Here is a 121,896-nt window from a genome sequence, read left to right on the forward strand (position 1 = left end):
AGTGACCATAAGCTGCTTGAGAGCATTTTTTAAAATGCTAGAGGCCCTAATATGCCTTTAAGCACATGTTACTGAAACTGCAATTTAGATGCACATTGCAAGAAAGAGATTGAGATGTACATAGCTGGGTGCTTATCCAAACCTGCCCTGTGGCATGAAAATATGGCAACGGGACATGAATATGAGATCCTCAGCCTGATAGAAAGCAACACTCAATGACTGCCTGTTCTGTTCATTCCCTCTGAACCATCTGGCACTAGCCATGGCAGGATACTGGGCTAGGTGGTTCATTGGTCTGACCCAGTATGGCCATTCTTGTGTTCTTAGCAACTAAGCCAGTGTTACATGCCAATTTCAAGGCATGTCTAGACAGAATTTGAGGACAAACCAATACAAGATTTACAAGTGCTCACATCTGCCCTTCTGTCAGGATGGGCAGACACCAAGGGAAAGGCCCCCTGGCCTCTCAAGAACCCCAGAACTAGCAAGACAAGGTGAGTGTACAAGACAGCATTGTACATAAAGGCAGCTGAGCCTTGATCCACAAAGGAACTTGGGAATTGTGATTCTGAGCCTAAATTTTCAGTGCCTAGAAAATCACTGGAGCAACACTAGGCTCCCTGTGCAATGCATGGGGAGAGAGAGGCGCCTTAGCATGTGACCCACACAGTCAGCACGTCTAAGCTAGCCAGTGGGGGACGATGATGAGGGATGTATTCAAACCCCACTCCTCTGAGGGAGAAAGGTTCCGGAGCCAGGGCTGCAGGGAAGCGCCTATCTCTGCCTGTGATCTATGGACTGGGGGAAGATGATGTTTACCTCTACAGGATTGGACCCTGCAGGGAACACAGGCAGGTATTCAGAGGCCAAAATAGTTGGGGGAGCCTCACTTACAACCCCTAGTCCAGGGGCTAGGATACTGCCCTGGGCTGTAGTCCAGTCCCCCCTCTGCCTACTGAGGAGAAGGGGTTTGAACAGGGGTCTCCTCTCTCTCAGGTGAGGGTACGAGCCGCTGGGCCGGAGAGAGTCTCATTGTCTCTGGCCCGACGTCGGTAGGCAAGAGTGAGAGATTCTGAGGAAGGCCTCTAGCAATCTCTCCTGCTGACATGGCTCCACTAAACAATTACATATCAATTGGGCCAGAGGAAGACAGAGTCCCTTTACAGCCCAGTGGTTAGTGCTCTCGGCTGAGAGGTGGCAGATCCTGTTCAAACCCTTCTCCTCCCAGGCAGATGGGACCTGAACCAATGGTCTGCCACGTCCCAGCTGCGTGCCTAACTACTGGGCTAAGGAAAAGCCTTTTGGTCTCTCTTTGTCATCCTTCATTCCACGCCCCCCTCCCACCCCCAAACTTGTGCCTGTGCAGTTAGGCAGCCCCTGAGTGTGCCCACTGGCTGGGGCCTGCAGGGTGGACAGGATTTGCCTGCCTAGCTTCTCCTGGGTCCTGGATCAGTCTGGGGCTGAGGTGTCTGGGTGCCTGCAGAGAGGCAGCAGTGCTCATGCTCAGAGGCAGAAACACAGGAGCTTACAGCTGGCAGCTGAGAGGGACTTTTGTGAATTGCAGTGCACCTAAAAATGGGACTTAGATGCCTAAATCTGGGGGTTAGGCACCCAAATACCTTTGTGGATCTGGGCCTAGAATCATCATATCCAGATCACTGGGAGAAAACACCCTGAAGAACACATCTGAACTGTCCTGGACTAGAAGCCTGTATCTGGAAAACCAAAGATGCTATATACTGGCCAAACATGACCAAGGGTGTCTGAGAGCTGGTGTGCAGCTGTGATTCATGTGGGGAAATGCAGGCTAAGCAGCAAAACCAGACAATGAAAATACATAGTGTTCCTAACAGACCTTGGAGCAAAGGAGGAATGGACCTTTCAACACAAACCACAGAAGCCACCTCGTTACTGTACTAGTCAGACTTCTGGGAACTACATGAACTGTCTGGGAGTGAGTTTCCATTTCACTTGCCGGGAGTGAGTTTGTACATCTTATCTGGCAGTGGGAACACAGTCATATCATATCATCACCATACCAGCAACAGGGAAATGAAAAAGCCGAACCGGCAGTTAAAATTGCTAAAACTCTATTTGGTGTTACTAAGCTATGGTTGCCAGAAGCTGGGAATGGGCGACAGGATGGATCACTTGGTGATGACCTGTTCTGTTCATTCCCTCTGGGACATCTGGCATTGGCCACTCTCGGAAGACAGGATACTGGGCTAGATGGACCTTTGGTCTGACTCAGTATGGCTGCTCTTATGTTCTATTAAAGAGATCTGCACAAAATAAGGAAAATGTGTAGCAAGCCATTCCTGAAGGGAGAAACAGGCTTTCAGTACAGCACTTGATGCCAAGATGCGTGCATCCCTTGGTGCCGATAGCCTCAGCATCATTGCAACCGGCAGGAGTGGAAGGAGCAAAAAGGAAGAGTGACACAAAGGCCAAAGGCTAGTACAACAAACAAGCTAAAGACTTCCCAGAACTACAACCGGAGACCCTGTCAAGACCAAATGATTTCCTCAGGACAAATCATGCACTTGCAAACAAGTTAGACACGTTGAAGAGATGAACCCTTGTTCATATAGCCTAGCAGTGGAGGAGCACGTTTCACTGAAACTGCACCTATGAAGGCAAGACCAAAACATGGATGTGAAGGATGGTGAAATACACCCTCCACTGAGACTGGATCAGCAGGACATGGAAGAAACCCAGATCAATATTGGAACAGAATCTCAAAACACCACCCCACCAGAGATCCAGGAGCAAATAGGTCATCTGTTGACTCACCCCCTCCAACATCAAACTGCCTGAAGGGATATGCAAGACTTGGTACAATACTAAGCTGTGACAGAACAACCCTCCCAGAGGAAAAGACCTTAGTTGCCAAGCACATTACGAGTGAGTGACTAGAGTTGCTGTCCAGCCGTAGACGTGCTATGAACAGCAGGGTCTGATAACCTGCTACATACGTCCCATTCTATGGGATTCATATTTAATTTTACCAGCTCAGAGGACGGTGACAAAAGGAATGTTGCAATAAATAGCTTCCCACTAGGGGGCACTAGAGTCTGGTTGTGTGTAGAGACTTGAAGAGCTCAGCTTGGGGGGAGAGTTTGGTGGGTGGGGAAGGCGTGAAGCCAGAAAGCTGTGATGTTATTTCCCTAGGTGGGAGCAGGTCTAGTGGGACAGGTGTATCGCTGCCTTCCGTACCCTTACAGCCAACGCTGTGCCGGCGTCCGTGCACTCAATAGGGCCACTCTAGCCATAGCCCAGGCTGGAAAAGCAGCACAAACCGCGGAGGCCAGTGATTCCAGCATGGAGCCAGCATCACAGGCATGGCCACAGTGCTCTGTCAGCCCTCTCAGAAAGGTCTGCTGCTCTCTGGGGGCTCAGGCCAGGCAGGATCCTGCCCCTCTACCTGCTCAGCGTTGGGGGCAGTGAGAATTGTCAGGGATTGGACCAACTTGCCTCTGTGCCAGGACACAACGGAAAGTCCAGCAGGAAAGGAGCTGAGCTTGAGTTGCTTTCCCAGGTGGTGCTGCATTTACACCTGGCTCACGCAGAGACTGGCATCAGCCCAGCAGCTGGTGTCAATTAAAACTGATTTCATCCATCTGGTGCCACCTTGTGTGCAGAACAACCCTAGGTGTATTCGCACACAGCCTGGCACCAGGATGGCTCAATCCGGTTCAGGAAACTGGTGCCAGTTTGGGTATAGACCAGACCTTCTGTCTGGCTCCTCTGCCTGGTTTGGAGGGGGTGCCACCAGCGGCTCTCCTGCCAGTGCCATTATTCCCCTCCCGCAGGTGACAGCCACAGCCCCTGGCATTGCTTTTGTGGTGTTCCAGGAAGTGTTTGTGCAATAAAAGAATAAAAGGAAATAACCACGGGCTACCCGCAGGATGATTCACTCCTGAGGAATGGGCAGCACTGTGTGTTTACCTATGACAGACTGTGCTGTGGGCTGCTGGTGGCATTCCTTAGCCGCTAGCCTCAAGGCCAGGCTGTGGGTGAGAGAGCAGGCGAGAGGAGGGGGAGGGCACGACCGGCACTCTGGGTGGTGCATCTCCAGTGGCCTGGTGACAATGACCATCCCTGCATTTCTCAGCACAGGAGGCGGAAACCAGAGAGCAGGGCGGTCAGGCCTGGCCTCTGTGTACAATGCAGATTTGGGGCAATCGGAACAACGTGCGAACTCTGCTCAAATTCCCCACAGTGTTTCAGTCAAAAAACCCATAAAACAATTAGAAAAATTCAAACTCTTTTGCTCTGAAGTGACTTTTTGTTTTAAAACTTCTTTCAATTAAAAAGATGGGGAAAGGGTGCCCCACATGGAAGGCTTTTCACGTTGAACTAACCCCATTCAAAAATAAACTTCTTGTAACTGGCAGCGACCAGAAAAATGGGTTACTCACAGCCCTCTGAGGAATTGGGTGTAGCCCAGTGCATTTAGAAATGACATTCCTAGCCAGTGGCAAAGACTGGGACATCCTGCAGGCCACGTCCCCCAGGGAGGCCGGCTTTGGGCATGTAACTAGGCTGCAGTCATTTTGTGTCTTCCAGATGCTCTGTTTGTCCCTTGTGGGTGTTTGGCCAAAGCTGGAATATTTTGGTCTCCGGGGGGAGCTGCTGTGAGAAGTGGGCTAAGCCCCGGGGCTCGGGTTGCCTCCGACTTTATGGAGCTGCCCCTCCATGTGGCCACAGTCAGAGTGGCCATCCAGCACTGAGGCTAGCTCAGAATGAGCCAGCCAGCTCCTGACAACATGATTCATGGTCTCTGGGACTGCCCCCCCCCCCAGTGCAGTTTCTCCCTGCCCCCATTCTGGTGTCAGATCCTTTACAGCAGGGAGCTGCTGGAGGCCTGGGGTTGCTCAGCATTATAGGGTTGCCAACACTCCTGGTTTCACCAGGAGTCTCCTGGAATCTGGCTCTATCTCCTGGAGGCCACTGAAGCCAAACTGGGAGATTTTAGGCCGCTAAAAGTCCGGTGGTGCAGCAGGGTTAAGGCAGGCTCCCTGCCTGCCCTGGCTCCACGCTGCTCCTGAAAGCAGCTGGCACATCCCTGCGGTCCCTGGGTGGGGCGGGGAGGCAGGTGGCTCCGTGTACTGCCCCTGCCTCCAGCACCAACTCCACAGCTCCCTTTGGCTAGGAACTGCAGACAATGGGAGTTGCGGGGGAGGTGCTTGCGGGCACGGGCAGTGCACAGAGCCCCCTCCCCCAGGGACATGCCAGCTGCTTCTGGGAGCGGCACGGGGCCAGGGCACACAGGGAGCCTGCCTTCGCCCTTCTGCACCACCACCCAGGAGCCACCTCAGGTAAGCGCCTCCCAGCCGGAGCCTGCACCCCCCACACCCTAACCCCCTGCCCCAGCCCTGAGCCACCTCCTGCACCCAGGCTCCCTCCCAGAGCCCAACCCCTCACCCCCTCCCACACCCTCACCTCCTCCGAGAGCCCAAACCCCACAACCCCCCTGCACCCCAACACCCTATCCCGAACCCCCTTCTGCAAACTCCCTCCCAGAGCCTGAACCCTGCATCCCTTCCTGCACCCCAACCCCCTGCCCCAGGCTCAGCCTGGAGCCCCCTCCCACACTCCAAACCTCTTGGCCCCACCCTCCAGCCCAGAGCCCAAACCCCCTCCCACACCCCTGTACCGGCCCCATGAAAGTGAGTGAGGGTGGGGGAAAGCGAGCAACAGAGGGAGGGGGGATGGAGCGACGGGGGCGGGGCCTCAAGGAAGGGGCGGGGCAAGGGTGTTTGGGTTTGTGTGATTAGACCGTTAGCAACTCTTCTCAGCAATAATGGTAATAGCTCTTCCCATTAAGGCCTTGGCTTCACGGCTAACATAGGTGGTTTTTACCTCAGGGTAACTAATGCATGTGAGCTAACCTGAGGTCAGCACAGTGAAGACCAGGCACCTTCCATTTAGCGCAAGGTAAACAGTCTGAGGCTGACCACGATGAGTTTACCTCAGGCTAAAACGAAAGGGCCTGGTCTTCATGGTGCCTTTACTCAGAACAGCTCACCTGCATTAGCTGCCCTTTGGTAAAGACACCATTTTTTTAGCACTGACGTGCCCCCCGAGGTTTAGACATCTGTAATGATTTACACGATTCTGCCACTAGCTAACACTCCAGGAAAGGGCGGGGGCTCTGACAACAGGCAAAGGTAGAAGGTGGCTTCCTCTGTTAGGAGCTAACTGTAGTTCTCCCGAATAGCAGCATTGCCAATTCACTTGTAGCACAAGTCCTGTGATCACTGTTCCCTCTAAGCTGTGCGTGCGCACACAGATCCTAAACCGCACGCACTAAAATTTGCACAGATGCACAAAAATTTGCACAGAACTTTTTTATGCACACGGCCTGTCAAAAATTAGAGGGAACATTGCTCGTGATAGCTGGTGTTTTTCTTCAAGCCCCGGCTTCTGGAGTCAGGGGATTAGGTGAGACTCTAAGCTTTCATTAACATTTTTTTAGCCCTTTTGAATCTGGAGAAACACTTGAAAATGTGACCCTAAAAACTTAAAGACCAAGCCAGCCTATAACAAGAACCCCACTGGATTCATTTAAAAAAATCAACCATTTTAAAGCCAGTCTTCTGATTTTTGAACACTTAGGGTTGGCAATACTGTAAGTGCCTGTGTACACAGAGGGCCCTGGCGCCATAGATCTTAATGTGGTATCAGAGGTGCACCTGTGAAACAGCTGCTTGGTGCCGATTATAAAGGATGTGCCTACGGGTAACGGGCCGGAGCGGAGCCACATGTAACAGACCCACCGAAAGGCCCCAGTGGCAGGGCAGCATCAGAACCGTCACAGGGTCCCAGCTAACTCTGGATGAGAAACATGCTCAGAAATGCTGGCTACGCTTCAGGCCTCAACGTGCTCTTTTTGAGAACAATGTCGATGGCCAGGTGAGCCGTGCCCTCCCCCAGGGTTGGAGAAGCTGAACACGTGTTCTGAGCATTCATGTTCGAGGGGTGAGCACAGCCCATGCCTGGGAGATGGTCAAGCACCAACTAATCATCACCAGACTAACAGGCTGTTTCCAGCAGCGTGGCCAAAAGCCTGGAGACTCAGTCAAACCTTCCTCAGAAGCCCGTAGGCGGTAGCAGGTGCTATGATGTTGAGCGCATTTGGAACACAACCACAACTGGCATTTCTGTGCAGGATTTTGCAGAGAACAGGCCATAATGGTGCAGCACTATTGAAACAAGAAAAGGAGTACTTGTGGCACCTTAGAGACTAACCAATTTATTTGAGCATGAGCTTTCGTGAGCTACAGCTCACTTCATCAGATGTATACCGTGGAAACTGCAGCAGACTTTATATACACACAGAGAATATGAAACAATACCTCCTCCCACCCCACTGTCCTGCTGGTAATAGCTTATCTAAAGTGATCAACAGGTGGGCCATTTCCAGCACAAATCCAGGTTTTCTCACCCTCCACCCCCCCACACAAATTCACTCTCCTGCTGGTGCTAGCCCATCCAAAGTGACAACTCTTTACATAATCAAGTCAGGCTATTTCCTGCATAGATCCAGGTTTTCTCACCTCCCCCCCACCCCCATACACACACAAACTCACTCTCCTGCTGGTAATAGCTCATCTAAACTGACCACTCTCCAAGTTTAAATCCAAGTTAAACCAGAACATCTGGGGGGGGGGGGTAAGAAAAAACAAGAGGAAACAGGCTACCTTGCATAATGACTTAGCCACTCCCAGTCTCTATTTAAGCCTAAATTAATAGTATCCAATTTGCAAATGAATTCCAATTCAGCAGTTTCTCGCTGGAGTCTGGATTTGAAGTTTTTTTGTTTTAAGATAGCGACCTTCATGTCTGTGATTGCGTGACCAGAGAGATTGAAGTGTTCTCCGACTGGTTTATGAATGTTATAATTCTTGACATCTGATTTGTGTCCATTTATTCTTTTACGTAGAGACTGTCCAGTTTGACCAATGTACATGGCAGAGGGGCATTGCTGGCACATGATGGCATATATCACATTGGTGGATGTGCAGGTGAACGAGCCTCTGATAGTGTGGCTGATGTTATTAGGCCCTGTGATGGTGTCCCCTGAATAGATATGTGGGCACCCGCATGGCCCCACAGTATGCCAACATTTTTATGGCTGATTTAGAACAACGCTTCCTCAGCTCTCGTCCCCTAATGCCCCTACTCTACTTGCGCTATATTGATGACATCTTCATCATCTGGACCCATGGAAAAGAAGCCCTTGAGGAATTCCACCATGATTTCAACAATTTCCATCCCACCACCAACCTCAGCCTGGTCCAGTCCACACAAGAGATCCACTTCCTGGACACTACAGTGCTAATAAACAATGGCCACATAAACACCACCCTATACCGGAAACCTACTGACCGCTATTCCTACCTGCATGCCTCCAGCTTTCACCCTGACCACACCACACGATCCATCGTCTACAGCCAAGCTCTGCGATACAACCGCATTTGCTCCAACCCCTCAGACAGAGACAAACACCTACAAGATCTCTGTCAAGCTTTCTTACAACTACAATACCCACCTGCAGAAGTAAAGAAACAGATTGATAGAGCCAGAAGAGTTCCCAGAAGTTACCTACTACAGGACAGGCCTAACAAAGAAAATAACAGAACGCCACTAGTGGTCACCTTCAGCCCCCAACTAAAACCCCTCCAACGCATTATTAAGGATCTACAACCTATCCTAAAGGATGACCCAACACTCTCACAAGTCTTGGGAGACAGGCCAGTCCTTGCCTACAGACAGCCCCGCAACCTGAAGCAAATACTCACCAACAACCACATACCACACAACAGAACCGCTAACCCAGGAACTTATCCTTGCAACAAAGCCCATTGCCAATTGTGCCCACATATCTATTCAGGGGACACCATCACAGGGCCTAATAACATCAGCCACACTATCAGAGGCTCGTTCACCTGCACATCCACCAATGTGATATATGCCATCATGTGCCAGCAATGCCCCTCTGCCATGTACATTGGTCAAACTGGACAGTCTCTACGTAAAAGAATAAATGGACACAAATCAGATGTCAAGAATTATAACATTCATAAACCAGTCGGAGAACACTTCAATCTCTCTGGTCACGCAATCACAGACATGAAGGTCGCTATCTTAAAACAAAAAAACTTCAAATCCAGACTCCAGCGAGAAACTGCTGAATTGGAATTCATTTGCAAATTGGATACTATTAATTTAGGCTTAAATAGAGACTGGGAGTGGCTAAGTCATTATGCAAGGTAGCCTGTTTCCTCTTGTTTTTTCTTACCCCCCCCCCCAGATGTTCTGGTTTAACTTGGATTTAAACTTGGAGAGTGGTCAGTTTAGATGAGCTATTACCAGCAGGAGAGTGAGTTTGTGTGTGTATGGGGGTGGGGGGGATGTGAGAAAACCTGGATCTATGCAGGAAATAGCCTGACTTGATTATGTAAAGAGTTGTCACTTTGGATGGGCTAGCACCAGCAGGAGAGTGAATTTGTGTGGGGGGGTGGAGGGTGAGAAAACCTGGATTTGTGCTGGAAATGGCCCACCTGTTGATCACTTTAGATAAGCTATTACCAGCAGGACAGTGGGGTGGGAGGAGGTATTGTTTCATATTCTCTGTGTGTATATAAAGTCTGCTGCAGTTTCCACGGTATACATCTGATGAAGTGAGCTGTAGCTCACGAAAGCTCATGCTCAAATAAATTGGTTAGTCTCTAAGGTGCCACAAGTACTCCTTTTCTTTTTGCGAATACAGACTAACACGGCTGTTCCTCTGAAACCTGTCACTATTGAAACAGATACACAAAGGGATGCCAGAGGCTTGGGGGGTTGTCAAGGTTCCTCCCCCACTCTGAACTCTAGGGTACAGATGTGGGGACCTGCATGAAAAACCTCCTAAGCTTATCTTTACCAGCTTAGGTCAAAACTTCCCCAAGGTACAAAATATTCCACCCTTTGTCCTTGGATTGGCCGCTACCACCACCAAACAAATACTGGGAACTGGGGAAGAGCTGTTTGGACACGTCTTTCCCCCCAAAATACTTCCCAAAACCTTGCACCCCACTTCCTGGACAAGGTTTGGTAAAAAGCCTCACCAATTTGCTTAGGTGACTACAGACCCAGACCCTTGGATCTTATGAACAATCCTCCCAACACTTGCAGCCCCCCTTTCCTGGGAAAGGTTTGGTAAAAATCCTCACCAATTTGCATAGGTGACCACAGACCCAAACCCTTGGATCTGAGAACAATAAAAAGCATTCCGTTTTCTTACAAGAAGACTTTTAATAGAAATAAATAGAAATCACCTCTGTAAAATCAGGATGGTAGATACCTTACAGGGTAATTAGATTCAAAACATAGAGAATCCCTTTAGGCAAAACCTTAAGTTACAAAAAAGATACACAGACAGAAATAGTTATTCTATTCAGCACAATTCTTTTCTCAGCCATTTAAAGAAATCATAATCTAACACATACCTAGCTAGATTACTTACTAAAAGTTCTAAGACTCCATTCCTGGTCTATCCCCAGCAAAGACAGCATATAGACAGACCCACAGACCCTTTGTTTCTCTCCCTCCTCCCAGCTTTTGAAAGTATCTTGTCTCCTCATTGGTCATTTTGGTCAGGTGCCAGCGAGGTTACCTTTAGCTTCTTAACCCTTTACAGGTGAGAGGAACTTTCCCCTGGCCAGGAGGGATTTCAAAGGGGTTTACCCTTCCCTTTATATTTATGACAGGGGTGGAGCATGCCTTTTGTCTTAAAGGGGCACTGTCCCTATAGTGAGCACCCAGAAATAGCAACATGGGCCGCCCATGGTATAATTTTATTCACAGCCATTGTGTCCTCACTAGTTTGTGCAGCCAGACTCTGCTTCTCTCCAGCACTCTGGCGAGTGACCCCGCCGGCACAAAATGTCCCAAGAGGGCTGCTCCAGCTGGGGGTTCAGGAAGGCTAAGGAGCCCCAGTTGCTTTCAACTCTGGCCACTCTGACGTCACTCTAAGATTGGATGGGCTTCTGAAGCCAAGGGGCCAGGATCCTTTGGTGATGGTTCATACAGCAGTAATCACACTGCACTGCGGCATATCTCGCAGATGGTGGATGATGTCAGGGAACTCAGAAGCATGCTGAAGAAGAAAAGCGTCAAAGTGATTGTCTCTGAGATCCTTCCTAATCCTGTCCCATGGGGGAAGGGAGGCAGAAGAGGCTGGAAGTAGCTATGTCAGCAGTGGAGGGTTTGGGTTTTGCAAATGTGGAATCATCATCGAGTGGGTGTGTTTCCAGTTGGGTCCTGCAGCAATTGGGTCTTGGCCCTGCACTATTTAACATTTTACTCAGTGACCTGGAAGAAAACACAAAATCATCACTGATAAATTTGCAGATGACAAAAATTGGGAGAATGGTAAATAACAAAGAAGCCAGTCACTGATGCAGATTGCTTGGTAAACTGGGCACAAGCAAACAATCTGTGTTCTAATAGAGTTAAATATAAACATATACATCTAGGAGCGAATAATGTAGGCCTGGAGTAGGTTCCTCAGTAGGCTGGGTGGCCTAGCGATTAACATCCACTCAGTCATGGGGGTAGTGATAGGGGAGCCCCAGCATGCCCACTCTACCGGGCTCAAGGGTCCTAGAAGGGTCAATAGACCCCTGAGCTACCCTCCCTGCATCGCTTCCTACCTCTGCTCCCTCTGCTTCTGGTCCCAGATAAGGAGGCGAGGGGCAGCTGGACTGAGCTCGGGCCGCTGGGGCAGGAGGGGGCGGGCGAGGGGCAGCGGGGCTGAGCTCGGGCCGCTGGGGCAGGAGGGGGCGGGCGAGGGGCAGGCAGGGCAGTGCCATGTGTACTTTCCGGGAGGGGAGCAGGCGGCCCAACCTGCTGGGCGCGTCCCGGCGGTGAGTCAGCGAGGGACCGGGCCGGGACCGGCCGGGCGGAGCGCAGCGCAGCGCAGGAGCGGAGCGGAGCGGGCCGGGGCCGGGGCCGGGGCCGGGGCCGGCGGCAGCAGCATGGCGCTGAGTGTCAGTGTGAAGCGGGTCACGCAGCTGCCGGGGGCCGGGGAGCGGCAGGTTCAGCTCAGCTTCCGAGGTGCGGCGCGGGGCGCGGGGGTCGGGCGGACAAACCCCGCGAGGGGCGCAAGCGGAGCCGGTGTCGGGGGGTGTCTGGGTGCCGGGGCGCAGGGGGGGGTTGGTAGTCGGGGGTGCTGGGGTGCAGGGGGGGTTGGTAGTCGGGGGTGCTGGGGTGCAGGGGGGGGTTGGTAGTCGGGGGGTGCTGGGGCGCAGGGGGGGTTGATAGTCGGGGGGCGTCTGGGTGCCGGGGCGCAGGGGGGGGTTGATAGTCGGGGGGGAGACAAGGTGCCAAGGCACGTGTTGGTAGCCAGTGGGGTGTCTGGGTGCCAGTGGAGAGGGGGTGGGTGGTGTGTGTGTGGGGGGGTTGGTAGATGTGGGTCTAGGTGCCGGTGTGCAGGTGGGGGGTTGGTAGCTGGGGGGTCTGAGTGCCGGGTGGGGGGGGGGTTGGTAGCCGGTGGGGTCTGGGTTCTGGGGCGCAGGGGAGGGTTGGTGGTCGGGGGGCTGGGTGCTAGAGCATGGGGGGGGAGGGGGTTGGTAGCTGGGGGGTCTGAGTGCCGGGTGGGGGGGGGGGTTGGTAGCCGGTGGGGTCTGGGTTCTGGGGCGCAGGGGAGGGTTGGTGGTCAGGGGGCTGGGTGCTAGAGCATGGGGGGGGAGGGGGGTTGGTAGCTGGGGGGTCTGAGTGCTGGTGGGGGGGGGGTTGGTAGCCTGTTGGGTCTGTGTTCTGGTGCACGGGGGTGGGGGTTGGGAGTCGGGGGGGATCTGGGTGCGGGGGTCGGGGGTTGCCAGTGTGCAGGAGGGGATGTTAGTCCGTGGGGGGGAGGCCCCCGGGAGCCAGTGTGCTGTGGGGTTGGGAGGCAATGTGCAGAGGTCTATCATGGGGACAGGCCAGTTTCTATCTTCTGCCCCTGCCCAGGGTTCTGCGCTGCCTGGTTCCCCCCCTCCTCTCGTGGAGAAACCCTCCTGCTCCCAGGCTCTCCTCTAGCTCAGCTGCCCAGTCTCGTCTCCTCAGCGCTCTGGGTCTCAATCCCACCTGCCGCTGAGTGTCAGCAGCCTGGGGTTTGGTGAGGGGCCCTTTGCACCATGGCCAGGGCTCTGGGCAGGGATCTTGCTTCTTTTCTCTTCCGTGCCAGCACCTTGGACTCAGCATTGGTTTTGGTGCTGCTGGGCTTGGGGTGAGTGTATCTGCAGATTGTGCTGTTTTCTCCCAACTGGCTTTGGAGCTGTACAGTCCCTGGCAGTGGTTCAGCCGCAGAGGAGAGGAGCCAGCGCCCCATCTCCTGCAACAGCCTGTATCCACTTCCCTGGCAGGGCATGTCCCTGACAGCAGCCTGTCCCCTTACACCAGCAGGTCTCATCCCCTTACAGCCTTGCCTCCGCTCCCAGCCGGTCTCATCTCCCTGCCGCAGCCCCCTTTCCTTCCCCCTTCCAGCAGGCCATATCCCTCTGGGAAGGCCTGTGGCTTGGTCTGCCCTATGCAGAGTTAGGTCGACATAAGGCTGCTTACGTCAGTGTCCACACCTCAATGCTGCCTCTGCCGACCTAAGACCCCCACGACACTGACCTATGGTGAGAGGCGCAGTACTTCGGTCGATGTGGTTAGGGCGACACAGTGTCTGTATAGACACTGCATTACTTACACTGGCTGTTGGCAGACAGCCCTGGGGTGGGCTGTGGGCTCCAGCTGTGAGCCCCCTACAGGCTGGCAGCTGGAGCCAGAGCCCAGATGTGAAATAATAGCAGCTATGAAACTGACAAAAATGTCAATTTCACAGCTGGTAGGCTCCCTGCTGTGAAATTGAGCCCATGGGGGCTCACAGCTCAGGGCTGGGGGAGGGAGGCCAGCCCTGAACCTGGCACCTGCCTGACAGCGGGGGGTGGGGGCGTGGGGAGGGCAGATGTGAGCCCTGTGCCTACAGCTGAGGCTGTCAGCCCCAGGGCTCCAGCTGTCAGTGCCCCACAATGCCCCACTTCAGTCGATGAAAGCTCCTGGTGAGGATGGGACAGAAGGAGTATAGCATGGACATGAAGTACCACTGTAATTACTGTGGTGGCTGTACACCGACTTAACTTTTGTTGACTTAATTTTGTAGTGCAAACAAGTCCTATGCCCAGTGCTTAAATTCTCATAGAGTATTTCCTGGAGCCCTGGGGCTCAGGGCGTCTGGCCTACTGGGGGTGCTGGAGCTTGGGGCTTCTGCCCTGTGGATTTTCAAATATTTACTGGAGCTTTGCTTGTTCTCTGCAACCCGTCTTGTGCCAATCCCAGCATTTTCCCTCTCTCTCTGCGGCAGTTCTGTAGGCCTGGGCGCTGCAGTGTCTGAGCACAGTGGCTAGCCCTGCACTGCACAGCACCCCAGAGCCGTGGAAATCTTTTAATCATAATGGATGCCCTGTTGCACCATGGGAGCCAATGGATCCTGTGACTCATCTATGGGCTTTCCTGCACAGTAGCCCCATTGGGGAAGCTCACTTAATATGGGCTGCGGGGGGCCCAGGGACCAGGTGGGAGTGATCAGGATCAGCTTAGTGCTGAAGGGAGGAGATGGCAGGGAAACACCCCCAGTATCCAATCTGCCATGGTTCCCTCTGCTGGAAGATGGAGGAGGGGAGCTTCAGCTCCAGCAGGAGTCCCTGGGTCCCCACACACTAGCCAGTACCCACATGCTGCAGCCTGGGAAAGCTGAAATGAACATGAGACCCAGTCCTGAGATGTGCTGAGCACTCCAGCACTGGGCCCTTAATGAATTAGGCATAGCTTTGGCATAGCTAAGTGTTCTGGCCTCCCAACTGGCAGATTTTGTATTTCCTGGCAGTTGGGGCCCAGAACCAGGAGGAGGAAACACTGCATGTGACCATTGTCTTAACATTCTGCGTGTGTTGTTTCCCCAGGGTTTATTCAGAAGACGAAGAAGGTTCGCTGTGGCCAGGAAGCTGTCTTCGGAGAGGTAAGGTAGCATGGGACAGCAAGTGTCTTCAGTGTGTGGGGCTAGGCTGAGCCATCTCTTCATATCCTTGGTGAAGCCCTGCCCAGGCTCGCCCTGCGGTGACCAGATGAGCTGGATCCATAAGGAGCCTGACTCAGTCCTGCTGTCCTGGGGCTCTGAAATGAAGCAAATGGCCGAGAAGGGTTCAGCTCCAGGCAGTCCTTAAGCCCCGCACTGCAACCTCAGGCCCGTGGAGTCCTGGAGCAGGGTGGAGATGGGGTTGCGGGGGTGGGAGGGTGTCAGTTATCATTCAATGGATTTTTGTAAAAGAAAATTACCAAACACAAAAGAATGTCATGGGCTTGGCAAGGAGGTGCAGCTCCTCAACCCCGGCAGCAATGCAGCTGCAGCTCTAGAACAATGGCGTTTCCAGAGGAAAGATCCCAAGTCATTTACAAGCTATAAATAGAGAAATAACCAGCCCTGCTAGCCCGGCTGCCGTGTCCCCGGGCTGGGAGGCTCGCTCCCTGCTGCGGTGCAGATGCACCCCTAGAGACCAGTGCTACTTGCAAGCTGAAGCAAGGGGGACAGTGTCTCCCCTTGCTGTCTCATTGCAGTGCGCTGGGTCTCACTGGGCCGTTGGAGGGATGTGAAGGAACGCGTCCTTCCCCCTGCAGGTTCGCAGCACGGTCATTAACGCTGACATGGTGACTCTTGGAGGAAGGCGCGGAGGGAAGCACCCGCTGACTTCGATAAGCGCAGGCTTTCTAGTATCCAAGGGCCAGATTTTCATAGGTAGTGAGGCCCTGTAGGTTCTGTCTACACTGCAGTAAGACAGCTGCAGCTGACCCTGTTGGCTGGCTTGGGCTCCTGGAGCTTGGGCTGCGGGGCTGGTTAATTGTGAGGGATGGCTGGGGGGAGGAGATGGGGAGCGAGGGGTGTCCGGCAGAGGGGAAGGGATGGGGAGTGAGGGAAGGGAGGGGGAGGGGACGGGAGGGGATGGGGAGCGAAGGAGGGGAGGGGCAGGGGAGGGGACGGGGAGCGAGGGGTGGCCGGGGGAGGGAATGGGGAGCGAGGGGTGGCCGAGAGGAGTTGAGGGGGGCGCGGGTAGGAGAGGCTCTCTCAGTCACACCACGGAAACGGCAGGTGTGGTCCATGGATGTTACAGGCTGCACAGCTGCCCGGCTCCTTAGGGTCAGGTTCTCCCTCTCTCGGGGGCTGTTTCACACCCACCTGCCCAGTCCCCGGAGAGCTGGGATCCCAGAGGCGGCTCTGGCCCTGCCTGCACAGTGCTCCAGCCCCTCCTCACCCAGGTCTCTGTGCTGTGAGGGGCGCCTGGAGGCGGGGCGCCAGCCCTGCCCACACTCCTCTAGGAGGGATGGGCCCAGCAAGCCTTTTCAGTCTGTGGCAGGAACAGCCTCGCTGAGTGCATGAGTTGGCCGGTTCGTGGTGAAAGCGACTCCCCATTGCCCTGGTTCTGCGGGAGGCTGAGGCTCCCAGGCGAGAGAACCCCGAATCTGGCTGTCAGGTGTGGGGAGCGGTGCAACGCAGCCTCTTTTCCGGGCTGGGGAGTCCAGCTGGCCCCAGAGCGTCAGAGCGTGGCGGGAAACCTGCTGCTTTGGAAGCTGCACGTTGCCCTGGGGGCCCACAGAGGGAAGCAGGGCGCACAGGGCAGCCGGCCCCTGGCTGGGGAACAGCCTGCCCTGCCCTCTCTCTGTGTGGGCTGCCCTCTCATGCCCAGCACAGTGCTCTGCGGTGGCACTTAGTGACCCCGGGGGGCTGGGCCATGTTCTCAGCACAGCTGGAGTCCCTTGGCAGGGCTTTCTGGCTGCTCCTGTTTGTACTTAACATTACTTCCCTCCCGCCTCTCCAGTGTTTGTTATCAAGAAACTGAAAATGCGGAAGGGAGTAATGCTAAATATAGACAGGAGCGGCCAGAAAGCCCTGCCTGGGGCTGAGTCCCAGAAGTGTCACTACTGGGACCTGGGGCAAGTTCAGGGTGAGGGTGGCTGACAAGGGGAGGTGGGGAAATGGGTGCACACCCTGTTTTATAGGGTGTAAAGGCGGGGTTTTCAGCCAGAGGGGGGATTCTGCTTGTTTTTACTTTGGGAATTCAGATCTCACCCCACTTTTCCCTGGTAGACTCCAGGGCTGACTGGAGAGCTGGGAGGCTTATGAAATCAGAGACCCTAGGTAAGCACAGCTAAGTGGTGGAGAGAGAGGGAGCTTTAGGCCTAATATTTGAAACACTTTGAACTGAATTTGTTTTTTTTATTGCCTGTTAAATTCAAGTGCCTGAATAAACAGTGTGAAGGAAAGCTCTGTTAAACACTCAGCACCCAGCCCCCTCCAATAAGGCTAAAGAAGTCCCAGTTCACTTCCCTGAGTCCTCCAACTAGACCTCCAGCAAAACCTTGGGAACAGGAGACTTGAGACCTAAACAGGGAGAATGTCCCCTGCCCAGAATAGTCAGTCTCCCTCCTCTGTCCCCCCAGCCCATACCTAGCGCTGCAGGGCCCTGGGGCAGTGCTGGGGGCCAGGTGCCCTGGCTCATTCTCCAGTTGGCTCACCTCTCCTTTTCTGCTCTTGGCTGCGGGATGGAGTTGGGCTTATTTTGCAATTTATATTTTAGCAATTTTATTTTGTAGCCCCGCAACCCCTCACTAGCTGTCTTTTGACAGGGCCTCACGCCCAGTGGAAGGGCGAGGAGGGGAAGGCAGTGGGTGTCCCAGCTCTCACTTGGAACACATGGGGTCTTCATGTCCTAGGGCTTGGCTAGACCAGGCAAAGAGCTCGAGTCCCTGGAGCACCTCAGGTGCCCACCACTGAAAGGCTCTACCCCAAAGAAGACTCTGGGGCCGTGAAGCCAATGGGGTGTATATTCTCACTCATCCAGGGGTTTATTACAGAATCTCTCACTAGAGTGGGAGCGTTAGGAGAAAAATAACCCTAGGCCCTAGGAAATGGGGACAAATTGAGAATTAATGGTGATCCCCTGTGTCTGTGAGGTGCTGCAGAAGCTCTGAAAATTCACCGTATGTTTGTGTTTGTTTTTAGCTCTTTCGCTGGCCACATTATGGGAAGCTCATTATGGAAGAGATGCTGCTAGTTAAAGTTTACAACTGCAGTAAAGTTTTCAGTAACAGGTAGGTTCTTGTAAACTGGATGACCTGGGTAAATAGAGGCTGGTTCACCTGACATTAATCCCAGAAAAAATCACGCAAAACCTGATATGGGATGCAGTTGGGAAAGACTGAAAGGATCAGAACATAACGCCAGTGAGCGTGTGTATGTTTTAGGGAACATAGGTCTTGTCAAACAAACTTGATTTTTTTATGAGATTGCAGGTTTGGTTGAGAGAGGCACCCTGGTGATGTCATATACCTCGACTTCTGTAAGGTGCTGGGCTTAGCACCGCACAACGGTCTGATTAAAAACTTAACATGGTACAAAATCAATGTAGCACGTATTGGATGGGTTGATAATTGGCTAACTGATAGATCTTAAAATGCAATTGTAAATAGGGGATCATCATCTAACGAAGGGGTTTCTAGAGGGGTCTTGTTCTTGGCCCAATGCTCTTGAATATCTTTATGATCAGGAAGAAAATATAAAATCATTGCTGGTAAAGTTGGCAGATGACACAGATACTGGCAGAGTGGTATGTAATGATGGGGGCAGATCAGTTATCTAGACTGATCTGGGTTGCTTGGTAACCCAAACAACATGCAGTTTATAATACAGCCAAATATAAGATCATACATCTAGGAGCAAAGAACATAGGTCATGCTTAGAGGATGTGGGATTATCTGGAAAGCAGTGATTCTGAAAAGGACTTAGGGATCACGGTGGATAATTAACAGAACATAAGTTCCTAGTGAGATGTTGTAACTAAAGAATATTGAGTAGGATTAGGGAGGTGGTAGTGACCTCTATATACAACATTTTTGGTGAGCCCATTACTGGATACTGCGCATAGTTCTGCTGTTCAAAAATAATGTTGACACATTGGAAAGGGCTCAGAAAAAAGCTACAAGAATAACCTGAGGCCTGGAAAATCTGCTTTACAGTGAGAGACTTAGGAAGTTCAATCTATTTAGAGAAGATTAAGAGATGGTGTGATCATGATCTCTAAGTACCTGCAAAGAGAGAAGATTTCTGATATCAGGGAGCTCTTTAATCTAGAAGAAAAAGGCATAACAAGCTCCAGTGGCTGGAAGCTGAAGCTAGATAAATTCAGGCTAAAAATAAGTTCACCAGCAAGGGTAATTAGCCACTGGAACAGCTGACCAAGTACGTGATGGATTCTCTGTCACCTTCAGATTGGAGGTTTTTAAAAAAAATTCTGCTCTAGCTCAACCACAAGGCATTGGGCTGCTGCAGGAACCTCTGGGGGAAGTTCTCAGGCCTATGCTGTGCCGGAGGTCAGACTAGATCATGGCGGTCCCATCTGGCCTTAACAGCTACAGTTCCTGGTTTTGTAATGTTTGGTTCTGAGATAATCACAACATCCCTGTAATGTCTTTACCCTATCTCTTATTTCTTTCCCCTCCATCTGTTTGTGGGAAGATGTAACACACAGTGTCTTTGTTCTTTGTTCACATACATTAGTATAGGATATAAGAGTATCAAAAGTCAAACCCAAAATTCTATCTCAGGCCTATATACTAACAGACCTCCAGGAAATACTCTGGTAATATTATAGATACAACCACGATGTGAGTTGTCAGGGTGGAGACTGTACGATGAGCTACCTCCTCAGCTCTGATAACTAGCTGAGACTGAAACCATAATGGAATGTTCCCCCTCTGACTGTTGTTTTGTTGTAGACTGCTTGGTACCTTAGTCATCAGCCTTCAGCACCTAGTGACATCTGGACGCCTGACCCTCAGAGAGGCCCTCGTTGACAAGAACCACAGCATCACTGGGGTAAGGCATGTGGTTATCGTAGCATTGGTTAGATGTTAGAAAGCACCAAAGGAGAGAGCACCAGGACACCAGCAGGGTCCCAGGTGCACAGCCAGCAAATGTCTGACTTGTTAAAGTTTGTCCTGCTCTCCCGTGCTCTGATTTCCTCATATCAGAAAATATCCAGCAACTCTGTGTAACTTGGTTAAGGCCTCATCCTGTCAGAGATCAAGAACAGTTTAGACAAGACATTATTGGGAATGAGGTACTGAAAAGTCCTGCAGAATGCTGGGCTTGATATGGCCTCGTGGGGTCTTTTCCAAGCCTATTGACTAGGACATTTTTCTATGTGAATATGCACCAAATAACAGTTGTAATGAGACGTTGCTAGAGGCTACTCTGCTGTGCTGTCCTTTATGATCTGAACTGAGGTCATCCCAGGTGCTTCCTGTTGCTCTTGCTGACATGTGGCTTTTTTGTGGCTCATTAGTTTTCACATTGACAATCTATCATATTAGTTGATACTAAATAGGCCCGAGTGTGTATAAATCCTTGAATTTGCTTAAAGCTGAACCATAGCGCAGGGCTATGAGGTCTTACTAGGCAGCCTGGCCAAGCAGGTCAGAGGACTGGGATCTGAGTTAAGGACAGAGAGGCAGAGCTGCATGGAGATGGGGACGTCACTGTGAACCAAGGCCAGAGGCCAGCCCCTCAGCTGATGTAAATCAACACCAGTTTATGCCAGCTGAGGACTGGCTGTTTGTTTTTAAAAATAGAAACAGGTACAAAATTGTAATAGAAAATGATTTTGATTGAAAGAAGTAGAAACGTGGGAATTCTGTTCGTTTTCATTCTGGGTCTCTCTGAGACAGACCGTGTGTCCTGGGAGCCAGGGGGCCTCAAAGGAACTAGATGGATGGTGAATTAGAAACACGAGCAATTACAAAGCAAACACAGAGAGGATTTATTAATGTGTCAGTTTCGAGCTGGAAGCTTTGCCAGGGGTGTGGCTCAGTGGTAGCAAAGGTATTCATTTGCGACTGCGAGGCTGGAATGTGGGCAGCCTAATCAGAGAAGTGGCTGGGGAGAAGCTGGGAGGTATCACAATGCGTTGGAGTGTGGGAGCAAATATAGAATGATGAGGCAGCAGCAGAGACAGACACTGAGAAGTTCTTTGAAGCAGATCTGCCTGCCAGATGTGTCGGCACATTGGGAACATCCCGAATGGTTCCCGGGGGACTAAGTAGCCTGCTAAGGCTGATGGGGATCGGCGTTGGCTTCTATGGCTCCAGGGTGGGCTGAGCCCCCAGCAAGCCTCAGGCTCAGGAGTGTGGCAATGGCCCCCACTGAGCCTCCATACTACATGGAAGCTCAGGTTCCCAGCAGCCCTTGGGCATCCTGGACTAAGCTCACCACAGTGGAAAACGATAACACAGTTCGTAATTTTGCATTCGTTAGCTATGTTTTGGGGTTGACCCTGGATCTGAGGGAGGGGACCCAGAGATCTCTCTCCTTCTTCTGGCTTTTTTTGTTACAAATGGTCAAATAAAGAAGTTACACTGCTGGAACTGCATTTAACACGGGGTTTTTATGGAGCCATTATCCATGAACCGCTTGTCCAATTCACTTCTAGCTTAGCAGGGAGATTCTACCCCAGTCCCAGGGCTAATGTAACAATTTGGAGGCTGATGTGACTTTTTGGGTCAATTGTGGTTGCGGAGTAAAATAGCACTTAGATTGGAAACCTAATTGTGGAACACCAGTTGCCACTCCACAACTCGCAGTGCTGCAGAGGAGCAAGATCTCTCCCGCTGAAGTTACAGGCTACGCTTCCTTTGCCTGCAGTAGAGCTTTACGTTAACCTCACGTGTCTGGAGATTAGCTCATTTAATTTTTCATTCGATCCTGACTGGCAGGTCCCCTCAGCCAGTGCTAAACAGTCACTCCAAACTTGGGAAAGGCCTACTGCATAAAGATGGGAAATCTCTTCTTGCACTTGCTGTATAGCAACCTAGATTGTTATGACTCAGGGAAAAATACCTGCTGAGATGGTCTGTGAGATGATTCTGAACCCCGGGCAAGTGAACAGCTGTGGGAGTGAGATTTTCCTCAAAGCAGAACAGCCACAGCCTGATCACCTCTAGGCAGAGCGACCTGGAGTATGCTCCCCTTGTTTGTTCACATAGTACATTGCAGTGGTATTGTCAGTGGATATGTGAACCACTGAGTCTCTGATATGGTCCTGAAAAGCGCAGCATTCTTTGTAGATGGCCCAAAGCTCCAGCTCATTGATATGGAATGAGACCTCCTGAGCCATATCTGAAGGGGACAAAAGCGCAACCTTGCAAACTGGACCACCTGCGTGCAAGTGGACATGCAGCCCAAGAGCCTCAGACATGTCCAGACTATCGTAGCAGGCTGAGACTACAGACTGAGGCAAAGCTGCTGAATGGTCTGAAAATGGTCGGTCAGCAGAAATGCTCTCGATATCTTGGAACCTAACAGGGGCCCAAAGAACTCAATGTTCTGAATGGGAGCCAAGGTCGACTTTCCGGTGTTTAACATGAGACCCAGAAGGCCAAGCAAGCACAGCGTGGTGCCGACGTGAGTGAGAACTTCCTTTGTGGCTCTGCCCTTCAGTAACCAGTCATCCAGACATGGGAAGATGTGAATTCCCTCCTTCCTGACCTACGCTGTAGCAACAACCATGCATTTGGTAAAAACCTAGGAGGCAGAAGAGAGGCCAGATGGGAGCACTGTGCACTGAAAGTGGCGCTCTGCCATGACAAATTGAAGGAACTCTTTGTGGCTCAGCAAAATCACCACATGAACCTAGGTGTCCTGATGGTCCAGAGCACAAACCAGTCATTCTGAGACAACGTGGGGAGGGCAGTCGATAGTGTGACCATTTGGAACCTCATGTACCTGATGTATTTGTTGAGGCCGCAAAGGTAGGTAGGTCTCACCCCTCCCTTGGATTTGGGTATCGGGAAGTACCGGGAGTAGGAGCTGTGACTGCAGTGTTGCAACAAGAACCTCCTTCACTGCTCCCAAAGCCACTAGAGAGCAGACCTGCTTGAGGAGCAGTATCTTGTGAGAAGGGTCCCCAGAAGGATGGGGAGGGAGGGTGGGAGGAGGTGTGAAGAGGAACTAGATGGCAGATCCCAATCTGCTGGTGCTTAGGACCCAGCTCTTGGTGGTGATGGAGCCCCAAGCAATATGAAAGCGGGCCAGCCTGTCCACTGAGGGGGGAAAGGAGGAAGAAGGAGCCAGGGCCAGATTAATCTTTTGTAGGCCCCAGCGTCTGGACCATGGCCCCACCCCCTGCCTGCTCTGTCCTGAGGCCCTGCCCCTGCTTGGCCTCTTCCTCCTGAGGCCTCCCCGCTGCTTGCACGAGGGGAGGGGGCGGAGAGAAGCAAGCAGCAGGAGGGGGCATAGAGGAGCAAACGACGGGCAGGGCCTTGTGGGGAAGAGGCCGAGTCTCGTGGCCCGCAATCAGCTTACCCTGATGGGCTGCCCGCAGGCCAGAGGTTGCCCACCACCGCGGTACTGGGAAGAGCAATGACTGGAACAGTGCTCTGGACCAAGGAGTCAAAATGGACGCTTGGAGGGTGCCAAGGGAGTGTGTGTGAACTGTCTGAACCCTGAACCTGACTGCTTTCTCCTGTGGTCTCTATCCCTCTTTCTTGGGTTGTCCTATTGCCTCGGATGAGGGAAAGACTGAGCAAACGTGCGCTGTGGATGATACTACTGTTGCTGTTGAATTCCACAGTAGCACCTCTGCGCCTCCAGCATGCACACCCCAGGACCAGAGGGTAGCCCTGGAGTCCCAGAAGGAGTGGAGCATCTCATCGGTCTTGTCCAAAAATAGCGTTTGGCTATCGAAGGGCTAATCCTCGATGGCTTGCTGGACATCGGGGGCAATGCACGAATTGTGTAGCCAGGAAGCTGCCCTCACAGTGGCCAAGGTGTCCACGATATGTAGCACGGACTGCAAGGATGTCTTAGCCACCAAGCAGCCCTCAGTGACAAATGCCTGAAGTTCCTCTTGGGAGGCCTTGGGCAGCTGGACTGCGAACTTTGACACAGCTGGGCAAGTGATGAAATAGTGCTGAGACAGCGAGACTTGCTGGTTAGCAATTCGCAACTGTAAGGAAGAGGAGGTGTAAATCTTCTGCCCAGGAGATCCAATTGTTTAAAGTCCCTGTCCTTAGAGGTGGACTTGACCCTGCCCTGCTGGTCTCTGTTATTCATTGCAGTTCTGACTAGGGAATTTGGGGCCAGATGGGAGTAAAACCCCTCAAATCCCTGTGTGGGAATGAAATAGTGCTTCTCCAGGTGGTATTGAAGTCGGTGCACTCCAGAGGGCCTTAGCTGGTTCAAGGAGTGCATCACTGATAGGAAGGGTGACTCTCCCTGAGGCGGATGGTTGCAGGATAGCCACTCATTTCTGGTTGGTATCTTTCAAGAATTCTGCTTTGATTCCAAGGGAAGCAGCTACACTACACAAAAGATCTTGGTAGGCCTTAAAATTCTCCGGTGCCGAAGGGAAGGAAGAGCCAGAGAGTACAGCATTGTCTGGAGATGAAGACGAGACCTTTAAGTGGGCCAGAGCCAGATCCTGTTCCAGGGCTGATGGACCTGGATGTGACGACTCTGTTTTCAGAGTAGCAGCCGTGTTAGTCTGTATTTGCAAAAAGAAAAGGAGTACTTGTGGCACCTTAGAGACTAACCAATTTATTTGAGCATAAGCTTTCGTGAGCTACAGCTCACTTCATCGGATTCATAAAGTGGAAAATGCAGTGAGGATGTTTTATACACACAGACCATGAAAAAATGGGTGTTTATCACTTCAAAAGGTTTTCTCTCCCCCCACCCCACTCTCCTGCTGGTAATAGCTTATCTAAAGTGATCACTCTCCTTACAATGTATATGATAATCAAGGTGGGCCATTTCCAGGGGTTAACAAGAACGTCTGAGGAACAGTGGGGGTGGGGGGGTAGGAAAAAACAAGGGGAAATAGGTTACCTTGCATAATGACTTAGCCACTCCCAGTCTCTATTTAAGCCTAAGTTAATTGTATCCAATTTGCAAATGAATTCCAATTCAGCAGTCTCTCTCTGGAGTCTGGTTTTGAAGTTTTTCTGTTGTAATATCGCAACTTTCATGTCTGTAATCGTGTGACCAGAGAGACTGAAGTGTTCTCTGACTGGTTTATGAATGTTATAATTCTTGACATCTGATTTGTGTCCATTTATTCTTTTACGTAGAGACTGTCCAGTTTGACCAAAGTACATGGCAGAGGGGCATTGCTTGCACATGATGATCACATTGGTAGATGTGCAGGTGAACGAGCCTCTGATAGTGTGGCTGATGTTATTAGGCCCTGTGATGGTGTCCCCTGAATAGATATGTGGGCACAGTTGGCAACGGGCTTTGTTGCAAGGATAGGTTCCTGGGTTAGTGGTTCTGTTGCATGGTATGTAGTTGCTGGTGAGTATTTGCTTCAGGTTGGGGGGCTGTCTGTAGGCAAGGACTGGCCTGTCTCCCAAGATTTGTGAGATTGATGGGTCGTCCTTCAGGATCGGTTGTAGATCCTTGATGGTGCATTGGAGAGGTTTTAGTTGGGGGCTGAAGGTGATGGCTAGTGGCGTTCTGTTATTTTCTTTGTTGGGCCTGTCCTGTAGTAGGTGACTTCTGGGTACTCTTCTGGCTCTGTCAATCTCTTTCTTCACTTCAGCAGGTGGGTATTGTAGTTGTAAGAATGCTTGCTAGAGATCTTGTAGGTGTTTGTCTCTGTCTGAGGGGTTGGAGCAAATGCAGTTGTATCGTAGAGCTTGGCTGTAGACAATGGACCGTGTGGTGTGGTTTGGGTGAAAGCTGGAGGCATGTAGGTAGGAATAGCGATCAGTAGGTTTCTGGTATAGGGTGGCGTTTATGTGACCATTGCTTATTAGCACTGTAGTGTCCAGGAAGTGGATCTCTTGTGTGGACTGGTCCAGGCTGAGGTTGATGGTGGGATGGAAATTGTTGAAATCATGGTGGAATTCCTCAAGGGCTTCTTTTCCATGGGTCCAGATGATGAAGATGTCATCAATATTGCGCAAGTACAGTAGGGGCATTAGGGGACGAGAGCTGAGGAAGCGTTGTTCTAAGTCAGCCATAAAAACGTTGGCATACTGTGGGGCCATGCGGGTACCCATAACAGTGCCGCTGATTTGAAGGTATACATTGTCCCCAAATGTGAAATAGTTATGGGTGAGGACAAAGTCACAAAGTTCAGCCACCGGGTTTGCCGTAACATTATCGGGGATACTGTTCCTGACGGCTTGTAGTCCATCTTTGTGTGGAATGTTGGTGTAGAGGGCTTCTACATCCATAGTGGCCAGGATGGTATTTTCAGGAAGATCACCGATGGATTGTAGTTTCCTTAGGAAGTCAGTGGTGTCTCGAAGATAGCTGGGAGTGCTGGTAGCATAGGGCCTGACGACTCTGAAGGCTCTGCAGGGAGGAGGACTGCTGGTGCCAGGCCTGCAGGACTGAGGAGCATCCCAGGGAATCCATGGAGGCCACTGACATGGATAAGGCACTGATGGCCAGTAGGTGCTAGGTCAGTGGCCTCCATCTTGACCACAAGACATGTGCCAATTCTAATACCTGTAACGGGCTGTCAACGGCCCCTGATGCTGGTCATGTGATGGAGAGCAGGAGGATGATGATCCCGACTCAGACGCAGAGGAGTCTTGGGATCCGAGAGATAAGGGCGGAGCGAGACCACAGGGAGTGAGTCACCGGTCTGACTCCTCCATTGCCAGAAGGAGGCAGGAAGGGGCATTGCTGACGGAAGCAGTACCACTGGTACTGAGTATGCTGATGCTGGAAGCAGTGTCGGTGCCGAAGTGAGTAGCAGGACCGGAGTGCCTGACGGTACCGATGCTGAGGCCAGTGAAAGTCGCCACGGAAGCCTTTGCAGTGTCACCGGTTCCCGGTACCGAGGTCCCCCATACTGATCCCGGTGCCGGCCCTGCCTCCACAGCCTGTGAAAGGGGAAGATTGGGGTGTGGTGCCGACAGACGCAAGGGCTCAGGAGCTCAGTCAGTCGATGGGGCTATAGATCAGTGATTCTCAACCAGGGGTATGCGTGCCTCTGGGGTACACAGACGTCTTCCAGGGGATACATCAACTCATCTAGATATTTTCTTATTTTTACAATGAGCTACATAAAAAGCACTAGCAAAGTCAGTATAAACTAAGATTTCATACAGACGAAATAAGAAAGTCAGCAATTTTTCAGTGATAGAGTGCTGTGACGCTTCTGTATTTCTATGTCTGATTTTGTAAGCAAGTAATTTTTAAGTGAGGTGAAACCTGGGGTAAGCAAGATAAATCAGACTCCTGAAAGGGGTACAGTAGTCTGGAAAGGTTGAGAGCCATTGCTGTAGATGATGCAGCCCTGGCAAAGTCCTGGAACAAAGGAGAGGTCAGGACTGAAAGGCAGGGGTGGTCTGTAGCTGCCTGATATGCTGCTGATGTGGAAACGGTACTGGCATCTCCCTCACTGGTACCGGTCTCAATGGACACCCAGAGGCTGGAACCGGAGTCATGGTACAGAGTTTCTAACCTCCCTACTTGGTACCAGGGAAGGGTTAGAGGCACCTGCGCCAATCTGTGTGGACTCCATGCTGGTCCACGCTTTTGCTGGGGGAGGTGGAAGAGTCATCCTGAGATCTGGAGTGGTCTAGATTGGTCTTACGTGACCTTTTCCTCAGCGCTGTCAGTGGGGAATGGGTCCTCCATTTCTTGGAGAGGTGCCTGCTCTGGAATATGAAGTGTCAGAGCTCTCAGAACCTGAGGAGAATCTCTGACCTAATAGGGCCTTGGTGCCAAAGCAGGCTGCGTGTCCATTCGAGGAGAGTTTGAGAGCATGGTGTGCTGGGATGTTTTTGTCCGTCTTGGTGACCTGGCCAAAGAGCATACAAAACCGCTTTTGAATGTAGTGAGAGATTTGAGGAGGGCCAGAGCTCTGCAAGGCTGGAACAGGGATCGGGCCAGGAACAGGAACCGGATCTGGAGCAGGCTGGGAGTCTAGAGAGTCTGCTTCACAGTGAGGCCACAGGAGGGTTCCTGGCTGGGTAGTGCTGTTGCATGGACTAACTTGCAGCTCTGGCATTGGGGAAATATCTGAGTCTGGGGGTCAGCTGACCCAGGCTCTGCTCAGGCATAGACTGCTGCCGCATGCCTGAGGGCTGAGTCACTTGCAGGCTCTGTTGGATGGGAGGTCAGTGCAGCTGAGAGAGCAGCCCTGCTATGGCTGGAGGTTTGCCTCACACCAGGCTTCTGCAGCCACGTACCCTGCACTTCCAAGAGATGCCTGTCAGCTTGGTATCCAAACGCTGAAATTCCCACCCTGGGCTATGCCTCTCCGTATAGACACTGATGGTCTGCCTAGCCTTGTGTCTCCCTCCAGCAACCAGGATCTCTGTTTCTGACCAGAGGTTCTCATGAACATCATGTTAATTTGGGGTCAGGCTGCTTATCCCAAGGGACTGTGGAGAAAGCCATTCCTATCCCAGTGTGGCACTCCCAGCTCCTGTCCCACTGCCTCTGAAGCTTTAGGCCAAGACAGCTTTTTTCTGGTTCTCCTCCTCTTTGTTATTATCTTTCTCTCCTTCTACGTGCAAGGCTAGTCCCAAAGCAAAGCACACCAAACCCCTGAAGAAAAACACTCTCACCCTTCTGACGAGGAGGAAATTGTGACAGATTGGATCACAGAAACCCCCTTTCGGACAGCCACCTGATGGGCTGAGACTTAACCTCTGAGCCTGTTTCCCCTGCCAGCTTGGGACTTCAGTGCCCTGCCTGGTTGTGCCAGACACGCTAGCCTGCTACAAACCTGGACCCAGGTCTGAATCACATCCCCCAAAAACTGCAGGCTTAACTGAAAACAGCCTAAGCAGTGCTCCTGTCTCCAACACCCAGATGCCCAGTTCCCAATGGGGTCCAAACCCCACATAAATCCGTTTTACCCTGTATAAAGCTTATACAGGGTAAACTCATAAATTGTTCATCCTCTATAACACTGATAGAGAGAGATACACAGCTGTTTGCCCCCCCAGGTATTAATACATACTCTGGGTTAATTAATAAAATAACTTTTTACTTATTAAATACAAAAAGTAGGATTTAAGCGGTTCCAAGTAACAACAGACAGAACAAAGTGAATTACCAAGAAAAATAAAATAAAACATGTAAGTCTAAGCCTAATACAGTAAGAAAACTGAATACAGATAAAAATCTCACCCTCAGAGATATTTCAGTAAGCTTCTTTCATAGACTGGACACCTTCCTAGTCTGGGCACAATCCTTTCCCCTGAAACAGTCCTCGTTCCAGCTCAGGTGGTAGCTAGGGGATTTCTCATGGCTGCAGTCTCTTTTGTTCTGTTCCACCCCTTATACATCTTTTGCATAAGGCAGGAATCCTTTGTCCCTCTCTGGGTTCCCACCCCTCCTTCTAAATGGAAAAGCACCAGGTTAAAGATGGATCCCAGGTCAGGTGACATGGTCACATGTCACTGTAAGACTTCATTACCCACTTGCCAGCACACAGGTATACAGGAAGACTTACAAGTAAACACAGCCATCTACAGTCAACTGTCAATATGCAGTGATATCACTTGCTTCCTGTTTTGAAGTCTTATATTGCAACCATATGGGCTAGAGCAGTGGTTCTCAACCTGTTTACCATCGTGGGCCACATAGGCAGCTCTCTGTTATGTGGGCTGCATCCACACAATATATATACTATCTGTACGGCCCTGAGCATGTCACATGGCCCGCAGCTGTGTGCTGATCGGGCCACAAGTGGCTGCAGGTTGAGAACCACTCGGCTAAAGTCTTCCTTTTTTGAAGGAAAGCTGAAATTCTGCAGTCTAAGGTGGTAGGATCCTGAAAAAAGTAGTGGCTTGCAACACCTGCACCTGCAGAGAACCAATAGGTCAGACGGGGCCTTCTCCTGCTTTCCAGCCGCTGACTTGATTGAAGATATTTCCTGTGTGCTCCTCTGCTAGGTGTGGAGGTAGGGGTGAAAGTAATATAAACTTCTTTCTGGTAAGGGGGCCCAGCTCCGGGCCCCAGAAGGGGCGGGGCCTTAGGCGGAAGGGGCGGGGCCTCAGGCAGAAGGGGCGGGGCTGGGGTCAGCCTCCCCCAGCCAGCCCATCCTAGCTGCCTGACTCCAGCCTGGCACTTTTAAATCGCCGGCCCCGGGGAAACTGCCCCTTTTGCCCTGCTCCTGTCGGGGAGCGGGGGGGGGGGCAGGGCTGCCGATGGGGAAGGGGCAGCAACAGCTTGTTTTAACATCCGCTGTGTACGAGCCAGTACCGGCTTCTTACCAGTACACCGTACTGGCCCACTTTCACCCCTGTGTGGAGGTGCACATGGTTCTCACAGAAACGTCCCGGAGGGGAGGATCTATTAATGGGGATTCTCTATATTCTGGTAAGGAGAAGAGGCTGGAAGATGATCAAGTACAAGTAGGAACTGGCGAGAAACTGTCAAATGCAAAAAAGTTGCATTCAGTGACATCACATAATGGCAGACAGCTAACAAGTGACAAATGTTCTAAGTGCTTATATAGAAATGCTAGACGTCTAAATACTAAGATGGGTGAAATTGAGTGCCTGGTATTAAATGAGGATATTGATATAATAGGCATCACAGAACCTTGGTGGAATGATGGAAATCAATGGGACACACTAATACTAGGGTACAAAATATACAGGAATGACCGAGGAGGTTGTGCTGGTGGGGGAGTGGCACTATATGTGAAAGAAAGAGTAGAGTCAAATGTAGTAAAAATATTAAATGAATCAAACTATGCCACAGAATCTCTATGGATAGTAATTCCATGCTTGAATAAAAAGAATATAGCATTAGGAATATACTGCCGGCCACCTGACCAGGATGCTGATGGAGACTGAAATGCTCCAGGAGATTTAGAGAGGTTATAAAATTTAGAAGACTCAATAATAAGGATACGATTTAATCATGAAGGTTACGGAAGTCACGGATTCTGCAGCGGCAGGGCTGGAGCAGCGGCCCCCGGGCTGAAGCAGCTGCCAGAGGTCGGCCCTCGGCAGCGCTTTGACTGTTAGTCTCTCCCTTGCCCCTCCCCCAAGTATTTTTATTAAAAGTCAGGACAGGTCACAGGCTTCTGTGAATATTTTTTTATTGCCCATGACCTGTCTGTGACTTTTACTAAAAATACCTGACAGAATCTTAACCTTACTCAATAATACTGGTTTCAGAGTGGTAGCCGTGTCAGTCTGTATCAGCAAAAACAACGAGGAGTCCTTGTGGCACCTTAGAGACTAACAAATTTATTTGGGCATAAGCTTTCGTGAGCTATAATCAGAGGTGAAAGTAAGCCGGTACACCCCGGTACAGCGTACCGGCAAGAGCTGGTGTGCCGTACCGGGGTGGATCGGCTTCCCCAGGCGCACTTTAAAGGGCCTGCGGCTCCCAGCTGCGGCTGGAGCCCCCGGCCCTTTAAATTGCTGCCAGAGCCCTGCTGCCGGAGCCCTGAAGTCGCAGCCCGCGGGGCTGGGGCAGCAATTTAAAGGGCCTGGGGTGGTAGCGATGGCCGAGCCCTGGGCCCTTTAAATCCTCCCCAGAGCCCCGCCACCGCTTCCCCAGGGCTCCAGCAGGCTCCGGGGACGAGTTAAAGCGCCCAGGGTGGTAGTGGTGGCCGGAGCCCCGTCCCCGGAGCCCTGCTGCCGGAGCCCTGGGGAAGAATTACAAAGGGAGCTCACAAAACTGGGCAACAAAATGGCAAATGAAATTCAACGTTGATAAATGCAAAGTAGTGGACATTGGAAAACATAATCCCAGCTATATATACACAATGATGGGGTCTAAATTAGCTGTTATTACTCAAGAAAGAGATCTTGGAGACTTTGTGGATAGTTCTCTGAAAACATCCACTTAATGTGCAGCAGCTGGTCAGAAAAGCAAACAGAATGTTGGGAACTGTTCGGAAAGGGATAGATAATAAGACAGAAAATATCACAAGGCCACTATATAAATACACGGTACGCCCAGATCTTGAATACTGCCTGCAGTTCTGATTGCCCCACCTCAAAAAAGAAACGTTACAATTTGAAAAAAAAAAAACAGTGAGGGGGAACAAAAAGGATTAGGGGTATGGAACAGTGTCCGTATGAGGAGAGCGTAATAAGACTGAGAGTTTTCAGCTTGGAAAAGAGACGATTAGGGGATATGATGGAGGTCTATAAAATCATGACTGGTGTGGAGAAAGTAAATAAGGAAATGTTATTTACTCCTTTACATAACACAAGACCCAAAGGTCACCCAATGACATTAACAGGCAGTAGGTTTAAAACAAACGAAAGGAAGTATTTCTTCACACAACACACAGTCAACCTGTGGAACTCTTTGTCAGAGGATGTTGTGAAGGCCAAGACTATAACAGGGTTCAAAAAAGAACTAGACAAGTTCCTGGAGGGAAGAAAGAGATTTGATGTCTATTATAACAAGAAGTTAAAGTATTTTTTTACATGGTTTAAGCAAGATGTGATTTTTTTTGTGGTAAAAATTATGTCTGAATTCGGTTTATATATATATTAATTATTAATTCAGGGGGTCTCTACATTTTTCTTTCTGAGGCCCCCCCATCATACTATAAAAACTCCATGGCCCAGCCATGCCACAGCAACTGGTTTTCTGCTTGTAAAAGCCAGGGCCGGAGTTAGGGGGTACCAAACAGGGCAACTGCCTGGGGCCTCGTGCCACAGGAGCCCCCGTGAAGCCACATTGCTCAGGCTTCGACTTCAGCCCTGCATGGCAAGGTTAAGGCCTGGGCTTCAGCCCCATGCAGCGGGACTTCGGCTTTCCGCCGAGGGCCCCAGTGAGTCTAATGCTGGCCCTACTTGGCAGACCCCCTGAAACCTGCTCACAGCCCCCGCGGGCTCCGGACCCCTGGCTGAGAGCTTCTGTGTTAATTGACAGTATTTTTTTTTTTTTTTGGGTAGCATGGGGGAATCTGTCTGTCTTGAAGGATTTGAGGGGACTAAGGTTTTGCAGGTGGTAGTGGGATAAAAATGCACGAAACAGTGACAGAGCAGGTGGGAATGGGCATAGTGGGGCGGGACGGGAGAGGGATTTTAAAAAATTGTCCCATGCAGGGCTCTAGCCTCTACCACCTGAGCATACTTTCCTTCTCTTTCTCACTTGTGGACAGAAGATCTCTCTCAGCTGTCAGGTGTAGAGAGCCCCAGCTGAATGAAGTCCATAGGAACTGCAATATCTCTGATTGGATGTCCCCAAACTGAGTAATTGCTGGTTGTTTCTGAAAATTGTAGCCATAGTGCCCATTCCTGCTCCCACTCCAACTGATGTCCGTGGCAAAGCTGCCCCCTCTTTTGACCTCCGGGAGCTGCAGGTGAAGTTTATGTAACAGCATTGCTGGTTAAATCCACCTCCCCTAGGTGGCGGTTTAGAACAGATTCGCTAACTTCGTTATTAGCACATTTTCAACCCTATTTTGCATCAAGTGAAGGCAAAGACAGTAATGGTTAAAGCCATATTAGCTGGTCATGACCAAGCCCTGGGACCCTCTCTCATTTCCCAGTTTGCACAACCCCTCAAAGCCTGTGCACCAAGCCCATGGGGGAAAGCTGCTAATGGTGCATTTTAAACTTGGAAACCTGAGCTTAGCTTAGTTTCCATTTGTCCCTGGGTTTGGGAAACTGCAGGGAGCTGTGGCTGGAAGTGGTATTGGGCAAGTACAGTATCGTCTGTTGAACCATCAGACAGGGATTCTGCACAGCCAGGCTGCCTGTTCCGCTGGCCAGCCAGGAAGGAAAGCCCTTGACAGCTTTCTTCACTTTTCCTTCTTATTTGTATTGTCCTTTCTCCTCCCCTTTGGTGTGTCACTGGGCAGTCTCTGGCTGCTGTGCCCTTCATGCATGTTGCTCTTTCCCTTCCTAGATCTATATCGAGCTAGATCTGCGCTACCAGCCTCCTGATGGCTCAGCGGGTACATGGCATGAAGAGGATTTTGTCTACCAGATGAAAGACAGGTACTGAAAATAATGGAAGAGGAAAAAATCAGGCCGCTTCTGCACTCCCATCCTTGTTCCCTTAGGGCCTGTCCGCAGTGGCTTTTTGCAGTGCTAGTGGGACGGTTTGAGACCGATTGCCTGGTCAGATATAACTGTTTTAGCTGTGTGTAAGATCAGTGCAGAAGTCCAGACTGCTCACCGGGACGTGGGATTGCAAACCACTTGGCAGGCATGGGGTAGGTGTCAGCATCCAACAGAGCTGCAGCCTTGTCTTTTTCAACACTGGGCGGATAGCCTGCACCTCCCTTCAGTGATGGCTGGTCCGTGCTGCCCTGCAGAAGACCATGCAAGTAGGAAAGGCACTAGTCAAAGTGAGAAGGGACGAAGGGTTACAGTGGAGACAGGGGTAAGTAAGTACTGGTCCTGGCAATCCCCAGAGGCTGTGCAAGATGGCACACAGACTGGTAATGTGGTGTGGGTGCAGAGGAGTCAGAAGGGGGAGTTATCATGGCTGTTTTTGCTCTGAAATTCTGACCTGAGGAGCTCAGAGGTTACAGTGGCGGGTGTGGGGTAAGGAGGTGGCCAGATAGTGATGCTGTACAGAGTCTGTGCAGTCTCTGCAATGAAAACAAAGGCCTTACAACAGGGAGCAGTTCAGTTAAAGCGAGAGCAGACTCGGAAGCATGTGTTTGGTGAACAGCAATAACGGGCTCGCTGTTTTGACTAGTGTTTCTGTGTCTTGCAGCTCCGAGTTAATTATCCGCAATGCTGGATTCGAGGAGCTGCAGTAAGTACCCTGGGGGGCTGTGCCCTCTCGGAGCAATGCAAAGGTGCTCGGGGATCAGAGAAGCAATGCTTCCTTGATTGACTCCCTGCTCTTGCCAGGACAGCCTCACATGAGGCTGACAAGTATGTATGTGTTTCCAGGACAGCTGACGTGAAGCGAGCTCATGAGCTGGATAGGAAGGCCACGGCACTGGGCAGGAAGCTGGTGAAGGGCCTGGAGAGTGATGAGGAGGAGGAGGAGGAGGAGTACGACGATGAGTCTGATATGGAGTTCTTGGGCATCGTCTTCAGCCCTGTCAAGAGGTACCTGGCACATGCTCCTCTTCTCTCCCCCCGGCAAGGGTCAGTGCTCTGCATGGCCTTTCGCTTGGTGAAGGTGTGGGTCTCTCCACACAGCCGGGCCCGGGGCCCATCCCCACTGTGCTGGGGTACTCTGAGGAGCTGAGTCTTACCCACAGGGCCCTGGGGGTTCAGTCCAGCCTTGTTTACCCTTCCTGCAGCTAGTAGCATAGCTGGGTGGGAGCGGGGCAGCCGCCGCTCCCCCTCTGAGCACAAGTGGCGCCTTGTCAATGTCTTGGCGCCTTTTAAATTTTCCCCGGTTGAGGGAACAGGGGGAGTGATCCAAAAAAGAGGTGCCACCCGCTGCGGCGCTTTTACTCACCCGGCGGCACCTCGATGGCGGGACCTTCACTCGCTCCGGGTCTTCGGCGGCGGGACCGTCCGTGCCACCGGAGACAGCCGGCGCGAGTGAGGGCCGGCCGCTGGGTGAGTAACAGCGCCGCAGCGGGTGGGGCCATGTTTTTGGATCGCTCCCCCTGTTCGCTCCCCCTGGCTACGCGTCTGCCTGCAGCCTGTGTCTGTGTGTGCAGCCAGGCTGTGGGGTTTCCGCTCTCCAGTAGCAGGACATGATGGTGCCCTTGGGGAAATGTGTCCTCTTCATGGAGCCTCCAGCTGAGCCACCTATGGAGGGTGGTTGCTTGGAATTGCTGGGGCTGCCTGGGAGGAGTGTTTGGAGTTTCCTTTCCCCGTGCTCATGTCTTGGCTGATGGGCCCTTGGTCTCCAGCCATTACAGCTCCACCGTAGGGGCGTAACTGTGTGATCAGTGCCAGTGGGCAATGACGCTACTTCTGCGCGTGTGCAGGCTGCAACCCCAGTAAGTTACAGGAGGGTTTTGCTTAGAGGCCAACTCAGCTAGTTTGTTTCCCTTGCAGCCGTTCCAGACGCCTCTGCAAGTGGGACCTGTTTGCCACTCCTAGACCACAAAGCTTCCAGGTATTGTACTGAAGACCTGCAAGTCATGTGCCTCCCCTTGGATCCCTGCCCTGAGCCAGGTCTGCTATGGTCAGGGCAGCTAACCACCAGGCGAGTGTCTCCCTTCAATGTGTAACAGACAGGCAGGCCGCCATTGTCTCTGCCCCTCTGCCCTCTCCAAGGAACAGTCCGGCAGTTCCTCTTTGCCACATCCCTGCTTCCTATTCCATGTTAATCACATACTGGCCTCAGCAGAGCTCTCCTTTCCTCGTCTGATGTATAAGCTCTTAAACGCCTACATTTCCAACCCCACTGGCCGGGCCCAGATGGGTGTCGATATTTCCTTTCATTGCTGGTGGGGTTTCTCCATGCGGAGGCTGAGAGTCTGTGTGAACATTCTGCACGGGATGGAACTGGTTCCAGAATGCATCCTTTGAACAGTGTGAGCCAGGATTCTTACTGGGCTATAAAGTTAGATATGAGTTTAAGGGAGATTAGAAACTGCGAACCCAATGTGGGGAGACCCATCAGCCTCTTGCTGTCTCAGCTGTTAAACAGCGCCGTGTAGTTTAATAATAACAACAGTAATCGTGCTTCTGTAGCTCTTTGCATCCTCCAAGTGCAGTGTAGATATTAACTGGCCCTCATAGCCCACCTGGCAGGGGTTTTCATTCCCATCTTAGGGACGAGCAAACAGACACACGGAGATGCCACTGTATCCCAGCAATGAACATGGCCCCAGGAGGTTACGCAGCTGGCTTGAGCCCCACTGCCACTCAGTAGTGGAACCATCACTCCCAGGCCAGCTTGACCGTGCTGCAGGGGCAGTGCCCATTTGGGCTGTAAATGTTACGGTTCTCTAACCGCTGGCTATTTTACAGTGTTTCTCTGGACACTCTAGGGAACGCCTAGAATATTAGGGGTGGAAAGGTAACTTGGATTGTCGTCTTTGATTTCCCATTTGTCCTGCTCCTCCTGAGCATCCATCACATGTCTAAGGTGGGAAGTGATGCTAATGAGCGCAGGGCATTTTAAAAAGCAGTGAAGGGTCATGGGCTAACGGGTGGGCTGTGTCTCTGGAAGAGCTGGCTGCAGGAAGGAAACAGGCGAGCTTTCCTCTCATTGGTGGCACTCCCAGCTCCTTCAAAAGGACCCGTCAGTGCATTCCTTTCCCGTCTTTCCACAGATCGGGATCAATGTCATTGAAGCCCAGAAGCTGGTGGGGGTGAACATTGACCCCTTTGTGGTGGTGAAGGTTGGAGAAGAGAAAAGGCACACAGCAACGCAAAAGTCAACGAACTGCCCCTTTTACAATGAGGTACGTGGGGTGGGCAAGGGATCTTATTGGTAGAGTGTCCAGAGCCACCTGCACAGGTCACGGTGCAAAGAAGGGACCAGGGACACTGCCGTGTGGCTGAGAGCAGGCTGTGCTGCTGTTACTCTCCACAGCCCGAGTCACAACACGAGCACTGCTTACACCCAACCAGGGTCACGTGGCGCGCACAGCCCTGCTTACCCCCAACCAGGGTCAGGCGGAGCGCACAGCCCTGCCTGTACCCAACCAGGGTCAGGCAGAGCGCACAGCCCTGCTTACCCCCAACCAGGGTCAGGCGGAGCGCACAGCCCTGCTTGTACCCAACCAGGGTCAGGCGGAGCGCACAGCCCTGCTTGTACCCAACCAGGGTCAGGCGGAGCGCACGGCCCTGCTTGTACCCAACCAGGGTCAGGCGGAGCGCACGGCCCTGCTTGTACCCAACCAGGGTCAGGCGGAGCGCACGGCCCTGCTTGTATCCAACCAGGGTCAGGCGGAGCGCACGGCCCTGCTTGTATCCAACCAGGGTCAGGCGGAGCGCACGGCCCTGCTTGTATCCAACCAGGGTCAGGCGGAGCGCACGGCCCTGCTTGTATCCAACCAGGGTCAGGCGGAGCGCACGGCCCTGCTTACCCCCAACCAGGGTCAGGCGGAGCGCGCGGCCCTGCCCGTACCCAACCAGGGTCAGGCGGAGCGCGCGGCCCTGCCCGTACCCAACCAGGGTCAGGCGGAGCGCGCGGCCCTGCCCGTACCCAACCAGGGTCAGGCGGAGCGCGCGGCCCTGCCCGTACCCAACCAGGGTCAGGCGGAGCGCGCGGCCCTGCCCGTACCCAACCAGGGTCAGGCGGAGCGCGCGGCCCTGCCCGTACCCAACCAGGGTCAGGCGGAGCGCGCGGCACCTCCACAGGTGCTGAGCCTCATTCAAGATACACTTGACATGGCTGTGTCCAATCTCGGGGTTGCGATGGGAGCACTTTGCTCAGTTTTCTCTCTCTTCTCTTGCAGTATTTTGTGTTTGAATTTCATGAACCAAGGGAAGTTTTATTTCACAGACTCATAGAGATTTCCGTAAGTATGCCCTGCTGTCCGCACCCCTTTGGGTCACATTGGCAAGAATCTGTGTAATGGCAACAACTGACATGCTGCACTGAGGTGCCGTGTGTGTGTGTTTATGGCAGCACCTTCCACCTGGAGTTCTTCAGGCTCTTGTACAAAGTTAGGGCACTTCCTCATTTTACAGGTGGGGAAATTGAGCCACAGACAAGTTAAAGCACCTGTCCAGCATCACACAGCAAGTCAGTGGAAGAGTTGGAAATAAATCTCAAGGGGTCTGACTCTCATCTCTTACTTTAGCCAGTAGACAATGCTGCCTTCCTTGTAGGTGACACAGGCTATATGTGTAGCTATAGGGCCTGCTCCAAAGCCCATTGTAACCAATAGCAGTTTGTAACCCACTTTACATCTTACGTGTTGGTACTGATTGGGCCACAGCATCCGATCACGTCGATATCCCCACTGCACGCAGTTTGTCAGTCTCCTGCTTCCATAGTGCCCCACAGGGTTACATCTGCTTGGCAAATGCCAGTTGTAATTTTATACCGTTAAGCTATTTCAGCACAACTGTTCGTAGGGGTTCCCTAACCCTCCAGCTGAGACTGACCCAAGGGAGAGTTCCTCCCCAGCCTTGACTGAGCCCCCAAGGGAGAACCAAGCGCCCCTTCCTCACAGTAAAATATCAGGAGAAATGTGCCCAGATTCTTTCCCCCAGTTCATTTTTCCATTTCCGGCTATACTTACTTGTCGCAGTGTAGTTGTAGCCGTGTCGGTCCCAGGATATTAGACAAGGAGGGTGAGGTAATAGATTTATTGGACCAACTTCTGTTGGGGAGAGAAAAGCTGTCGAGCCACACAGAGCTCTTCCTCTGGTCCAGGAAAGGTCACGGGGCACTCTACCTTGAATGGGTCCTAGAATATGAGCTAACTAATTCTGCCAAACAATCGGTTCCACCTGGCATGTAGCTGTGACACCCGGAGAACCTCTCCCAGACCTGAGGAAAAGCTTATAAAAGATATTACCTCACCCACTTTGTCTCTTGGAGAGGAGTTGACATTTTGTAGCAGTTTTGCTCCCCCTAGTAAGGGCATGAGCTGCTCTCAGTCCCAGTCAGATGGAGATTGAAGCCAGTGGTTCCCATTGCCTGTCCCCTGGCCTGCAGAGGGGTGTAACATGCTGGTGGGAAGGAGGGGCTTTCTGACTCGGCCACCCTGGCACGTGTATAAATGCCAGCGCAAGGGAAAGGCAGGGGAGAATCAGGCCCTTGAAAGACTCTGGGGCCTGAAGCTCAGAAGACTCACCTGAGGCTCTTTATAATAAGAGGGTTAAAAGCAGCACCTATTCGTTGAAACGTAGGCTGGAGACCAGAGATGCTAGTTCTTCTTCCACTGCAGCCTGCTGCCCTCCAACCGTGGCCAAGCAGGGCACCCCTTCCCTAAAGGAATGTGCTCAGCCCTGTCACGAAGGAGAGGCCAGCCTGGCTTGGCACCGGAGTGATGCCATCCCAGCTCAGGCCTCCTCCTGGCCGTGGATTAAGAGGTTGGCTCAGTTCAGTCCAGGCCTTGGCCCATGGGTAGGAGTGCAGTCAGTTCAGGCACATGAAAAGTCAACGTGGGCCTCACTGGGCCTGCAGTTGTTGGGGAGGTCAGCCTGGCTTGAGCCTGGGCCCGCACATGAGAGCGGGGTTGGCACGGTTCAGGCCTCAGGCGGGTCTGGGCACCTGCAGCAGCTTGTCTAGGGCCCAGGGGAGAAGTCAGCTTGGCTCAGGCCTTGGCCTGGGCTCCTTGGGTGGTCGGTCTGGTGTGGGCCTTGGCTCAGGAGAGGGTCAGTTTGGACATGAGGGAAAGGTTGGCTGGTTTGGGCCTTTGATCCAGTCCAGTGGGGAGACTGGCCTAATGTCTGGGGGAGGTCACTCAGCTTCTGGGCAGCATGTGTGTCTCACCTGTTCTGTGCCACCGACAAGCATGCAGCCATCTGTGCCAATGAAGCGGAGCTCTGCTTGCAGGATCCTTCTGTTCGTAGCAGCCTGTCCCCTCTGCCCATTCCTCTCTGAGCAGCTGCACTCCGCCCTGTTGACAGCCGTGCCGTTCAGCGGCTGAAATGCATTTGTGTGTTATGTGCAGGTTTTTCATTCAAAGACGATCCCGTTCCTGGGAACACGCATAGGAACATTCAAAATCGACACAGAGACAGTGTACAGCCAGCCAGGTACAGTGTGCAGAGCCTTGGGGCTGCTGCTCTCGCTTCCCTGTTTTATCCCTCCACATTGTTTGAGGGGCACCATTTCAGATTTTTTTTGGGGGGGAGGGGAACTTTAACCATGATTCTAGGGGCTGCTTGGGCACCTGAAAAATCTTGTTTTTTTTGCAGATAATAACTTAGAAATTATTATCTGATAGGAGCACTGTATCAAATTCCTATATAAAGAAAGAAAATTAAATAAATATTAGACCCACTCAGCTGTAATACTAAAATGTTCTGACATCTTGTGTCAATTCACCTAAGGGACACTGGTTAGGTTTAAAATTTTAATGTACATTTTTACTTTGTTACTAACTCTTGAATATAACAATTGAACCAGTTGCAGAAAAATCTAGATGACTTTCTATCACTTTTTTGCAGTTCACCAAAAGCTTGGGATAGATCATTTAAATTTTGGAAATGTCCTGCTAGGCCAAGGCCCCGTGAGTTTATGCTGCACCTGCCTGGGGCTCTAGGGGTGTTACCCCACTGCAAATAATAGCCTAGAATCTGACACTTCCAGGTCACTTTCACTGCACTGCCAATCCCAAATGTTCAAAAATCATGAATCAGGCTCACCAAACATCATGAGATTGGCTTAAAAGTGAGATTATGTAAAAATAATAGATGGGGTGGTCTTTTTCTTTGCCTTCTGCTTTTTGAGCCTTTAGGGTGCACTGGGGTCACATTTTGAAGCTTTCTCCACAGCCCCGAGGGCTAGAACCTTCATTTTTCTTTAAGAATGAAGGCTGAAATCACCACATCTCCACTTGACTCCAGCAGCTGGGGCTTTAAGGAAAGCAATAATTATCCTGAGACTCATGGCAAAATCATGAGAGTTGACAACACTGCACTTCAGTTTAAAGGCGAGTGACTTTCCAGAAGGCTCCGAAACACAACACTCCAGTGACTGAGTGGCGGTTCTCACAGGAGAATATTTAAAACCAAACACCAAGAAAATTCCACATTTTAAATTTGAGAGAAAAATTGAGACTTCTGAGGCATCTCAGGGCCACTGGAGGCAGGAAAGGAAAATAAACAGGCACAGGAGCTCTGGGCAGCTCTTCCTCTTGAAAGAAAGTTGGAGGGTCAAATCTTCTAGTCTTTAATTAAGTAAAACTTCTATTTCCATCAGCGCCTCAATAACTATGCTTCACATAGGTGCTGACTGCGTGGGTGCTCCAGACCTGGGAAAAAATGGTGGGTGCTGAGCACCCCCTGGCAGTCCCCCTATCAGCTCCCCCACTAACCCCCCAGTGTTTGCTGCCCGCAAGCGGGCCCCACTGATCAGCACCTCCCCTGCCTCCTGCCCGCCACGATCAGCTGTTTTGCAGCTGCAGGAAGCTTTGGGAGGGAGAGGAAGGAGTGAGGGTGGGGTGTGTTGGGAGAAGGGGGCGGGAAGTGGCAGGGCGGGGGGGCGGAGCAGTGGTGGGAAGAGGTGGAGTTGGGTGGGGCCTGGGAGGAAAGGGTGGAGTGGGGGCAGGGTCTGTGGTGGAGCACCCCCCAGGACATTGGAAAGTCAACGCCTGTGACACTTCATACTTAAATATCTGAGCCATTTTATCCAGGATTACCCATCTTAAACCCGGTCGGGGTTTCCCAGGGCGCTGGTTCCAGCACAGTAGCATCTTTGATTTCAGAAGTGCAGAGCTAGAGTTTCTTGGAGAATTGGCAGTGGTGTGATTAGGAATTCGCAGCTCAGAGTCCCTGTCCTTATCTCTTTAGATCACAGGTTCTTTCAGAAGTGGGCTGTTATCAATGACCCAAAGGACACCAGGGCAGGAGTGAAAGGATTTGTGAAGTGTAACATCTCTGTCTTTGCTCGAGGTGATATAATGGGCTCCCTGCCCACTTCCTCTAGCAGCCAGAATGAGGACATTGAAAAGTAAGTCTGCAGGGCCGTCCCTAGCTATTCTGGGGCCCTATGCAGCCCCCCCCACCCCCGTGGGGTGTGTGTGTGGAGCCCCAGGCCTCCGCGGTGGGGGGAGAGGGGCTTGTTTGGGGGGGGGGCAGGGGGGAGCCACCCTCCAGCACTCACCGGTGGCGTGGCTGGGGCTGAGTCGCTGCATTTCCTGAAGCCCCTGATGCAGGCCATTGTCTGAGATAGGAGACCAGCTGAAATGGGCCCTTGGCCTAGCAGTTCCCACATTTCGTGTGTTCTTGGGCTTTGTCTTGCTGTGGTGATTTACTGTGACCAGTAGAACAATGATTATTTCTTCTAGGAACTTGCTGCTGCCTAAAAGAGTCCCAGCTGAGAGACCGTGGGCCAAAATCTGCATCAAGATTTACCGAGCCGAGGGCCTGCCCACCATGAGTGCTGGAATCATGGGGGGGTTCTCAAAGATTGTGGGCGAGAAGAAAGTTTTCATTGATCCATATGTGCAGGTCTCATTTGCTGGGCAACAGGTAAGTCTCTGCTTGGGCATTTGGGCCTCTGTATTCCACCGGGAGGCCTGGGCAGACCCTCTGGTTTCTGAATGTTAAGCCCCACATCACTGTCGTCTGTGCAGTTGAGCCATTATTTCAGAAATGCATATGAATAGATGTAGGGAGCATATTGAAACTTGGAGAAACAGTCTGCGCCAATCAGAGCTTGGATAAGCATATGGTTAGCAGCAGCATGAGCCAGTAATAAAGCAGGAAAGTCATGTAATTAGGGAGAATCTGAGCCTGCATAGGTTCATTGTGGAGAGGAGCTGTCGATGAGATACTGATGCCGCAGCCCAGACTCTGAGGACCTCCTGTCCCAGCCTGTTGTGATAGTCCAGGTGGCTTGGCTATCAGACCTAGACAGACACAGACGTTTCTAGAACTCCTCACACTGCTGAGTATAGGAAAAAGCTCAAAAGAAATCCCAAGGATGAAATCACACGGACTGTTCCATGTCTGGCTCCCTTGGGTGTGTTCCATGGTGTCTGGATGCATTGAAACTGCCCAGCCAGCTCCGTCCTGTACAGCCCCAGTCTCTGTCCCGCAGAGCCTGACGTGACTGCTGTTCCACCCTGTGACTCTGTCCTGCCCTGAGGCCTGGAGCCTTTGTTAATCAGTCACATGGTTGCGCAGCTTTTCCCTCACACCTGTCGTGTGGTGCAGAGTCCTCCGGAAATGCTTCGCTCCTGTTAAACCCGGAGGCTGATTACAAGGTGCACGAGAGGACAGGAGCTGCAGTCCACCCAGCTTTGAAGCTAGCGCTCTCCTGTTGTGCACAGCTCTAAATACAGGCTAGGTAAGAGAGGTGCAGTCTGGAAGAGCAGCTCCATTGCTTTTCTTATAAACTGAGTCATTTGATCTAAGGTTAGTGGGACAATAAACACGGGGCCTTTGTATAGCTGCTCTTCGGAGCAGGACAGCACCTGAGGACATGACATTTACTTCTCCCCCATTTTACATCTTCTTTCTCCTACCCCTCCAGGACAAGCCACCCCTCTCCCCCTCCCCTTAACTCCACATGGCAAGGCTGGCTCTGGCCATTAGAGGGCTGGAGCCCTTCCGCGTGGACCCTTGCTCAGCTGTGAGTGCTCCTGCCTGAGCCTGGCCTGCATGTGGTCCAGTACGCTGAGCTCCCCCATGCTCAGCTTCTGCAGCTGGCTGAGGGTGGTTTATGCAGCATCTGTGCCCTGGCGGCTGCTGCCACTCACCAGTGTTTTAGAATGACTCTCCTCGCATTTGCAATGAGGTCAGAACAGAGCCACACACTAATGGGGAATCCAGATTTTCCCAGAATGCCTCAGTGATTTCTCTTGAACTTGTGGCTGGCTTTGAAGCCACTTGGAGTTCTTTAGCGGTGCACAGCTGTGCAGTTCTCATGCCTTCTTCTGCCCCAGGGGGAGACCTCGGTGGAAAATGACACTGCAGAACCAGAATGGAACGAGCAGATCAGCTTCATTGAGATGTTCCCTCCTCTTGCCAGAAAAATAAAAATCCAACTGTTAGACGATGCAAACATTGGGGACGTGGCGCTCGCTACGCACTTCATTGACTTGCAGCAGATATCTGATCCTGGGAGGAATGGTGAGGAACCCGCCTCTGTCCTGTCCCCTGCCATGGAGCTATCTGGGCAGCACCTCGAGTGTCAAATATGATTCTGCTCCCCCATCCCCGCTCCATGTACCTGCCACAGTCATGTATGCCTCTATCTGTGGGGTACACCCAGGTCTGTCTGTCCTGAAGTGCCCAGGTCTGTTAGGGGGTGGGGGGTGGGTCTGTCTGTGGTGAACCACCCATATCTGTCTGTGAGTGGGCTGTCTGTGGCGAACAGCCCTTGACTGTCTGTGGGTGGGCTGTCTGTCTGTGGTGAACTGCCCAGGTCTGTCTGTGGGGAGGTATCTATCTGTGCTGAACAACCCTTGTTTGTCTGTGGGTGGGGTGTCTGTGGGGATATGCCCATGTCCATCGGTGGTGAACAGCCCAGGTCTGTCTAGGTGGAGTGTCTGTCTGTGGGTGGGGTGTCTGTCTATGGGGATATGCCCATGTCAGTGTGTGTGTGGGATGTCTGTCTGTGGTGAACCGCCCAGGTCTGTCAGTGGGTGGGATGTCTGTCTGTCTCTGGAGGTGTACCTCTCTCTGGAGGTGTACCTGCCAGTGAAGGCAAATCCTGAACCATTTGATTGCAAGCATTTGTGTCCCTGCAGGCTTTAACCCCACCTTTGGCCCAGCCTGGGTGAATCTGTATGGCTCTCCCCAGAACTCAGCTCTGCGGGATGTCCACAAGGATCTGAATGAGGGCCTGGGGGAGGGCATATTCTATCGTGGCCGCATCCTCCTAGCCATTTCTATGGAGATTTTCAGCAGCCCCAGCGCAGTAGATGGCAAGAGCAAGGAGCTTCTGAGGGGCACCCTGAGCAAACTGACACTGAACAAGAAGAAGAAGAGTAAAAAGGCCAAGGAGAAATCCAAGGCCAGCACCAAAGAGCAGAGCCAGAGGCGAGATGGGGACGAGGCTGGCAGCCCCGAGGAGGCAGAGCAGCCCAGCGAGGTCACTGTGGAGGTGGAGGAGCTCCATCCGCTCCCAGAGGTGGGCGCTCCAGGGACTGATGGGCCATTCTGAGGGAGGGGCCAGGGAAGGGGCCAGGAACTTCAGGTTTACACACCGGCTGAGAGCTGTGTGTAAACATGCTGGCGCCGGAGTAACTAGTAACTCACACCTGCTGTTCTTGCAGTGCCACTCGGAGTGTACACGTATGTGGGATGAGAAGGGCCCCAAATGAAGAGACCCAAGCTAAAATACAGAGGGGCCCTTCCTAAGCCAAGGGAGTGTGTGCTGTGGAAGCTGCAGGTGTGCCTTGCGGCTGGGTCCATTACTGTGGAGCGCTTCGGCTACCGGCGCTGATTTTTCCTTTTCCCCGGGGTGCTCAATCCCCCTTCGCCCGATGCCCCGCCCCCATGCCGCCCCTTTCCCTCAAGGCCCTGCCCGCACACCACCTCCTCCCGCCCCCACTCTGCTCCCTCCCCGAGGCCCCTGCCCACCCGCCACTCTCCACCCTCCCGCAAGCCCCTAACCGAGCCGCCCTGCAGCGGTTCGGCAGCAGCGCGATGCCCCCATCAGCTGAAGAGCGAGGCTGGGGCACAGCTGTGGCTGCTGGGTGCGGAGCACCACTATCTTTTCCTGCGGATGCTCCAGCCCCTGAGCACCCCCCACGGAGTCGGCACATCTGGCTTTGGCGGAGGCCAGTCCCGTGTCTGCATCTCTGATGCTCTGCTTTTAGAAACTGAGCTCTGGCTGCCCGTTGCAGGCAGGGCCCTCTGGAGGCCTTTCACTGACAGAAAGCCAGTGCAGTAACTGAATATTTGCATTGGGACTGGGCGCAATAGGCAAGGCCCCTGCCCCCAACACAGAGTGTTCTCCTGAGCTTACCTCCCGCTCGCTAAACCCTTGTCATTGCTGGAACCTACACACCTGCCGCTCTGTGGGAAGCTGGTGGAGTGAATGCAGGACAGGTTGCTCAGGGCACTCAGTCCGCTGGGCCATGCTCCCACTGCGACCAGCAGAGCAGCCCTGCCACGCGCCCTGGCAATTGCCGTTCTGGAGCCTCTGTGTCAGCGGGGTGGGTGAGGCTGCTATGAGCTCAGCACAGGGTAAATCTGGATTTGTGCTGGAAATGGCCCACCTGTTGATCACTTTAGATAAGCTATTACCAGCAGGACAGTGGGGTGGGAGGAGGTATTGTTTCATGATTTCTGTGTGTATATAAAGTCTGCTGCAGTTTCCACGGTAAACATCTGATGAAGTGAGCTGTAGCTCACGAAAGCTCATGCTCAAATAAATTGGTTAGTCTCTAAGGTGCCACAAGTACTCCTTTTCTTTTTGGTAAATAAAGTTGTAACTCAGAGGAAAGGGGACCCCTGGAACCCGGGGGACAAGGGGCCTCAGTGCTGGCCCCTCCCCCACCCTAGGGACCCTCACCACTGGCCCGGACGATCATTGTACACACCCTCTGTCACCTATTTTGTGAACTTCTAATAGGCTTCCCTCTTCTAAGAAGCATCATTTCCATCCTGCCCGCCCTCAGCCTGAGCCAGCCAGCTGCTATCTAGCTCCATGTCTCCATCAAGCGCTGGGGAAGTAGGGAAGCCTCCTTCTGGCTCAGTGACATGAGGAGAGAGTGCTGAGTCCATCAGTAGTTGTCAAGATTCCTTCCCCACTCTGAACTCTAGGGTACAGATGTGGGGACCTGCATGAAAGACCCCCTAAGCTTATTCTTACTAGCTTAGGTTAAAAACTTCCCCAAGGTACAAACTTTGCCTTGTCCTTGAACCCTATGCTGCCACCACCAAGCGTGTTAAACAAAGAACAGGGAAAGACCCCACTTGGAGACGTCTTCCCCCCCAAAATATCCCCCCAAGCCCTACACCCCCTTTCCTCGAGAAGGCTTGATAAAAATCCCCACCAATTTGTACAGGTGAACGCAGACCCAAACCCTTGGATCTTAAGAACAATGAAAAAGCATTCAGTTTCTTAAAAGAAGAATTTTAATCGAAGAAAAAGTAAAAAGAATCACCTCTGTAAAATCAGGATGGTAAATACCTTACAGGGTAATCAGATTCAAAACATAGAGAAGCCCTCTACACAAAACCTTAAGTTACAAAAAGACACAAAAACAGGAATATACATTCAATTCAGCACAGCGTATTTTACCAGCCATTAAACAAAAGGAAACTTCACACATGTTCTAGCTAGATTGCTTGCTAACTTAACAGAAGTTCTGAGTCTGCATTCCTGGTCTGTTCCCAGCAAAGGCATCACACAGACAGACAAACCCTTTGGTTCCGCCCCATCCAGATTTGAAAGTATCTTGTCTCCTCATTGGTCATTTGGGTCAGGTGCCAGAGAGGTTATCTTAGCTTCTTAACCCTTTACAGGTGAAAGAGTTTTGCCTCTGGCCAGGAGGGATTTGATAGCACTGTCTACAGAAAGGTGGCTACCCTTCCCTGTATATTCATGACAGTCATGTACTGGCACCTTAGCCTTTAGACCCTCTCGGGCTTCCCCTGTGGCGTCACATGAGCACTGAACCAGGGGATGGCCAGGCCTGAGCTCTGGGAGATAGAGCGATTGCTCTGCCACAGCCTCAGGGATCGTAGAATCATAGGAGCGGAAGGGACCTCAAGAGGTCGTCTAGTCCAGTCCCCTGCACTCATGGCAGGACTAAGTATTATCCAGACCATCCCTGAGACGTGTCTCTCTAACCTGCTTTTAAACATCCCCAATGACAGAGATTCCACAACCTCCCTAGGCAATTTATTCCAGTGCTTAACCACCCTGACAGTTAGGAAGTTTTTCCTAATGTCCAACCCAAACTGCCCTTGCTACAATTTAAGCCAATTGCTTCTTGTCCTGTCCTCAGAGGTTAAGGAGGACATTTTTTCTCCCTTCTCCCTGTAATAACCTGTTATGTACTTGAAAATTGTTATCATGTCCCCTCTCAGCCCTCTCTTCTCCAGACTAAACAAACCCAGTTTTTTCAATCTTCCCTCATAGGTCATATTTTCTAGACCTTTAATCATTTTTGTTGCTCTTCTCTGGACTTTCTCCAGTTTGTCCACATCTTTCCTGAAATGTGGCACCCAGAACTGGAAACAATACTCCAGTTGAGGCCTAATCAGCGCGGAGTAGAGTGGAAGAATTACTTCTTGTCTTGCTTACAACACTCCTGCATCCCAGAATGATGTTCACTTTTTTGCAACAGTCCCAGAATGATGTTAAGCTGACTGGTCTGTAATTCCCCAGTTTATCCTTATTTCCCTTTTTCTAGATGGACACTATATTTGTCCTTTTCTAGTCCTCTGGAATCTCTCCCGTCTTCCATGACTTTTCAAAGATAACTGGTGACACCATTCTGCAGCAGCTCTTTCCTCTCTGCCGGGTCCTGCTAGTCAAGGCAGCCACTCCTCGTGGCCCATGAGATGCAGGTGCTGCTGTGTGAGGGCCATGTCAGCCCTAGGCCCGAGACCCAGTAACCATTCTCAGACCTCAGGGCCCGCTGCTCTGCCTAGGATTATTTTTGACATGACCCCTGTGACTGTTGGACTGATTGGTGTCTCCTTGTTTAGAACTCGCTGGGAGTGAAGGAAGAATTCCTCCTCTACGCTGCCTTCTTTGAGGTGACTATGATGGACCCCTCCATAGGCTCCAAGCCAGTCCATTTTGAGATCTCAATAGGTAAATGTTTCTGATGCTCCTGTTTTCTTGAATTAGAAGGAACAAAATGAAAATATTTTTGAGACTCATCAAAATATATTAATTCCCAGCCAGATTAGTTCACAGTTCTGGCTATAAAGTGTCCTAACAGGTACACAAAACTGCACAACATGAATGTCACAGCTAAAAGCACCCTCGAGGTTACAGGGTAGAAATTCCTGGTGCAGCTTACGGAGATAAATATTCTAGCTACCTCAGGCCTTTTCAAAATGGATTAGAGATTGTCCAAATTCCCGGGGAACATTCCAGAGTTAGGGTTTCAGCGTGGGGGACACAGTCAGGATGGGAGTAGGGGAGAGGGATGGTGAGAAGGGACTGCAGAATAAGGGAGGGGAGCAGGAGGGGGAAATAGGGGAGTGGAGGGAGAGGGAGAGAGAGCGGCTGAGAAGCTCAATGGTTGTGGAGTGATGCCAGACAGCTGAGGGCATCAGAGGGATGGGGCAACTGGGGAAACAACCCATGGAAAAAGATTTTTTTTTTAAAAGTCCAAAGTCCCAAACTTCGGAGTTAAGTGAATGATGAGGCTAGGAAGCTGCAAAGGCTCCTGCCAGGTTCTGCTGCTGCTTCCCACATGGAGTGGGTTGGGTGGGAGAAGGAAGGGAAGCTGCTGAGCTGGGTTGGGTCCTTCTGAGTCTAGTGAGAGTGTCAGGGGGCCAAAAGCCTCCCTATAGTAAAACTGTGAACTCTGAAGAGTCTAGGAGGAGTGCATGTCTGGCCATCCAGAGTCTCCAGCTTGTATGCACCATATTCTGATGGCTGGACTTTAAGGCACTTCTAATGTCAGGAACACTGGCACTTGCTTCTAGTTCTCCAGTGGCTGGACAGTAGCAGTCTGTCACCTCTAGGCTACGGCAGATATTTAGTTTAAAATATGAACAATACATGTATTTGCAAGGGAACTATGGGAAAGCTGAAGAGGTTGTGACCAAAATGCCTAAGAAAGGTGTGAAAGGAGAAGGGCCTGAAGACAAACAGCCTTTGCTGGATCCCAGTTCAGACGAGGAGCTGGATATTGAAGTTATGGCCCCGAGTCCAAGTTTACAGAATAAATCCATGACAGAAAGCCAAAGGCCAGAGCCTACCGAATATGACAGGTGAGTCCTCTTCATGGTGCTCGCTCACGTCAGCCCCTTTGCAAAGGTGCTTTGGACTCTTATTCATCCCATAAGGCATTAACAGGTACATGGATGTGGATGGTAGGGCTCATAGTTGATCATGTTCCACCTAGCCAGCGAGATTCTCTAGTGAATCAGTAGGAGTTGGGGGCTCCTCACTTCCATTGATTTGAATGAACGTTTGGGGCCTAAGTGCTTTGGATCCCCCAGCCCTAGATGCCATACGTAGATAGCTAAAGGCCACTCTCCCCAGGAGAGCAGAGGTTCTGCCTATGGTGGCAGAAATGCCATGCTGGGTACATTGAGTGTTCAGCATCTCAAATGCCGGATATGAAGTGTTCCAACTGAGGGTGGGAATGGAGGATTGTGGTGCGTCTCTGGTACAGGAAATCCTCCCGAATGGTCAGGGAGATGATTGCTATGGGACAAAAGACAGCTCTTCTAATCTGGTTTTGGAGCTGTCTAGGCACCAGTGTCAGTTGAGCCTTCACCCCAGAGGGGGTTCAGACCAGCTGACTGCCATAGACACCAGGAGGAACTCAGTCGCGTTCCCACTTCTCCTGGCCTCATGGGGCTATTCTCCCATTTTATTGGGTGGGTTAGGCCATCTTAGACTCCACTGAGCTTCATCCTGTTCTGTTGAGGCTCCTTTTACTTGTTTGGTATGGCAGAGGACAAATCTTTTGTCTCAAACTGTGTTCATCCTGCGATGGCACAATGTCCATGAGAGAGGAGAATGCTCAGTGCCTTTTCTGCTGCAGGGAGAGACACAGCCTTGAGCATTGCTCTGCATGCTGGGGCTTCACCATCTGCACGCTGCACTTTAGAGAGCAACTCCAAACCCCAGCTGGTGGAAGTGCTCATGCAGCCCTCCTCCTGCCTACGGGATTTTCTGTTGGGGGTTCAAGACTGGTGCCAGAGTCTAGTGTCAGTGGCCAGACAAGCTTGACCCCCAAAGAAGGTTCAGTGTCTAGGGTCTTGATGAAGTCATCGTGTAAGACAAGTTCCAGCTATGAGGGTCATTCCAGGCTGCCCTGGAGGAGTTCTTTGACGTCCCCTGTTGGGGTTCTTGTGGCACCTTAGAGACTAACCATGAAAGCTCATGCTCAAATAAATTGGTTAGTCTCTAAGGTGCCACAGTACTCCTTTTCTTTTTGCGAATACAGACTAACACGGCTGTTACTCTGAAACCTGTTGGGGTTGGCTCTGCCATAAGCACTGCATCAGCCCTTGCATCCAGCCCATATGGCAGGATCTCTGAGCTAGATTCATAAAGGTACTTCAGCTCCTTGATCATGAACTTAGGTGCCTAAGTCCCAGTTTTAGACTCCACTGAGGTCCACAAAACCCCCACTGAACCCTGTAGGATCTAAACTCACTCGGTGCCTAAGTCTTCGGGGTAAAAGTTCCATTGGCACCTGTGTTTCTGTCTCTGGGTGTGCACACTGGTGCCTCCCTTTAGGCATTCGGACACCTGTCTCCTGCCGAAGCCCAGAGCAATCCATGAATCTGAGAAGATAAGTTTTTGCCCGTGGGGCCTGATATGTGGGGGTTACTCAGAGGTCACCTGCTGGGTCGGGTCCCATGCAAAATCTGCCTAGAGGAGGTGCCTAACTTTGTAGTTAGGGCAGTCACCTGGGATATGGGCAACCCAGGTTCAATTGCCCTGTCTGCTGAAGCAGGGGGAAAACGAGGTCTGAACATGGGTCCCACCCCGCTCAGGGGTCAGTTATGGGTTATTCTCATGTGGGGCGCTCCTTAATCTCTCCTGTTGATGTTATTCCACTGGGCATTATAAAATCACTGGAGGGGGGACTGAACGCTGGGTCTCCCACCTCACATGGGTGCCCTGGCCACTGGGCTATAGAGTCATTCTCTCTCTCGCTCTGGCCCAGTGACGCTAAGGATTTGTCCCCAGTGGAACAGCTTCACAGGAGAGACTGACAGAGCCCCGCATCAGATGATTCCACAGCACAGAGGTTAGAGCAGCCCCCTGAGCACCAGAAGACCGCGGTTCAAATCCTTTTATCCCCTCTGGTGGGTCTCCCACATCCTGCGCGAGTGCTCTAATCACTGGGCTAAACGTTATCACGTGGTGGCGCCCGTCCTCCTCGGCTGTTCTGTGTGGACTTAGGCTCCTACCTGATTCATTCTCACAAGAAACGCCCTGGGCACCTGGGGCGACCTGACGTCCCAGATCTGGATCACAGAGAGGAGCTTCCCTGCAGCCTGGACTTAGGCACTTCTCTCTCTGAGCGGGATGGGGCTCAGCACTTACTCCTATAGCTGGCATCTTCCACTGGTTAGTCCAAGCAGCTCCTGCCTAGCATACTGGCTGCTGTGAATGGCATTCTAAGGCACCTGTTTCTCCCCAGGCATTATACAGGGAGCCCAGGTGCCTGATTCAGGCTTTGTGGATCCCAGTATGTTCCTGTGATTTTCTAGGCACCTGAGAGCTCGGCGCTGCAATGCTCAGCGTCACCACGCCTACGTCCCTTGTGAATCTGGGCCTCTGTTCTCAGCACTGTGCTGCTTTCTTGGAGCTAAGGCCGCAGCAGCAGAGCCATGCATCCCATGGCTTGGTTCCCCAAAGCGACTGACATGTATTCGGGTGGCTCTGAGGCTGCTTCAGTCTCTCAGTGTGCGTTGTAACCTGCTCTGCCTCCTGCTCTTAGTTCGTACAGCTGCCTGCCCATGCTGCATGAGAAGCCCTGTGTGTATGTCTGGAGCTATTGGGAAGATCACACCTGGAGGCTCTACAATTCCAACTGGATTGTCAAAATAGCAGAGCGCCTGGTAAAGTATCGCAGTGACTGGGAGACCCCACTGCTTCCCCTCGCACTGCTTCCTCCTGTCGCTGTTTCTTGGGCTTACTGATTTCTTTGAGGTTTATTTTTAGCAATTTTTGAGTTTTACGTAGATGTCCAATATTTGGGGGTGTTTGGGGCTTTCTCTTTGTATCTCACATACGTGACTCCTGGCAATAGCGTCTACCGAGAGTGCAGTCTCTTTGTGAAGTTCTGCAGTGTGCTTTAACAGAGCACTTCTTCAAACAGCACTACGTTAAAGTGCACTAGGCAGACTTCAGTGTGCACAAGCAGGTTCTACACGGGCCAATTAATGAGCCACAGGTTGCTGTAGTCAAGCTTTTAGATACAAATAACCATTTCTGGTGTTTTCCCAGTGTTCATTGGAAAAACACTGGTTTCATTTTTTTTCAGGGTATTTCATTGGTGTTTATCAGTTAAAACAGAAAATCAGAAGCCCAAAGCATGTGTCGTTAATCTGTCAGGAGTTTAATACCCTCCTCCCCCACTGCAGTCAGGGCCTCTTGCAGGATTGAGCCCTGACTGCTCACGTGCATTTGATCATGAAAAGTACAGCATGTGCAATATTGAGATGGTGGGAGCTGGATGAGCTGTTCCATGGTCTTTCACATTCTCTTTCTCTGCGTGCGAGCAGTCTGCCATCTTTGGAAACGTGCTGCATTGTTGTGTTTTGTGATACAGGTTCTTTGGGGGAGCTGTTGCGAACCACAAAGGAACTTGTTTTCAGCCTTAATTTCTCTAATTGGAGTCAATACTTAGGGCACAGTTGCTTCCTGGGAACTGGGCATTGGTGTTTGGGCTGAGAAATCTGAAAGAGCCATTTGTGACCATATGTGCCATTTGTGACCACTTCTGTTCCAGGACTGGTTTATAGAGTGTAAATATAACAAGTAACACTCATATACCTGGTTTCCATATCACTGATTCTCCTCCAACAGGAAGCTGACCTGCAAGGCCCTAACATTTGCTACCTCTTGGCAAAGGGGCCCCAAGGTTATTTTAGGCAAATTTTTCGGGGACATGACACGAAGGCACTCCTCTCCCTGCTGCATGTCTGCACTTGCACCCAGGGATAATGTGAACATGGCGCTTGTCTCAACAGGAACATGGACTGTATGACGTGGAGACACTCCTGAGGAGGCCAAAATCTAAAGCAGAAGACAGACTCAAGCAGGTGCTGGAGGAGTTTGTGGCTGGATGCAGGTTAATGAGTCTCTGCTTCCTTTGGTTTCTTTCTGAACTCTTTATTTGCATGTCAGTGAATGTTCCCGGACACCACACTCTCCCCAGACCTCGCCCAGCCTGTTCTGCCCTAGTCACAGGTGTAGGCCAAAACCCATAATTTTTCAATCACAGTTAGAGGTGTATTGAAATGTCCCAGAACTAGGAATCAGATCACACCTAGCTCCAGATTAACTGGTTGGGAACCTAGTGTGACCAACTATGGAGGATACAGTCCTGGTGAGTTCTAGGTAATCATCGGTGTCTTTAAGAACTGAAGGTTGGATTCACAAGGTCCTGTTTAATGCACAACTCAAATGCTGCTAAGGGCTGTTGGTGGCTGGAGAAGGAAAAGCTGTTCAGAGGGAGGGGGAATGTTAGTGGTTTCCCTTGAAATGCATTAGGTTCATGTTTTTGGAGCCGTGCCCTGCCTGAGGGATGTGGAGAGCGTGGTCCTGGCTCAGGGCTCAAGGCTCTCTCTAATCACAGGCAGTATTCACTGAATGTGGAGAAAAAACCAATGACACGTCCAAACAACCTTGACAGATGTCGGCTGAAATCCCTGACACACAATATTGTAAGTGGGGTAGGGTCTGTGGAGTTGAGGGAGGGAGGGGCTTTGGGTGGTCACTGGCTCTGAGAGGAGTTTGGGGAGGGGGACAAGGTGGAATTGCCATCATGGGAGATGTTTAGTGCCTGTTCTGCTGGATCTGAAGGAACTGTCTGTCTGCATGGCCATTGTTATGTGCCCATCACCGCAGCCTCCTTCTTGCTGCTCCTGCAGCTGGATCCTTGGTGCAGTTCTGCACAGGTGTGTGGGTCTGCCCACCTGGAGCGCCCTCGAGACTGATGGGGCTTGGCTTTCTGGAGCAGCTTGCAGGATCGAGACCTTAGTCAGTAAAACTGGGCTACTGCCTGTCTGCAGGAGGCTGTCCCTTTACCTGCCCAACTCAAGATAATCCCTGAGTAAGCTGCTAAGCCTCATTCTGTGCCCTGAAGGGTGGCCACCTTGCAGAGAGGGGTGGTTCTAATGCCAAAGGCTCTCTGTGACAGTAGCTAATAGAGTCTGTGGATACCGCCCCTGTCACTCCCCACTCGCTCAATAGGAGCAGGCGTCCATCTCCCCACGGATCCTGTCCTGGGTAGGGGCTGGCCCCAGATGCTTTAGAGGAAGTTGTCAGGCTCCCCACAAGGGCAGTTCTTCAATAAGCAGCCCCAGAGGCAGTTTGTTCTGTGGTTGGTTTATGCCCCGATGTTATCCTAGTCCATGTGACTCACACACGTAAACATCTGGGTCCTGTGTGTCCTCGTGCGACCCAGCCCAGATTCCGGAGGGCTCTGGAATCAGCCCCTGGAAAGGCCCTGGAAAGGGGAGCCAGGGTAGCTCCTGCAGCTGGCAAAGGCCTCGGGAAGCATGCCAAGGGGAATGTGAGCGGTGAGGGCCCCATGACTGCCCCCCTGCTTCTTCACACACTTGCCCTCATCCTGCCCTCCTGCATGTCCATGAAGAAACCCGTTGCTCACCTTGCACCTGCCCAGGGAGATTCCACTCCCCCCTTGCCCAGGGAGGGTTCCCCCTGCCCACCCCAGCCCCTGCTGCTGTGCCTGTCATACTGACATTCTGCAAGCTCTGCTGCCTCAGGAGTCCCCAAACCCTAGTGAAAATGCAGCCCCCACAGCCTTTCAAATATTCATTGCTTTTACACTGTCCTGCCCCACTCAGCTCGGCTGGGCAATGTGGGGCTGGGTTCCTGGGTGCGGCTCAGCGACAGGCTCAGTGTGGGGGTGTGGCTGGGCCGTGTGGGGCTGGGTTTCAGTGACAGGCTCAGTGTTGCTGATAAATTGCTGGAAGTTGGTGGTGGTGATGGTTTCGAGGAGACCTGTCCCTGCTCCGTGGCTGCTCCCTGCCCGCTGGGAGCCGTAGGGCCGGTGAGAACTGTGCTGGAGATGGACCCCAGGCTTGGGTCCACCCCGCTGAGCGCAGCTCCTCAGGCAGGCCTCGATGTGACCACATGGCCTCGGGATGCTGGTGTCTCCGGCCTCGGTGGGCGTCAGGCGCGCTGCAGGCGTGTGACGGGCGTGCTTGGTGTTCAGATCCTGTATGCGAAGCAGGGGCTCCGCGTGAGGAGGCGGCTGACTCGAGCCAACGTGAAGGAGAAAGTGAATGATGCAAAGAGAATCCTAGGGAAGCTGCGCTCCCTGGCTAAAGAGGTACAATGTGCGCTGGCCGGAACCCCGGGCACCCCCCACTTCTGGGCGGGCAGGCGAGGGGGGCCAGGCCCCCGCTGGCTGCGTGAGTGGAGACCAGGCTCTCCTTCTCCACACCCGCATGGATGGGCGGGGGCTGGGCTCCCTCTTTCCCAGTTGGGAGGGTGGGGGCTGGACTCTCTCCCTCGCCAAGCAGGTGGCCTCCCTACTCTGAATTATTTTTTCCGATTGTAAACACTCCTGTGAGCTTGCGGTCAGTGCCAGCGAGAGCCCAGGCAGCTGTGGCCATGCCTGCTCCCAGGAGTAGCTGGACCCTCACCCAGAGATGGTATTGTTAGATTGTATTACACTGATCAGCCACCAGGTGGCACTGTGTGCCACAGACCTTATTGACGCTCGCAACAGCCATTCCTGGCAGTGCATTAGTGTCTGAAGGTGAACACATCCCTGGTGCACCTCTGGGGGTAGGAAGCTCTGTGGCCCATCCGTATCTGGCACAAGAGCCTGACATGCTTGTAGCAGCCCTGTAACCTGCTCTGTCCAAGGTGTATGTGATAGAAGATGATAGAATAAATGGTTCTAAGTGATGGAGAAATAGTGGATCTGCTGGGATTTGTGAGCAGAACCTAATGATCCCTGGCCTATATGTGACATTGCTGCTGTCTGTCCCTGCCTGGCCTGGTCTGACACACAGTCAAATCTCAGCCATTTGGCAGCAGGGCGCTTGAACAGGGAGACAATCTCCAGTTCTGCTGTCTCAGGGTCTCTCCCCCGGAGGAGCCGTGTTGAGCACATTCTGCAAATTCAGAGCTTTCATTTAAAACAATTCTGTTTCTTTTTCTGTAGCAGAAATGTGGGCCTTTCTATATTCAAAGTTTTCTCACAGTTTAGTTTTAATCAGTTTACAAAACTAATTCATTAAACCGGTGAAAACGTAGTGTGGATACTCTTTACAAATTTGCGGATGATACTAAACTGGGAGGAGTGGTAGATACGCTGGAGGGCAGGGATAGGATACAGAGGGACCTAGACAAATTGGAGGATTGGGCCAAAAGAAATCTGATGAGGTTCAATAAGGATAAGTGCAGGGTCCTGCACTTAGGACGGAAGAACCCAATGCACAGCTACAGACTAGGGACCGAATGGCTAGGCAGCAGTTCTGCGGAAAAGGACCTAGGGGTGACAGTGGACGAGAAGCTGGATATGAGTCAACAGTGTGACCTTGTTGCCAAGAAGGCCAGTGGCATTTTGGGATGTATAAGTAGGGGCATAGCGAGCAGATCGAGGGACGTGATCGTCCCCCACTATTCGACATTGGTGAGGCCTCATCTGGAGTACTGTGTCCAGTTTTGGGCCCCACACTACAAGAAGGATGTGGATAAATTGGAGAGAGTCCAGCGAAGGGCAACAAAAATGATTAGGGGTCTGGAACACATGACCTATGAGGAGAGGCTGAGGGAACTGGGATTGTTTAGTCTGCAGAAGAGAAGAATGAGGGGGGATTTGATAGCTGCTTTCAACTACCTGAGAGGTGGTTCCAGAGAGGATGGTTCTAGACTATTCTCAGTGGTAGAAGAGGACAGGACAAGGAGTAATGGTCTCAAGTTGCAGTGGGGGAGGTTTAGGTTGGATATTAGGAAAAACTTTTTCACTAGGAGGGTGGTGAAACACTGGAATGCGTTACCTCGGGAGGTGGTAGAATCTCCTTCCTTAGAAGTTTTTAAGGTCAGGCTTGACAAAGCCCTGGCTGGGATGATTTAATTGGGGATTGGTCCTGCTTTGAGCAGGGGGTTGGACTAGATGACCTCCTGAGGTCCCTTCCAACCCTGATATTCTAAGATTCTATGATTCTTAATTGGATTAAAACCAGATCTGCCTCAATGTAAGCCTTAATTGATTCTTTACTGAATTAAACTAAATTCATATAAACTAGGATTAATTTGGGTTGTGTGTGTCCCTGGTGGGTATTGCATGGGTTTAACTCCCTTGGTTTGGATTCGCACCTTCAGTGATATGGATGTAGCTTTGAACACAGACAAGGTCTGCCTCTTCGCAGTGTTAACTAATGAGATGCTGCCCTGTTAATCCAGCCAGTAGAGAGCTGTTCCCAGCCAGCAATGAGACAAAGGCAGGAATTTACTTCCCCCCTTTCCTTACCTCAATGAGATGTGAACTTCAGCACCTGTCAAAGCCATCTAAGTGCTAGCACCAAGCACTGTCTGTCAACCTACAAACGGACTAATTTCTTAAAACCGATGTAATTATTTCTGTGCCGGTTTGCGTGTGGACACTAATTTCAGAATAAAAGGGGCTAAAGTCAATTTAGCAAAGGGAACTTTAATTGCTTTTATTCTGAAATTAGTGTCCACACACAAACTGGCGCCAAACTAACTACATCGGTTTTAATTCACACACTTTTCGTTGTTTCATGCAAGTTTTTGCATAGACCACACTGCTGAGGCAACCCTTTAATTGTCTGTTTTTCTTTAAAGTGTCCACGGAGGAAAGAACTAGTGTGTCCTCCTTGTGTTTCCCTCTGAGGAGTGAAAAAAACCTGGAAGATTTTTTTTTAAAAGGTTGTGGTTTTTATGTTAGAACTGTCCATAAAAGGCTGGAACCTGAGCAATTAAGAGGGGGAAGAGGTTTTTTTAGTTAGTGTTTAAAAAAACCTCTCTTCTTTGTTTGTCTCCATAGTTGCCCTGGTGCCCCACTCTGGGCCTGTGCCATACGTTTACCCCGTACAGTTTTGCACTGCGGTGACCGCACAGAACACATTGTCTTAATGTAACCTTCCTGCTAGGTGGTGTCAGCAGCAACAAGGGCCAGATTCAATATCTAGGGGTTCCTCTTCACATTGCAGAACAGAACCGGCTCGAGCCCCGACCCAGAAATCTGGGAAAATTACCCTCCCCCACACCCCCGGCATCTCTGAAAGACGATACTTCCCCACTTACAAGCACTGAGTCTGTGTATAACAACCCACACCCCCCACATTCATTTAGGAAAACATTGCAACAATAATTCAAAAGCACGTAAACCATAAGCAAACACTCACCCCACAGTACATTGGGCAATGTCCTTTGCCTCAGTTTGCCACCTTGCGGTATGAAAGTCTGATGGACAAAAGTCCCTTTAACACGCCACTCCCCTTTCCCTCCGCTGCACACAGCTGGGGTGTGTTCATGTGGGTTTGTCTCCCACCCGTCAAGGGAGGGCCATTGAACAATGCCTCTTGCTGCAGCTGCTGTCCTTGCTGCTCTCCGCCTCCGTCCGCTACTGCCGCTGTTATCTCTGCTGCTGCTTGCTGGCATCACTACAGTGCCATGTGCTGAGGTTCCAGTGCTTAGCCCGGCTCTTCGTGATTTCACTGGTGCTGCCTCTGCCTTGCCTTCCACTGCAGCTCTGGCCCCACGCTAGGTCTCCGGCTCAGCCCCTAGACCTGCTCATTAGTGATGTCAGCTGTCGTGACCACTGAACAGAAACAGGGCCTCTCAACTGAGTCTGATCAACTCCATTTTTAAACACTGGAGAGAGAATGTTTCAAGTGGTCTCTAAGATGCTTTAAACAGAGTGTGGAACACCTGTTCTCACCCCCCTCTAACTTTCACTTGGAGTTGGCACCCCTGCCCCTGCGTAGCAAGTGATGCTCAAGTTAGGGTGATCCCCTCAGTCAGGGCAGGCTAAGTACAGTTCTTCTGCCTGTTGCTCCTACAGTAAGGACTCCCCCTGCATTTTAACCCCAAACAGCCCAAACTGATCACGTTGGCAAAGCAGCTCTGACTGCTGAACACCTAGGTAGAGTGGATGTGTCTGTGCAAATATGGTCTGCTCCTGAAGTCTTTTCCCTCAGTTCATCACTAGATGGCAGAGGAGAGCTCATCTGGCCCTGGCTCACATTAATATAGACACGCCTTCAGTCACAAACACTTGGGAGAAAAGATTCAGTGCCCCATTCATCTGAGGGCACAGAAAGCTCTCACTCCACCCGCTCTGATCTCCCCAGGAGTCTGTCAGTGAGAACAGAGAAGGTTGGATATTCCAGATATTTTTAATGAAAAAACAAGAGCAACGCAAGAAATATACAACTCTATGCAAAAATCTTTGCAGGTCACCTTTAAAAACTGCCAGGAAATTAAATGCAAAAACCTAAGTTAGGATACACATTTTAATTGTCAAAGTCAGGAAATGCAGAAGTGAAGTTCACTAAGCAACATTATCTTTGTATCTTGTATATTGCACCTACTAAGAGAAATAACATGTATTACGTAATCAAGATTTTCAAAAAATGTCACCTAAAGTTAGGCCCCTAAAGCCACAGTTAAGCACCTAGCAAGTGACTTGATTTTCAGAAGTGCCAAGCACTCAGCAGAGTGGGAGTTGTGCCATTAACTTTGGTGGAAGCAGGACTGGATCATCTATATTCCCTCATGGGGACATTCTCTCTGAGACTCTGCATTGCCTATATCTTCCAGCCCCAGTGCACGCTCCCCGATGTCCTACTCTGGATGTTCAGCAATAATAAGCGAGTGGCATGCACAAGAATTCCTGCACAGAATGTCCTCTACTCTGTAGTAGAAGAGGAGAAAGGCAAGGACTGTGCAAAGATCCAGACCGTCTTTTTAAAGGTAGAGTTTATGTGAAAAACCTAACCATATTCCTGCTTATTTCATTCCATGTTCGTCTCCCTTCCTTCACCAGCTCTAATTATTGGTTCTGTATCTGAGAGAGAATTTGTAAGACTAGTAAAAGCCAAACAGTCTAATTGCATAGTGAGAATACTGCTCGTTTCTATACCAGATCCAAACAAGTGAGCTCCAGGACTGGGTAAAGATTTACTTGACTTCTCCTCTCACAGCGTGGTTGTTTTCATTTAAAAAAAAACCAGCACAAAGCATTTGGAACGTTTTGACATGGGAACATTTCATCATTTGCAGAACAGAATGTTTTGGTTTTTGTTTAGAAACCACTTCATTTCAAAATTTCTTTAATATTATAAAAAAGGTAGAATTGGAAGGAAATATTTTGATTTTATGGAAACAAACCATTTTGATTGTGAAACACATTATTTTTTAAAATTTTGTTTCATGTGAAGCTTTGAAAGTTTTGGTTTCCTCTGGAACATAACATTTTTTTTGAGATTGTGGAATTTCCCAAGAAACAGAAAATTTGATCCCCGCCCAGCTGCCCTTCAGACCCACGTGTAAAGCTGCAGGCACAGTGATGGTGCACTGCTAATCACCGGCATGCGATATAGTCTCTGATGGCCTGTGGGTCTGGATGGGAAGTGAAACTAACCTTCTGCACTCCAAGGTCCCAGGGTCACGCACTGGAGAGATCTTTGCGAAACTAGAGATCTATATGTGGCTGGGGGTGACCAAGTATGTGAAGAACAGCACTGCAGAACTGCCTGAGGAATTCAAGCCCATCTATGAGAGCGGCCAGCAGACAGAGCAGCTTCCAGCACACATGCCGCCCAGCCGGCTCAGCAGGGACGGTGAGCACAGACTGCCCTGGTTACTCTACAGTCCCACTGGTGGCTAAACTGAAAACAAATGAGAGAGCAGTGAGCTGAGCGAGTCCTGCCTGGGCGCCTGGATGTGGGCTCCGCCAAGAGCCTTTTTGGCTTACGGGAATGTGTGTTTGCCACAGCAGCATTCAGAGTGCTGCCATCTCCTTCTGTACAGATGGCAGAGACCTGCTAGCGTGGGGGGCAGAGAGAGCAGGGCACCTCAGCCTGCCATGGACAACCTGTGTCCCTGGGGCAGTGGTTCTCAACCTATTTGCCATTGTGGTCCGCATCCAATACTACCTCTACGGCCCTGAGGATGTCACATGGGCCACAGCTGTGTGCTGATTGGGCTGCAAATGCCCCCCGGGCTGCGGGTTGAGAACCACGGCTCTAGGGTTGAAAGTTCTGGCAGAATGTCACAGGGACCCCCCAGTGAGAAAGGGGCACTGTTGCTTCATAAGCTACTGGAGAGTCACTGGCTGGGTCCCGATTTCTAGGGTGTGTAACCTGCTCAAGACCTGTCCAGTAATTCACTGGCTTTGCTGAGGCCTGATGCAGCTCTGAGGGGCACATGTTCATAGCAAATCACTCCAAAATTAACCCCCCAAAGACTCTAGAACACTAGTTGTCACTGGGGACAAAGAAATTAACCGAAAGTGGACTGCCTAGCCCAAGCTATATTGAGATATACTGATCCAAAGCACTTCAGCAGACACCTGTAAAGGTGCTGCCGTCTGCCCTCCTCGCCTCTGAGGGCCCCCCCCACCCTCTGGGCCCGCCTGGAAACTCTCTCCCAAGAGTGCCAAGGGTATAATTACTCGGATCTCATAGCAGCCAGTGATTTCTGCTTTGTCTTGCCAGACTTCAGTTACTTCCAGCTGCGAGCTCACTTGTACCAGGCTCGGGGGATCCTGCCTGCTGACGACAATGGCCTTTCAGACCCATTTGCAAGAGTGGTGTTTTCGACTCAGTGCCAGACCACCCGGGTAAGGTCTCTCTGGTCCTACTGCAACCCATCTCCTTCACCTCAGGAAACTCACCTGTGGACCAAACCAGTTACTGCTTGCAGTGTTGGAAGCTGGCATCACAGGAGGAGACCGTCCAATTACCTGACTCCAGCTGTGGAGACATTTTCATGCCCTCTGAGTGTTGGGATTTTTCTCTGAGACTTTCCACACTCTGTTCCCAAGGAAGTAGCTCAAATCTGGACGCGTCTCTGACAGTTTTTTATTGGCATATAGCAATCCTGTGCTGAGGGGATGTGTTTAGGGGTTTGCCAAAGCACACAAAAATCAATCAGATTGTATAAATATTCTAAACCAAAGTGACTCATACACATTCCATGTATAAATATTCTAAACCAAAGTGACTCATGCACATTCCATGTTACATTGTATCACACTTTGTAATTGGGTTACTAATTTTGGTAACCAATCCCTGTACAGGTCATGAACTGTCCACAAGCTGCTAGTAAGCAAAGCTGCAGATTATCATACATCATTCTTCTTACTCTTTCTTTATCTACTAGCCACAGGCTATTTACAAGGCCACCTGTGAACCTGTGGCTTGTCCACTGTTAATCTCGGTTTCCTTTCATTGTTCGTGCCAGGCCTGCACTGAGCAGTGTGAATATTTAAGGAATCTTTGGTGACAACAGTTGTATCTGAGGGAGACTGGCAAATGCCCAGATCAGCCCCCAGAATTCTCTTATCTCCTGCTCTTGAAGGCATTGGCCATGCACACACTGCACTGAGGGGTGTGTGTGTGTGTGTTTTTGTGTGTGCTCTATAGTCCCTCTCGCCCTGCTTTGGGGAAGGGATGTCTGCAGCCTCCCCCACCCCCCACTGCTTCCTTAAAGGGCCATTTTAAGTATGAACTTGACTGAATTCAAGAGACTCTGCTGAGCTCTATTAATCCTGATCGTTCTCCATGCAGACCTTGGAGGAAACCCTGAGCCCATTGTGGAATGAGCTACTTTTATATGATCAGCTGATTATTGATGGGCGGAGAGAGGATTTGAAGACCGAGACCCCTGTTGTTGTCATCAGTATCTTTGACCATAATAAATTTGTAAGTATGACAGAATGACCCTGTCCCTCTATGTCCATAAGCTCAGTGTGTGCAGGAGTCTGGGGAAAGCTGAAGGAATGTCTGTCCAGATACAGGACGTCACATGGACGACTGCACCAATTTGCTCTGCCTCCGCTCCTGTGATTAGATCTTACCTATACCAGCAGCTCAAAGCTGCAGGGAGGTTGGAGCCACCAGGAGTGGTTCTTTGGGGAGGGCTTTGACAAGCTTCCTGTTGTCAGTCTGCTCTGGTGGTGCCAACCAGTGGAGCTGTGTGTGTGTGATGAGTGAAGCCAGCCGAGTTGCCGCCAGCCTGGAGAAGTGAGGAGCTCGTAGAGGAGAGGATGGTTCACATGCAAACACTGAGCTGGATTCTGGTTTGCAGTCTGGAAAGCAACCAGACCTGCCAAGCTGCAAATTACGCTGTGTGGCACAGTTCTAAGTCAGTGCCCAGACAGGCCGCTGCACTGCCCCAGCTCAGCCTGTGCACAGGAGATGTGGCAGGGGCTTGCTGTGGTCCAGAGGCCCAAAGGCGGAAGTCTGAGCAGGTCTGTAACAGTCTTACCACACCCAGTGTCAGCCCCCCGACTGCCTCAGCTTCCTCCTTCCTTAGTCAAATCACCTCAACTGGTGCTTTAAGTTACTCTCCCATCTGAGGCCTGCTTTACTAACCTAACAAGAGCAGTTTAACTCCGAGCTAGACTCTCAGCCACCTTCCCTGCAGCTCACTAGGCCCAGCCTAGGTGCCACAGTCCATTTGGTTCCTCCAGGCTCATAATCCCCTTGGAAGGTTTTTGAGGTTGTGGCTCACTGCAGGTAGTTGCAGCTAAGCCTCTCCCTCTGGCTGGTAGGGACAGCCTCTTTCCCAGCTCTCAGTGACCCTTGTATCAGGCCTGGCCCAGGCCTTCCCAGCCCCGATCTCCCCATCTCTCTGAGAGAACAGGCCCCCTCACACATAGCCCTGCCCTGGGCTACCATCACATGATCCCCGGTCGCCTGGCCCAAGCCTGAACCCATCACATGGGCACCCCATTGGGGGGATCACTGGACACAGGTGGGACTGATCCCAGCACGCCTTACAAGCCCAGCCTGCCCTGTGACAAGCTCTGAGCATGCTCTAACCTCTGCTGTGGCCGGATGATGCAGACCTGCCCTGACATCTTTTTTGGTGCAGCCGAGAATCTGGGCTATTTTTCACTTACAGACCCAAGTGGAGGTGTCGCAGTCTATTCGTAACACACTGAATGTGACTGTCAAACTGAACCACAGCATGATCATGCTAATATGTGTTTCCCACCATTCCTAGCTGCCTCCGCTGGTGCCAAAGCCCAGCTGTCCCCACCCAGCTGCCAAAACCTCCTTGATGCAGCGCAGTTATGTGTCTTCACTACCGAGTGCAGCAGCACAGTGAAAACTGAAAATGTACAGGCCTTGTAAAATAAACTGAACTGAATATCACATGAAATCATATTACAGTCCCAAAAAACTGTTAACATAATGTTGTTAGGGTTGCAAAGTCCATCTCTTCAAAGCTAGGAAATGCCAGAACTGGCAACCTGCCTTTTGATATGGTCTTTCATTACATGATCACCTACTGTCTTTTTCACAGGACCCTTGTGTCCTGCGGTGCACAGGATGGACGGTGCTCAGGGGATGAGTCGGGGTGTGTAACAAAGGAGGCTGTTGTCTGTAGGCCTTGCCGCATGCACACTAGAAGTTGAAAGGTGTATAGGAACGAGGCAGTGGATTGCAGGAAGAAAGGCTAGTCTTGGGGCTAAGGCGGTTGAATGGAGACCTGGATTCCATCCTTGTCTTTTCCACGGTCTCTCTGTGTGACGTTGGTACCACAATTGTAGCAGGTGGCCACTGTGTGTTCCTCGTTTTGTGGGTGTCCAGCTTGAGACACTTGATATACAGACGTGCTGCGTATTCACAGCTGCAGCTCAACTTGTCGGGTGCGGTGGATGCTCAGCACCTCTGGCAGTAAGGAAGTGTGGTTGAATGAATGAGCAAAGGGCTGGGCTTCAGGTGGCCCTGAGTTCTGGTCTTGGTTCTGCCACTGATTCTTTGTGTGGCCTTGGCAAGTCACTTTGTCTTCCTGGATCAGTTCCCCAATTGTAAAATTGGCCACACACTGAATACTGAGGCTAGAAAGAAACGCGGAACAGGTTCCTGAACGCTGTCCATGCTGTGTTCGGAATAGGACATGGAGCATGTGGAAAAAGCAGCATCTGATCACATAACAGAAGCCTGTCTAATAATAATGCAAACACACAAGGGGACTGAATTACAGTGGCCAATTTGGTCATTTCCTAACTTTTGAGGGCTGGACTTTGCAACTTAAATACCCTTAATTTAACATTTTTTGTATATGAGCCATATACATAGATGCATGCATTGTCTTACACACACGGCTTTAATTCTCAATAGTAGTCACAGGTTTTATTATTTACAGACCATCCTAGATATACAGGTAATTTACAAGCAAGGAGACCAGGCCCATACTGTAAATAACTTGAAGTCTCACTCTGGTAGATACAGGGCATGCAATGATTGTTGAAATGCAGGAAGGCAATGCTGCATTGTCAGTGAGAGGAAGGCGTTCCTTGCCTTGTTCTGTATTGCACCCATTTCTGTGGTATCTGGTTACATTTTCCACAGTTCAGATTGGGCCATTAGCATTGCAGATAAGAAGAGCCAATCCCTATGCTCTCCTGAAGCCCTCACCTATAAAGATAACAAGAGGAAGACTGGGCTGGTCAGCTAAGTGCCTAGGGTTTTATGGTTCTGTCAGCGGAAAGCCCAGGAAGCAGGGCCGGCTCTAGGATTTTTGCTGCCCCAAGCAAAAAAAATTTTTGGCTGCCCTCGCTTTTTTTTCATGCCCTCCCCCAGCTCCGCCCCAACTCTGCCCCTTCCCCAAATCCCTAGCCCCGCCTCCTCCCCCGGGCGTGCTGCATTTCCCACCCCCATTGCTTCCTGTGGTTCCCTGCCCCCTGCAGGCCCCCCGCCCTAGCTCACCTCTGCTCCCCTGAACACCCTGCCGCTCCACTTCTCCCCCCTCCCTCTCAGGCAAGGGAGAGGCAGTGCATTCAGGGGAGCAGGCGGAGCGGAGGTGAGCAGGGGGGGAGAGCAGGAAGTAATGGGGGGGGTAGAGGAACCGCTCCCTGCCCCAGCTCGCCTCCGCTCCACCAATGCCGCCTCCCCTGAGCGCCGCCGCTTGGCTTCTCCCTCCCTCCCAGGCTTGCCGGGCAAAACAGCTGTTTAGCGCGCGGCAAGCCTGGGAGAAGCGGAGTGGCGGCGGCATGCTCAGGGGAGCAGGCGGAGGGTGGAGCAGAGGCGAGCTGGGTCGGTGGGGGCACATTTCTAGGGGTGGCATGGCTGGCGCCGGAATGCCGCCCCTAGAAATCTGCCGCCCCAAGCACCTGCTTGTTTTGCTGGTGCCTGGAGCTGGCCCTGCCAGGATGGGAGGTGTGGTTTGAGTCCTTTCTGAATGTACGCCCAGTACTGAGTGCCCTGCCTTGGGCTCCCTGCAGCAGTTTGCTGCAGCAGTGCGTGGTGGTCAGAGATGGAGAGAGAGTCTTTCCAGTGACTTTGCAGAACTTACACCTGGTGGGGATTAAGCCCATTCTGGCATGTTGTACTGGGGCCTGAAACGCCGTGAGCATGCTGAGGCAGTATCCAGTGGCTGCTCCTTCTTGTCTGTAGGGTTCTCCGGAATTCCTTGGCCGGGCCTTTGCTACTCCACAGGTGAAGCTGGTGGATGAACCATACTGCAAACCTGCCCTGCAGTTTTTTGACATTTACAAAGGACCCAGAGCAGCAGGGGAATTAATTGCTACCTTTGAGCTGATCGAGCTGGATTACAGTGGCTACTTGGAGGTAACTGGCTTCTCTGGGGTAGCAGTGTGGTAAGAGGTGCATGGCAGCTTGTTCCAGCTGCTTCCTGCTATCTGGGCTGGGCAGATTAACACCTGGGGCATGATGCTGGGCTCCCTGCTCTAGCCACATCCTCAAGCAGAGAGGAGCACTCTCATCGTGGGAGGGCCCCCCAGTATCAATGGGCAGCACTGAAGGAGGAGGACAAAGCTGGATATGGGAGAGATGGGTGGGTAGGTGAATGAGGGGATGTTGTGGGGCAGGAGAGACAAGCTCCTTAATTTCTGTGTGGCCTGGCCATTTCCATCTGTCCAGCCTTCAGTGCCCAAAGACGTGGAACCCAAGGAGCCAGACTTCCTGGAGGACCCCCGTTCTGGACGCTTCATTATCCCAGAGGGAGTCCGGCCCATCCTCAAAGAATTCCGCATAGAGGTACTGTGGCTTTCAGTAGAGTTCTGAGCAGAGTTTCCTCTGACTGGTACCAGTGCACCGTGACTTTATGGCAGGGGGTTAGGGAAGGGACTGACACAATACCTGGGACTCAAACATGTCTGTGCTGCCTCCTCACACCAGGGACTTTGGCAGGCCAGAAGTGAGTATGGCTTGGAACTGGGGCGACACCTACCCACCGGCCCTATCTCATTTTGGGGTGCAATCCAGGCTGGAGAGGGGCTGTCATCACCTGCTCTGCATCCTGGGGTGCCTCACAATGCTTTGCTGCTGTATCTCCCACCCTGGGCTCCTCACAAACAGCCAGAGAGCATGCAGGTCACTTCGAGTGTCTGCGCATAGCAACAGCCTGCCAACAACACTCCACCAGCCTTGGTTTCCACTTGGTGGGTGACCCCAACACACTTCCAGTCCTGGACTTTCCCCAAATGTATGTTCTGCACTCTCCAGCCCTCTCCTTGGCAGTCCAGATACTGGAGGTCCCTTGAGCCTTGTAAGGGGTCAATGTACAACAGTTTGTTACCTTAACTGCAGTTACCAAACAATTTAGTTTAAACACACTACTGGATTAGTTTTGATTAAAGAAGAATAGAACAAGTTTATTTAACTACACGGAGAGAGATTTTAAGTGAGTACAAGTATAAGGCATGGAAGTTAGAAATGTTTACAAAAGACATAAAGATAAAGCATTTTCTAGTCACTAAAACTGAACAAATAGACTTGGTTCAAGGTGAAATCCTTATTACATGTTCTCAGCACGAAGGCTGGCCAAATTCTGAGGTCGGAATCCCTCCCAAAGTCCAAAGGCTAGTTCCTTGGTCTTCTCAGGTGAGAGAGAGAGAGAGAAAGACACAAACCTACCAGGGGTGTTTTTGCCCCTCCCTTCTATACTCTAGTCACCCTTTGCAATGCATTTTCCTGAGTGTCACTAGACAAAGTTCCTTCCAGCTATGAGGATGGAGACACAGGGGTCTCATGGGGAAAGAGCTTCCATGTTGTTTGTTAAAATGCAGATCGATTTCTTCCTGCCCCACTTCACTGCCAAAGACTGGCCATGTGACCAGTGATGGTCAATCAACTTTGACGACACCTGGCTAGAGGTGTCAGCTTGTCCTTTGTCTTTGAGAAACTTGTTTACCCCTCCCCAGGCTTGTCTGGTGAATGCATGTCAGTCACAACTTTAACTTTACATGTCGTGTTGCTATATGTGTTTCACCAGTATATTATTGACGAGTGAGTTTAGTTTTCAAATGCTACCTCACAAGATGTATTTTGTATAGAGACGATCGCAAAGTGTAGGGTGTGTATACAGTAGTGTGTTGGGTCACAAGCCCCCATTTCATCCAGCATCTCACCTGGAAAGTGTCCCATGTTGTTTGATTAACTCCCGATCACACTGAACAGAGGAGCCTGGCTGTGAGACAGCGCCGTTAGCTCTCACTCATCTACCCCCAAATTGCTCTGCTGAGTCTGCCCACCTCCAGACTGGCACATTCATTTGCTGTTGATGAAGTGTCCAGTGTTTTCCTCCTGGGGGCGTCTGGGTGGGTGAGGAGCAGCCCTCACTCCTCCTGTGTTGGAAAGAGGGGTCTGACTGCCAGGGACGTGGGAAGGGTTAGCAGATGGTGATGCTGGTTACCTGTGGGGATGAGGGACCATCTGGCAGCTGGACAGGGTATAGTGAGATTAGTACTGGGGTTTAGGTGGGTGGATTGGGGGTGATTGCCACTCGTAGGGGTGAGGGATTGGCGGCTGGGAAGGCTCGTGTGAAGAGTGCTGAGTGCCTAGAGCAGCTGACGCACTTGGCTCCTGCTGTTCAGATCCTGTTTTGGGGCCTGCGAGACTTGAAACGTGTGAACCTGTTTGAGGTAGATCAGCCCCAGGTGATCATCGAATGTGCCGGGAAGAAAGTGGAATCGGAAGTGATTGTGTCATACAAAGAGAACCCCAACTTCAACGAGCTGGTCAAATACATCAACGTGGTAAGTAGGGAGCAGTGCTCACTGCCAGGGCCCGCTAGCTCTGGGGTAGGGCTTTAGCGAGGAGGGGAGAGGCAGAGTTTCCACGGCTCGTGTTTCTGGAGAATGGGCGCATACCTGCAGACTGGGTTCAGCCCCAGCTGGGTTCCCCCTCTGGGGAACTGGGGCCCATTAAAGACCAGCTGCTGATGGGAAAGAACTCTCCATGGCATGAATCAATTCAGCCAGCATCAGCGACTGCCTGCTGGCGCGGCATGGGCAGGGCTCCAGTTCAGAACTGAGGAGCTGGGTCCCAGCACTGGCGCTGCCAGGACCTACCTGCATAGGGAGCATCAGGGCCGCTGTGCTAGGAGCTCACCGGAGCGCAGCCCTTACCTGCCAGCTGGACACAAGTGAGCTATAAGCCAGACTCTGAGCTGTCTGCGGAACACCCCCCCGCAGCCCTGGTGACAGTATGAGAGGCTCTTTTCAGGAGCTGCCGGAGCAGGTGTACCTGCACCCACCCCTAAGCATCTTTGTGGTGGAGCAGCGAGCTTTTGGGCGTACCGTGCTGGTGGGGACCCATGTGGTGTCCCATATCATGAAATTCTCTCCCAAAGAGCTGGAGGAGCTGGAGGAGGAGGCAGAAAATCCGCCCAAAGGTGAGTTTCCTGGTTTGAACTGTGCTATGCAGCCCCCTCACATGGCAGGGTGGCACTGGGCTTTCCACTGCCAAGTGCTGCAGGGGAGAGCGGGACTGTCCCAGCATGCAGCATGAGCGCAGCGTTTTCTGCAAGGCTGGCACGTCCCCATTGCCCCTCGCTCACAGGGCAGTGCAGCAGAGGCGCGATTAGGCACCCCTCGGCTAATCCAGGCAGGGCAAGCTGGGGCGGAATTCAGGTCTGATGGTCTCAAGTGTCTTGCTGGGAGGCTGTGGACTCTCTGTGGTGCTGGCGTGAAGAGTCTGCAGACTGAACTCCTGCAGGGGCAACTCCTCACCCCCTCAGACAAGGCCGTTAACCTGTGGTGGGGCTCAACGAAGTCCCCTTTAGGGCTAGGGATCATGTTGTGGTGTGAAGCAGAGAGGCTTCCTCCTGTGAGCCTCCTAGTGCTTTCCTGCATCTCCCAGGATGGTATTTAGAAAAAAACAGTCCCAAGCAGCCTACTGGGGATGAAGTACAGCCTACTGGGTTGTAATGCAGGCCCATGGGGGCAGGGTCACACAGAGTAACACGGTGCGGTGGGGGGCAATGCCGGCCCATGGGGGAGGGTCACACAGAGTAACACGGTGCGGTGGGGGGTAATGCCGGCCCATGGGGGAGGGTCACACAGAGTAACACGGTGCGGTGGGGGGTAATGCCGGCCCATGGGGGAGGGTCACACAGAGTAACACGGTGCGGTGGGGGGCAATGCCGGCCCATGGGGGAGGGTCACACAGAGTAACACGGTGCGGTGGGGGGTAATGCAGGCCCATGGGGGCAGGGTCACACAGAGTAACACGGTGCGGTGGGGGGTAATGCCGGCCCATGGGGGAGGGTCACACAGAGTAACACGGTGCGGTGGGGGGTAATGCAGGCCCATGGGGGCAGGGTCACACAGAGTAACACGGTGCGGTGGGGGGTAATGCAGGCCCATGGGGGCAGGGTCACACAGAGTAACACGGTGCGGTGGCGGGTAATGCCGGCCCATGGGGGAGGGTCACACAGAGTAACACGGTGCGGTGGGGGGTAATGCCGGCCCATGGGGGAGGGTCACACAGAGTAACACGGTGCGGTGGGGGGTAATGCCGGCCCATGGGGGAGGGTCACACAGAGTAACACGGTGCGGTGGGGGGTAATGCAGGCCCATGGGGGCAGGGTCACACAGAGTAACACGGTGCGGTGGCGGGTAATGCCGGCCCATGGGGGAGGGTCACACAGAGTAATACGGTGTGGTGGGGGGTAATGCCGGCATGCAGTGACCATTGTGATTGTCTAGCCTGACCTGCATAGCACAGGCCAGAGAATCCCGCTCAGTAATGGCATCTCCTGCAGGCAAGTTCTTGCTCTGTTCAGAGGAGTGACCCAATCGTATGGCAAGGTCTCTGTTCCTCTGCACTGACCTAAGCCTACTGCCTGAGTTGTCCAGGGCAGGCTTTATCTCCTTGCTTGGCTGCCTCTGGCTCAGGGCCAGGGAAGTGTCCAGGGCACCTTTTGCCATTTGCTCCTGTGTGTGTGAGAGCCGTGGGTGGGGTTTAGGGCCCCGAGCAGACCTTTGTTGGCAGATATTTGCTAAGAGTTTCTGGGCCAGACCTCTCATTACCAAGGCCCAAATGTGGGGCGCAGTGTGAGGAGCGCCCAGGGAATGCGAAAGGCAGCAGAACCCCACCCTGCTGTGTGAATGACTCCTGCAGCTTCATGACGACGCCTTTCTGGTGTAAAATTTCAGACTGAAAGTGCGATGGGGGTAACATAGGTAATTTGGGGATTACAGGAATGGCCTCCCTTGCAGTGAGGTGCACCTGAGAGGTACGTCTGTGCCCTTGGCTCAACAGCCATTTGTAATTGGTGATGAGACCTTGGAAGATTAGACAATGATTGAATGATCTTCTTACTGTTGGAATTCATAGTCTCCATCTTTCTCGCTCAGCACGGAAAGCCTCTGCTCGACCCAATGTCTCCCAGACTGTGATCAACATTGGCCTGACTGCAAGCGAAATGGGCAGCAAAGCAAACCCCCTGAATCTGGTGAAGGTAAGTGCGGTGCCATGTTGACAGTAACCTTCACGTTACTATTTGAATGGAAATGCTGCTTGCCCGAAATACCCTCTCTGGCTTTGACGTGGATCTTATCTCTAGGTCGTATCCAAGAATAGTAACAGTTCAGAAGCGACGGTCACCTTCCCTGTTTCAGTGTCGTCTAGCAGATCATATGGCAGCATAATTCAGTTTCCGGTATAAGCCTGATTTTGATGGACTGCCCCTCTAATTTTCTCACCCCCTGCTCATCGTTTCGGCTTGAAATGGCACTTGCCTGGGCTCTAGGGAGAATATACGTGGAGAGGAGACATTGAGGTTAATCCAATGAGGGGTTTCTGGGATATGAGACTTGGAAAAAATTAGTTGTATTTCACTTTCTGAAAAATTCTTCTCGTGTTTATAAAGTCTTAAGTGCCATCTCATTAATGGCTAAGTCTGGAAACTTCTGAGCTGGTCATTCAGTTGCCCTGGATGGGAGGTACTGCAGACAAGCATGGGTGCAACATTTCAGAATCATTTCTGACAGATTCGTATACATCTGAGCACTCAGCCAGGTTCCAGCAGAGTTTCTTTGCTTCCCTGGTTGTTATATGAATTGGCTTGGAAAGATGCAGCCTGTGGAAGCTATAAACTCCATCACCATTGCCAGTCTGAATCCGGCTGGTCACAGGCTCCCATAGCTGAACTTGATTTCATCAAGCAGGCTAAATACTGCACTGTGGAGTGTTTGATTTGAAAATGTGATTTTCACTGACATATTTCACTTCCCATCACACCGATAATTCCTGCAGAGAATAGTTTCTGTATCGGAAGAGAATCTACACCATGTTGCTACATGTTAGATTAGAGATGCCAAACCAGTGCCCTCGCTCCAAACCCCTCTACATTCAGATGTGGGGAGCGGAAGGGAATTGTCCAGCTCTGGCCCATATCTCATTAAGACATAAATAACTTTTTACAAGCTTATCAGTATGTTAAAACAATGCCATTGGAAGGTTTTAATTATAATAAAACAAAAGCTGTTGGAAAACCTAGAAATTCAGTGCTAAGATTCAGGTTGAAAAAGCAAGGCATTGAAGTCAGGAAATTCATAGCTGGGCTTCCACAAACAGCTTTTGCTCTGACCCATATGAATAGCCACCTTCTGCCTATCCACCAGCAGTCTCCCTGCCCCATCTCTTACAGCCATGCGGCACCATGACCTCAGTTACATTCCAATACAAACCAGGGTGCCGGAACTACTGGAATGATGTCAGGATTGGAGTTACATTGTTATTTATAGAGCGCCAAAAGTAAACAAGGTGCTTTACAGACAAGGGATTTGGACCCTGCTGTGTACTGAAAATGTCATCAACTACCATACTGTAGAAATCCCCTTCATACATGGCCCTAGGACCCCAAACACAGACCCCCCTTTATTTCAACAAAAATTGCACTGACATGTAGCCTCCATTCTTCCACATCCACCCTTCAAGATGCATCTTGGGCTTGGCTCAGCTGCGAGAATGCATCCTGTTAGAGCACACCTTGACTAACACAATGTATCAGACTGTGTAGATTAGACTTGTGTGTCAAATTGTGTTAGCTGATTGTAGGTTACCAGTTAGTTAACCTGTGTTCTAACTGGATGGCTTTTCCCACTTTAGACAAGCCCCCTGACTGGCCCTTCCAAATATCTGTAACTCTCTGATGTGACTCAGTGGCTGTCACCTAGTGAACAAGAGCACAGGGTCAGAGTTAAGGGTGTTAGGGCAACTTTGCCACTGCATTTCCTGATTTTTCACACTCTTGTTTCAGTAATGACAGCATCCCTGTAAACAAACATTCCTTCCATTGTAGAATTTCAAACCTTGCGGAGACTTTTGATCACAGTATTTGGAATAACTTCTAGGGCATCTCAGTTCCAATGGGCTGGATTTTCCTGGGCCTTTGTGCGGTAGAATGGAGGTAGCAGGGAGCAATCCAGACCAGTCAGGGGTTGTGTTACTGCCTGTCCTGGATCCCTGAATGCCTTCAAATGTTTGGCTGCTGTAGCTCCCTTGTCTGGGTGCTCCCAGCCAGCAGACAAGCCTGCACTGAATGTCTGTGTGACAAGTCATGCTGGACCAGCAGCTCTGACTCCAGCAGCCTGCTTGCTACACCACAGCTACACTCTGGCCTCCACAAGCCTTGGTTACACCTAGCAAGGTGACCCCTTCCCCCCCCTCCCCATCCTGAATTTTCCCCAAATCATGTGTTCTTCTTTGAGTGATGGTCCCTATTGTATTCCACTGTGGGTTCTGCATGAGCAGCATGCCTCCAGAGTCAGAGAATTTGAAAGTAATGTCTGTGGTCCATGCATGCACCCTGGCTCGCCTCGTGCTTCCAACTGAGGTGTGTGACTAAGTTCCTCCTCTGCCTTGGTGGGTCCTGTGCTTATTGGCGGATTTCCTTGCCTCAGAGATTCATGGCAGCTCTCAGTTTGGCCACTTTTGCTAGTGGCTTAAACCTGCCGTTCACTCAGCTAACCTCATCACTGGCCAGCATGGGGAAAGGGAGTAGCACAATCCCTGCAGTCTCTGCTGACCCACTTAGTGGGTCAGGGGATAGGCCAGGGACCTTCCCCTCTGGTGGGACCCACAGTCCAGGTCACCTCCTCTTGTCTCAAATAGGGAGTTGAGGGGAATGGGGGGAACCCGGGCCTGCCCTCTACTCTGGGTTTCAGCCCAGGGCCCTGTGGATTGCAACTGTCTACAGTGTCTCTTGTAACAGCTGCGTGACAGCTACAGCTCCCTGGGCTACTTCCCCATGGCCTCCTCCCAATACCTTCTTTACCCTCACTGCAGGATCATCCTCCTGAAGCCTGATCATGCTTGTACTCCTTAGTCCTCCAGCAGCACGCCTTCTCAGTCCTTGCACACACACATCCCTAACTGATGGGAGGTCCTTTTTAAACCAGATGTCCTGATTAGTCTGCCTGCCAGAATTGATTCTAGTATGTTCTTAATTGGCTCCAGAGGTCTTAATTAGCTTGCCTGTCTTAATTGGTTCTAGCAGGTTCTTGATTGTTCTGGGGCAGCCCCTGCTCTGGTCACTCAGGGAACAGAAAACTGTTCATCTAGTGGCTAGAATATTTGCCTTCTACCAGACTCCTGTACCCCACTGAATCATAGAATCATAGAATATCAGGGTTGGAAGGGACCTGAGGAGGTCATCTAGTCCAACCCCCTGCACAAAGCAGGACCAATCCCCAACTAAATCATCCCAGACAGGGCTTTGTCAAGCCTGACCTTAAAAATATCTGAGGAAGGAGATTCCACCACCTCCCTAGGTAACGCATTCCAGTGTTTCACCACCCTCCTAGTGAAAAAGTTTTTCTTAATATCCAACCTAAACCTCCCCCACTGCAGCTTGAGACCATTACTCCTTGTTCTGTCATCAGCTACCACTGAGAACAGTCTAGAGCCATCCTCTTTGGAACTCCCTTTCAGGTAGTTGAAAGCAGCTATCAAATCCCCCCTCATTCTCTCCTCCGCAGACTAAACAATCCCAGTTCCCTCAGCCTCTCCTCATAGGTCATGTGTTCTAGTTCCCTAATCATTTTTGTTGCCCTCCGCTGGACGTTTTCCAATTTTTCCACATCCTTCTTGTAGGGGCCCAAAACTGGACACAGTACTCCAGATGAGGCCTCACCAATGTTGAATAGAGGGGAACGATCTCGTCCCTCGATCTGCTGGCAATGCCCTTACGTATACATCCCAAAATGCCATTGGCCTTCTTGGCAACAAGGGCACACTGTTGACTCATATCCAGCTTCTCGTCCACTGTAACCCGTAGGTCCTTTTCTGCAGATCTGCTGCATAGCCATTCGGTCCCTAGTCTGTAGCAGTGCATTGGATTCTTCCGTCCTAAGTGCAGGACTCTGCACTTGTCCTTGTTGAACCTCATCAGATTTCTTTTGGCCCAATCCTCTAATTTGTCTAGGGCCCTCTGTATCCTATCTCTACCCTCCAGCGTATCTACCACTCCTCCCAGTTTAGTGTCATCTGCAAACTTGCTGAGAGTGCAATCCACACCATCCTCCAGATCATTTATGAAGATATTGAACAAAACCGGCCCGAGGACCGACCCTTGGGGCACTCCACTTGATACCGGCTGCCAACTAGACATGGAGCCATTGATCACTACCCGTTGAGCCGGACAATCTAGCCAACTTTCTATCCATTCATCCAGCCCATAATTATAGTCCATTCATCCAGCCCATACTTCTTTAACTTGCTGGCAAGAATACTGTGGGAGACCGTGTCAAAAGCTTTGCTAGTCAAGGAACAACACGTCCACCGCTTTCCCCTCATCCACAGAGCCAGTTATCTCGTCATAGAAGGCAATTAGATTAGTCAGGCATGACTTGCCCTTGGTGAATCCAGGCTGACTGTTCCTGATCATTTTCCTCTCCTCTAAGTGCTTCAGAATTGATTCCTTGAGGACCTGCTCCATGATTTTTCCAGGGGCTGAGGTGAGGCTGACTGGCCTGTAGTTCCCAGGATCCTCCTCCTTCCCTTTTTTAAAGATGGGCACTACATTAGCCTTTTTCCAGTCGTCCGGGACTTCCCCGGATCACCATGAGTTTTCAAAGATAATGGCCAATGGCTCTGCAATCACATCCGCCAACTCCTTTAGCACTCTCGGATGCAGTGCATCCGGCCCCATGGATTTGTGGTTATCCAGCTTTTCTAAATAGTCCCGAACCACTTCTTTCTCCACAGAGGGCTGGTCACCTCCTCCCCATGCTGTGCTACCCAGTGCAGTAGTCTGGGAGCTGACCTTGTTTGTGAAGACAGAGGTAAAAAAAGCATTGAGTACATTAGCTTTTTCCACATCCTTTGTCACTAGGTTGCCTCCCTCATTCAGTAAGGGGCCCACACTTTCCTTGACTTTCTTCTTGTTGCTAACATACCTGAAGAAACCCTTCTTGTTACTCTTAACATCTCTTGCTAGCTGCAACTCCAGGTGTGATTTGGCCTTCCTGATTTCACTCCTGCATCCCCGAGCAATATTTTTATACTCTTCCCTGGTCATTTGTCCAATCTTCCACTTCTTGTAAGCTTCTTTTTTGTGTTTAAGAGCAGCAAGGATTTCACTGTTAAGCCAAGCTGGTCGCCTGCCATATTTACTATTCTTTCTACACTGGTCTGGGTCTGTCACAGAGATAAATGGTGGGGTGGTCTGACCACCTTTTCAGTTCATTTTCAGCACTGCATGGTCTGGGCTGGAACCTCCAGTGTCCTCATCTCTGATGTCATTCTAAATAAACCGTTGTAAATCATTTTGTTAATTCTTCTTCGAGCGATTACTCATGTCGATTCCAAGTAGGTGTGTGCACACCACATGCACAGTCATCGGAAGGTTTTCCCCTTAGCATTGGGTCAGCTGTGGAGCCCCCTGGAGTGGCGCCTTAATGGCAGTGTATATAGGTCCCTGCTGACCCACCGCCTCTTCAGTCCCTTCTTGCTGCCAGTGACGGTCATTGGAGTAGCTTCTCTCTTGTGAACAGCAAGCAATCCTGTAGCAGACTTTCGTTCAGTGTTACCTGTAAATAGTTAAAATCTTATAATTAGTATAAATAGATTGTTAGTTTAGATAAGTTTCAGTTGGGGGTCACCCACCCATCTTGTTTCTCCTCCCGGGAACTGGGGCATGTCTCGGTCTCAGGGTTTCAAGCCATGTGGGTCCTGCCTGAAGCCTATGCCAAAGGGAGACCCACATGACTCCTATCTGAAGTGCCTGGGAGAGGCACACCAAACAGACAAGTGCAAAGTCTACAAAGGCTTCAGACCAAGGACCAAAAAGGAGAGGGACTTTAGGCGGAAACTGCAGCTTGTGGGGTCAGCCCTTTGTCCACAGCCAACCCAGGTGGCGTCCAACCCCAAGCCTGGCACTTCGGTGCGGCGCGCACCAGTCTTGGTAAGGGAGGCCATGGTGCCAAGAAGGGACTCGGCTCCAAGGACCCCTGGCACCGCCATTCCCCAGTGCCAAAGACCTCCTCCAGTGCAAGTGCCCATCGTCGGTCCCATTCGTCGGTGTTGCACAAGAAGAAGGAGGAGGACAGAGAGCGCTCTCCCACTAAAGTAGTGGAGCGAGCAGGCACCAGCGGGGTGTGTTCCACATCGGGGAGCTCACATTGCAGCTTGGTGCAGTTTCTATTAGTCCCTCCCCAGCGGTACCTGAGAAGGGCGGACACTTTGCCTCCATAAATACCTCATAGAGACGGCCATGAGACCCCAATCAGACCCAGGCCCCTGAACAATGTCCCTCCCTCCCGCCGCGTACATTGGCCTGAATCAGCAAGGAGTGCTCCTCCTGCTACAAAGTCCAACTTCAGTGCTGGAGAATCCATCCCTACAGACCCCGTGGTAGGGCCTACTCGGGACATTTGGAAGCATTCCCCATAAGCATGGGACTAAGTCTTCCCTTTCTAAAAATGAGACGCTCCATCCACCAGCTCTGCCCCTGAGGACTTAGTACGTCCTAAGTCCCTTAGGCATGAGAAGAAAGCCCAGAAGCACTGGGTTCCACTGGCTCCAGACTGGACTCTGTTGGTACCACTGTCAATGACTCCTCACAAGACCCATGACCCTCCAGCATTGGTGAGGACCGACCACCGCTGGATACCATCTTTGGCACCAAAGGCCCAAACAGAAAGAGAATCTCTCTGACACCTGGGAGATCCAGATCCGTGGCTGTGCTACAAGACGTTTTGACTCTCCCGCATCCAGAATCCCCCTCTTCCTCAGGACCTTCAGTCTCCAGGGACCTCATATCTCCTCTGAATGACCCCCGGCAGTGTGGAGCTTGTTGCCCTTCCGTACACAGCCTATGCCTCTCCGGCGGCACTGACAGTACCATCGCTGGAGCCCGAACCTGCATTTTCTTCCTCAAGAGATTCAGATCCACTGGAAGAACCACCTCTCCTGTACGACTCCTATCCTTTTCCCAGGAGACCTGCATGATCCTGGGAGCAATGTGCCTCAGGGCCATTGGTATCCCATACCATGGGGACTCTACGACCACCCTTTTATCCCTTCTACTGGCCATACTGGAGACCATGGGAACAGTACTTTCCTTCAGAGTCCGTCCTCTCCAACAGGGAGTCACTACCTGCTTCCCCTCCAAGAGAACCACTGAACTTGCCCCCAGATCTGATGACAGGAGAAATACTGTGCTCCATTTCTGGCAGTTCCACTGGAACCGACTAGATTTACATAATCATCGCCAGACGAAGCAGTGACCTCAGTATCCCCTCAGGATGACCTTAAACAATCTCATGACCGGCTTCACAGAGTTGCCTGGGAACTTCAGATCCCATTAGAAGAAATCCAAGACTCTCAGCACAAGCTCTTGAATATCCTCCATGCCTTGGCACCTATGAGAATTGCCCTGTCGGTCAATGAGGCCATACTAAGACAGTGCAGCATACCCTCACCTTCTGTGCTCCTACCCCCAAAGGTGTGGAGAGACTCTATTATGTGCCAGCCAAGGGCTCAGAATTTCAATTCTCACACCCAGCTCCCAATTTGCTGGTAGTCAGGCTGCTTCAGAGAGATCCAAGCAGCAACATCCTTGATCTATGCCAACAGCTGAAGAGGGGAAAGGCTTAGACCTACTGGGAAGGAAGGTTTCCTTGCTAAAGGAATTGGCGGCTGTGATTGCAGAGCCATTGGCCATTATCTTTGAAAACTCGTGGCGAACGGGGGAAGTCCCAGATGACTGGAAAAAGGCTAATGTAGTGCCAATCTTTAAAAAAGGGAAGAAGGAGGATCCTGGGAACTACAGGCCAGTCAGCCTCACCTCAGTCCTCGGAAAAATCATGGAGCAGGTCCTCAAAGAATCAATCCTGAAGCACTTACATGAGAGGAAAGTGATCAGGAACAGTCAGCATGGATTCACCAAGGGAAGGTCATGCCTGACTAATCTAATCGCCTTCTATGATGAGATTACTGGTTCTGTGGATGAAGGGAAAGCAGTGGATGTATTGTTTCTTGACTTTAGCAAAGCTTTTGACACGGTCTCCCACAGTATTCTTGTCAGCAAGTTAAAGAAGTATGGGCTGGATGAATGCACTATAAGGTGGGTAGAAAGTTGGCTAGATTGTCGGGCTCAACGGGTAGTGATCAATGGCTCCATGTCTAATTTGCAGCCGGTGTCAAGTGGAGTGCCCCGGGGTCGGTCCTGGGGCCGGTTTTGTTCAATATCTTCATAAATGATCTAGAGGATGGTGTGGATTGCACTCTCAGCAAATTTGCGGATGATACTAAACTGGGAGGAGTGGTAGATACGCTGGAGGGCAGGGATAGGATACAGAGGGACCTAGACAAATTGGAGGATTGGACCAAAAGAAATCTGATGAGGTTCAATAAGGATAAGTGCAGGGTCCTGCACTTAGGACGGAAGAACCCAATGCACAGCTACAGACTAGGGACTGAATGGCTAGGCAGCAGTTCTGCGGAAAAGGACCTAGGGGTGACAGTGGACGAGAAGCTGGATATGAGTCAGCAGTGTGCCCTTGTTGCCAAGTAGGCCAATGGCATTTTGGGATGTATAAGTAGGGGCATAGCGAGCAGATCGAGGGACGTGATCGTCCCCCTCTATTCGACATTGGTGAGGCCTCATCTGGAGTACTGTGTCCAGTTTTGGGCCCCACACTACAAGAAGGATGTGGATAAATTGGAGAAAGTCCAGCAAAGGGCAACAAAAATGATTAGGGGTCTGGAACACATGACTTATTAGGAGAGGCTGAGGGAACTGGGATTGTTTAGTCTGCAGAAGAGAAGAATGAGGGGGGATTTGATAGCTGCTTTCAACTACCTGAGAGGTGGTTCCAGAGAGGATGGTTCTAGACTATTCTCAGTGGTAGAAGAGGACAGGACAAGGAGTAATGGTCTCAAGTTGCAGTGGGGGAGGTTTAGGTTGGATATTAGGAAAAACTTTTTCACTAGGAGGGTGGTGAAACACTGGAATGCGTTACCTCGGGAGGTGGTAGAATCTCCTTCCTTAGAAGTTTTTAAGGTCAGGCTTGACAAAGCCCTGGCTGGGATGATTTAATTGGGGATTGGTCCTGCTTTGAGCAGGGGGTTGGACTAGATGACCTCCTGAGGTCCCTTCCAACCCTGATATTCTATGATTCCCCTGGTTTACAATTCTGGATAGCCAGTTATCAAGCCCTATTGGCTAAATAAGACTTCCTTAACTATGCTAAGTTTGAGGAATTCATCAACAGTCTTCCACAGCAGGACTGGGCCCATTTCCAAGCTCGTATTGAGGAAGATAAACTAATAGCCAGAACTTCCCTCCAGTATGCAGTTGATTCGGCCTATACTACCAGTAGGCCATGGCTACAGTCATTGTCACGTGAAGGGAGTCCTGAATTCATGCCTCCAGATTCCCCAGGGAGGTCCAGAACATCATTGAGGACCTCCCCGTCAATGAATTACACCTATTCGGTGAGAAGACAGATGAGTCCCTACATACCCTAAAGGACTCTAGGGCCACCCTTTGATCTCTGGGCATCTACACACCTGCCTCTCAGAGGAAGTTTCAACACCAGTCAACCACTCAATGGTAAAGGTATCAACACTTTTATCATCAGAGAACATACAAGCCACCACATAAATAGCAAAAGGTTGAAAGATCCCAATTTCCCATGCCTCCTGCACCAGCCTTGACATCTCAATCCCAACCCCCGATCTCTTTTTGATATGAGCTCAAGAGCCGTGAACCACTGAGCCTAACACCTCATGACCCCACTACTCTATTCGGGGGTCACCTAGCACTCTTTTTTGACACTTGGAGTGTGATAACATTGCTGAACGTCATCCCCTATGGCCATACGATTGAGTTTGTAATGCTACCTCCTCCAAAACCTCCTTACCCACCCCTTCGGGGGCCACTCTCATGACAGCAACCTCACTCAGGAGGTGAGTTCCTTACTGCAGCAAGGAGCAACAGAGCATATTCCTCCACAATACCGGAGCACAGGTTTTTACTTGATCTACTTCCTGATACCCAAGAAGAAGAGAGAGTGGAGACCAGTCCGTGGCCTCTGTCACCTCAACTGCTTCATCCACAATCTCAAATTTTGCATGGTCACATTGGCAGTGATAATTCCATCATTAGAAAAAGGCACATGGTTCACAGCTCTCGATATGAATGATGCTTGCTTTCACATTTGTCAAGGTTCCTCCCCCACTCTGAACTCTAGGGTACGGATGTGGGGACCTGCATGAAAAACCTCCTAAGCTTATCTTTACCAGCTTAGGTCAAAACTTCCCCAAGGTACAAAATATTCCACCCTTTGTCCTTGGATTGGCCGCTACCACCACCAAACTAATACTGGTTACTGGGGAAGAGCTGTTTGGACACGTCTTTCCCCCCAAAATACTTCCCAAAACCTTGCACCCCACTTCCTGGACAAGGTTTGGTAAAAAGCCTCACCAATTTGCCTAGGTGACTACAGACCCAGACCCTTGGATCTTAAGAACAATGAACAATCCTCCCAACACTTGCAGCCCCCCTTTCCTGGGAAATGTTGGATAAAAAGCCTCACCAATTTGCATAGGTGACCACAGACCCAAACCCTTGGATCTGAGAACAATGAAAAAGCATTCAGTTTTCTTACAAGAAGACTTTTAATAAAAATAGAAGTAAATAGAAATAAAGAAATGCCCCCTGTAAAATCAGGATGGTAGATACCTTACAGGGTAATTAGATTCAAAACATAGAGAACCCCTCTAGGCAAAACCTTAAGTTACAAAAAAGATACACAGACAGAAATAGTAATTCTATTCAGCACAATTCTTTTCTCAGCCATTTAAAGAAATCATAATCTAACACATACCTAGCTAGATTACTTACTAAAAGTTCTAAGACTCCATTCCTGGTCTATCCCCAGCAAAGACAGCATATAGACAGACCCACAGACCCTTTGTTTCTCTCCCTCCTCCCAGCTTTTGAAAGTATCTTGTCTCCTCATTGGTCATTTTGGTCAGATGCCAGCGAGGTTACCTTTAGCTTCTTAACCCTTTACACGTGAGAGGAGTTTTCCCATGGCCAGGAGGGATTTCAAAGGGGTTTACCCTTCCCTTTATATTTATGACAACATTGATATTCATCCTGCCAACAGACATTTTCTCAGATTTATGGTGGGATTGCACCATTTCCAATACAGGGTACTACCGTTTGGGGTACTCCAAACTACGCCTTCCAGTACTACCCTTCAGGATAGCTACCACCCCCAGGGTATATACCAAGGTCTTTTCAGTGGTAGCTGCTCATGTCAGAGCTTGTTTTTCCATACCTCAACAACTGGCTTCTTACCACCAGATCCCGCCAAGAGGCATACACATCAACATCTATGATGCTCCGCCTCCTTTCCTCACTGGGAGTCAGTGTAAACATCGAAAAAATCTGTGCTCACCCCCCTTTGGACTTAATCAGAGCAACCTTGAACTCTGTCACCACAAAGGCGTATTTGTCCACAGACAGGTTCCAGACTATGACCAAGATCATAGCTCACATAATGAGCAATCCTCAAGTAAAAGCCGAGACATGTCTGTCCCTACTCAGCCACATGGCCTCCTGCACCTATGTCACTCCATTTATGAGACTCCACCTTCAGTGTCTTCAAGCATGTCTATGGTCGGTGTACTCACCGATCTGCCACCCCTTGAACCTTCTGCTCAGGGTCCCTGCCAAGGTTCTGTCTTCCCTCCTATGGTGGACAAATCCTTATCACATATGAATAGGTGTCCCCTTCATTCCCTCTTCTCCGGAGAAGACTATCATTACCGACACGTCCCTCATAGGCTGGGGAGTTCATACAGGTAACAACATGACACATGGGTTAGAATGCACATTAATGTGCTGAAACTTCAGGTAGTAAGAATTGCATGTGAATTCTTTCTTCCATTCATCCGCTTTCACCATGTCCTGATAATGTCAGATAACACTACAGTTGTATTCTGCAGCAGCAAGCAAGGGGGAGCAAAATCTGCCTCCCTGTGCACAGAAGCAGTTGGCCTCAGGAACTGGTGCCTCAGCAGTCAGATCACCCTATCTGCAGCCTACCTTCTTAAGAAACAGAATGTGCTCACAGACTCCCACAGCAGACCCTTTGTGATCAGTCAGGAGTGGGAGCTCCATGGCGGGTGCTACGTGACATTTTCATGCAATGGGAAACCCCAGCCAGAGATCGATTCGCTTCTCAGACTACCACCAAGTGCATCACATACTGCCCCAGAGGAGCCCTTGGTTATCACTCCCAGGGCAATGCTCTCCTTCTCTCCTGGTAGGGCCAGCTCAGTCTGCATTCCTCCTGCTACAACTCCTGCTACCATGGGTGCTGCACAAGATCCAACAAGACAGGGTGATGGTCATCCTGATTGTCCCCTTCTCGCCCAGACTGATCTGGTTCCCCAACCTCTTGTGCATGTTGGCTCACCCACTGATTACCATTCCAACATTCCCTGAGCTCCTGACCCAGTACAATCGCACAATCAAACACCCCGATCCACAACTGCTCCACTGCAGGGCATGGTATTTGGAGTGGCATCGTCTCTAGAACATGCATGCTCCTCAGCCATGCAGGACATCCTCTCTAATAACAGAAAGGACTCTAGTAGAAAATGTTACCTAGCTAAATGGAGATGATTCTCTTCCTGGACCCAGTGAAGAGGTGTGTCACCAGACACTGCAGACATTCCCCTCATCTTAGACTATATCCTGTCTTTAAAGACATCAGGTTTATCCGTCAGCTCTCTAGGAGTCCACCTAGCAGCCAGCAGTGCATTCCATCCTCCTACTAAGGGCCACTCTGTTTTTGCACACCCACTAACCAATCGACTCTGGAAAGGCCTCCTATGAACCTTTCCGTCTTCTCAAAAGATCACAGCACAGTGGGACCTGAATCTTGTTCTCTTGGTTCTAACAAGCCCCCCTTCAAGCCTTTAGCCACTTATTCCATGTCCCTTTTATCCATGAAAGTCACCTTCCTTGTGGTCATCACTTCAGCAAGAAGGGGCGGTGAACTCAGAGCCATGATGGCAGACCCTCCATTCCCTGTGTTCCACAAAGATAGTTTCCTTACACCTACACCCCAGATTTATCCCTACAGTAGTTTCAGAGTTTCACCTTAATCAATCCATTCACTTGCCTGCTGCCCCCGGGCGCTCCCCGCAGGCGATTTACAATGGCCCAGGGCCCTAGCAACACAGCGGAGCTGAGCAGTGTCTGCCTGCTCACTCCATGTGTCTGCTGGCCCCTTCCTGCGGCCCCAGGGTGGGGCTGTGCCTCCACGTGCTGCCCCCACCCCGAGTGCCCCTGTGGCCAATGGGAAGCTGCAGTGGCAGTGCCTGGGGGCAGCAGCGTGCGGAGGCCCCCTGGTCTGCCCCACCTTGGAGCCCCAGGTAAGCTCCACACCCCCTGTCCCCCCTCCCAGAGCCTGCCCCCCCCTTCCCACCCTCCCTCCTGCCCCCGACCCCCCTCCCAGAGCCTGCACTCCCTCACAGAGCCTGCACCCCTCCCCGCTCCTCCCTCACAGAGCCTGCAACCCCACCCCCTCCTCCTGCACCCCTGCCCCAGCTCAGAGCCTGCACCCAGCACCCTAACTCCCTCCCAGAGCCTGCACCCCAATCCCCTACCCCCGACCTTCTCCCCCATCCAAACTCCCTCCCAGAGTAGGGTGACCAGATAGCAACCGTGAAGAAATGGGACGGGGGTGGGGGTAATAAGCACGTATACAAGAAAAAGTCCAAAAAACGGGACTGTCCCTATAAAAATGGGACATCTGGTCACCCTACCCCAGAGGCTTAGGCAGATGAGGGGGGCGGATTTTGGTGGGGGGGGGCAGAGTTTGGGCGGCATGAGTGACATTATTGGTCTGCTGGGAGAATTTGAGGACTAGCACTGCCCCTAAGGTAAATTGCGTTTGAGACCCCTGCTCTACATACTGATCAATCTTATACTTCTATAATCCTACAATTTAACTCTATTCAGCATACAATGATTATATATAACATAACATGGTAGTGAATCATAGACTATGAGGGTTGGAGGGGACCTTAGGAGGTCATCTAGTCCAACCCCCTGCTCAAAGCAAGACCAATCCCCAACTAAATCATCCCAGCCAGGGCTTTGTCAAGCCTGACCTTAAAAACTTCTAAGGAAGGAGATTCCACCACCTCCCGAGGTAATGCATTCCAGTGTTTCACCACCCTCCTAGTGAAAAAGTTTTTCCTAATATCCAACCTAAACCTCCCCCACTGCAACTTGAGACCATTACTCCTTGTTCTGTCATCTGCTACCACTGAGAACAGTCTAGAGCCATCCTCTTTGGAACCCCCTTTCAGGTAGTTGAAAGCAGCTATCAAATCCCCCCTCATTCTTCTCTTCTGCAGACTAAACAATCCCAGTTCCCTCAGCCTCTCCTCATAAGTCATGTGTTCCAGTCCCCTAATCATTTTTGTTGCCCTCCGCTGGACGCTTTTCAATTTTTCCACATCCTTGTAGTGTGGGGCCCAAAACTGGACACAGTACTCCAGATGAGGCCTCAACAATGTCTAATAGTGGGGAACGATCATGTCCCTCGATCTGCTGGCAATGCCCCTACTTATACAGCCCAAAATGCCGTTAGCCTTCTTGGCAACAAGGGCACACTGTTGACTCATATCCAGCTTCTCGTCCACTGTCACCCCTAGGTCCTTTTCTGCAGAACTGCTGCCTAGCCATTTGGTCCCTAGTCTGTAGTAGTGCATGGAATTCTTCCGTCCTAAGTGCTGGACTCTGCACTTGTCTTTGTTGAACCTCATCAGATTTCTTTTGGCCCAATCCTCTAATTTGTCTAACCACACAATAAATTAACAATAAACTAAAATCATTGGCTACAGGCTGCTGTCGGGGCACTTGCTCTGCCTTCCTGATTCTGTGCCCCTGTCTCAACCAAGGAGCAGGTTAGACCAGCCTGGAGGCTGCTCTAGCTTCCATCTGTTGACAATGGTCCGAAGGGGCCACCTGCCAACTGGGAATAGCTAGAGCACAGTTGTGGGTCAGAGGCTGCTGGGGACTCCCTGAGGCTAGACGTATCCCCAGCAAGGGAGTTAGGGCTGAATGCCGTCCCCACACCACGAAGGCCAGAGAAGGCCAGAGAGCCTAGTCCAAGGTGCTCTTTAGCCAGCTATCTCCTTGTGATTTGGGGTTTGTGTTTGTAAATGACTTGATCGGGAAGAGCATTACTTTCACTTAGCAGCCTTAGCTGGTGTCTGACAGAAAGGTTTTGTTGACTGAATATTTAATCTGAAAGAGTGCACTGTGGAATGAATGGTACATCCGTAAAGGGCCCGTCCTAGAAAGGTCTAATTCTCTGTCCCCCCGGTGCAGATAGCCTTCATTCATGGTCACCCTGCGCAGCACCTGGAGGGCTCTCGTGTCAAACTGGTGTACCTACTTTAATGGACTCTCTTCGGCATAGCTCCTGCCTGTTCACTGTGTGCTGTTATCCTGCACTTGCTGAGAGAGCCAGGAGCTCTGGCATCGCTAATACCTTGGATTGTCTTTCTGGTGGGAATAGTGCAGCTTTGGTAGAAATGCACAAAACCTGAGCCACAGGTAGCCATGTGTTGTTGTGGTCTTTGGGAAAGCTGAGCCCCTGGGATGGTGCGGGACAAAGCCTCTCTAATATCAGGCACCAATACAGTCCACTACATATGACTCACAGAAACCCGTGCTTTGCCCTTTCCTGATTCTCAGCCCTTTGTTATGTGTTCTTAGGCTCCTCTGAAGAAAATTCCTATCAATAAACTCATAAAGAAAGAGGATGAGTTTGAGGAGGAAAAGCCAGAGTTGGAAGAACTGGATTGGTGGTCTAAGTACTATGAGTCCTTAAAGGAAATGAGCAACCAGGTAATGGTCTGTCACTTCAGTTCCTTTGTCCCTTATTGGCATGACAGCCACAAGATCAGTGGGAATTAAATATCGCAGTACTTGTGTGGATCCAGCCCCTCAGCTCTGGCCCTGGTCTCAGCATTTCATTGCTGGTTTGCGAAGGTAGCTCCCAGCTCCGCATGCTGAGAATCCCCTACTCACCCTGTGGACACCTAGCTCAGGGCTGAGAGTTCGGCTGGGTGGCAGGGTGCCCAGGGGTTGGTGCTGCAGTGCTGAGCGAAGCGGCACCTAGGTGCCTTCTGAATTTGGCCTGAAGTGCCTATGTCACTCTTGAAAATGGGATTTGGGCTCCAAAGTCGTGTGTGTGGGGGGTTGTTTCACACGACTGGACAGTCACACTGCAGTAATGGGGATCTTACTGCTCCTTCCTAGCCATCCTCCAATCTGCCCCGAGAGAATCAGAAGTGTCTCTGAGGTTCTTTTTCTACAGCCTGTCTCGTTGCTCACTGGGCAGCTTTGGCTCATGAGCTGAACCCAGCAGCACGAAACTACCGTGCTGTGCCCCCCCCAATAGCGTTAATCAATCTAGTAATCCCGGGTAATAATGTTATCAGGGGAGGGGCCACTCTGGCATGAAATGGGTTAGGAGCATTCGCTGGCTGAGCAATGCGGTAACGTGTGTGTGTTTCAGTGCCATAGTGACGAGGAGGATGGGGACAACGACGACCCGAATGAGGCAGGTGAGTTCTTAGACCAGCCAGGCAAACACAGGTTTTGCTGGCATTTCCAAATCCTGACCTGCCGTCAGAGGCCCCTGCACACGCTGGTGCTATATTTCAGACAGCTGTTCAGTTGGAAACAGAGTACAGCCCCCAAGCTGATAGCACTGAGGGCTAGAGAGATTGATGCTGGGCAGTTTCCCTGGCTCACACAGATTGTGCCCCTCAGTCTGATAAAACAGTGCTTTTCGTCAACAGATCTCCAACTGCTTCAGAATCTTTTTGTTTGTTTTACTATACCCAAGCCCTGGCACAGACCCTCCCCTGCCCAGCCGCTGTCATCTCTCCTAGTCTTATGCCAGACACACCATTTGGACAGTAGGCAAATAGCCATTCACTCTGCTTTCTGTACCAAGTCCTCAGTGACTTTCTGTCTCCTTTGTTGCTGGCCTCTGTGCTGTGCAAATGCCCCATGTTCTTCCATGAAGTTAAATAGTGGAAATGCTTTTCAAGGGCAGTTCTTACAAGACATTGATTGTCACGTTGCACAATGATATTTTATCGTGTTTTCAAGCGACTGTTTGAAAGCAAAAGCTATTGCTGAGATTATGTCATGGAGTGACATACAAATCAGAGAGAAAAATACCTTGTTTGGAGAAGCCAGGACATTTAGCGATCTTGTTAATGCCCTTTGTAGATGGAGGGAACTTAAATGCGGACTCTATTGATGTGGAAGCGGAAAATGGAGTGATAGTGGAAGCTGAGCCAGTGCGGCCCAAAAGGAAACTCATAGCTACGCTGCAGGTGAGTCTCTGAGGGTGACTGATCTGCTCTGTCTCAGTTTATTCCCTCCTGTTCCTTCTTCCTTACAGTCCCGCCAGCTGTGACAGCACAGATCCTAAAGGGGAAAAGCGAATCAGAATGCTGACCCGCAGCCCTGCCATCTGTTCGCATGCACAGCTCCCTTTACCTTTGATGGGGATTCCACCGGAACAAAGCGCTTGGTCCGGCTCGGTGCTGAGTGCCCTCATCTCCTTTGGACACGGTCCGAAATGTCATAGAACCAGGGCGGGAATGGGCCACGTGGTCAATGGGGGAAATCACCCTAAGATCACATTAACTCTTTCCTTCCCTTTGGGGAGACTGAGCTGGAAGGAAAGAGCCTAAATAACTTGCAGTTTATTTCAGATCTACAACTCAGAGCTGGAAAATGAGTTTGATAATTTTGAAGACTGGCTGTATATCTTTCCACTTCATCGGGGGAAGGCGGATGAGGATGAGGACGGAAATGAAGATGAGAACTTTGTGGGGAAGTACAAGGTACTGTGTCATTTGAGTGCCATTCATGTTATGCGTGACAGCAATGCATGAAAGATGGGAAAGCAATTCGCAGCGTAAGAACATTTTGGAACATTTTTATCCTTTTATCCTTCACTAAGAAAAGAACTGGGACACTAAATTCCTTCATTATAGCGTGTAGTCAGGAGGAATGCCTTGTAGCATAAAGTCTCCTGCATGAGATTCTCATGGCAGATCTGCATTGTAGAAGTTTCATGCCATTCCTTGGGCACCATGGAACCGAAACAAGCAGTAGCCCCTAGGGCAGTGGTCCCCAAACTGTGGGGAAATCCCCCCTAGTGGGGCACGGTGGAACGTTCGGAGGGGCATGCAGGGGGACCAGGGCCAGCCTGCACAGGAGGTGGGGAGGGAGCGCCACATAGTTCTGCTCTGCCCCGAGCTCCAGCTCCACTCCATCTCCGTCCCCAGCCCCAGCTCCGTCCCCAGCTCATTCTGGCCCCAGCCCCAGCGCCAATCCACCCAGCTCCAGCTCCACTCCGTCCCCAGCCCCAGCTCCAATCCACCCAGGCCAGCTCTGCTGTCATTCGCCTTCAGCCCAAGCTCCTCTGCCGAGCCAGCTGGGCAGTAATGGGGGTGTGTGGGGGGGCGCAGACAGATTCCGTTACTGATGGGGGAGGGGGCGTGACAGGAGAAGTTTTGAACCGCTGCGCTACTAGGAGATGCATGAGGCTTAACCACAGACAACAGTGGCTCTGCCCACCTCTCCAGTGTCTCTGAGCTCACAAAACCGCCTCTCCCTGACATTTGGGGCCTGCCAGCTTTAGTTTAAGGTCTGTTTGAGGCAGTATTTAGCTGTGTTTAGTGCTCTGTTACTGCTGAGTGTTTATTGTCTGCCTCTGGTGAAATTTAACCTGGATCATGCCTGGATGGTGCCGCCCTAAAGATGGCTTAAATAATGTGCATCAAAGTAGTTGGAGGGGAGGGCATGGGCCTGCTCTGTTGTGTTGACACCCCAGGCTATGAATTAGCAGGTAATCCTCAGTGCTGGCCTGTGTGGACATATGTTCTGTTACCCTCCTCCCTCTGATTGTTTGTTACACTTGTGTCACTAGTCTTTAGATGGGAAGCTGTCTGGGGTAAGGACTCTGTACAGGTCTTGGCTGGCACCTCTGCATGCTACCATGACACATGATTAGTTATAATTTGTACTATTACTTTGGAAATCCTTCCTTCAGCAAAGGCCTTTTCCACTCATCCATGGTCTCCTGAAGTGTCCGCTCCCGAGACTGACTTCAGAGGAGTGATTAGGAGGTAACTGTGAATAGCCTGGCTCTCTGCCCTCCTCTGCAGGCCAGCCCCAGGTTGTCATGGGATGGGGGTAAGTTCCCTGCAGAGTAGCCTGTCTCTTAGGAAAGAAGATCAAGTCTGCTGACCTGAGTGTGTGAGAGAGGCCCTGGCTGTCTCTTTGGGAACAGAGCACGTTGTGTAGCACTATCTCGAGAAGCCAGGGGCTATCTGGCCTGGTACAGGGCACAGACACACATGTAATCTGCCAGTTTCAATTTGACAAAATTGGGGCGGTGCTACGGATCAAATCCTGGGCATTACAATTTGCTTGAAATATTTTCTGTAGAAGGGTATTGATCCCCACAATGTTGCTGTTCCTGTTCAATGTCTCCACTGCAGGGTTCATTCTTTGTTTATCCTGCTGAGGAGGCAGGTACAGAGCACAAGATCTCACAGGGTGTTCCCAGAAACAGACCCATCAAGGTGCTTGTCCGAGTTTATATTGTTAAGGTAAGTGACTGCATTGAGCCCTGGAGACCTTGTCCAGATCAGCAGCTAGAGAATCCCTGGCCATCCCACAGCCTGTATTCATGGAACCAGCAAAACTGAGACTGGAGAAGCCCTTGCTGTTGGGTCCCAACTAGTCGCTTCATTTCCAGCCAGCCGTTTGGCCCATAGCAGCATTGGTCCCCACAGGATCTTTTCTAGAGCTTTGTCCAGTTTAGAGTCAAGTGTCTGAAGTGCTGGGGTTTCCACCGTCCTCCCTAGGGAGACAATCTGCCCACTCCCGAACCTCCAAAGGGCACTGGAACTGCCGATGGGGCATTCCCCATGCTCTGCCTAGAGGCAGTACCTGGGAGATGAACTGGCAATTCTGCTCTCGCTCCCTGGCTAAGGGCTTCCGTACTGATACATGACTAGCGTGTCCTCGAGAGATTCATCTGCTGCCTGTGGCAGACAGGATCGGAGGTCTCGGTGCTCCACCTCAGAAACTCCTCAGTAGCCCTGTGCCCTTCACGTGCTCTCACTTGGCCTGGACGTCACGGCTGTGGCTGTGGATGTCAGCCCCAGCACCTCCTGTCTTGTGTATTTTAGGCAACAAACCTGGCTCCTGCAGACTCCAACGGCAAGGCAGATCCCTATGTGGTGGTAACGCTTGGGCAAGAGCAGAAGGACACAAAGGACCGCTACATCCCTAAGCAGCTCAATCCTGTGTTTGGCGAGTAAGGAGCAAGCTGTATCTTGGGTCATGTTTAATGGGAACAGCCTCTTCCCTGGTGCATCTTGGAAAGGCTGATGGCTGGGTCGCTGCACAGAGCCAACACTCTGAGCTCAGTGTGACATCGGGGCTTCTTTCTCTGTCCACTGGAGACTCTGTTACATTGGCATGTTGTGTAGCGCTATCTCGAGAAGCCAGGGTCTGTCTCACACATCAGCAGCTCTGATGGGCTCTGCCCAGGGCTTCTGTAGGTGCATGTGTCTGACTGGCCTTCCACTCATATAGGCAGAACATCTGGGGTGTTGATACAGAAGCACCCCTAAATTCCATACCTGAGATACGGGCAAAGCAGCATAGTACCTCTAGAACCTACACTCAGGAGGGAACAGAGAGCAGGGAAACCCCTTTTTCCAAGGGGAAGAAATGAGAGCCCCCGGCCTCTTCTCGAACAGCAAGAAATGGTGAGGAGAAAGGAGACCCCAGGCCCCTGGCAGCCAAAACCAGGGGAGCATTACACATCGTGACACTGCAGGAACATCTGTGCAGCAGCAGGCCCCAGCTCCTTTGTGTGTTTGTGTCTCCAGTGGGGACACTCGCTGTGTTGCTGCTGCGGACTCAGGATCATGGGATTCAGAGCTTGGCCGTGGTTTTTAGGGTCTGATCTCCAAGGGAATCCTTGGGGCAAACATTTAGAAATGGAGGGCAGAGTTCCGCACGCACAAATGTGCTCCTGGATGTGCCCCAGGTTTGCACACACAGTCAGGGTGAATGTGGTGCAGATGGCTCACTGAATTGTACCCTGGGTGGAGATCTTAGCTTGTCCAAAGCGGGGGAAAGTAACGGGAGGCCATTGTAACCCGGCAGCCTATTATATCCCATTGTCATTGAAACACAGAGCAGAGTCACTGGAATGATGTACAATGAGCTCTTTGAAGTAAAAGGACCTGCTGATCAGGGCTGCCCGGCTCCTGCTGAGGTTACAGAACCAGGAGTGTCCAGCCCTGTGTGTGGCAATGTGTTTGGAGCAGGGAATTAGACAGGAGAAGGTGCTGCCCCTTCTAGATATTTCCTTCCTGGGGAGCACCAGGCAGCTTGCTCAGGAGCTGGCGAGTTCTGTGGGGCAGGAAGACCGGAGCTTCACCAGCACTGCGCCCACAGACATGCGGTTCTGCCATCAGAGCCGGGGCAGGGAGGGAAACGTGCTTGATTTCCATCCTCTCTGCTGACTGAGTGTCTCTTTGCTTTGTATTCAGGGTTCTGGAACTGAGCATATCCTTTCCGATGGAATCCGAACTCACTATTTCAATATTTGACCATGATTTGGTTGGGTCTGATGACCTGATTGGGGAGACGAAGATTGACTTGGAGAACCGATTCTACAGCAAACACCGAGCTAACTGTGGAGTGGCCTCCCAGTATGACACGTACGTTCCAGAACACGGGGCTGGCATATATGTCTTTCTTTCATAAAATCATCCATGTTGAGGCTAGAAGGAACCCTTATGACCATTTAGCCTGATCTCCTGTATTACACTGGCCAGAGAGTTTCATCCAGGGTTTCCTGCGTCCAGCCCATCACTTCTGGATGAACTCGAGCACTCTAGTTACGTAGTATGGAGCCCTGCTGATGTTATGCTGGATGGTGCTGATGGCTGCCATCAGTCACAGACTTGGGTCATGTCTACACTAGCACTTACGTTGGCCAAACTTTTGTTGCTCAAGCGTGTGGAAAAAACTCCCCCACCCCCGCAGGCGACATAAGTTTTGCCGGCATAAGCACTCCTGCTGCTGTAAGCTGGTATGTGTAGACATGGCTGAAGTTAAAGCTTATGGGCGTGCTAGGCACCTTTTGTTCAATGTAAATGGAGGGAGCAATTAAATGCCCCCTTGTGTAGTGACAGCGGAAACAGTATAAGCCACTGCTCAAGCACTGGCAGCATGGCAAGGCCTGAGCAGAAGTTAAGTTATGTGAGCTGTGGGGTTTCCCTTGGGATTGACTGCAAATGCAGGGCCTGGGGCATTGATTGGTTGTAGCTGTGTGCATGTGTGTGGGAGAGGCAGAAAGCCAGGAGAGAGTGAGAGAAGCAGTGGTGAGTGTGGCCCTGGGAGGAAGGGCAAGCCTTGGTTCTCTGGAAAGGCAGCCTTGGTTCTTCGTCAAGTAGATGCAGCCATGTATCCCACTTAGGTGTTTGCGCGATCAGCGCACCGAAGCCAGAGAATTTTCCTAGCAGGACGTGTGGGAGGTGGCGCTCGTGCCTTGTGATCATAGTCCCTCCTCTGGCTATATGAGATGCTGCCACTTTGATCTTGCTCAGTTCCTTCTTAATGCCTGTGGCTGGCATCGAGCTCTGTGGTTCTTAACCTCACAATTCCTATCCCTTTTTGTGACCTTTAAGTTGTAGATAGCTGTATATAGTTAGTTCACAGTCCCCTAGAGTTAATATAGTTAGGGTTAGTTAAGTTTTCACCGGGATTTAAACAGTGTCCATTGTGCAGGGGAGCGATCTGTAACAACGACCCCTAAATGAGGTGCTTGCTCTGCTTCGGCGAAGTGCACGTCAAGACGTGGTATTCAGTTTGTAAATCATTCACCTAATGGACTCAGGGAGCGAGGGATCTTCATGTGAAGCAGCACCTGCTTGAAGAGGCCATGCGGCCTGCTTTGGCTCAGAGGTCGCCCTCGGGTTCAGAGCGTGTTGCCACTTCACGCTCTGGAGCTGGTGCCTCTCTCAGGAGATGGAGAAGATACTCTCCGTCGAGTGCACCGAGGAAATGGTCTCATAAGACCAGTCGAGACCACTCCAGGCCTCAGGGAGACTCTTCCTCCTCCAGGAGGAGTATGGACCAGCACGGTGTTCCTCCCGGCACATGGGATAGAGCAGGTCCTTCCAACTGCTCCCCACAACTGTGTAGTGAAGGGAGAGTCCCTGAACTGTCGGCTCCGGTTCCGGCTCTGGGGCATCCGTTGAGTCTGGTGCCAATGAGGGAGATGCAGACACCAGCTCTTGCCACGCCAACGGCATAACAGGTGGTAATGGACCTCCTCTGCCTTTCCATCCTGATTTCTCCCTTGGTCCAGGACTTTGTCAGGGCTACATCATTTATAGCTGGGTGGGCTGCTGAATGTTCTGCCCCAGGCACACTGGCCACTGCTGGGGCACCCTCCCCACCGCAGCAGAGTTTGGGTGTGGGAGGGGGCAGGGGGTTGGGGCACAGGACGAGGTGAGGCGGACTCTGGGCGGCTCTTACCTGGTGTTGTCAGACGCCACCGGTGTGGTGCTCTGCTCTGTCCAATGTTGATAACAGTCGACTGCGTGCGTGTGCTCCCTCTGTGTGCTGCCCCGGCTCTGCACAGATCGCTGACACAGCAGACCCCGAGAGAACCCCCAATGACCACAGACTCCGATAAGGTACGAAGGCACCCGACCAGGTTTATTGCCAAATGAAACACAGTCTCTAGCTCCCCGGATCAGATGTCTACAGTTCTGCTAGTACGTATGTGCTCCCTGACAATGGACACAGCTCAGTCAGTGGTGGGACACTCCATTGCCCCCTAGGCTGGACAGAGACACCGCCCCAGGGGTGCATTCTCATACACAGGTACAAACAAGTTACACGTCACTCCTGACATATCGAGGTGCAACCCCTCTACGCTGTAAGGTGCCGCCTCTCACCTTGTACATGTTGGTTCGAACAAAACAGCTCTATCCACCATATTACCCTTTTGCCCCGTCTTTAGGATGGGTCCGCCTGTCCCTTGTTATCCGTGTGGAATGTGCAAGTATCGGAGTGTTCTGGTATCATCCTGGCATATGTTTATATCTCTAGTGTCCAGGACCTTTTAGATATGTGTGTTTTTGCAACCTCCGCCCTTTCTTTGCCAGCGTCTGTGAGCAGGGCCTGCCTCTGGCTCACAGCTTAACTTTGCTTTATGTTAGCAAAGTCTTGACCATTACTTTAGCTCAGGCCTTAGGCCTCATACCGGGCCTCTGATACCAGGGTGTATGTGTCAGGGCCTCACCTTACTACACCTGGGGGGCTCCCCGGCAGTGGCGACACACGTCCCCCGCGCTCAGCTGCTAGGCGGAGGCATGGCCTGGCAGCTCTGCAGGCTGCCTTTGCCCAGAGCGCTGGCTTTGCAGCTCCCATTGTCCGGGAATGGCGGCCGGTGGGAGCTGCGGGGGCGGAGCCTGCACTTCCGCAGGCTGCCACTGAACAAAAGGGCTCTACATTTAAAAAAAAATTACAACTTTTAATGCAAATGGACTGATTAAGTGACAGAGCAAATGCAAATCAGCAGTGCAGAAGTCTGGATGTGTTCCGGGAAACTAATGCGTGTATTGGTGTGTGTGTGCAGAGACCTGCATGTTTACCAGCGAGTCTGCAGGAGAGGCTCAAACTTGAAATCTCAGGTGCTGCAACATTGGCCAACCCGAGTCTCTGAAGCGATCTCTTGAAAATTGGTACATTTTGCATGTGGCAGCCAAGAATTATTATAACATGAACTAAAAAAATACATTCATACTAACAGGTTTCAGAGGAACAGCCGTGTTAGTCTGTATTCGCAAAAAGAAAAGGAGTACTCATGCTCAAATAAATTGGTTAGTCTCTAAGGTGCCACAAGTACTCCTTTTCTTTTTACATTCATACTAGTTATTCATGATTATAGTAATGATCCATTGGCATCATTCATCATCATGATCATTCCTTAAACATTTTTGAAACTGGGGTAATTCCCAAACAAAAAATTCAGTTACATTTATATTAAGGTTCCTAAACTAATCTTTGCCCCCCACCCCTCGAAAGCCCCCACTCAGTTGTACTGGGGCAGATTTTGTCTTGCTAAGTTGTTTAGACCCTTATAAAAAGAGCCACAGAAGAATAAGATAATGATTTCAATGCAGGGAAGTTTGGAAGTTTGAACAGAACAGGTTGCCTGTGAGCTTGCTATTTCTACAAGAGAGGACAGGACTTTATCACTTTGGATAGAGCCCCACGTGTATGGACACCCTCCAGCAACTTTACATCCAGAATTTCCCAGCAAAGATCACTGCTGTCATTTCTTCTATTGCTTTTATTTGGCTAATGGGTGAAGTGAGGTGGGAGATTTCTCTTCATGGGCCTGTTACTGCCTCATTATCCGAGAGGGAGAGGTTCTTAGTCTCTTGATAAGCCAACAGCTTGCTTCATAACCTTCCCTAGGGAGCCTATAGGGAGTGCTTTCGCAGTACTCTGGCAGCCCCACCCACCTAGTGGAGAGTCTGCCAGAGGAGGCAGTTCTCACATCCCAGTAGAAATATTATCTATCATGGCTACACCAGGGAGAATCGTGTACGTTTGAACCTCCTCTCCCCTCCCCACAGAGATGGCTATAACATGTGGCGAGATGCTTTCAAGCCCACCCAGATCTTGGAGAGTTTGTGCAAGAAGAGCTCTCTCCCCTCGGCAGAGTACAGGCGGGAGGAGGTCAAAGTGAACAACAAGATCTTCAAGGTCCCTCCTGAGGCTTTCCCTGAAGGTACCGTGTGTGTCTGGGGGGAGAGTTAACTCCAGGTGTTTTCACGGGTGACCAGCTCTTGCCTTCTGTCAGGCCTTCAGCTGTGCGAGGCTCATGTCTTGGGGTGCACTCTGAGCCCCCCTTTCCTCACTGACTGGACCAACCACTCGGCCACTGTTAGCACGTTCCGAGGAGCTCCAGCAGCATGTTCAGAGCTGCACAGGCCACGCGAGACAATGTGGCCCCTGAACCAAGGCGTTCACAGTTGGAGGGCTGATTGTGAACCCCGTACTCACTTTGGTGAGCAGTCACTTATGTGAGTTTACCCACCAACTATGAGTAACTGCTCACTAACGTGAGTGGGGTTCACAACGTGACCTCAGATTAGACAGAGAATGGAGTTATACCAAGTGGCAACGTGGCCCAGACTGTGCAGTCCAAACACTAATTCCTAGCCGGTGCTTGAGCCTAGGGTGACCAGATGTCCCGATTTTATAGGGGCAGTCCTGATTTTGGGGTCTTTTTCTTATATAAGCTCCTATTACCCCCCACCCCCTGTCCCGATTTTTCACACTTGCTGCCTGGTCACCCTACTTGAGCCCCATGGACCAGCTGGCCTGCTGAGCGTCAGCCCTTCACGCAGGCCGTGTTTACTAGGTTTGGTTTGATTGTTTCTTTTAACACTCCCCCTGAGAGAGCTTTGCTTATTTTTCATTGAAGCTACAAGGGACAGTCCCTGTATGCAGCTGTTTGTGACCAGCTGTCCATCGTCGACAGGCTGACAGATCTCCTTACTGCGTTTTCTTTGTGCTTTTATTTTCCATTATCCTTCATCTCATTCAGGCTGAACCACCTGTGCCTCACGCATGCCCCAGTCTCACTTACACATGGAGGGAGGCTGGATTTAGCTGCATAGGCTGAGCTGAACATGCAGCATATGGAAAACACCACAACCCACTTATCCCAACACCACACATGCGTGTGAAATGTAGCCTCCCATGAGAACGTTCCGCTGGTCAGCGGAGATCTGGGGAGTTGAACTCCCCCCAGAGGGCAGGGACCCTGCTTTGGGAGGTTTGGTTCCCCCACTTCTCCTGTTCTGGGGGGTGGGGTAGCAGGCGCTCACTGTCATTTTCCCTTGTTTCTCTTTAGTTGGATCTTTACTCAAAAGATTTTTCCACCTCACTCTGCCTTCTTCAAAAGCAGCTCCCTGGGCCTTTTAACCACTTCTCCTCTACACAGCTCTCCCCTTCTTCTTCCCCCCATTCCGTTGTTCTGTGTAGACGTTTGGTGTGCTCGGATGCTCCCGCCTTCGCCCTTACAGCTCTCGTCATCATTGTTGATCTGGCTGGCCGCAGGTCTTTAGACCCTTCTGACTGGCTGCCTTGTGTTCTAGAGGCCTTTGTAAAAGACAAGAGAGAAATGGATGACGAGACTTGGTCAGCATATGATGAGCAGAAGGCTTTGTATGTCCTGCAGCACTGGGATGAGATGCCGGAGTATGGGTACAAACTGGTCCCGGAGCATGTGGAGGTTCGGTCCCTTTACAACGCAGAGAACCCTGGACTCGTGCAGGTGAGACTAACATTTATTCACACCAGAGTACCACTGTGCCCTAAGCCTAGAGAAGCTCTTTGGGCCGCCTGGTCACACCCTTAGCCAGAACGTGACTGTTCTTCACCATCTCCTCCCTGGGGCTTTGTCCAGTCCAGCAGGAACTGTCCCAAGCAATGGAGTTCCCACCTCTGCCCTTGGCAAACTGTTCCACACTGGACTAGATCTCATCAACAACAAAGGTTTCCTGACATTCAGCAGTTTCTCCCCCCATATCTTGCCTGTCTTGTCTACATTTTCCTTTGCTCAGATTTGTCCAGCGACTCCTAACTCCCCCTGCAGCACCATGGGCAATTCTTCACCATATCTCAGGGTCACACCCTTCAACTGTTTTGTCATTTTTCTGATAGTGAAGTGACCATCACTGAACACAGTAAATCATTGCCATCTCCTCGGAGTGCAGGGCTTTTCATCCTACGGACAGCAGCACACTGTGCTTGGAGAGCAGTGTGGTCTAGACTGTAGTGAATAGGGCACTGGACTGGGAGTCAGAAGACCTGTATTTCATTCCTGGCTCTGCCACTGATTGCTGTGTGACCTTGGGCAAGTCACTTTCCCTCTCTATGCCTCATTCTCCCAGTCTTTGCCTGTCTTGTGTCTTTATATTGCAAGCTCTTCAGGGCAGGGACATCCTGGCACAATGGGGCCTTGAGCTTGGCTGAAGCCTCTAGGCACTGCTGTAGTACAAATAATAATAAAAAACTAAGGACCCAGCGATCAGTTAATAACTTATAGATAAAGTGCAGCCACTTCTGGGGAAGAACTTGGCAGCATTTTAAAGTGAGCAACAGCACGGCTCAGTGGCTTCAAGTAAGGAGCTGAAATTAGACAGAATGTAATGTAGATAGGCATACATCATAGCTTTTAAGGCAAGAAGGAACCATTGTGCTCATTTAGTCTGACCTCCAGCATAGCACAGGTCAGAGAACCTCGGCAGGTGATTTCTGCTTGCTGTATCCAGCCCAGTAACTTGTGACTGAGCTAGAGCAGGTCATCTGGAGACAGACATCCAGTCTTGAGTTAAAGACTTCAAGTGAGAGAGAACCTGCCACATCCCTGGTAAGTTGTACCAGTGGGTAATTACCCTCACTGCTAAAACTTTTCACCTTATTTCCAGTCTGAATGGATCTAGCCTTTGGATCTTGTTCTGACTCTCTGCTAGACTGAAGAGCCCTCATCCATCTGCAGTCTTCTCCTCTCGTGGGTGTGTGTAGACACTTTTTAACATTCTCTTGGCTGAGCTGAATACCTTGATCTCTGTTAGTCTCTCGCTATATGGCAGGTTTTCCAGACCTCAAATCGTTCTTGTAGCTTTTATCTGAGTCTGCTCCAAGTTTTCAACATCCTTTTTGAAGTGTGGACACCAGAACTGTGCACTGTATTCCTGTAATGGTCTCACCAGTGCCGTTTAGAGAGGTAATATGCACCTCTCTGGCCTTACTTGATATTCCCCTGTTTATAAATCCAAGGATTAAATTCATCCTCTTAGCCACATCATTGCACAGTGAGCTCCTGTTCAGTTGGTTATCTGTAAGGACCTCTTCAGTCTCTGTTTTCCAGGATATCGTCCCTTATCTTGTTAGTGTGGCCTGCATTCTTTGTTCCTCGATGAAGGACCTTATATTGGTTGTATTAAAATTAGGTCAAGTGATTAAAAAAATTAATTGCAATTAATCACATGATTAATCACACTGTTAAACAACAATAGGATACCATTTATTTAAATATTTTCTACATTTTCAAATATATTGATTGATTTCAATAACAACATAGAATGCAAAGTGTACAGTGCTCACTTTATATTTATTTTTGATTACAAGTATTTGCACTGTAAAAAAACAAGACGTATTTTTCAATTCACCTAACACAAGTACTGTAGAGCAATCTCTTTATCATGAAAGTTGAACTTACAAATGTAGAAATATGAACAAAAAACCTGCATTCAAAAATAAAACAATGTAAAATGTTAGAGTTGACAAGTCCACTCAGTCCTACTTCTTGTTCAGCCAGTTGCTCAGACAACCAAGTTTGTTTACATTTGCAGGAGATAATGCTGCCCGCTTCTTGTTTACAATGTCACCTGAAAGTGAGAACAGGTGTTCTCATGGCACTGTGGTAGCTGGTGTTGCAAGATATTTATGTGCCAGATGCACTAAAGATTCATATGTCCCTTCATGCTTCAACCACCATTCCAGGGGACATGCGTCCATGCTGATGACGGGTTCTGCTCAATAACAGTGCAAAGCAGTGCAGACCAACGCATGTTCATTTTCATTATCTGAGTCAGATGCCACCAGCAGAAGGTTGATTTTCTTTTTTGGTGGTTTGGGTTCTATAGTTTCCACATCGGAGTGTTGTTCTTTTAAGACTTCTGAAAGCATGCTCCATACCTTGTTCCTCTCAGATTTTGGGAGTCACTTCAGATTCTTAAACCTAGGGTCAAGTGCTGTAGCTATCTTTAGAAATCTCACATTGGTACCTTCTTTGCATTTTGTGAAATCTGCAGTGAAAGTGTTCTTAAAATTAACAGCATGCGCTGGTCATCATCCGAGAATGCTGTAACATGAAATATATGGCAGAATGCTGGTAAAGCAGAGAAGGGGACATATAATTCTCCCCCAAGGAGTTCAGTCACAAATTTAATTAACGCATTATTTTTTAAACAAGTGTCATCCATATAGAAGCATGTCCTCTGGAATGGTGGGCGAAGCATGAAGGGGCATACGAATGTTTAGCATATCTGGCACGTAAATACCTTGCAATGCTGGCAACACAAGTGCCATGCAAATGCCTGTTCTCGCTTTCTGGTGACACTGTAAATAAGAAGAGGGCAGCATTATCCCTGTAAATGTAAACAAATTTGTTTGTCTGAGCTATTGGCTGATCAAGAAGTAGGACTGAGTGGACTTGTAGGCTCTGAAGTTTTACATTGTTTTGCTTTTGAGTGCAGTTATGTTACAAAAAAAGAAATCTACATTTGTAAATTGCTCTTTCACGTCAAAGAGATAACCCTACAGTACTGTATGAGGTGAACTGAAAAATACTATTTATTTTGTTTCATTTTTACAGGGCAAATATTTGTAATAAAAAATAATATGCATTTTGATTTCAGTTACAACACAGAATACAATATATATGAAAAGGTAGAAAAACATCCAAAATATTTAATAGATTTCAATGGGGAATTCTATTGATTAAGACTGTGATTAATTGTGATTAATTTTTTAAAATCGTAATTAATTTGTTTGAGTTAATTGCATGAGTTAACTGTGATTAATCAATAGCCCTAATTAAAATGCTTGCTATTTGTTTGAAGCCTGCTGACCAACCGCCCCAGACTGGTCTGTATCAGTGACCTGCCCTCTTCTCTGCGTACCGCTCCACCAGTGTTTGTGTCATCGTCCCACTGCATAAGTAACAATTGTATGTTTCCCCTTAGATAATGGATAACGATCTAGAATAGGGTTTGCCAAGATATCACATTAATTTGACGAGTCCTATTTAAAAAAAAATACACCACCGACAAATGCGGTGCGTGGTGCTAAGTACATAACTATCCTTTAGTTCCTGGTGTCAGCAGTCCCATGATTTTGCGCAGGGCTAATATCAGGCTAATCTAGGCCACCCGGTTTGACTTCTTTAAATATTGGCCCAACATCAGCTTTCTTCCTGTTCTCTGGAACATCCCCAATATCATCTGTCCAGAAGTTGAGCCACTTCTTTTAAAACTCTTGGATGCACATTGTTCAGATCTGCTGATAGAAAACAAAACAAAACATAATTGCCCCAAAGGGAACTTGTCCAGGATTCCAGGTTATCGCCCTGCTTTGCAAAAGTGTTGGGAGATCTTTATAGCAAAGAAGAAGAAAGAGCGTGAGAGGCAGTGAATCTCCTCTGTACATGTAGTCACTGCCATATGTCAGGGCTGTGGGCATGCACACATCTAGTTAGATCAGAAGTGGGCAAAATACGGCCCGCGGGCCACATCCGGCCCGCAGGACCCACTTGCCTGCGCCTTGAGCTCCTGACCTGGGAAGCTAGCCCCCAGCCCCTCCCATGCTGTTCCCCCTCCCCCACAGCCTCAGAGCCCCATGCTGCCGGCGCAATGCTCTGGGGGGCCGGGCAGCGCAGTTGCAGAGCTGCGGCCTGACCCGGTGCCCTGGGCGGCATGGCTGTAGTTCTGCCAGCCACTGGTGATCCCGGCAGCGCGGTAAGGGGGAACGGGGGGTTGGATAGAGAGCAGGGGAGTTTGAGGGTGTGGTCAGGGATGTGGATAGGGGTCAGGGTGGTCAGAAGTCCCGGGGGGGGGGCAGTCAGGAATGAGGGCGGGGGTTGGATGGGGTGAGAGGGGGCAGTCAGGGGTGGAGGGTCTGGGGTTGGTCAGGGGACAGGGAGTAGGGAGTGGTGGATGGGGCAGGAGTCCCGGGGGAGCTGTCAGCGGGTGAGAAGCAGGGGGGTCAGATAGGAGGCGGGGGCCGGGCCATGCCTGGCTGTTTGGGGAGACAGCCTCCCCTAACCGGCCCTCCATACAATTTTGGAAACCCGATGTGGCCCTCAGGCCAAAAAGTTTGCCCGCCCCTGAGTTAGATGAATTGATTCTAAGTGCAGAAGTGACCCCCAGTATAACTGAGACCGTAGGATCTCCCTGTGTTTGAACTAGAGCAGATATTTTAGAAAAACATCCACTCTTCATTTAAACGTTGCCAGTGATGGAGAATCCACCACAACTAGAGCAGAGTGAATTGGCATCTGAGTTAGCACCCACTGAAATGAGCCAGGTCATTCACCCCTCAGAACTGTTCTGTCAGGTTCTCCGCAGATGGAGCACCCCCCACCCTGTGTCACTCACATCACCTGGTGGAGGCATTCTTCGCACTCTGAACAGCTGGAGACTGACTGTTTGTAAATGACAGCTGAGACTCTAGAGAGCCTGCACCCCGGCTAGTCCCTCATGCTCCCAGAGGAGCACTCAGGGTAATGCCGGGTGCAGGAAACGAGACAGGACAGCAGAAATCGTACCTTCAAAAGGGGCAGCCGGGGGAGGTGAAGCACAAAGGGCAACACCAGGCATTAATGATGTACTGTGTGTGGCTCCATCGCTGTGTGCTGCTGAGATGCTGTCCGGGGCACGCTCCCAGCTCTCCATCTCTCCCCCAAACGCCTGGTGAGTACGGCTACGGACATCACCAGTAACAGGGCAAGAACCGGGCCTGATAATGGACCGCAACATGCTGGCAGCATAGCCAAAGCTACAGCATCGCATCCCGCAACAGGGAGCTGAGAGTCTCTCTGTACGGCATGGATGAGACCACACCGACGTTCTGCAGCTAGGCTCCTGGATCTCGCAGGCTGGCTGGATCTGTGCAGAACTTGGGTGAGAGCCCTGCAGCGAGGAGGAAGTGGTTGTGGTGACTCAGCAGGTAGCCCTCATCCTTGGCCAGGACGGATTCAATACACAGGTGTGTGGCTGGGGCGCTCAGCTCTGGATGAGCTGTACAATGGAGAGCCTTATCGTATTGAGCAAGGCCTGTCTTTCAAAGGCAGCACCTCACTTGCTGATGCTACAGAACTGCATTGGTGTATATAGATGCCAAATGGCTAGCTGGCTATCGCAGGAGGCAGGGTGGCCTAGTGGCTAGAACACTGGCCTGGAACTCAGCAAACCAGAGTTCTTTTCCTGCTTCTGGTCTTATGGGTGATCTTGGGCAAATCACGTCGCCTCCCTGGGCCTTAGTTTCCCATCTGTAAAATGGGGCTAATGATACTGATGTCCTTGGTACCGCACTTTGAGATCCTATGTAAATTCACAGTGATCATCTCATCTGATCTCCTGTTCAGCACAGGCCAGAGAACGTCCCCACAATAATTCCTAGTGCAGGGCTTTGAGAAAAACAGCCAATTCATTTCAAAATTGTCAATGATGGAGAATCCACCGTGACCCTTTGTAAATTGGTCCAATAGTTACTCACTCACTATTTAAAAATGTTCACCTTATTTCCAGTCTGAATTTGTCTAGCTTTCCATTGGATCATGTTAGACCTTTCTCTTAGACCTTTCTCTGCTAGGTTGAGAGCCCATTATTAAATATTTGGTCCCCATGGTGGTGCTTATAGACTAATCAAACCCTTACCTTAACCTTCTCTTTGTTAAGCTAAATAGATTGACCTGAGTCTCTCATGATCAGGCAGGTTTCTAATCCTTTAATCTTTCTTGTGGCTTTCTTTGAACTTTCTCCAATTTATCAACATTCTTCTTGAATTGTGAGCACCAGAATTGGACCCAATTCCAGTAGCGTTCACATCTGTGCCAAACACAGAGGTAAAATAACCTCCCTATTGCTACTGGTGATTCCCCAGTTTATACATCCCAGGATCACATCAGCTCTTTTGGTCACAACACCACAATGAGAAAAGGAGTACTTGTGGCACCTTAGAGACTAACCAATTTATTTGAGCATGAGCTTTCGTGAGCTACAGCTCACTTCATCGGATGCATACTGTGGAAACTGCAGCAGACTTTGTGTGTATATAAAGTCTGTGTGTATATAAAGTCTGCTGCAGTTTCCACGGTATGCATCCGATGAAGTGAGCTGTAGCTCACGAAAGCTCATGCTCAAATAAATTGGTTAGTCTCTAAGGTGCCACAAGTACTCCTTTTCTTTTTGCGAATACAGACTAACACGGCTGTTACTCTGAAACACCACAATGGGAGCTCTTGTTCAGCTGATTGTCCACCACGATTCCCAAATTTTTTTCAGTGTCACTGCTTCCCAGGATAGAGCCCCCCATCCTGTAAGTATGGCTGACCATCTTTGTTCCCAGATGTATACATTTACAATTAGCCCTGTTAAAACTCATATTAGATTAAATCTCAGGAAAAACTTCCTATCTGTAAGAACAGACAACAATGGAACAGATGTCTAGGGAGGTCATGGAAGCTCCTTCACTGGAGGTTTTCAAAAGGAGGCTGGAGAGCATCTGTCTTGGATGGTTTAGACACAACAAGTCCTGCATCTTGGCAGGGGGTTAGACTAGATGACCCTTGCGGGCCCTTCTAACCCATGGTTTTATGATATTGTTTGCTTGTGCCCAGTTTGCCAAGCAATCCAGAATACTCTGTATCAGTGACCTGCCCTCTTCACCATTTATCACTCCCCCAATGTTTTGTGTCATCTGCAAACTTTATCCGTGATGATTTTATGTTTTCTTCCAGGTCATTGAGAAAAATGTTAACTAACATAGGGCCAGGAACAGATTTCTGTGGGACCCTGCTACAAACACACCCACTCAATGATGATTCCCCATTTACAATTGTATTTTGAGACCTATCAGTTAGCCAGCTTTTAATCCATTTAATGTGTGCCATGTTAATTTTATATCATTCTAGTTTAATCAAAATGTCATGCAGTACCAAGTCAAGCGCCTTACAGAAGGCCATGTATGTTATGCCATCATTATTACATTTATCAACCAAACTTGTAATCTCATAAGAAAAAGATATCAAGTTAGTTTGGCAGGGTCTATTTTCCATAAACCCATGCTGATTGATTATATTACTCTCCTTTAATTCTTTATGAATCAAGTCCCATATCAACCGTTTCATAATCTTGTCCAGGATCAATATCAGACTGATGGGAAGCCAAGCCAGGGAGGGGGGGTGAGATGTTTTAGTAGAGAGCAAATTAAGGTTGCCACTGACAAGTATAAAACATCCAGTGAAGTGATGCTATTGTGAGATAGAAGAGAAATGTTCTATTTCAGTTTTACATAATAAATAACTTGTATTCAACCATTTTGTAAGGACACTGGTGAACCTCATGGTAACAATGTCCTGAGCAGACATTATTTCTTAAAATACTCCCCCGCACCCCCCGCCCCGCCATAAGGAGACATTTTAAATACAAGCAACTTCTACAATGTGGGCAGGCCGTTCCCAGCGATGGCAGGTGCTCTCTGTGTCCTGACGGGCTTGCCTTGAGGGTTGCTGTGACCCAGAAGTGTGAGGAAGGGTCAGTGGTGTTGGGAAGAGGGTTCTCTGGAGGTTAGGGAGTGGGAGAGTAAATCTGTTTGTGAATTCAGCCTTGATGAATCCTTTGAAACAGCTCAGCCCTTTCCTTTCTGCAGGGCTCCCTCCACATGTGGATTGACATGTTTCCAAACGACGTCCCAGCACCTCCCCCTGTCAATATCAAGCCACGGCTGCCAATCAGGTACAGGCCTGTAGGAGATGGGGACAGAGCCATTTCAAACCCAGTGTTTATACCGCAGCCTGGGGTCCTGCTCTGCATGACTCCCATGCAGTGTGTGCCCATGAAGGGTGTGGCTGGGTGAGAAGGGCAGTCTAACTGATCTGTCAGCCTGGGAGGCTCACACTGCTTCAGCTCTGGGACCCCGGCACATCTCCATGGCTTCCTCTCTGTGCTGGTGCAGGGGGGCTGCAGGCCTCACCTCATCCTGCTCTCCCGAGGGACTCCCTCTGTCCCCGCATGCCGTGTGGCTGAGAGGAGGGAAAGCTGCTCCTGCCTCTCACACAGACATGGCTGGGAGGAGAGGGGTCCCCTGGGTTTACGCCTGCTCCCGGCAGAGACCAAACCCCAGGCAGCAGTGTCCAAGCTGAAGCAGTACCACCGTCCACGCACAGCTCAGCACTGGTGCCTCGAAAACCCAAGGCTGGGCCATGACTTTTCTTCTTGCTGCTGTTTCTGCCAGACACGTGCTGGGCAGATTCCAGGACGCTGGAGATGTGCTTTGGTTCAGACGCTTCTTTGTACTCGAGTCTGCAAAACTGGGCCAGTGTGACATGAGAGGGGCCTTCCGCGAGGTGTCCTGGGCCCTGGCCTGAGCTGCAGAGGGCACAAGCATGGCACTAGGCTGGGTGGCCGGGCTGAGCGGGTGCTGCCGCAGGCCATTGTCCCAGGGGGGTAGTTTCGCCTGGCCCTGACAAACACTGAGCTGGAATGTGCTTCTCTAACCTGCCCTTGGCTTTCCCTTCTGGTAGTTACGAGCTACGCGTCATCATCTGGAACACAGACGACGTGGTTCTTGATGACGTTAATCCAATAACAGGAGAAACCTCCAGCGACATCTACGTGAAAAGGTGCCCGAGTTGATGGGGAATCGAATGACAGAGACAGCCGGAGGGCCAGAGAACGACTAGCTGGCCTGTCCAGTCTGACCCTGCCTGGATACTGTGCAGCACTCCCTACTGCCTGAGTCCCACAGACATCACCAGCCTCTCCTCGTATTTCACCAGCCATGGGGCCTCCACCTCCTGGGGGAGACTAACTCACTGTCGATTTAGTCTACCCATAAAGGCCTTGGCCCTGATACCAGCCCACACTTGTTCTTCAGAACATGTCAGTCCTCATCCCTATGACCCCTCAGCTCTCTGAGCCGACCCAGGCACTGTCTCCCCTTTACGTGGTATGCAGATTCTACACATCTTGGACCAGCTTACCAAAGCGTGCCATTCCTTCCCGCATTTTTTGCATCAGCAAAAAAAACTGAGCCTAGTTGTGGGCTCAGTTCCTATTATTTAGAAAACCAAGTGCCTAATTTGTCCCCATAATCAGATACTGGACCATCTAAATGGTGGGGTTTGCACCCCCAAAAAAGAGAGGTTGGAGAGAGGCCCCTTTAGAGCCCTCATAATGGTTGTGGCCCAGCATAGACCTTGCACCCCTGACATGCTCCTGTCTGCCATTCGAATCAGTTGAGCCTCGTTGGCTAAGCCCATTATTATTCTGAATAAGAGTTTGTTGCTGTGAGGTGCTGTCGAGCAGTGACTGAGCGCTACCCCTTGGCCTGGGACCCTTGCTCCACCACCTTGTGGCTTAGTGATGCTGCACTTGGGGCTGCTTTAACATGACAACTGATGTTAATTGAGCTTCTTCTGCAGCTGGATCAAAGGTCTGGACCATGAGAAACAAGAAACAGACGTTCACTTTAACTCCCTGACTGGGGAAGGCAACTTCAACTGGAGGTTTGTGTTCCACTTCAACTACCTCCCAACTGAGAAGGAGATCTCCTATAAGAAGAAGGACTCCATCTTCTCCCTGGAGGAATCTGAGTTCAGGGAGCCAGCTGTCCTGGTCCTTCAGGTCTGGGATTATGACAGGATTTCAGCGAATGACTTTCTAGGTACAGTATCCTCCTGCTGAGAGAAGGGGCTGTTTCTCTGTGCCTCGCCTTCTGCGCCTGCCCAGACCGCCTGCCCTGAGCTTTGCAGGAAATGGCTCCCAGTCAAGATGAGCTGGGGCTGCAGGGAGCTCATTTACCCTCTTTTGCGTTTGCAGGCTCCCTCCTGGCCCACTGGTAGAACTTCTGTTTACAGCACCAGGGTCCTACCAGATTCCAGTTGACTCCTGGCATTGGGATTAAACTCTCTCATTCAGACCAGTTATTCATCTTCTGACCCATCTCTGCACTGTGCAGTACTGTTCCCCCTAACCGTGGAACAGGGGGCGAGTGAGCAGCTTCTTCCAAAGCTGACCCCACTGGGGCTCTGCATAGTGATCTTCACCTTCTCTCTGGCAGGAAGGTGCCACCTTCTCTCTGGCACCTTCCTGCTGCCTCTGAGCTACCCCTGTCCAGGGACTTGGAGCCCTCATGCGGCTTTTGAAATACTGTTGTGTCCAAGGGTCAGCCTGAACCAGGGCCTTTGATTGAAGGGGGAAGCCTTCAGCTAGAGGTGGTGGCTGGTGATGCTGATGGCACTTAGATGGCACCACTTAGATGCATCCGATGAAGTGAGCTGTATGTCACGAAAGCTCATGCTCAAATAAATTGGTTAGTCTCTAAGGTGCCACAAGTACTCCTTTTCTTTTTAGATGGCATGGTGGCAGGTGCCTTAGAAATACCAGGGACAGACTGCTGACAAGTCTTCTCTCCTTTCAGGATGTTTCTTTCATTCTCAGACTGCGCAGCAAATGCTCCCCACTTCCATTATGCTTAAGTTATCCAAACTTTGAACCTCGGCACTAAACACTAGGCCCTCTGAGGGGAACATAAGCATATGGATGTGCTATACTGCAAGCATAATAATACAGAAGGTTGGCAATTTTCTGCTGAAACAGTTTTGTTTGAAAATGCCAATTCATTGAACCTGAAGCGTTTCTTGGATGCATCTCAGATTTAGCCATTTTCAGTGTGTTCTCTGGGAAAGCTGCCACCTTACCAGGCTGCAAATGAGCCCAGAGTTCATGGGGCCACAGCTCTGAGACAGCCCCACCGTATAGGCTGCCCTGTGCTCAGGAGACCCCAGTCTTCCAGAGTCTAGGACTCCAGGGCACACAGCCAAGCAGGGCTTCCAGGCTCCTGCTGTGGAGCCAGGAGCCTGAAAGCCCTGGGAGCCCTGGCTCAGCTCTTGGTTCCACAGCCGGGAGCCTGGAAGGGCTGAGAACTCCCTCTTCCAGGCTTCCTGCTGCAGAGCCAGGAGCCCACAGCCAGGGTGTCTTGTCCCCATGGTGAGGATGCCTCAGAGCTGCAGGCCCTGAGAGCCTCTGGTGCTGCTGGGTGAAACTGACATAGAGGTTCTGATCACAGCAGCAGTGAAACTGACAAGAATGGCATTTGCAATATTGCTGTAGCAGGGGTGGTCCCAGGATATCAGAGAGACAAGCTTGTCTCTTTCACCAGCTGAAGTTGGTCCAATAAAAGATATTACCTCCCCCACCATGTCTCTTCAAGAATGTCAGTTTTATTCAGCTGCTGTCAGAGTCCCAGAAGCTGGTTGTGTGTGGGAAACAGCATGCGTCAATGTTTCCGAAATAATTTTTATTCAGGATTTCTGGTTTTCAGGAAATTTCAAAAAATTTAGATTCGTTATGATTTGGAACAAAACCAAATTTCTAAAAATGAAATTTCCTGTGAGCTGGAGATCCTGCATTTCGTCCAGCTCTAGGCAACACCTTTAACCACGACAAAAGCTCCTTTTATTCATTAACCCATTGCCAATCAATTCAGAAGGCTTCATTGGCATGGAAAGGCATATAAAGCAAACCTGCTCAGCAGTAAAAAGAACGAGAAGTACTTGTGGCACCACAAGTTTATTTGGGCATAAGCTTTCAAAAAGCTTTCATGAAAGCTTACGCCCAAATAAATTGGTTAGTCTCTAAGGTGCCACAAGAACTCCTCCTTCTTTTTGCTGATACAGACTAACATGGCTACCCCTCTGAAACCTGCTCAGCTGTGCCATCTACTGATGGCAAGAAGAGAACATTAGACCCAGAACATCTGGTATTTCTGGGACATGAGCTGCTTACATTTGTGACAAAGACACAAAATGAGGGAAAGAGAACAGGAGGGAGCTGGCGATGGTGCTGGCATCCTGGCTGTAGCCTAAACAAAGCGTTCTCCCACCACAGTGTCAAGATTTTATCATTCTGTACTGAACATGAGGGACAAGCTGGGGCATGAGAAGAAGGTAGATTTAGACCTAGAGGTACTGATGAGAGGCACAGCGTGGCACAGCTCAGGTGTGACTCTGTATAAGAGACAGTGTGGTCAAATGGCTAGGCTGGAAGAGTGGGACTCAGGAGATCATAGAATCATAGAATATAAGGGTTGGAAGGGACCCCAGAAGGTCATCTAGTCCAACCCCCTGCTCGAAGCAGGACCAATTCCCAGTTAAATCATCCGAGCCAGGGCTTTGTCAAGCCTGACCTTAAAAACCTCTAAGGAAGGAGATTCTACCACCTCCCTAGGTAACGCATTCCAGTGTTTCACCACCCTCTTAGTGAAAAAGTTTTTCCTAATATCCAATCTAAACCTCCCCCACTGCAACTTGAGACCATTACTCCTCGTTCTGTCATCTGCTACCATTGAGAACAGTCTAGAGCCATCCTCTTTGGAACCCCCTTTCAGGTAGTTGAAAGCAGCTATCAAATCCCCCCTCATTCTTCTCTTCTGCAGGCTAAACAATCCCAGCTCCCTCAGCCTCTCCTCATAACTCATGTGTTCCAGACCCCTAATCATTTTTGTTGCCCTTCGCTGGACTCTCTCCAATTTATCCACATCCTTCTTGAAGTGTGGGGCCCAAAACTGGACACAGTACTCCAGATGAGGCCTCACCAATGTCGAATAGAGGGGAACGATCACGTCCCTCGATCTGCTCGCTATGCCCCTACTTATACATCCCAAAATGCCATTGGCCTTCTTGGCAACAAGGGCACACTGCTGACTCATATCCAGCTTCTCGTCCACTGTCACCCCTAGGTCCTTTTCCGCAGAACTCCTGCCTAGCCATTTGGTCCCTAGTCTGTAGCTGTGCATTGGGTTCTTCCGTCCTAAGTGCAGGACTCTGCACTTATCCTTATTGAACCTCATCAGATTTCTTTTGGCCCAATCCTCCAATTTGTCTAGGTCCTTCTGTATCCTATCCCTCCCCTCCAGCGTATCTACCACTCCTCCCAGTTTAGTATCATCCGCAAATTTGCTGAGAGTGCAATCCACACCATCCTCCAGATCATTTATGAAGATATTGAACAAAACCGGCCCCAGGACCGCCTGGGGCCGATCTGGTTTCTGTTTCTGTTCCAGGTTGTGCCACCAACTCAGCATGTGAGGCAAGTCACTTCCTCTCCCTCCGACCCTCAGTTTCCCCATCCCTAAAGTGAGGATAACACTGTTGATGGACCTTTGCTTTGAGAGCTACAAACAGAAATCACTGCCTCTGGTGGGAGTGTTACTGATTCTCTGGGGACTGGGATGGGTGCAGGCCAAGCAGCATGTTGATGCTGGCCCTAATGTGTTACTTGCATTGACACAAATGATCCACCCCTGAGGTTCTCACTTCCTGCCTGTCTTTGAAGGGTCCATTGAACTGAAGCTGAACGACATGGTGCGGGGAGCCAAGAGTTCTGAGCAGTGCACCATTAAGATGGCCAAGGAAAAGGCCACCCCCCGCTTCTCCATCTTCCGGAACAAGCGGATGAGGGGCTGGTGGCCCTTCATCAAACTGAAAGACCAGGAAGATGAGGAGCGAGAGGAGCGAGAGGCCAAGGAGAAGAAGAAGAAGAAGAAGAAGAGGAGGTCGATGAAGCCAGAAGACATTGAGTTTGCAGACCCCAGTGGGAACAAGTACCTCCTGACGGTAAGGAGCAGGAGAGAGGGGCAGAGCCCCTGTGCTGTGAGGCAGTGCTCAGTACCTGCCTGCTTGAGTTGTGGGGAGTGTGAGGCCTGCAGCTGGCATGGACTGGGCCATGGCTAACTGCAAAAGCTTTGTAGTGGGCGTGGGGCTGCATGCCCCAGGACTGGTGGGCATGGCAGAGAGCCTCGTAGCTCAGTGCTCTCAGCCTCCAGCTCAGCACTGTTCACAGCTTGTTTGCTTAGCTGAGCAGTCTGCTGGGGGCAGCAGGGTCTATGGGAGGTTTTTCCTGCCGTGCAGATGAGAGGAGGAGGGCTGGAGTGAAGGCATTGTCATTGGTGGGGGTGCAGCTGCTTCTCTGAGTCCCCTTTTCCTGGGCACAGGGCAGCCTCCTCCCCGGGCTGGTTCCAGCTTCCTGCCTGGGTTAGCAAGAAGTCAGGCCTGGTTCCCCAGTGAGCTCCAGCTGCCTGGATCTCACAGACGTTTCACCCTTCCCTGCCTGGTCTGTGATTCCTGTCAACAAGCACAGGAGAGGGCATGGGGTTGGCTGCCCCAGGGTCCCCCTGGGACTCAGACAGAGCCTAACACTGGCAGTTAGTGAATCAGCCATAGCGGTGAGATGTGATCATAGAATCCTAGAATATCAGGGTTGGGAGGGACCTCAGGAGGTCATCTAGTCCAACCCCCTGCTCATAGCAGGACCAACCCCAACTAAATCATCCCAGCCAGGGCTTTGTCAAGCCTGATCCTGGACTTGGCAAACATTTCCCCCGAAGGCCCTGAGCAGTCTCCTGTGGTTTGACTGAGGACGCTTCCCCCAAGGGCAGGAATATTTGGTAGCCGGGGATGTGGGGCTAGGAGCTGAAATGGCCCCTGACCTTGGCAATGACTAGTTGGAGTTTCCCAGCAAGGGAGAGGGTAGCCAGGAGGTCCTGGGACTCTGAGGGGCCATGGACAGGGCATGTGAAAATCAGCAGGTTTGGGGAGAGGTGCAGCCAGGATCTCAGCAGGGGGAGGGGGAGGGGGCTGCAGCCTGGCATGCTGCTGATATGCCTGCACCAGGTTCCCCCGCCCGCTGCATAAACCAGCCAGGTGCCAGGAGCTGAGGAAGCATGCCAGCAATGCGCCTGTGTTCACAACTCCACGCAGCAGCACCTAGAGCTGTCCCGGTGGGACCCGGCTGCGCGGTGGAGTGCAGGCTGGGTTCAGTGTGCCAGGAGGAAGTTCGTGTTCACTCCCGGTGGGCTGCTGGACAACGGCTCTGGCTTCTCTCACTGGGCAAGTGGAAGAAGGAGGCCTTTTGTGCCTGATCTCTGGAGAGGGCAGTCATTATGCCGAGCACTTGTCTCGAGTGGTCATTCACCGGTCCTATGGAGTCTATGCTCAGGAGGATATGTCTAAAGCACCAGGAACGGCACTGTGACAGGGGGTATCAACCCGCACTGGGCAAACGGGGCGGCACTGCTCGACACGCCGACCCCCCATGACAGGCCCAGTGCACAGAGCCCTGCGCTGGGCAGCTCCTGCCCTAGGAGATGAGCCTCAAGGAGGTGGCTCCATGGGCAGGGCAGCCTGCCAGGGCTCTGGTGTCTGGATGCTTCCTTGACTTGCTCCTGGTAGTGCTGGCGAGAAGTGAGTATTGGGAGTGTTGTGAGAGGCTCCAGAGGGCACTCCGTGCAGGAGAGTGGGACACAGAGGCCACAAAGGCCCCGAGGGGCAGATTTTCAAAGGTATTTAGGTGCCTATAGACACAGATTTTCAAAGTGCCTGAGCAGGTTTGGTGCCTGACTCCCACTGAGCGACTGTTGAAAACCTGGCCCTGCAACTCTAGACAAGACAGTATCAGCCTGGCTCGTCCTGAAGACGTGAGTGTGTCTCAAGTGTATTTCTCTGCAGGGTAAAGTGGAAGCTGAGTTCCAGCTATTGACTGCGGAGGAGGCCGAGAAGAGCCCTGTTGGTCTGGGCCGAAAAGAGCCTGAACCCCTGGAGAAGCCCAAGTGAGTATCAATCATAGAATCACAGGAGTGGAGGGAACCTCGAGAGGTCGTCTAGTCCAGTCTCTTGCACTCGTGGCAGGACTAAGTATTATCTAGGCCAATCCTGCCAGGTGTTTGTCTAACCTGCTCGTAAACAGCTCCAATGATGGAGATTCCACAACCTTCCTGGGCAATTTATTTCAGTGCTTAACCACCCTGGAAGTTTTTCCTAATGTCCAACCCAAACAACCCTTGCTGCAATTTAAGCCCATTGCTTCTTGTCCTGTCCTTAGAGGTTAAGAAGAACAATTTTTCTCCCTCCTCCTTGTAACAACCATTTATGTAAAGGAAAACTGTTATCATGTGTCCCCTCGGTTGTCTCATCTCCAGACTACACAAATCCAATTCTTTCAAACTCCCTTCATAGGGCATGTTCCCTAGACCTTTAATCATTTTTGTTGCTCTCCTCTGGACTTTCTCCAATTTGTTCCCATCTTTCCTAAAATGTGGTGCCCAGAACTGGACACAATACTCCAGTTGAGGCCTAATCAGTGTGAAGTAGAGCAGAAGAATTACTTCTCATGTCTTGCTTACAACACTCCTGCTAATACATCCCAGAATGAGGTTTGCTTTTTTTGCAACAGTCCTACACTGTTGATTTATATTTAGCTTGTGATCCACTATGATCCCCAGATCCCTTTCTGCAGTACTCCTTCCTAGGCAGTCATTTTCCATTTTGTATGTGTACAATTGACTGTTCCTTCTTAAGTAGAGTACTTTGCATTTGTTCTTATTGAATTTCATCCTATTCAGACTATTTCTCCAGTCTGTCCAGATCATTTTGAATTTTAATCCTATCCTCCAAAGCCCTTGCAACCTCTCCCAGCTTGGTATTGTCTGCAAACTTTATAAGTGTACTCTCTATGCCATTATCTAAATCATTGATGAAGATATTGAACAGAACCAGACCCAGAACTGATCCCTGCAGGACCCCACTCATTATGCCCTTTCAGCATGACTGTGAACCACTGATAACTGCTTTCTGCTAACAGTTTTCCAACCAGTTTTGCACCCACCTTATAGTAGCTCCATTTAGGTTGTATTTCCCTAATTTGTTTATGAGAAGGTCATGTGAGATAGTATCAAAAGCTTTACTAAGGTCAAGATATACCACATCTACCGATTCCCTCCATCCACAAGGCTTGTTAGCTTTTCAAAGAAAGCTATCAGGTTGGTTTGACCTGACTGGTTCTTGACAATTCCATGCTTTTACTTATCACCTTATCTTCTAGGTGTTCGCTAATTGATTGCTTAATTATTTGCTCCTTTATCTTTTTGGGTACAGAAGTTCAGCTGACTGGTCTGTAATTTCCCCGGGTTATCCTTATTCCCCTTTTTATAGATGGGCACTATATTTGCCCTCTTCCAGCCCTCTGGAATCTCTCCCGTCTACCATGACTTTTTGAAGAGAATTCCTCATGGCTCAGAAATCTCCTCAGTCAGCTCCTTGAGTATTCTAGGATGGATTTCAGCAGGCCCTGCCAACTTGTGCCATGTGCATGTGCCAGGCAGAGAGGCACTGGAATTTCAGGCTGGGGTTTGATACCATGCCTGCTCTCAGCTTGGGTCTGCCTGCGGCTGCACACAGGCACTGAGGGAAAAGGGAGGAGCTTTCAGACTTAATGGAACCAAGATCAGAATCCAGGGACTGTTGGGGACTCCGGGGCTCAGGCTGTAGACGGTGAAGCCAACTCCACTGAGGGTGTGGGCTGAGTCCCTGGGGCGGAGCCATCCTGGCTGAGGCTGCAGGTGGAGTCCCTGGAGCACAGCTGTTCTGAGATATTTACTGAAACAAGCGATAGGGCTTGTGTATCACTGTAGTTGCACCTGCACTAGGAGGGTACACTGATGTAACTACATTGGTTTTAGTGAGCTAGTTAAATTGGTGCAAAAATGGAGACCAGCCTTACTAACGAGGCCTTAGTTAGCTGCTCTGGTGGCTCAGCTGCCAGTGCAGTCATCCTGCAGGCCCTGCCGGTGTGTGCTCTGCATCCATCAGAAGATGAAAAGGGGGTGGGGGGGGAATGAAAAGTCCCTCCCTCCCCCCGGGAGAGCCTATTTGTCATCTGCAGCGTGGGTGCCGTGCAGGGTCCAGGCTCCAGAGAAAATAATACAAAAATAAGAATACCGATAACAATAAGTAAATACAAAGATTTTGTGGTCTGTTCAGAAGTGCCTGGCAGTCTGGATTTAGCCCACAGTCTGCCTATTAACTACCCCGGTCTAATGTCTGTGCAAGAATCCTACGAAGCCCCCAGATTGTGCTGGCAGTGAAGTGGATGCAGGGAATGGGGTCCTGTTTTGAAAGAATACATTGTAGGCACAGGCATCAATTTGAGTTTGGGGGCTCAGGGATACAGGCTGATCTGCACTGATCTGATACCTGGTTATTCGCAGCCCATGAGTAGCAGCAGCTAATGGTACGTTGTAGATTTCCAGGGCACTGAATTGGACTGGGTGGAGCTTTGCTTTGCTTTGTCTGAGCTCAATGGCCTTTTCCATTCTCTGTTCTAGCCGTCCAAAAACATCCTTCAACTGGTTTGTGAATCCCATGAAAACCTTCATCTTTTTCATCTGGAAGCGGTACAAGAAGTACATCATTGCTTTGGTCATTATTGCTGTGGTGACTATCTTCCTGGTCCTTTTACTCTACACAATGCCTGGGTACATCAGCCAGAAGATCATCAACGGATAAGTGCGGTCAGAGACTGGTCTCCCCAGAGGACCATGGCTGTTGCTCCAGAAATTGACATTTTATACCAAATATTTTAAGGACAGGTTGCCAGTGGCTGAAGGTGCTGGGACTCTTTGTAAATGCTGCATCGGGAGGAAGAGGAGTGGAGAAGCTGCCCTTTCTGGGTAGTTGTATTTCACACTTAGAACTTGTGATACACTGTGATTATAGCACTGTGGAGCAGAGCGATAATGATTTGGGTAAAATGTTTGGTTTTCATTCGTGGGGAGGAATCTGTCCCAGCTGGGGTTGGCTGTGGGGAGATTTGCAACGAATATCAGCTCTGTATCTCTCTCCCTTGCGCTAAGCAGAGGAGCCTCTCTTACAGGAGTGGGAGGAGCTGTGCTGCTTTCTCTGCATGGCGTCAGTGTAATAATGCGGAGTAGGGTGACCAGATGTCCCGATTTTATAGGGACAGTCCTGATTTTGGGAGCTTTTTCTGTTACCCCCCCACCCCCATCCCGATTTTTGACACTTGCTGTCTGGTCACCCTAACGCAGAGGCTTTTCACCCAGAGAACTTGGCGCACTTTACAACGTGGGGGAACATTCCTGTCCCCTTTGTACAGATCAGAGAGTCAGGGCATGTCTGCGCTATGGAGACTATGTTGCGGAAGGGGTTTTTCCATTGCCATAGGACCGACAGCTGTGCTGACGCTGGGCATTAGGTTAGAGCTGTGTCAGTCAGGAGGTGTCTGACTGATGTCAGCCTGGCGGTCAAGCGTAGACCAGGCCTCAGTGGCAGAGCTGGGACCAGCAGAGTGACAAGTAGAGAAACTAGAGAGGAGCCGCAGCAGGCCAGCAAAGTGAGCAGGGGAAAAGAATGAAGGAGCCAAACTGTTCATGACCCTCACCACGACTTGGGTAGGGGTGAGGGACAGGCAAAGTCTGAGTCCACTTGTGAGCTGGGGTTTCCCAGCCAAGCGTGCACCCCAGCCCGCCCTCCACACTGCTGTTAAACACGCTTCTTTGCATTTAGTAAGGCTGGACTTGAAGCTCTTTTTAACCCTTGTGTTAGACTTTTACTCCCTCTGGAATAGAAACCCCCAAAGGATCTGACCCATTACCTGGTGCTTCTCATCCACTCAGCATTTGCTAGGGTTTCCCAGCTGGCTTTCAGAGGCCTGGTCTGTACCCAAACTTAGCTCAGCCTAGCTACCTGGCTCAGGGCTATGAAAAATGTCACTTCCTGGGCGCTATTTGGGTTGCCCTAACCCCCACTGTAGATGCAAGAATTCTCCCATTGACCCTGCTGCCGCCTCGCGACGGGGCGGGTTGACTAACAAACCCGCCTTGCGTTGCTGTAGTAAGTGTCTACACTGCAGTGCAGCTGGCCGTTTGTAGTGTAGACATACCTGGAGAGTGTAACGGCGACTTGTTTGTCTGGTTCAGACTCCATCCCAGGGCTTCCTTCTCTCTCATGCTAACTGATCTGGGGGATTAACAGTCACTCCTGTATTGCTGTGTTTTGCACCAGCTTTGTAGATATTTATATGGATGGTATTTATATGAACAATGCAAAGTGGCACCGGACTGAGGTAAATCAAACGTCGAGAAATATCCTCAGACCAGCTTCCACCTCTGCTGCATTCTTTGTGCTCTGGGCACTGATTTTACTGATACAAGTCAGTAGGGATAAAATTTTATCATGGTAAAATTAAGCAAAATTCATTGAATGGTCATGGTAAAAATGTACAAAATCAGGGTCTGGTTGGAGGAGGGGTGGGCTGAAGCTGAAGCCCGAGGGTAGCGGGGGCTGACAGCCTGAGTTCCCCTGCCCTGGGGCTGACACTGAAACACCAAGCCCTGCCACCCAGGGCTGGCGCTGACAGCCAGAGCCGTGTCACCAGGGGGCTGACAGCCTGAGACCCCCACCCCGTGGGGGCTGACAGCCTGAGACCCCCACCCCGTGGGGGCTGACAGCCTGAGACCCCCACCCCGTGGGGGCTGAAACCAGAGCCCGGCTGCCCCGGGGGGGGAGGGGTGAAGCCAGAGCCCGGCTGCTCGAGCCGGCACAGCTGAAGGTGAAGTCCCAGAAGTCTTTTAAAGTCATGGAATCTGCGACCTCCATGACAAAATTGTGTCCTTACCATTCTGCGATGATCGGTTGTAAAGTGATAGAAAAGCAGAGGTGGGCTAGACAAACCCACCAGATGTATAATAACAACACAAATGGACAG

At 50.8% G+C, this 121,896-nt stretch overlaps 1 protein-coding gene across 3 annotated transcripts; it reads left to right on the top strand.

Annotated features, from left to right (window-relative positions):
* Window positions 1–11,916: 11,916 nt before the first annotated feature.
* On the top strand, window positions 11,917–121,373 carry LOC125622207 (fer-1-like protein 4). 3 transcript variants are annotated; one of them, XM_048819994.2, is made up of 45 exons: window positions 11,917–12,108; window positions 14,979–15,034; window positions 18,071–18,159; window positions 19,843–19,942; window positions 33,926–34,017; window positions 34,745–34,786; window positions 34,927–35,088; window positions 35,998–36,058; window positions 37,224–37,355; window positions 38,355–38,417; window positions 40,527–40,611; window positions 42,370–42,529; window positions 42,867–43,050; window positions 44,469–44,655; window positions 45,276–45,658; window positions 49,195–49,303; window positions 50,238–50,436; window positions 53,133–53,253; window positions 54,388–54,488; window positions 54,996–55,083; window positions 56,601–56,717; window positions 61,187–61,339; window positions 62,025–62,208; window positions 63,085–63,209; window positions 64,159–64,293; window positions 67,999–68,172; window positions 68,485–68,601; window positions 70,440–70,601; window positions 71,071–71,239; window positions 73,206–73,309; window positions 89,114–89,245; window positions 89,919–89,967; window positions 90,644–90,750; window positions 91,135–91,266; window positions 92,932–93,042; window positions 93,628–93,755; window positions 95,005–95,175; window positions 99,115–99,269; window positions 100,645–100,823; window positions 108,986–109,071; window positions 109,860–109,958; window positions 110,760–111,001; window positions 114,673–114,953; window positions 116,844–116,944; window positions 119,498–121,373. In XM_048819994.2, exons 1-45 carry the CDS (start codon window positions 12,030–12,032, stop codon window positions 119,676–119,678), a joined length of 6,087 nt encoding a protein of 2,028 aa, XP_048675951.2. In that variant the 5' UTR covers window positions 11,917–12,029; the 3' UTR covers window positions 119,679–121,373. The 3 variants fall into 3 exon arrangements, with proteins under 3 accessions (XP_048675951.2, XP_074974962.1, XP_074974964.1); XM_075118861.1 differs by lacking the exons at window positions 108,986–109,071; window positions 109,860–109,958; window positions 110,760–111,001; window positions 116,844–116,944; window positions 119,498–121,373 and having other exon boundaries at window positions 11,977–12,108; window positions 114,673–114,814; XM_075118863.1 differs by lacking the exons at window positions 99,115–99,269; window positions 100,645–100,823; window positions 114,673–114,953; window positions 116,844–116,944; window positions 119,498–121,373 and having other exon boundaries at window positions 11,977–12,108; window positions 110,760–110,881.
* Window positions 121,374–121,896: the final 523 nt, after the last annotated feature.

This window comes from Caretta caretta, chromosome 13 (genome assembly GCF_965140235.1).
Source record: "Caretta caretta isolate rCarCar2 chromosome 13, rCarCar1.hap1, whole genome shotgun sequence".
Lineage (NCBI taxonomy): Eukaryota > Metazoa > Chordata > Testudines > Cheloniidae > Caretta > Caretta caretta.

What these genes read in the sequence shown, in the direction of transcription:
- LOC125622207 (XM_048819994.2), top strand. Translation starts at nt 12,030, where the DNA reads ATGGCGCTGAGTGTCAGTGTGAAGCGGGTCACGCAGCTGCCGGGGGCC. An exon ending in AACTCATAGCTACGCTGCAG is followed by an intron (nt 90,751 to 91,134) that starts GTGAGTCTCTGA and finishes AGTTTATTTCAG; the next exon opens with ATCTACAACTCAGAGCTGGA. An exon ending in AGCGACATCTACGTGAAAAG is followed by an intron (nt 109,959 to 110,759) that starts GTGCCCGAGTTG and finishes CTTCTTCTGCAG; the next exon opens with CTGGATCAAAGGTCTGGACC.